Genomic DNA, 144,179 nt, shown 5'->3' with positions numbered 1-144,179 from the left:
TGTGGCGGTCCAGTGACCAGGTCCAGGTGTTTGGGCTCAGGTGAAGTGACTGCAGGCTGTCCCGCGGTCTGATGGGACTGGACTCAGTCATGGCTTTAACACGTACCTTCCATCGATTTCCACACTGATTGCAGAAAACAAACGTGGTCATTGGCTCATCAGCACTGCGAGTTTGAACCTGAGAAGAGAGAAGAGCAGAGACGGGTCACGTCCTTCTCCGGACCCCGGACCCCGGACCCTGGACCCCGGACCCCAGACCCCAGCTGGGAGCAGGTGCAGCAGGCCTACCTGGGTGTAGGTGCAGCACTTGCCCTTGCACTTTCCACAGGTAAACAGATCGGTCTGAGTGCCCCCGGTGGTGGCCATCTGGTGGTCCCGGACGGCCTCTTTGGTCAAGTTCTTTCTCATTTCCTTCAGCTCGTCGCTGGCCATTTCCTGCAGGGAACAGAGAGGCAGCTTTGAGGACTCCGGGCACCACAGCTTTTCTAGAGGTGTGAAGAGAAGAAAAGAGCTGAGCAGACAGAGAGTCCCGGTTATGGAATAAATAAAGGTCTCCTGACAAACTGGAGACACACATTTTCATGTTTTACGTACTTTCATTTGGAACAAACTAAAGAAAAAGAGAAATCTGTTTGGCTCATTACTTTTTACTTGTTGGTAGTAACCCTTCCAACATTTGGATGTCTGATTTGTTTTTCATTTCTTTTAAATGGAGCCAAAACTAGCAGGAAGGTGCACTTGTGAGGGCGAGTTTGAGGTTTCCGTCTGCGCACTGGGAACTGAAGAGAGAAGGCTCAGGTGCAGAGAGGGAACAGAGGAACCACGAAATGCAGAACTGTCCGTTCTCCTCTGAACACTTCCACAGCGTCCGGACAGCCGCTGGACAGGAGCCTGGTAGAGAGAGGAAGGCAACATGAGCTGACCTCTGCTGTCATCTTGGCCATCCTCTCCGGGGTCACACTCCCACAGAGAACAGTCCTCCTCAGGTTTGGGTTCTTCACGTCCTTCAGGTTTGAGATCCGGCTCCGCACTCGGTTCTTGTATTTCATGTCTGTGTTTTTAAACTCTTGGAAGATGCGTGGAAGTACGTTAAGGAATTCAGCTTTTTAGGCAGTCTGTCACCTATTTTCTACATGATTCTTCACAATATTTAAGCTGTAACCTCCATCAGCACGTCTCGTCTCTCGGGGCGGCTGAGGTGTAGTGGGGAGAGCAGTCGGTTTACAGTCAGGAGGTTGTTAGATCGATTCCTGTCTGCATGTTGCACCCCACAGCTATGGGTAAAACAGCACCACTACCGGGAGTGACGAAGGCTAAGGGGGGACATTTTGAACCACGACCTTTTCTGCTTCTACCTTTCAGTGTCCTCGCAATGGAACAACACGCGTTGAGCCACATTCAACATGCTTTATGACGCCAACAGGCCAGTTTTCAGACACACGGTCAGGATATATTCTTCGATCTGGGCTCCGAGCTCGTCGCAATCGGCTCCGATGGCGATGTAGTCGTCTGAAAGGAGAAACAGGTGTGAGTGTGCAGGCGGGGCGGGGCGCGAGCGGCTGAGAAGCGTGCCCACCTCCAGTCTGCAGAGCATTGGCCAGCATCTCTCTGCACTTGAGCCGGATGGAGTCGGAGGTGCTCGGAGCTCGGGGAAAGGTGTTGATTAGCGTGTTGGGAGCCACCTCGGCGGCTTCGCTCCTGCTACTGGAGTTACTGCTGGAGCTGCTGTGGGAGCAACAGGGAGGGCTCAGCGCAAGCAAACCGGTTTGATTCCCAAACCAAAATCATCAGCAAAACCAAGGAAGTGAAAGAGCGTGCGGTCACCTCTCCTCTTTAGCCTCGGGGCTTCCCTGCGACGGAGAAACCACAGGCGTGCTCGACTCTTTCCTCTTCTCGTCAGAAGGCTTGTCTCCACCTCCAGGCTCATCTGCAGCACACACACACGCACACACACACACACACACACACACACACACACACACACACACACACACACACACACACACACACACAACAGAGGAGAAATGAGTATGTGTCAAATAAAGCTACACGAGAGAGAAATCAGCTGATATCCGGTGGGAGTGAATAAAGTCGCACTAGCAGCAGGTTCGAGGCTTCAGCGCTCGTTAGTCGGAGCGCTAACATGTCTTCTTGGGAGCAAAGTGAGCACAGAGCGCCACACTGCCCCCTGCAGGCCAAATAGGACAAACATGCTACGTTTCTAGAAGTTCATCTTTAGTATCAGTTGTTTCTTCAGCTTCTTTTTCTAACCTCTTCTGGAGAATAACGAACACAGAGCCTTTCTTACGCGTGTGACAATGTGTTCGTCGCAGCACGGCAAAAAAAACCGTGCGCTCAGTTCGCCATCATCTATTCTCTCTTTTCAACAGCAGAACAAAAAGTTTCTTCTTCGTGGGTTGAAATGAAAAGTGCGCCCCCTAGCAGAATCCACACACACTGCAGTGTCTTAAATGAACTAAGTGTACAATGTTTAAATCTTTTTTGAACATATGGAATAATTCTTCTTTTTAACTTAAAGGTGCATTAAAGGAAAAGTTCTTTGTTTCCGGGGCAAACAGAAGCTCCACAATAACTTTCTTTTTCCACTTTGGTGCAAAATGGACGAATATCTGTCGGATGAAGATGTTGTGGACGAGAACTTTGAATATGAAGGTTATCCTTACAGTTTCGAGCCAGAGTATACAGATGAAGAGCTCATCGAAAGGCGAGCACAGAGGCAAAGAGAAGAACGGCTGGCCAGAGCCATACTGCACATGCGCGCGGCAGCCGTAAGCAAAGCTTTCAGTTCAGAGCTCAACAGAACCACAACCTTTATCTCGCGACACCGGGCTGTCGTGGAGGAGAGGCGTGAGCGGACCACGATGAAATATTGGTAAAACTAGTGAGTTTCTGGACGATTAAAGCCAATTTTACACATGCCCCATCTGCTAGACGTATACGGATGTCCGACGCTCGATTTTGGATCTAAATTTCTCCCGAAGCACTGTTCAGATCAGAAAAGCCTTCTGGGTGAGGATATTGTTCTACTTCATTCCATAAACAAAGTGAACGCTGTTTAAACCGAACTTTTCCTTTAAGGAGTTTGCATGTTTTATGCGAAACAACGGCCCCCGCAGGCCTTGGACGTAACTGCAGCTCAGTGAAACGCTCGCGCCGGTGGCTTGCGTCCATGTACGTGCACGGAAGAGGGGAAACTGCATTAGCAGCCTTGGCATGCAGAACAGGTGATCAATTCGCAAGAATGGCTTCAACTGAAATAAGTAAAGTTATGAGCCTCCTTCCTCGCTCTTTAGTAGCGCTCGAGTAAAGTCTCTTTTGCCTGGTGGGGTCTGCGCTGGAGTGGTGGCAGTGCTAGAAGCTGGTCTTTTCTTACTTTCTGAAAGTAAGTACTGCAAATTACTACTGCAACAACACATCATCAGCAGGGTAAAACTAACCTGTCTCACGACGGTCTAATCCCAGCTCACGTTCCCTATTAGTGGGTGAACAATCCAACGCTTGGTGAATTCTGCTTCACAATGATAGGAAGAGCCGACATCGAAGGATCAGAAAGCGACATCGCTATGGACGCTTGGCCGCCGCAAGCCAGAAAGTACTTCAATCCTCAATACTGCTCAGTTGTTGCTCGCTAAGCATCTGGCGGAGTAATGGCGGACAAAACGAAAGCTAAGCGAGTCAGGCCAGCGGGAGCGCGCACAACGTCACATCCTCTCAAATTCTCCCCAAGAAATACAAATCGCCGGACCGGCACTGCAACTATTCAAGTGACAATTTAGCGCTGTTAGCGGTACTTGCAATGAATATGTCAGGGCACATTCTACACATCATTGAATATTTGTAACATATTTATGGTGGAAAATAAGTATTTTTAAAGTTTAAAACTCCTTAATGCACCTTTAAAATACACATGTGCATGAAATTCAAGTCTTCTTCTTTATCCTATACATAGGAAATGGCGCTAACAGTTTCTTTGATCAGAAAAGGATTTCTGACTTTACTCTCACAACTCTGAGATCAAAGTAAATCTTTAACTCTTGCTTAGAAAAACAATAAATCTCACTAGGTCTATAAGCTATCGATCTGGAGAAAGAGGAGCATCATCAGGAGGGGCAGTAAATACATATAAAATGACTAAAAATATTAAACATAGGGACTGAAGCCAGTCAAGATAGACACCTGAAATACTCAACTCAAAGTGTGTTCTGTGACTGATGTCAGGCTTCAGCAGTCAAGCAGGAAGAAACAGCAACTTCATAAAAATCTTCATTTGTCTAGTAAATCTTGAAAACTCTGACTGTGTGGATTTTGACAGAAAATTAAAGCATACCCAAAAGCTTCTTCCAGGATTTGATCAAGGACTTGGCGAGGGACGTCACCTCCTCGTCTGTGCTCTGCTTGCGTATGGCGTTAACGGACATGCCGATTCTGGTGGACTGTGGGGAGACACTGCAGTCAGAGCTGTGCGCTGCGGAGGACAGAAAGCAGCAGGCGGGAGCGGCAGCAGGTACCTGAAGCAGCTCCAGCGTCATGGGGACACTCCGCAGCTCTTTCAACAAGTCCAAAGCCCCTGCCTGTGGAGGAGAGCAGCCAGTCAAACCCAGTTGCAAGAACCACCAATCAGAGGAGCTCCTGACAGCATCTCTTCAGGGACACAACGCTCAGGATGAAATTGGCTGGACAACAGTCAGGACTTACATCTTCACACCATCACTGTGCTTCACAACATGCTTTATATTCAGATCTTTCATGACTCACTTGGTTTTACTCAGTGTTGGATCAAAAACAGTTAAAAGCTCATTTAATCTCTAGATACTCCAGTGCAAGGCTGCAACATGGCTCAGTGGAGCTTTCATTTGATGGTGTGTGAATAAATATGACAAGTCAGGAGTGAAGAGAACAAACGTTCTGAATGAATAAACACGTTATAACGATTCAATGCTCTGAAAAGACGAATAAAATCAATCAAAGGGAACTGAATAACAGCTGGCTTGACTCATATTTAGTTAGTGGTAAGATGGAATACATCAGATGAAAGTTTTACAGAGATCCCTGGGATATTTTAAAGGCAGCAGAGGCTGCGTTACTGCTCTGTTTACTTATTTGGCGCTCGTGCACTGTGGCTGCAGCTCGGCGGCCAGCGGGGAGCTCAGCGAGCCAGGCAGCCACGTAGCCGCTCACAAAGCCCTCTGACTCACTCACAAATGGACCCACAGCTAGATGAGGGTGCTCGGGTTTAAAAGCAGAGCAAATTAATTCGCTCCACTCTTTCCCTGCGTGCTGAAAGCTGTCAGCCCCAGCAGGATGCTACCTGCTAGCCTAGCATCCCCTCCAGCCGCTGCTGCTCACGGGGCTCCAGGAAGCTGTCAGCGGCGAACAGGCTCGTCCTGCCGGGACTCGTTGAAAATGACAACAGATGCATTGCCGTGGTTTTCCACACAGACGCAGAAATAAGTTTTCAAAGGCGTCTCCACTGACAGAAGTAGAGTTTAGTTTAGAAAGACGCTCTGCTAGCCGGCAGCTAGCCGCTCACAGCTAGCAGCTAGCTACCAACTTCATCCTTTCAATCCTCACCCCGTTCTTCTTCTGAGCCATCTTATCCATCTTCTTCGCAATTCGAATTATATCATCCTCTTCCTTCTTGCCCATGTTGACGGATATGGTGGATTGTCGCCCCCTCCCAATGAAAATGAGGATTTAAGGAGAGAGAAAAAGAGACGACAAAGAGCTGCAACACAAACACCCACTCAGGCCTGACGAGCAGACACCCGATCAACACAGGGAGGAGCAATCGAGACGGAGCTGCTCGAGCGGAGAGCCACACTGAACAGAACAAAATGAACACAGTGACAGGATAGACTGTAAAACACAAGAGAAGAACATATTCGAACAGATGAAACAGAACAAAATACAACAGAATAACATAAAATGGAATAAATCAGAAGAGTAGAATAGAAAGGAATATTATACAAATACTCAGTTCCAATGTTTCACCACACAGAGGAGCAATTTACTCTGAATAGAAAAAGACATTAAACGGGTAAATAAAACCCTCCACGGTAATGAAAAGAACTCCTCGGGTTTGATGAAGATCTCCTGGGAGTCTGAAGTTCCTTCAGGTGAGACAAGCCTGGATGTGAAGGTGGTCCTGCTGTGGACCAGGATCAGGGCCTCAGTTTGAACCTCCTATCTCAGCCCACCTCCATTCAGTCTGGTGAACCTGCTGTCCCAGCATGCATCAGTCTTCACCACATGTTGGAGGAGCTTCGGTCCTTCCTGCAGAGGGCGTCAGTGTTTCTGTATTGATTCTCCTGCACAGTGTCCACACTGACCCCTGGATGGACTGTTGGTCTCGGGGTCTGGGATGGCAGCCACTCTGCTGTGAGCCAGTTTTAGACTGACATCGGATCGAGAGCCCTCACTGGGATTGGAGTCGATAATAAATATTACAGGAATTACAGCTATCAACTAACCCTTTGTGGAGAATTAATAATTTTGATGAAAACTTTCCACCCTTCAGTGCTGTTAGATTCTATTTTGACACCAAAATCACACATTTTCACAAAACCTGTGACGGGAATAAGTTCCTTACTGGATCTAGAAAGGTTACACAGTATTCTGGCCAATTCTTAAACTATACTTATGTAATAGACTCATGTAATAGACTCATTCAGTGTCTCTCCTTTTTCACACTGAACACTCATTTTCACAATTCTATGGGAATATCTCACTAGAATTCCAGGAAGAGAGTAGATTCTCTCCCTCTTCATTAAAACTCCACTGTGAAGACGTGCTCAGCACCAAGTGACGCTCTTCTCTTCATGAACGTAAACAATGTTACTTTCCATGTGGCAGTATTTAGATGTGCAGTAATTACTTTAAAACATAATTAGTTTTTGTTCCTAATTTCTTATTCACAGAGTAACTGAGATAGTAACTGAGTTATAATATTTTAAAAGTAACAAAGCAACATAACTATTGCGTTATTTTAACAAAATGTGCATTGTGTGAACGAATTTGGATCCCCTCTTAATGGAACTTTAAGATGCATGTTCAATTATTTATTTATTATAAAACTGATCATATGATTAATGAAATAAATGGACACTTTGCAGAATCAATAACAATCAGGAAACACAGCATTAATCTGAATTATTTAAATGTTGTGATAATATGAGACAAGAAACCAACCAAATTTGATTTGTAGCTGCAGATAGCATTTCTACATTTGAAAAAGAATAATAAAACACCATAGATATAAATCAACAGATGTCTGTATTTCCATTTGAAAGCTCTCTATGGCTGTATCTCTATCTGCTCTAATGATCAGGGCTCTGTGGTTGTATCTCTGTCTTGTCACTCTGCACCATTGATGGTATGTTAAAGATTACGTAAATTACGTGACGTCACCCATAGCGTTCTGAAATCCTGTTTTGAGGATTTGAGCAGGACGTCTCCATATTGAATGGAGACCTAAGGATGTAAACGTGATTGGTCCAGCCTGTCACATGACCGTGTCACATTGACAGAGGAGGCGCTGTGATAGGGCGATTTATGCAAAACTTTAAATCAACAGATGATTCATATGAAAATCAGAGTCTGGTCAACGACAAGGTACTAGAAACTAGTGATAGAGACCAGAACATGTTCTGAAACTGGACTTGTAGTATGTTGATATCACTCTGAAAAGCAGCATTTCGGGCTCTTTTTGAAACCAACACCATTGCCCCCTGCTGGAATTTCCCCGGAATTCCAACTTTTCTGCACTTCACCATCGGCTTCCTTTTCACCACCAGAGGTTGGGGCTTGCTTTGCAGTTCCATTCTTTCTGTATGATGATGTCATTTCCTGACGGAGGAGTGGCAACAATGTATCAGTTTTAAAGCAACGTTTTTTTACAAAACACAATAGAAAACATCACATTTAATTTATTATGAAACGCAATGTAAATTTTATCAATTTTTTAAATTATTATACACTTTCATTTAAATTATAATGACATTGTAATATGTATAACACAACTCACTATTCAATTCAATTCAACTTATATACATCTATATTCAAATACATCACAGTCATTTCTAGAGACTTTTACAGATAAAACTCGACAGTTCCACATGAGCAAGCATAAGAGAGTGTGGAAAGAAAAAAAACTCCCTTTTTAAAGGAAGAAACCTTAAAGGTGAATTAAGGAGTTTGCACGTTTTATGCAAAACAGCGTCCCCTGCAGGCCTTGGGCGTGATGCAGGTTAGTGAAACACTCGTGCCTGTGGCTTCCGTGCACAGAAGAGGGGAACTCCTTCCTCGCTCTTTTAGCAGCGCACCAGTAAGATTGAGTTTCTTTTACCTGGTGGAGTCTGTGTGGAGCTGTGGCAGTGCTAGAAGCCAGTCTGTTCTTACTTTCTGGAAGATCCTGCTCAGTTGTTGCTCACTAAGCATCTGGCGGAGTAATGGCGGACAAAACGTAACCTAACTAAATCAGGCCAGCGGGAGCGTGCATTACGTCACATCATCTCAAATTCTCCCAAAAAAAATGCTGGAGCCGGACCGGCACTGCAACTTTCAAGTGACAATTTAGCGCTGTTAGCGGTACTTGCAATGAATATGTCAGGGCACATTGTACACATCATTAAAAATGTGTAACATATTTATGGTGGAAAATAAGTATTTATAAAGTTGAAAAACTCCTTAATGCACCTTTAATTTGCAGGAGACTACAGGAGAGAGAAGAGACACACAGGGGAAGAGACACAGGTTAGTGAACATCCAGAAAGTCAGTGTGACGCAGAGGTCCAGTAGTCTCCTGTCAAGGTGACGTTTTTGGCTCGTTTTTTTTTTTTTTTTTTTTTTTTTCTGATCTTTTCAGTTTAATGAAGCCCGTTGGCATTATAGAAGGAGCCTTGTACAATACTACATCTTTAAAGGCAGCTTGCTGTGTCCTCCACCGTAATTCCAAGTCTGCAGTGTGTTCCAATCCACCTGGCAGCCCAGTCAGTTTGCCTGAGGTGGACTTACTGAGACCTCGACGTTCTGTGCCAAAGTGTTAGCAGAATCCCCGACTGACGCATGCTTCCAACTGATGTGGCGTTTCAATCTGGAAGCGCTTCAGTGGAAAGAAAAGTGCCTCCTGCAGAGTGAGCAGGACACTTTGTTGTGTCGGTGCTTCTGTTTTGGGTTTTATGTTATTCATATGTCTCATGGAGAGCATCCTCCACGTGGAGTTGGTTGTTTCTGTCATGACTGGATCAACCGTTTGGAAGTGTGCGGCGGCGCGCATAATAGCATACTTGAACAAACTGCTCGAAAAGTGTTATATTTTTTAATCAGATGAATTCGTCTGCATCTATGTGTCGAGTCTGACATATCTAATATTCAGTATTTCATGTGATCAATTCCTATAATCCTTTAAGTTTGCTGTTATTGAAGCTTCTCTTTAAATGGACGTACAGAATGACATCCACACATCGTTTTTTTTTTTGTTTTTTTTTTTTATGGCAGAGCGATTCAAAGCTGATTACACCCCAGTGTGGACTTTTAGAGGCTGTTGTGAGAATCGAACCCATGGCCTTTGAGTGTCATGATCGGGCCTTGCTGCATTCATGTGGCAACTGACTTGTTAAATTGGTTAATCCAGACAGATCAGCATGTGAGGATACCACCTGGAGACTGAAGGTTACACTCACTGCCAGTGGCTGCAATCATTTATAATGAACCACATCAATTAACAGGAAGAGGACTGCACAGCATAAAAATAAACAACTCACGTTTTTCCACTTGTTATTAAATCGTCTTTATTTTAACAAGTGTTTTCCCTGAGTCGTACGTGATGACATTTTTATGAGCATGCTTTTAAAAGTGGATGTTCAGAGAGAGAAAGAATCAAATGAAAGAGGAAGACAACTGGACTGTAAAAGCCTCACAGAGTCAGTGATAGCGTGAGACTTGGAGAGCAGACATGTCCGTGCACACTGCCGGGGCAGTTGGGCGTTGGCACAGCGTCTGCTCCCTGCACTGACACAGCTCTGACCTCTTGATGCTATTTAGCCATTAGCCTCTGAGTGACGAGCCAAAACTCACAATCAGCCTCCAAAAGGTCCAAGCCTGAGATCAGTCCTGCACATTTTCCTGCATCAGTGTTTGGACTTCCCCGAGACTCTGCCGGTGTTTTCCAGCCCTGCAGAGGGGTAAAAGTGCTCCTGAAAGCCTCTATTCTGCCTCACGCTGTCAGCCAACAGAACCTTTAACCTAATCCCTATTAGGCCAAGACCTCTCAAATCTGATTACTCAGGCTGCCTGCAAATTACAAATAGCCCTTCACCAGCTGTAGGATCTGCAGCGAGCGCAGTCAGCGCACATCATTTCAGTTTCCTGAACATTCAGCAACACTCCGACATGCTGCAGACTTTCACTCACTCATCCATCCATCCATCCATCCAGCCGTGACCCCCTCCTTCCACCATCAGGAGAATCCACCCACCATTCAGAGACTTCTGGAACATCTACTGTTTTAGTTCTACTCTCCAATAAACAAAATGATCCACACGTGTAGATATGAAGTGAGTGTTGAAGGTTGTCCACAGTGAGCGCTCCCACCCTGCTGGGCGCGCTTGTTTTCCTCTTACCTTATCTTGATATGCTGATTAAGTGTGAGCAAAGATTAAGCAAATTAGCGGTGATGCTGCTGGGCCTAAAATAGCCCTGCAGCGCTGCTGCTGAGAGGCTTTGGCGAGCCGTCCAAGGAGGGACACTTTCTGCTGTTTATCTGCTCTTTTCGCCAGAAAATGTGAACCTTTCGGTAAGTTTGTCTTGTTTTTTTTCCCCCATTGCCTTACTGCATGTTGTCAGTTTCCTTGTTCATCACATCCAGCTTGCTATTTTTTCTGGTATGATTGAAGTATATGTTAAAGGTCTGAGAATGCTGAACACTTGTTGAGAGACTGAAAAGAGATTTTACTTGTAGAAAAGCTGTCATAACCATTCTGATTTATCAATTCAAATCAATTGATTATTGTCACAAACGGAACATTCAGCATTATTGTTTTATTTCTAATCATATTCATGCTCATGTCAGCTGAAAGAAAAATATAAACAAAAATCTATTCTTTTCTGGACAAAATTCAAATCACAGTCAAAAAGACGTGCTTATTTTACAAAGTGAAAAACGAATAAACGGAAAACCAAATGAGTTTACTTTAGTTTTTCAGCTCTACTGGTTCTGACTGCAGGAGGTCGGCTGGACAACCAGACGCCAGATCATGTAGAAAGGAGGAGTTTCACTGTTTCTCTTTCATCTTTAAAATCACGTTTAGAGTGTTTAAAAACCAGACAAGGTAAAGGAAGAGGTCAAACCAGAAGCAGCACATCAGGTTGAGAGTGAAACATGAGAGAGGCCACGATCTGCCTCTGCTTCCCTTCAATAACAGCTGTATTCGGCCTCAGTTAGTCCAGAGCAGTCATGTTGATAATATGCTATAGGCTGAATCAGGTGGAGCTATTTGAGTAAGTTACACTGAGAGAAATAAATCTGAGAAGTAAACTGCCTTCATTAAATCTGTGAAATCTACAATAAAAATTCAAGGTAGTATCTTCACAGAAATACATCTGGTACTGAAGTCCGACACATTTGTTCAAAATACAAAAACTCTGTTTTCTCATGTAAAGACAGTTTAATCAAACCAATCTTGTGTGATCAACATAAATACATTTTGCAAAATGTTTTATTTTTTTAAGTAGACCAGGAGGATATTTTTTGTCAGTGTACTTCTTTGGCACAAAAACAAAACAAACATATGAGGTGTGTGTTCTTCATTCATCCCTGTGGTTGCTGGTGTGTGTCAGATGAGCGATGAAGAGGCTTCATGAGCTCCTCAGTCTGACTGAAACCAACAAACATCCATGAAGCTAAAATAAATGAGGGTCTATAAAGAACTGGTAGAAAATAGTCGACCAGTCACACAAATGAGACTCACCTGTTCTCTTTGTTGTAGTGAACTCCGGCCTCAGGATGAGCAGCACGCCCGTCCAGGAGCCTCCGGGCCAGGGACCCCCGATACAGGGCCCCCACGTCCAGGGACCAATGTCCGACAGCGGCCAGACGTTACCCTCCAAACCGCTGCAGCATGTCTCAGACGCCTCGGCCTCGAAACGCGTTTGCTTCTACAAGTCGGGCGACTATAAATTCAGCGGGCACCGCATGGTGGTCAACGGCCGCATCTTCAAGACGTTCGATGCTCTGCTGGACGCTCTCTCCAAGAAAGTGCCTCTGCCGTTCGGGGTGAGGACCATCACCACACCCAGAGGGACTCACCTCATCAAGGCTCTGGACGAGCTGCACGACGGCGGCGCGTACGTGTGCTCGGACCAGAAGAGGGTGAAGCCTCTGAACCTGGACGAAGTGACCCGCAGACAGGTGCCCTGGAACACCACCAGACCCCTCAGCGTGGGCCAGCGGGCACGTCTGGGAATCAGACCGGGTCCGTTCGGCCAGAGGAGCGAGGCCACGGGCAGACCGGCCAAGATGGCGGAGCGGGTGGCGGTGCGCACCCCCAAGAGACTGACGGTCATCAAGAACAAGGACCCCACTGTGAAGCGCACCATCGTGCTGCAGAGGAGAACGGCGCCCACGTTTGACGCTCTGCTGGACTACCTTTCCCAGATTCTGCAGTTCCCGGTGCTCAGACTCTACGCCACCGACGGGAGAAGGGTAAGTGTGGGACGCACTCAGAGCAGGAGCAGTAGTGAGAACCGTTTCTCCTCCAGCACTGTCACTGAGGACGTTTTCACACAATTCAAGCACATTTTACAAGTTATAAGCAAAAACAATATACTGGAGAAGAGCTGAGTCCTCATCCAAGATGGCGGTCACATTCTGTTTTCACTCTGTTGGTTGGTCAGAGGGCTGCATGGTGGAGCAGTGGTTCGCTCTCACCTCACAGGGGTCAGATACCGGCTGGGAGTTTGTAGGTTCTCCCCAAAGACCTGCAGGTGATTTTAACTGGAGACCCTAAACTGCCCCCAGATGTGAATGTATGTGCTTGTCTGTCCTGAGACGGACTGGAGACCTGTCCTGGTGGATGCTGTCTTCATCTGTAGTCAGCAGGGTTTGACTCCATCGTTCTGCCAACCTGAACAGGATAAAGGGTGTGTGTGTGTGTGTGTGTGTGTGTGTGTGTGGGGGGGGGGGGGTTCAGCTGTAAAGTTAGGTCAGAAAAAAAAAAACATTTTGTTTTTATCAGAGTTTTTAAGGAAGCATCAGAAAACTGTCCATACATCTGGACACAGACAGATTTCCTGGTTTCTGGTTGATGCTGAGATGACTAGCTCCTGGATCCAACTCCACACATTATAAAATAGAGAGTTTCACTCATTTCCTTTCACTGACGACCTGCTGCTTCACCTGGAGCTCTGAGATGAGTACTGAAGAGTGACAAAGAAGAGCTGAAACAGCCAACACAGCTTCATAATGTAAATCCAATAGTATAAGTTAAAAAGGTAAAACAGCCACCATGGCCAAAGCTGCCAGAGAGATGTTTAAAAAAATATCAAATTTATCAAAAGATTCATTCATTCACAGTGAATCAACCAGGAAATTCAAAGAGATCAAACATTCCTTCGCCCAATGCTCAGACTGTGTTTTATCGATGACGTGCAGAGATTGACTGTGTTGAGGTTTGCATGTTCCCCCTGAGCATTAGTTTTTCTCTGGTGTCCCTCTACAGGGTAAACCTGGATCTGCGGTCAGCCCGTAACTGTAAATATCCTGTGTGAGTTCTGTGACGGACTGCTCATGTAGAGCCGTGGTCCGGTCTCTGGTCCTGCAGAGTCCCTGTCCCTGCATGCTTCAGCTCTGTGTCTGCTTCAGCCCACCTGAATCTAAAGTCTCCACCGGAGCCCAGTGATGAGGTGTGGCCCAGCAGCAGAGAGCCCAAGCATCAGGACTCTCCAGGACCGCCGAGCAGCAGCTGGTCCACCTCTGTTCGAGGGGGAATCTTCAGGTGAAACTGTGGAAGCTGAAGCGGCCACGTGTCGTTCTGTCTGTCCTCTGTCCTCAGGTGGACGGGCTCGCCACTCTGATCCTCTGCTCTGGTGTTGTGGTGGCGGCGGGCAACGAGCCATTCAGATTAGGGAGCTTCAGCTTCCACATGCTGGGACAGATGGCTCAGACTTCCTACATGGACGCCGTGGAAGCGTCCGCATTCCAGCCCAGACTTCGTAAGTTCAGCAGTGTGTCTGTGAACCTGGTTTGTTGTATTCTCCTTTTTAAAGTCACTTCAGTGCATTTGGGATGTTTGTCCTCTCATTCAACAGGTTCATCAAGCCCATTTTAGTAGTTTTAACAGTTTTAGAGCAGCATGATGGTGGGATGAGACACAGACTTTACTGGATCAAATATTGAACCTTGCTTTACTTTAAATGTCACTTTGACATAAGAGGCTGCTTGGAATGTGAATATAATTAAAAAATACGATAAAAAGGCCTATTTCCAGAGTGAAAGCTGCAGTCATGGCATTACACGCTGTAGAGCCACATGTGGCTGCACAGCTGCTTACAGACATCTGAAGTAATGTAGACCCGGTTATGTCAAGAAGGACACAACACAGAAATGATCCAACATTATAACTTGAGGTTTTCTGTAATGATATCAAATTGGTATATGACTATAACATTTTCCCCTCTTATTGTCAGCCATGCAGGATTTTCATATAGCGAAGCATTTTCTAACACAAACATCACAGAATATCAATATATTCATCTTTTCTCTTTCTCTCTCTTTCTGTTTCACAAACCTTCCAACAAAAGAGAAGAACAAACCTTTCTCCAGTGGAAGAGGCTCCAGGAACTTCTCCTTGTCTTCAGAGAGATACATCATCAACCAGATAAACAAATGTCAGAGCGGCAGCATGAACGGTGGCCTGAATCATCACAACGAGTCCTTTGAGACAGAAGTCAAGCACACATCCATCAACTCGTATGGAGCCGGGAGGATGGACAGCGGACGTCCCGCCTGCACCGTACCTCAGGAGGACGACATCGAGAAGTCATTCCGTATCAACCAGGACGGCAGCATGACAGTGGAGATGAAGGTTCATCTGACCATCAAGGAGGAGGAGATGCTTCACTGGACGACCACTCTGAGCCGCTCCACCGTCACTAAGAGGACAGTTTGTGCTTCCGTCTCCGAGTCTGGGAACAGCTCGCCTGACTCCAACAATGCACTCGCCAAAAACTCCTCCAGCCTGAGTGACGGCGAAACCAAAGAAGACAACTTCAGTGCTGCAGCAAGAAAGGGTGTTGGCTTCAATGATGAGCAACTGCATGAAGGCTACTCTTCAACAGCTTTGGGAAAAGCAAAACCCAGCTTCAGTCGAACCCCGACACCGGGCCCCCGCAAGGTGAACAAGAAGACCTCGGTTGAGAGTGTGAAGATGCTGACGGAGTCAGGCCTTCAGGAGAGCACTCTGGGACACTACTCCTACACGGAGAGGACCGCTGATGGAGAGATGACGGAGGGATACTGCGTCGTGAGGCACAGCAGCAGCAGCAGCTGTCGACCCATCCCAAAACCTCGGAAGACAGCCTCTGCGGAGAGAAGCAGCAAACACTCCAACTCCTCGGTCAGGTCTGCAGGAAAGGCAGAGGTCCTTCAGATTCAGAATAATGGAATAGAGGTTACAGAGACTGTCATGCACATTTATGAGACACAGGGTTGCTATGACAACTATTTTGCAAATGAGGAATATAGTGTAGATAGTGTTCCCATACATGGCTCAACTCCTGCTCCAGGAAGCAAACAGTCGACCGACTCAAGGCCTCATTCACTGAGCAATGACTGTGATATCGACTGCAGCTGGCAGCCACCTCCTGACGACTCACTGCAACGGCAGAAAGAAGAGATGTTATCACTGTCTTCAGATCCTCTACCTCTGACAGCTGAGATCACAAACAGCCTGTCTGCAAACTCACACATCCAAGATGTTGGAGAAAGAGAGCATATTCCAAAACATACAAAGAAAAAGCAGACTAGGTCTGTAAGGAACCACAAGAGTTCAACTTCAACAAGCAGCTCAGATGTACTGTCGAGGGCAAGCAAAATCAGCCCTTCAAAAAACAGCAAACATTCGTCAACTGAAAAGCTCAGCAGTGATGCCAGCGTGAGAAAAAAGAGCTTGAACTCATCAGAAAGTACAAAAAGTGGTCAACTGGGTAAAAGAGGGGAGAAAAAATTAGAGAAGCCCCAATCACAGAAATCACTTCAACAAGAGAAGATTCTCAGGAAAGACTCAGCCTTATCAGTTGGTGCTGCAAATGTACAACAAACTCCAAAAACACAAAACATGAATAAAACATTTACTCGGGACAATAGCCCTAATGTGAATGCTCCATCTGGAAGGACTCCAATGAAAAAGAACATGTCAGATATTTTACAGGCTAAAAAATCGACCTTGTTGGGTAAAAGGACAACAAGCAAGCCGAAATCCATGAGCGAAAATAGAGTTTCATCACTTGAAAATCCCTTCCAGCTGAGTGAGAGCATCTCGATGCCTTCACTCAACCCCTCGTCTGCTGAAATCCACCAGTACGTGGAGAACTGGCTGGAGAACGTCAGCCCAGAGCCGGTGCCATATGCAGAGGAAGCGTTCACTGATGAAACACAACCTCAGGCTCCGGTTGTCTTCCAGATTGGTGCTGATTCTGAATCGGAGGAGAAAAGTGAAAGTCAGAGTCATTTAGAAGTAAGCCAACCACCACTCAGTGAGACTATGAAGAAATCAATGTCGTGTCTGTCAGTTCCTTCTTACCATGACGGGCCGAGCTCACCTCGTTTGCACGGCGAGGCTCGAGGTTTTCAATGTGTTTCAATGCCGAGTGTGAGAGTTGATTCTGAGCACACTGAGGGTAAGCTGAGGTTGCACAAATCCGCCGAGGCCATTGGTCCAGAAGACGACACAGTGGCGTCGTCCCATCGGTTGTCTTCACATGGGACGAAGGCGAAGCTGAAACCTGTCCTGAAGCAACTCTGTTCCTCCATCCAGTGCATCAGAAGAGCGTCTGACGTCAGCACATCTAACCTGGAGAAGTCCAGCAGCGTGCCCGACTTCCCAACACAAGTAGCTTCTGTATTTGGCTCGTCATGCAAAGCGTTCTTGTCCTTCTTGTCGGTCATGTCTCTGAAAGATAGCTTAAAAGACTCGTCTGTTCCAGATGCCAACCCTCCGAGAACGAGTTCCGAGGCCATGCTAATGATGGAGTCCCTCCAGAAGATATCTGCCATCGAGGACCAGGACGAGCAGAGAGCCAGTCTGAATGATCTGCGAAGCAGAGCGTCCTCTCAGTTCAGAGAGCGCTGGAGGGACTTCCTGATTCTGAGGGAGAGGCTTGAGAGTGAGCCGCTTTCACCAAAGGTCTCAGAAACTGAGTTTGCTCTAGATGTCGTGTCCGATGGGGAAGAAGTTTTCGAGGATCAACATTTGCAGATTGGTGAGCTTATGGAGGAGCTCGACATGCCACAAGATCTGAGAGCAGAGATCACTTCTACAATCCAGCAGACTAAAAGCTTCTACCCAGCAGAGGAAAGCACTTTTCTGGAAACAGACAGAAACCTGTCAGACTCAGAGGAAGGCGTGGAGCACTTTCTCAAAAACTGTGCAGCTGATTCTCAACAATCGCCAGAGACTACTACCTCCATAGGACAAGGGATGACTGAAACAATACATGTTGATGACGATGGAACGACGGATCAGTTCCCAGGAGAGTCGAATCAAGAACCTGGTGAACCCCAGGAGGCGCAGAACATCAAAGAAAGTCAAGAAGTCGAGGAGACAGAGGAAGACTTCAGGAAATATTTGGACACAACGGAGGGAGGGAAAGAAGAGGAAGATGAAGAGATGGAGGAGGCATATGTTCAGAATGAGGAACAGCATACAGACAAAGAAAGTGGGGAGGAATCTGTTGAGAAAGAAGAGGAGGTGACAGGTGATGAAGAACAGGAGGAGGAAGATGGAAAGAAAGACTGGGTTGAGGAGAGGGAGGGAGAAACAGGAGGGAGTTATCATGTTGAAGATACTGATGAGAGAGAGGGAGCTGAGGAGTCTGAGGAGGAGGAGGAGGAGGAGGAGCACAAAGGGAAAAATGAGGCAGAAGAGAGAAAAACAGAAGTGGACAAAGATCAACATCACTCCTCTGTGGATGACACAGAGCAAGCAGGTGAGGCCGAGGAGGAGGAGCAGGAGGAGGAGGAGGAGGCTGCCGGAGAGACAGATGAAGAAAAACAAGAGGTAATGGAAGAGGCAGATGAGGAAGAGGAAGTTATTGAAGAAGTAGCTGAGGAAGAGGAGGAGGAGGAGGAAGAGGAGGAGGCTGCCGGAGAGACAGATGAAGGAAAACAAGAGGTAATGGAAGAGGCAGATGAAGAAGAGGAAGTTATTGAAGAAGTAGCTGAGGAAGAGGAAGAGGAGGAGGAGGAGGAGGAGGCTGCTGGAGAGACAGATGAAGGAAAAGAGGTAATGGAAGAGGCAGATGAAGAAGAGGAAGTTATTGAAGAAGTAGCTGAGGAAGAGGAGGAGGAGGAGGAGGTTACTGAGGAGGCAGATGAAAAACAACAGGTAATTGAAGAGGCTGATGAGGAAGTTATTGAAGAGTTAGCTGAGGAGGAGGAGGAGGAGGAGGAGGAGGAGGGTATTGTGAATGGAGCAGAAGAAGACAAGGAACAAGATGATGAAGGTCAAGAACAAAAGGTAGTTGAGTCTGCTGAAGATGAGGAAGATGTTGAGGATGAAGATGTTGTTGGAGAGACAGTTGAACAAGAGGAGAATGTAGCTGAAGAAGCTATTGAGGAAACACCTGAGGAAGAATGGGGTCCTGAGGAGGTCACAGAAAGGACAAATCCCATAAAGGAGGCAGTCAGTGAGGAGGAGGAGGAGGAGGAGGAGGAGGAGGAGGAGGAGGAGGAGGAGGAGGAAAATGAGAGACAGCAGGGGGAGGAAGACGTTGAGAGTATTGAGGCAAAAAATACTGAAGAGAACTATGGTAAGGATATAGACAGCAATCCAGAATTAGGGAAAACAAGCAATTATGTGGAAGACGAAGACGAGGAAGAGTTGGAGTCTGAGGTGGAAAGAAATACGAGGACAGGAGAGGAAGAGGAGGAGCGGAAGGATCATGCAGAAGAAGGAAACATTGAGAATGTAGACCGTCCTGATCATGAGGTGCAGCTCTGTGAAGTGAAGCAGATGAAGCACCGTGCTGAGTCAGCAGCTGAAGGGTCCTCTGAGTGTCCATGTGAGGAGGAAAAAGGTGACGGGACGGACTCGCTGGACGATGCTGGAACAGATGTTGGAGGAGGGCAGCGTGACGAACGCAGCAACACTTCAGAACACCCGGTGGAAATATCACAGGAGCTGCTGGACTTCATCAACTATGCCCTCAAGTCTTCATCACTTATATTCACCTATGACCCTCAGGGAAGTCTCCGGATTGAGCCTGATCACGCCCGAATTGTAAATACAAAACAAATAGTGATTCCTAACAGCAGGAAGGACAGTTTGTATGGATCGAAATGTCTTCCAAGTCCCAACACATCAGATTTATCTGACTACAGGCCAGAAACATCAGAGAGTGGTGGATATAAAACCCAGGAGTCTGTGGACATTGTGTCAGACAGCGGAGAGGAGGGTTCAGCAAAGTCTCCATCAAACAGGACTGAAGAAACACAGGAGGAGCAGCTCAAATCCAATCTGCTCATTCCATGTCAAGCAGAAGCCTTGGATGGGACATTAAAGCATGGCGGGAGCTTCTCTTCCTCTGACTCAGGAAACAAAACCTCAAAAGATAATCTGTCTTATTGTAGTGCTGCAAGCTCACCAAGAGCCGACGCTGTGACTCCATCAATGTCAGAGAAGGACTCACCTGAGGGGGTTCTGATCGACCAGGGGAGATGGCTGCTGAAGGAGAACCATCTCATCAGGAAGTCCCCGCCAGTCTCTGAGGGGATGTACCAGAACCTGGACAGCACGTCGGTGGACTCCAATCCAGCCGACAGCATGGAGGCTTCCCCTCATCACTGCAAGGTGCAGCAGAACCCTCTGTTGGCCATCTCCTCCTCTGAGCTGGAGGACATGGCCAGGCCTTCAACTCCAAAGTGTACCTACTACAACATGCTTCACGGGAGTGACTCAGACCCCTTCTTGGATGACTCCAGCGTCAAAAGTGGCCAAAAGGACCCGAGCAGTGTCAAAGGAAGAGGCTTCAGGGTTTCCCCTGTGGTCGACACCTCCAGAACCTGGGCCAACAAAAACGGCAGCCTGTCTTCATTCGCTTCAGTGGAGTTTAAACTCCCGGACGGTAGAGTGCATCCGGAGGGTGAAGCATCGGCCTCAGCAGCGCGGCCGGCAAGGACCTCCAGTGGAGGAGCCAGAACACTGCAGTCACAGGACTCCCTGGAGGCACTGCACGTCAAGTGTGGTCAATACTGCCCCATACTGTGACTGCAGGACACTCACACTCACACACACACACACACCGCCTGTAGACGTGAGAGGTGGTTGAAGACTGCCGTGCCTCTTAGTGAAAACACCGTTAATACCAACAGCGCCGTGGCGCCTGGTGTGAAGGACTTCACAGATCCAGTGCTGACTGTCAAAAAGCTACATTTTGTATTTCTACAGTTAACTGGAATCACAGTTTTTCTGCAGATTTTACATTTTTTTCTGTTGCTATCTTGCTTCAGTTGTCCAAAACTCTGTTAATTTCCTGAAACTGTGAAAATGCTCATTTTGAAGTGTATAAAACGAAAGTCTCTGTTAAAAATGTTTCTGATGCTGTTTTTGTTGAAAGAGTGAAACTGTCTGGTCCTAAGCAGACAGATAGGACCAGTTCTAGGAGTGGACCATGGGAATGCAGATGAAGCAGATTGTAAATGTGTCATATAAACACCTGAGTGGATCCGCTTCACTCGGAGCGGATTATATTTCGGATCCAATTGTACAAGGTAGTCTATGCCGATCGATAATCCGCTTGTGCCTCATATAAACAGCGCCTGACAGATTAGTCGTTGTGCTCATGCGTTCCCTTGTATGTGATGATGTGCGCAGAAAACAGAGGCAGGATTTCAGAAAAACAAACACAAGCAGAAGAACTGGACGAAGGGAAGGGGATGCAGGACATCAGAAGACGGATGGAGAAGATACCTGACAGAAGACATGTGAGGGAAGAGGTTTAATATACACCAGGGAGACAGAGGTAGACTGGCGGAGAGGAAGGATGAGCCAATGGAGGTAAAGGCAAGACAGGTGATTCAAATTAAAACAGGTACGTGACAGACCTGACTGAGACACCGAGAATGACGGCTGCTGGAACTGAGTGAACCTCAGGAGCAGAAACAGGAAGCAGGAAGAAGTTTGACGCCTTGATTCATCACATGCAAAGTTAAAATCTTTTAATGACCAATGTATGTGTGTCTGTGTGTGTGTGTTTGTGTATCGATGACAGAAAAATAGCCTATTTCCTGTTTCTGACTGAATCTTGAGTCTTAATCGTCTCTCTTAGGAAAACGAACACCTCTTTTTATCTCCTTCATTCACACTGAGGATGTTTGAACTTGCTGAAATGACCCATGCTGTGATCATTACTTGAAACCATCTTTGGCCTCTGATGATTTTTGGCATCCATGTGAATTCTGGATGAGTCTTCTAACTCCGAACCCATGTTTCTGGTCTGTTCCTCTCAGGTTGAACTGGTGGAGAGTGTTTGTGGGAGTGCCATGTGCAGCTGTCTCCGTGTGTTCCCGTGTGGAGCCATATGTGTGTGACAGAGACGTGGTGGGCTCTGACGGTCTGGCCTGAAGGCTGGGCCAGGATATGATCCTTTCAACAGGCTAGCAGGCAGTGGCAGCGTGGCTGAATTACGAGGGATCTAACTTATTGTAGCATTTCAGTTTGACAGGTGTAGCACCATAACTTTGTGTAAATGCTGGGAAACTCTGTTTTCCTGTGTGGGGTGTGTTTTTTCACTGTCCCTGACCCAGCGACTGGCTGCTCACACAGACAAAGACAGAGGGAGGTCTTTACACTCCGACCACTCTGGATTCTTTCCAGGGCTTTTGTCGGTTACTATGGAGACTTGGAAAGTGTCCCTGGCAGTCTAATTCCTCTGTTGTTCCTGCAGTGGATCTGCCCCCTGCAGCCTGAATCTGCTCTTTCTGCTGATGGTACCTCCCAAAACACAACTCCACGTCCTTTAGACAGAGAACCAATGCTCTGCAGAATGGTTCTGTGGCATCTGAAGGAAAGTAAAGAGTTTAGACATCCTGGCACACCTATCTGTCGACGGAGCGCACCACCATGTAGTGCTGAGCACCGTGACCTTCCCAACAAGGAGGTTGTGGGTTTGAATTTGGGTTGGGTCTGTGTGTGTGTGTGTGTGTGTGTGTGTGTGTGTGTGTGCGTGCGTGCGTGCGTGCGTGTGTGTAAATGAAGATGAAGATGAAAACTTAGACGTGAAATGTGAACACTCCTGAAACAGCACTACTCTCATACAGTAAATGGAAAAAAATCCCAAATGTTTTTCTGGCCAATAGAAAGGGAAAAAAAGAGTTTCTTTAAAGACTTAATGGGCTCTGATAGCACGACTCAGGGTGGGGCTGGGTGGTGCAGGGTGGCGGCGTGTGGTGCAGCTCAACGCAGTGTTGACTTCATCCAGCGCAGCACCGTGTGAAGCCAAACTGACTTGGGATGGACGGAGGTGTGGGCGCTCCGCCACGGACTGTACCATGCATGGAAATTGCAGAATGTCCCAGACACACCCTGTTGGTGCAGCGCAGCACAGGAGAGGCACAGGCCAGGAGCAGGCCAGGCGTAGGACAGGTGCGCTGCGCTTGCACCTGTCTACCAAAACAGAGCCCCTGATCTTGAATTTTCTCAGCTGACTGGAGGTCAGAAAATATTCCTGCTGTCAGAGGAGTCACAGTGACACAAACACCTCATTGGATCGTTTTGCTGTCATCAGATTGGTTTTGATCAGGTGAAGACATGCTGACACTGAGCCTGATGGAAACTCTGTCCTCAGAGTGAGAGGATGAGCGTCAACATCAGGGTTCATTCCAGAATCGGTTCGACTCCAGAGCCAGAAGATCCAGCTAAAACACACATGCTGGAGTCAGAAAACACCACTCTGTTGTTTTGCTTTGACATTTGCTTGGACGCTGCAGTGTGAATATTTGAAGTTTTTCTGATCCACATCACAAGATGAGTCCGGGGGGCCATCAGGTTATTAATAGGAAAGCAAAAACAAATAAAACAACAGCTGGATTCAACAGTTGGGCTCTGGACTGGACTGTTCCTTGGAGAAGTTTTTAACCTGTTGTTCACTTCCCATTTTCTGTCTCAGACTAAACTGATAAATTGACTGTTTGACAGTAAACTAAATATTTTATTGAAATCACTTTTAGTTCGTCAATGAACAAAATGAGAGAAAAATAAGAAGATCCAGGAGAAGTTCGCCTGGAAGTAAAGTGCGTTGTAACCTGAGCAGAGATATAAGAGAAGCTCTCTGGGGCTTCGTCTCTCTCACATGTTGATGCGTGGCCCTCACACTGATCTGCAGCAATAAATCTGCTGTTATACACACCAGAGTCCAGCCGTTCATCACGCCACACAAAGGAAGCTGAGCCATGTTTTCTGCGCCACAAACACATCTTTTAAAAACACCACAGCCTGTTGTGAATCTGTCTCTGTCTCTCTTTCAGCCCGGTGAATAATATTTGGGATGATCGCTATGGCTACTGGATGCTCACATGTGTGATTTCTCATCATGGGGCTGCAACAAAAGGCGCCTTTTTCAGCTCGCCAGTGCCTGTGGTTTGGAGGGAAGGACACACAGAAGCAGGACTGAACTGATCTGATCTCATTACGGCCCGGCCCACTGGATAATGTGTGGATGTGTGTTTTAACGAGCAGTCCCCCACAGAGCAGCAACACCAACAGCACCCACCGGCAACTCAAACAATCATGAGAGAACAACTGTCCTGTCGCTCCGTCAGGTGACGGATCAGCGGGACACAATCTGGCTCTGTGTGAGGATCCCAGCCTCCTCCGCCCACCCGGCGCTGCCAGAGCGCCTCCATAATGAGGCCTGGGAGCAGGAATGTCTGTGGCCCCCACCCTGAATCCCAGTCCGAGCTCAGCCTATGAACCTCCACCCTCCAAGGTATAGGAGAAAGTCAGTGAGCCATTGGTATTGAACCTGAGGATGGCAGCAGCTGTTCAGTGCTGTGGCATCATCACTGCTTCTCCTGAAATGACAGCATCACAAACACTTCTTTACACATTTTTAACCAACTCTATTTCACATAGCAGAAAAGCACTGGCAGTCTTCCCTTGTGTTCTTATTGTGCCACATGCACAATTATCCAAAAACTGGACAAAATTCCACATTCAATTCAAAGTCTGAGTTTCGTGGACATAAACCTTTCCCACAATGCTTTGGAAAGATATGAAGGCAAACAATGGAAAGGACAGTGTCAGGGCCAGAAAAGTGGTTTGTTGAGTGACCAAGCTGGAGCTCTGGTTAATAATTTAAATGAGAACTAATAGCCTTCCATCCATTTTCTGACCTGCTTGCCCTTCTCAGGATCGTGGCAGTCTGGAGCCAATGCCAGCTTCATATGGGCGAGGGCGGGGTCGACCTGGACATTTCTCCAGTCTGCCACAGGGCCAACACACAGAGACACACAACCACTCACACTGATGCCGAAGGGAAATTTAGGCTACGTTCACACTGCAGGGATTAATGCTCAATTCTGATTTTTTTGTGAAATCCGATTTTTTTGCGAATTCGTTCACATTTACATTAAAATGCGACTTGTATGTGATCTCCCGTCTGAACGGAATACCACTCAAAAGTGTCCCGCATGCGCAGAAGAGGACAGAACGACGTCACGCAGCAGCCCCTCAGTGTTTGCGGAACTCACAAACAACATACAGAATCTGCAGCTTTTCAAGCGTCGATGATTTATTTCAGAACTGATCAGAGAGAGAGAGAGAGGGAGGGAGGGAGAGAGAGGGAGCATGTGGATATTATTATTGTTTTTCCTCCCCGTTGTCCTGGCGCTGCAGAATTTACCGAATGAGAAGGGAGAGAGCCAAGTTTTTGGCCATGGCGTTTTGTGGGGCAGCGGCAGCAACAGAGAAACGCAGCCAGGAGCGGTGGGACAGTGATGAGAGGCTTTAATGATACGGAGTTCAATAATAATTTTCGGATGACAAGAACTCCCGTTATATACGTCTGCGAACGCCGTTTTTTAACGCTCATGGTAAGACACACGTCTTCGGCGCCCCATATCGTGACGTGCAGGTCGGATAAATGCGACCTGGCCGTTCAGACTGGAGTCGCATGGCAAAAGATCAGATACGTATCGGATTTAGGACCACATGTCCAAGTGACCTGGGTTGCATTTGAAAAAATCGGATCTGTGTCGTTCAGACTGTCATGAAAAGATCCGACACAGGTCGCACAGGGGCAAAAAAAAATCAGATTTGGGTCACTTCAGCCTGCAGTGTGAACGTAGCCTTAGGGTCACCAATTAACCTCAGATGCATGTTTTGGTGGCATGAGAGGAAGCCAGAGTACCCAGAGGGAACACATGCAGACAGGGAGAACATGCAAACTGAAGGTCAGGATCCTGGAGAAACAGTCCTGGAGGTCAGGATCCTGGAGACCTGGGGCACAAAAGTAAGATTCAGACATCCAGGATGAATGATCCAGGCTCATCCAGTCCAGAACCAGAGGGTTCAGGCTTACTTGGTTGCACAAAAGACCAATCCAGGATGAGAACAAACAGATTCATTAAGCCAGGTGAAACTTATCAAGAATCAGTGTGATTCCTTCAAGAGACCCAGATGTACATGTATTTACCAGTATCAACCAGTATGTATCAACCAGGGTCTTGGTAACTGAAAGCAATTTACAATATTTGCACATATAATAAATAAATAAATAAATAAACAAACAAATAAATAAATAAATAAATAAACAACTTAAAAAAAAGAATATTTCCTGGTGTTCTTTGGCTAACCCAGTACCCCCCCACCCCCACCCTGGACCCAGGACAACAGACCCACTAGACCCCCCCATCAGGGATGTGACTGTGTAACTTCAGTTAAAGGAACTGATGGTTTACTGCTCTGGTTGATTATTTGATTAAGGAACGTCATGTTACTCTTTGACTTTAATTTGAACTCATAGGGAATATGCCTTTATACAGTACCTAGTCTATGGATAACTCTTATCTAATGATTGCAAATAATCCAAACTCATCATGTGTCTAATTAAATTATTGATCACAATAGTCCAAAAAGGTTCATTGGTCTTCCAAGTAATAATCCAAATCAAAAGTTCTTTTCCAAAGTCCAGTGTGGTATTTTGTTGTTTACCTTATTGATCACAATGTTTAAATCCTGACAGTGGGTAGTGAGCAGGAGAATAAATATTAGTTTCCATTTGTGGGACTTCTGACTGAAAAAAGATGAGAAAAGGATGAGACTGATTAATTCCTGGACCTCGTCCTGGTCTGGAGCAGACTAGCTCCACAGAATAAATCTCCGTGTTAATTTATGTCAAAACATCTCTCATGTTGCTCTATCCCACTTTTGTGCATCTGGATGATAGATTAGTTCATCCAGGATAACCAAGATATCCCGGCTTAATCCCTGATCTTGGTTTTGTGCAACAGGCCTCTGGAGTCCTTCAGATATTCTTCACCCTCTCCCCTAACACCCCAAACAACCCCCTCACCATCGACCCATCACCCCAACGTCCTCACCTGGATCACATCCATCACCTTCACCTTCGTGTCCTCCATCACTCCCATCACACTCACCCTCACCTCCATCACCCCAATACCCCATCAGCCTCTTCACCTCTTCACTGTCACCCAGGAGGAGCACAGGGGTGGACGAGGAGGTCTGAAGGCAATGAAAGGAGGAGGTAAACAGGAGGTGGAGAGGAGGGAAACAGAAAGTAAACAGGAGGTAAACAGGAGGTAATCCGAAGGTAAACAGGAGGTAAACAGGAGGTAATCCGAAGGTAAACAGGAGGTAAACAGGAGGTAATCCGAAGGTAAACAGGAGGTAAACAGGAGGTAAGCTGAAGGTAAACAGGAGGTAAACAGGAGGTAATCCGAAGGTAAACAGGAGTTAAACAGGAGGTAATCTGAAGGTAAACAGGAGGTAAACAGGAGGTAATCCGAAGGTAAACAGGAGGTAAACAGGAGGTAATCTGAAGGTAAACAGGAGTTAAACAGGAGGTAATCTGAAGGTAAACAGGAGGTAAACAGGAGGTAATCCGAAGGTAAACAGGAGTTAAACAGGAGGTAATCTGAAGGTAAACAGGAGGTAAACAGGAGGTAAACTGAAGGTAAACAGGAGGTAAACAGGAGGTAATCTGAAGGTAAACAGGAGGTAAACAGGAGGTAATCTGAAGGTAAACAGGAGGTAAACAGGAGGTAATCTGAAGGTAGACAGGAGGTAAACAGGAGGTAATCTGAAGGTAAGCAGGAGGTAAACAGGAGGTAATCCAAAGGTAAACAGGAGGTAAACAGGATGTAATCTGAAGGTAAACAGGAGGTAAACAGGAGGTAAACAGGAGGTAAACAGGAGGTAATCTGAAGGTAGACAGGAGGTAAACAGGAGGTAATCTGAAGGTAGACAGGAGGTAAACAGGAGGTAATCTGAAGGTAGACAGGAGGTAAACAGGAGGTAAACAGGAGGTAATCTGAAGGTAAACAGGAGGTAAACAGGATGTAATCTGAAGGTAAACAGGAGGTAAACAGGAGGTAATCTGAAGGTAGACAGGAGGTAAACAGGAGGTAATCTGAAGGTAAACAGGAGGTAAACAGGATGTAATCTGAAGGTAAACAGGAGGTAAACAGGAGGTAATCTGAAGGTAGACAGGAGGTAAACAGGAGGTAATCTGAAGGTAGACAGGAGGTAAACAGGAGGTAAACAGGAGGTAATCTGAAGGTAAACAGGAGGTAAACAGGAGGTAATCTGAAGGTAAGCAGGAGGTAAACAGGAGGTAATCTGAAGGTAAACAGAAAGTAAACAGGAGGTAAACAGGAGGTGGAGAGGAGGTGTTCAGTATGGCTGCCTCAGCTCTGCTCTGCATCAGAATCAGCAGCACTGCAGCAGTCAGCTTCTCTCATCCGGAGGATATTTTTACCTGTCAGCTCAATGGACCAGAGGACAGACAGTAAACTGAAGTTAGAGGAAAACACACCCTTCCAGCAGTGAGTGACTGTCATTTGAGCCCACGCCGTCCTCTCTGAGGATTAGTGTGTGAGCTCATCAGACCTGCAGCCCTCATTAACAATGTGAAGCTGGTGCTGCATGCTCTGCTACAACACCCACATACACCCGCCAAACCACACACTACTGCTCTCAGGAGTAGAATCCAGAAATAAAGTTCATTCAAAACAATGGAGAACACGCCTGCAGTGTCTCAAAATGAAGAAAACAGAACACATCAAAACTTCACATCTCATTGGTCCAGTTTACCTGACTGTTCTCTGGAAAGCTGAAGGTCCAAAGGACGATGCTCTATAATCTTTATTTTAGAGGAAGATGCTCTGTAATCTGGAGATTAATGAGGTAGTCCTCCAGCAGGAGTTTTATGAAAACAGCATCAGATAAAACATCATTCATAAATAAAGCTAACAGTGTTCTCATGTGACTAAAGGATCGTTGAACTCGAGATTCAGTAATGAGTCAGTTTCTCTTCTCAGTGTTTATTGTAATAACTTGTATTTCCCAGCAGGACCTGCCAGGTTCTACCATGCACTGGTCCACCCAAGAAGTGTGTGAAGAGTCCTGAGTCTGTCTTTATATGATTGTAAACAGTAGAGATGTGAGTGGGAGGTCTTCTCTCTTCACTGAGGACTGACAGTGTGTGTTTATTCTGGTTCACTGCAGGCTCAGAGGTTGTTTTTAGGGTCCGAGCCCGAGGGCGAGGTGGCCTCAACTGAGGCCACCTTGCCCGGAGGGCAAGGACTCTATTGTTCTTCGTTCGTTTTTTCTTCTTATTATTATTATTATACTCCTGGCGTCTTTCAACGCAATTTTGACCCCCTAAACATGCACGAAAACTCACCAAATTTGGCAGGCAGATCCAGACTCGCGAAAAATTTTATAAAATAACAAAATTAACCCCATCTGCTCTCTAGCGCCACCTACAAACTAGCACCTTCAACTAGCACAACCGAGACACAGTAAATTCTGCACCCCTGTCAAGTAGGAATGTCGTAGAGAGATAAAACCAATTGCTGACATGTTCAACTCATTAAGATCTAAAAATCATCCATTGACACCCTTGGCCTAAATCTAACAGGAAGTCCGCCAATTACCTTTCAAAGTAAAAGCTTCACGCAGCTGTTTTACAACACCATTTATTGTAGAGATGTCAGAGTAGTGCGCTCTGATAGAGAAGAAGTGTCTCTACAAGAGGTGTAAACAACTTTTTCAATAGTCACACGGTTTACATTTTATTAGCCCTTCAAAATAAAACTCACATTTTTGCAAAAAGGGTCGCTATGGCCAATAGGAATGTTGTAGAGAGATCAAACCAATTATTCACACATTCGGCTCGTCGACGTCTACAAATCTCTCATTGACAAAAAAGACCTAAATCCAACAGGAAGTCCGCTATTTCCCTTTCAAAGTAAAAAATCACTCCTCATTTAAAAATTATCTGCTCCGAGACCGTTTGTCGTAGAGACATCAGAGTGGCGTGAAATAATAGAGGACAAGTTTCTCTTCCAATATTGTTAAAAACTTTTTCAAAAGTCTCATGGTGTGGATGCTGTTAACCCTTAAAGCTAAAAGTCTTAAAATCCACTTCAAACACTACAATGGTCGCTACGGCCCAAAGAAAAGCCGCAGAGAGATAAAACCAATGGTCATGCGTTAGTCTCACAGAGATCTATAAATGACCAATTGACACCGAAAACCAAAATCCAACAGGAAGTCCGTTATTTCCCTTTAAAAATAAAAGTCACATTTTTAATAAAGCGGTCGCTACTGCCCGTAGGAATGTCGTAGAGAGATCAAACCAATTTCTCATATGTTTGTCTTATCAAGATGTAAAAATCATCCATTGACATGCATTACCTAAATCCTACAGGAAGTCCGCTATTTCCCTTTCAAAGTAAATATCACTCCTCATTTAAAAATTATCTTGTCCGAGACCGTTTGTCGTAGAGACGTCAAAGTAATGCGGCTTGAAAGAGGAGAAGCTTCTCTACAAACGATGTTTCAAACTTTGTCAAAAGTCACACGGTGTGGATTTTATCAGCCCTTCAAAATAAAAGTCACATTTTTGGAAAAAATGGCCGCTACAGCCCGTGGGAATGTCGTAGAGAGATAAAACCAATTGCTCTTGTGTTCATCTCATCGAGATCTAAAAATCACCCATTGACACCAATAACCTAAATCCAACAGGAAGTCCACTACTGACCATATATGGGCATGCAGTGCAGTTGACAGCAGCTGTCATTAAAGGGTACATATGATGCTATTTTTCAGTCATGTCATATAGGTCTCTGAAGGCCTAAAACATAGTATTCAAGCTTGTTTACAACAAATTCATCCTTCTTTCAGAGTTTCAGCGGTGTAAGGAGTCACTGTCGGAGTCCTTCAGAAGTTATTCAGATCCAACCGATTCAGCGGGGGCCACAGCAATGGAGCTTCCCGCACTGCAGCTCCATTGCCGTGGCCCCCGCTGAATCGGTTGGATCTAAATAACTTCTGAAGGACTCCAAGCTGCACGGTGTCTGTGTGAGTGAGTATATGAGCAGGCACACACCTATAAATAAGGTCCAGGTGTCAAAAAAACCGGAGTTGCATGTACTACCTTTCCAAAATAAAAGCAAAGAATTCCTGCAAAAGAAAGGCCCATTCACAACAGAAAATGAAGTACAGTCATGAAAATGGATGTTTATGGAGTACGATGTGTTAGCCGGTGATTATGACAGCGTGTACTACCTTTCCAAAATAAAAGCCCAAAATTCCTTCAAATTAAAAGCAAATTTACAACAGAAAATGAGGTCAAGTCATGAAAATAAATGTTTATGTACTGACAAGGTTCCCGATTACCTAAACTTCAGTGCTAACAGCTAAATGTTAGTGGATGAGAGATGCTAACACCTTCATGTTTGTGTATGACAGATGCTAATATCTACATGTTAATGGATGGGAGATGCTAACAACTCCATGTTCGTGGATAAGAGATGCTAACAGCTACATGTTAGTGGGTGGGACATGCTAAAAACTCCATGTCAGTGGATAGGAGATGCTAACAGCTACATGTTAGTGGGTGGGACATGCTAAAAACTCCATGTCAGTGAATAGGAGATGCTAACAGCTACAGGTTAGCGGATGGGAGATGCTAACAGCTACATGATAGTGGATTGGAGATGCTAACAGCTACAGGTTAGCGGATGGGAGATGCTAACAGCTACATGATAGTGGATTGGAGATGCTAACAGCTACATGTTAGTGGATGGGAGATGCTAACAGCTACATGTTAGCGGATGGAGATGCTAACAGCTACATGTTAGCGGATGGGAAATGCTAACAGCTACATGTTAGCGGATGGAAGATATTAACAGCTACATGTGAGTGGATAGGAGATGCTAACAGCTACATGTTAGTGGATGGGAGATGCTAACAGCTACATGTTAGCGGATGGGAGATGCTAACAGCTACATGTGAGTGGATGGGAGATGCTAACAGTTACATGCCAGCGGATGAGAGATGCTAACAACTCTATGTCAGCGGATAGGAGATGCTAACAACTCCATGTTAGTGGGTGAGAGGGTGCTGGAAGTCTATGGAGGAGCAAGGTTCCCAGTGACATGGACTTCAGTCATCAATGTACAAGGACGGCCTCAGTGGGGCCACCTTGCCAGAGGGCGAGGACCCGTCCAACGCCGCTTGCGGCTTTAATCTTTCTTTATTATTTCTCATTCTGAAGGGAAATTTCTGCTTGTGTGTGTGTGTGTGTGTGTGTGTGTGTGTGTGTGTGTGTGTGTGTGTGTGTGTGTGTGGGACTGCGTCACTGGGGTATTTGCATTAGGAGGAGTCTATAAATGAGGGAACCCTCTGCTGATGCTGTGCAGTCCGGAGCGCACTTTCCTCTGAGCTCAGAGTCCCGGTAGTCCCGGTAAGTCCCGGCAGTCCCGGTAAGTCCCGGCAGTCCCAGCAGACGATGGCCTACAGATCTACTCCTCACTCCTCCTACAAGAAGATGTTCGGCGGGGAGCGCGCGGCGGCCAGGACCAGCTACTCCAGCCGCCAGTACTCCAGCCCGGTGCGCGCCCGCGCGTCCTACCAGCTGTCCTCCGGCCCCGCCGTGTACGCGCTGAGGACGCAGCGGCTCCGCAGCAGCGCGGCCATGCCCCGGCTGGCCTCGGAGAACCTGGACTTCTCCCTGTCCGACGCCATAAACAGCGAGTTCATCACGAACCGCACCAACGAGAAGGCGCAGATGCAGTCGCTCAACGACCGCTTCGCCAGCTACATCGAGAAGGTGCGCTTCCTGGAGCAGCAGAACAAGATCCTGCTGGCCGAGCTGGAGCAGCTGCGGGGCAAAGGCACGACCCGCGTCGGGGATCTGTACGAGGACGAGATGCGCGAGCTGCGGCGCCAGGTGGACCAGCTCACCAACGAGAAGGCCCGGGTGGAGGTGCACCGGGACAACCTGGCGGACGACATCGACAAGCTGCGGGAGAAGTAGGGGGAGGCGTGGCACCGCCGCGCGTCTTTTTTGCGCATGCAGACCTCTGAGTCACATCCAGTTCACTGTAAAGCATGTCAGCCACACACAGCCACTGAGCAGCCCTTCCGTTCATGTCCCGCTCTGAGTGAAGCAGAGCGACAGGAAAAGACAGCTCAGCTGTTTTCAGGTACAGTCTCTGATCCAAGTGTGTGTGTGTGTGTGTGTGTGTGTCTTTCAGGCTGCAGGATGAAATTTCCCAGCGGGAGGATGCTGAAGCAAACATGCAGAGCTTCAGACAGGTACACATCCTCCCCCACACTCCTCAACAGTTTCCACACACTCACCGGAGAGCCACAGCAGTGAAAACACTCAAACCTCCAGTAAAATGTGAGAACACATTGAGTGAGGGAAACACCCAGTCTGCTGCGTTTTAAAATCATTAAATCAACATGCGGTCTATCATGCTATTACTGAACGTTCAGTCCAGCTCAGCAACTTCAGCTGGGGTTCAGAGAGACAGAGAAAAAAAAAACATCCTAAAATAAATTAAATGAAAAGACTAAATGAAATTCACTCTGCCGATGTGAGTTTCTTCAGACTCACAGCCAAGTATTATTAGCATTATTATTATTAGTAGTAATATTGATATTAGTATTATTAGGGGGTTTTCAACATTGTAACTGAGTGCTCACAACATCAATACAATCAGAGTCCAAAGGTCACTTCTGTTAAAACACAACAATACAGAGAGAAAAGAGCAATGAGAAGAATATTTCCAAAAAATGATATTAAAGGTGCATTAAGGAGTTTTACAACCTTAAAAATACTTATTTTCCACCATAAATATGTTACACATTTTTAATGATGTGTACAATGTGCCCTGACATATTCATTACAAGTATCTCTAACAGCGCTAAATTGTCACTTGAAAGTTGCAGTGCCGGTCTGGCACCAGCGTTTTTTTGGGGGAGAATTTGAGAGGAATGACGTAATGCGCGCTCCGGCTGGATAAGTTTCGTTTTGTCCGCCATTACTCCGCCAGATGCTTAGTGAGCAACAACTGAGCAGGAGCTTCCAGAAAGTAAGAAAAGACTGGCTTCTAGCACTGCCACAGCTCCACACAGACTCCACCAGGTAAAAGAAACTTAAATCTTACTTGAGCGCTTCTAAACGAGCGAAGACGGAGTTCCCCTCTTCCGTGCACTCCAGCCACAGCGACGAGTTTTTCACTAAGCTTCATTACGCCCAAGGCCTGCAGGGGCCGCTGTTTCGCATAAAACGTGCAAACTCCTTAAGGCACCTTTAAATAAATTTCAAACTTATTGAAACCCCTTACAGAATATTAGAGCTGTACCAAATTATTTTTTTGTAAATCGATTAATGATTTTTTTGTTAATCTATTGACTAATTTTATGATTGATCTAACGATTATTTTTCAATTTCTCGATTAATAATAGCTTATTTCCTTCTTAATGTTCCACAAATAAATATCAAAAACATTTTCAAATATTTTATAAAATGTTGTATTCTTAGAATATCAATAAAGGCGTACGGCAAAAATCCAATTCTACATAGAATAAAATATATATAAAATAAATTCTCATTTACAAAAAATAAAAAATAAAATAAAAAACTGGCTATGGCAAAATGAAACACAAAAGCACTGTGCAATGAATCAAATATCAAAAACTCAAAAAAAAGTTCTCACAGACTGTGACAAACATCAGATAAATGCACAAAAACATCAAATATTTCTGATGAAAAATTCCAAAATGTGAGCCAACAATTCAGTTAATTTTTAATTAAAATAACTTTCTAAACACTCTAAATACTTGTCCAGGCATTGGTGGTGAGTGTGATTTTTGATGAAACATTCTTTATTTTGCTCTTCACACTCTCAAGAGTAGCCTCATATCTCTACTTCATCAGATCTGTGAAGTGGCGCCTAGAGGAAATTGTGTAGCCTGGTTGGAATTCTTGCATAATTTCACGGAAGCCTTCACCTTCCACAATAGCCACAGGCCTCATGTCTTTGATAATCATCTGTAAGACAATGACAAATATCAATAACAGCACCGGTGATGTAGAACCAAAGGTTGATGACAATTCAAGAAACTTAAATAAGAATTATTGGATAATCCAAATTTGGACACAATAAAACAGACCTGCTACTATTACAACAACTACGAACTAAATTGTAATAATTTAATTTAGAGACCACTGTTTCAACTAAAATGAGCTGTAGTTCCTATGTGCTTACTGTTAGGATGCTTTGGGACAGCTTGGCTGCCTTTTGTGGAGTGCATGGATCCGTGTTCCCTTTCAAGACCTACGTCTCGACACTTGTTTGCTTTATCCTAGAAAACACACAAGTCAGTGCACATTAGAACAGCTATGGTAGTGGGACTTAAAGCTAGCTAGCTAGTCTCAACTCCACCTCAGTTCTGTATGATTAGCTAACAAATTTAAATGGTTTTACCGTGGATAACTAGCCTATATGTGATGAACTCATGGGTTGAACTGCGTGTTGTTAGCTTTCTAGCTCATATTTTGCAATATGGATATTGCGTGGCTCCGTTAGTGTTCACTACATAGCTCCGTTAGTATTCGCTATGCTAACTAGCTTAGCTAACTAGGTTAGCGATTAGCGAATTATAGCAACAAGACTATATTTCGCAGGGAGGGTTTTACAACACAAACGTGGAATGGATTTAGCTAGCGCTACGGTTACTTACTTTTTTTCAAGTTCAAGTTCAAGTTTATTTATATAGCACATTTAAAAACAGAAACATACTGCCCCAAAGTGCTTTCCATGATTATTAAACCACCATTATATAATAAAAGGTCAACTATAATGCACATTAAACACAAGACTAAAACAAAACCTGGTAATACAATAAAATTACAATACCAAAAGCCTTAAAATCAACTTGAATTGAAAGCCAGTGAAAATAAGTGGGTTTTCAGCAATGATTTAAAAGACTCAACAGAGGAAGCATGTCTGATGTTAATAGGAAGAGTATTCCAAAGTTCAGGGCCTGCAATAGCAAATGCCCGGTCCCCTCTAGTTCTTAGATTAGACCATGGGATGTCCAGAAGAAGTTGGTTGGAGGACCTCAAGGTTCTTTGTGGGGTACGCAGCGTAATCAGCTCAGTTAAAGAAGAAGGTGCGAAATTGTGCAAAGATTTAAAAACCAGCAGCAACATTTTAAATTGGATTCTAAAACTAATAGGAAGCCAATGAACGGAAGCTAAAACTGGAGTGATGTTTCGGCCGTCATCATCCAGAGAAACGATGGGATGCCTTCGTTTCAAGTGCTCCATCATAGCTGTTGTGCTGGAATGGTAAGCCATTTCTATTTTGCACAGAGTGCAAATGACAACATTACTACATTTGCTGCTGCGCTTGAAGTATTCCCATGCTTTAGATGAGCGAGGGCGAGCTCATTTAGATCCTTTTTCGGGCTGGTTTTGTGAATTCCTCCATCCTAACTGGTCTCCTGAGTGTGCGGGTGTGTGAGTAGCCGCCATACATGTGATGTCTTGTAACCATAGCAACGCGTCGACGCATGAATTAGACGTCGACGTATTTACATGATCGATTACATCAATTACGTCAATTACATAGATTACGTCGACATGTCGCTCCAGCCCTACAGAATATGATTTGCTCCGGTCTGTCAGGGATGTTGACTTCCAGTCAGTGGTTCTTTCTTTTATTTTCCACCTTTGTTGTGATCCTGAGACCCCCATGGACCTATTGGGCCCATATCTGGCCTGTGGGCCTCATGTTTGACGCCTCTGCTTTCCAGGGTCCTTTAACAGGAGCTTAAAGAAATAATTGATCTGGAATTGAAGTCACGTACCTGGTACACTGGCACATGAGATGAGATGTTCATCAGTAGAGTGTTTCTGGCAATCGGAGACATTCTGGGACTCGTTAGACTCACGAGGAAACTAATGTGACAAATCAGAGCCTGCTGGCTGTTTCTGCTCACCCGGACACAAAGCTACCTTTATCTCAGGACTCAAACAAAGGAAATCTGATTAAACTCCGTCGCTCCGGAGTTGGTGCTTGTGTAACCGGCCTTCCCCTGCTCCAAGTGATCTCATGCTCATCATGAAGTACGCAGACAGGAATGCCCCGTCCTGATGGCACAACATGAGCGGGAGCAGACCGAGGGCTGCAGAGTTCAATGAGGCTTGCAGCGAGCGGAGATCTTTTAAAGTCCGACTGGACACCGTGAATGAGCCGGGACACAACGGGGCGGATCTGATGTGATTATCAGAGCGAGCAGGAAAGCCACCATGTGACCCGGCTGTCTGGTTCCTGGGCCAAGCTCCCAGAAACCAGAGGGCTGAGTGCATGATGAGCCCAAGTGGCAAACACTGGACTAATAAGGCAAAAAGACAGCAGCGCCCACCTCACCTTCACTGCAGACCACACTGTTAGAGTAAACATGGATTTTCCAGTAATTGCATCCTTTGAGAGGATGCTGTGAGGACGCGGCAGCGGCAGCATTCCTGCATGAATGACAGGAAGGAAGTTTGTGGCCCGACTGCTGGTCGATGGACAACAATGCAGAGCCTGAGCTGGCTGCGGATCAGCCAGCCACGCTGTCACTGCTCCGGCCTCGGGCTTGTTTGGGAGCCCGGCTGAATGGTGCACTTTGTTTGGGGCATTAGCACGGGGGCAAAGCTGCCTCGTTCTCTAATACCACAGGTCTGCCAACTGGGAAACAAAGCGCCGCATGGAGGAGGTCAGGATGGGAGAATGCAGCATGAGTCATGTCTGTGAGGACAGTTAAGATCTGGAGAAGTCTCCAACCACGTAGGTACAGCACAGTAAATCAGTGAGATGATGATCACACAGGTACATGTCTCCCTTTGTGTTAGTGCAGAGATGCTTGTGAACCATTAGGTTCTACATGCTTCTACAACATTCAAAAAGTTGAGAAATATTTGCCATAATCCTATTTCCAACCATGCTTCTGATGGAAAATCCTCCAAAATAAGGAAAACCCTAAACCTGAGCCTTTCTATTGACTCAAACAGCGAATAAAGCAGAAGTTACTTCTATTAAAAACATACAGTGAAGCTTTTTTTGGCTCATCTTCGACCGGATCACTGAACACCTGACATTACTGATGAGACTTTCACTCTGGAGCGTCTGTTGTCCAGTCCTCGTCTTGGTCCTGGTCTTCATCAGCTCAGCAGTGACTCGTGTGGAGCCCCTGTAGAAGGCTTTCACTGGCCCGGTCTGCGTCCTTGGCCCTGCACAACGGGGGATCTGTGTGCGTGAGCACTGTTCCGGGGCTCGCTGCAGCAGGGGAATGAGCTGTGTCAGCAGACACATTCAGCAGGATTCAGCTCACTCATTAAGGTTCTCTGTGCAGGATGTGGACAATGCTGCTCTGGCCAGGCTGGACCTGGAGCGGAAGGTCGAGTCGCTACAGGATGAAATCAACTTTCTGAAAAAGCTACACGATGAGGTGAGCTTCCTGTCTCCGTCCCGGTGGCAGCAGAGTCGGCGTGCACCGTGTTCCCTTTAAAGGCAGCGTCAGTGAAACGGGGCCAAATCACTCGAAGCATGTTAATCTGCGCAGGAGGCTTTACTTCACTGGAGATCATCCAGAAAGGCTGTGAAAGCAGCTGTGCTGTTTCTTCCTCCTGACTCAGGAAATGCTGGAGCTGCAGAGCCAGATCCAGCAGCAGCAGCACGTGCACGTAGACATGGACATGGCCAAGCCCGACCTGACGGCGGCCCTGCGGGACGTCCGCCTGCAATATGAGAACCTGGCCTCCAAAAACATCCAGGAGTCCGAGGACTGGTACAAGTCCAAGGTACACACACACACACACACACACACACACACACACACACACGCAGTACAGTACAGTAACATTTAATGAAGCCCTGCCTTGACGTCTGGGACTGAGGTGAACCCAAACACAGACTCACACAGGACGCTGAGCGGAACACAGTTCATGGCTAATCCGAGGCACACGGGTCCAGAGAGTCACAACACCAGCAGAGTCCAACAGTCCAGAAGGGCAGAAACACAGAAGCACTCAGGAGATGAGGATGTCAGCGGCAAGGAGGAGGGGAGAGGTCGTAAATACAGTGGGACATGAGGAGATACGTGAGACAAATCAACTCAATCAGGGCGCAGGGGGAGGGGAGACCGCAAGGACAGGGGTAATGCCAGTTTCATTTAATAAAATGCATCAAACGGTGGGTTCTTGGTGGTCTTTTTTCATTAATCTTGTGTAGCTGCAGAAACCACACAGTCATCAGAGCAACAGGGTGAGTTCAGACTTTCACATGAACGAAAAGTAGTAGGAAGAAGAAAATCCTCAGCGTCAAGAAGCTGCCTGGTAGAAACAAACTGAACCACACACTTCTACAAACCAGCAGCAGATCTCTTCCTTTTCTATAATCTATTGAATGTATCTGAATGTAACTTATTGTATTGATAAGTTGAAGAATAAAGCAGTTTCTATTATGCTGGTTTTTATAAGAGCCTGTGCAGCACTTTGGTCAAAGAGAATCATGATGTGTTTTCTGAGAAGCGCTGAGTGGACTTAAGGGCCTGACTGACTGACTGGTGCTGCCGTGGTTTCCCTCCTCACCTGCTTTCCAGTTTGCTGACCTGACCGAAGCCGCAGCCAGAAACACCGACTCTCTGAGAGTGGCCAAGCAGGAAGCCAACGATTACAGGCGGCAGGTGCAGGCGCTCACCTGCGAGGTGGACGCCCTCAAGGGAACGGTGAGTACATTAAAAAAAAAAACAGTGTGAGACACACTGAAGATCTTTAAACATGTAGAACCCAGAGAAAAGAGCCACTACCATCATTTCCAAACTCTTTGAAATCATTCTTGTCTATAAGACAAAAAAAAAATGCAAACAACTGACAGTGTTTCATTTTCATGTAACTCTTACATTGATTTAATGTTCTGATGATTCCAAACAAAGACAGTAAAAATGTGACGTACACAGCAGAAATGCTTCCTCTTGTTTCTGTCTCCTCAACAACAAAAGTCCGGTCATTTTTATTACACTTTTGGACACACAGCTTGACAGGAAGAGTTCTGTCAACGGATCATCTTAGAACCAAGATTAAACCCAACGATACACCAGTGAAAGACAGGATGATGACCTCTGAACTGGGGTCAAACATGTGGCCTGTGGCCCCCAAACAAACAAACAAACAAACAAACAAACAAACTGATGTTTACTAAACCTGATCATAATCCATCCATCCGTTCATCTATCCATCCATCCATCTATCTTCCATCATCCAGCCATCCATCTTCCATCCATCTATCCATCCATTCATCTTCCATGAATTCATAATCCATCCATCCATCATCCAGCCATCCATCCATTCATCCATCTATCTACCTACTGTCATCCAGCCATCTGCCATCATCCATCTGCCATCATCCATCCATCCATCCATCCATCCATCTTCCATCATCCAGCCATCCATCCTCCACTATTCATCCATTCATCTTCCATGAATTCATCATCCATCCATCCATCCATCCATCCATCCATCCATCCATCCATCCATCCATCCATCCATACCTCTGAGTGATCAGCACTGGATGAGGAGAAGACAGTTTGCATGTTTTCAGGTGTAAATATGAGTTTTTGATTGTGTCCTCACAGAACGAGTCTTTAGAGCGTCAGATGCAGGAGATGGAGGAGAACTTTTCCATGGAGACCAGTGGATACCAGGACACCATCAGCCGGCTGGAGGACGACATTCACAACATGAAGGACGAGATGGCTCGCCACCTCCGAGAGTACCAGGACCTGCTCAACGTCAAGATGGCCCTGGACATCGAGATCGCCACCTACAGGAAGCTGCTGGAAGGAGAGGAGAGCAGGTGAAGAGGCAGAGCTGCTCGTCCAGACTCAAGTTTCTCTTTCGTTTCATTAACATGTGGACTCTCGCTGTCCTGCAGGATCTCCAGCCCTTTGCCAAACTTCTCATCTCTAAACCTGAGAGGTCTGAGTCCACATTTCAAGGCAATTTATCAGTTTTGGTTAATGTCATGTTAAATGATAAGATGATCTTCCCTCTTCAGAAACAATGATTGATACCAAGCCCCATGTGGAAACCACAACCACCAAGAAGGTTCTCATCAAGACTATAGAGACCAGGGACGGCCAGGTGAGCGTCTGCAGTCCTCTGGCACTCTTTTGAGGGTGCACACCTTATTTCAGCATGTTTTCCCCCGTCTTCATCCAGGTGATCAACGAGTCCACCCAGAACCACGAGGACATGGAGTAGGAGCGTCTTTGTCTCCGACAGCCAGTGAAGCAATACGAAGAAACACCTGCGAGGGGCTGCGAGCAGAGCAAACACAACAAGCAACAGCTGAAAAAGTGCCTTCACATGTTAGTGAGCTTGTTAGAGGATGCCGACGGTATTGGGCTTCCTTAGCTTTGTCACATTTGTTTAGATGCATAAATGAAACCAGCACAGTGTAGAAATCCTCCCTGAGCTCCTCCAGAATCTCTCTTTGTAACCAAAGTAGTGTTTTGATGGATGCAGCATGCACTCTGCAGGAAACCTGCAGGCTGAGGATGTCACCAGCTCCTGTATGCAGCAATAAACCATAAGGAATCTAATCAGCACTGTGTGATACTTCACAACACACTCATTTATGGAGAGCAACTCAGCGTCGAACCAAAACGCAGACGACAGTTTATCCTGAAAGGAAGACAGTATTTTCATTCAGATATTCCTCCTCCACACCCACAATGTGATGAGAGTCTTCTGAAGCTCACACTGCTCTGATCAGACATCAGTGGCTTCAGCAGCTATAATCAACATTTCCCTGCAATGACAGGATTTTCTAAACCATGGAGGACAAGTCCTGATTACTTAGAGTAACTCTTCATCATGCTGTGCAGTGTCTCACTCAGAGAGAATAAAGCTGACTGAATAGAGGACAGTTTTAAGACATTAAATGTATTTCAATAGATTCTACTGCAGGGTTGTTCAGCATCCGGACCGTGGACCACAACTGGTCATCCAGAACGAGCCCACAGGGTTATTTTACAAAGCTTAAAAAAAAGAAGAGAAAACATCAGTCGCTGCTGTTGGTTCCTCTGTTTGACTTCGAGGAGCATGAAGCAGCCCTGAGCTGAGACTGGGGTTGGGACTTCAACTTTGTAAATCTGGCTATCAGCAATAATTATTGATTATCAAAGATAATTATTAATAAATCTTGGATCTGATTTTCATCAGATAACCTCGGGGGCACCACATGCCTAAGTAGAAGCCAAGTCAATGATCACTCATCGGTCTCAAATATTGATCTGGAATTTGGATTAATAATTCAATTATTAGCAATTACCAAATTTTAACAGTTAAACCGAACAGAAGAAGCTGACATTTCATTAATAAATGTGAGACATTAATGACACAAATTATTCCAAAAATTATATTTTTTAACAATAAAGAAAATATAAACATACAATTCTATCTAGTTATATATACATGTCGTGTTTGTATATGTGTGTGTGTGTGTGTGTGTGTGTGTGTGTGTGTGTGTGTGTGTGTGTGTGTGCGCGTGGGAGAGAGAGAGAGATGGAGTTTGTGAGGCAAGATGGAGGATGAAGCAATGGAACTACAGATCAAAATGGCGGATCAGAGGAGCATGCTTATGGCCGGAGTGAAGAAGGTCCTGCTTGTTGCTTCCCAGGCTGAAGGAGGCTGGAAGTCTCAGAGAACAGAGTTTGTTGAAGTGGAGGCTTTGTTCCTGTTCTGGTGGTCCTTGATGGGGAGACCGGACTCTGGGTGCCTCTTCTCTTTGGTTAAGCCTGGGTCTGAGGCCTCCTTCCTTTGTTAGCCGACAGCGATGACGGCTCGCCGACTGGAACAGAAGTGTGTCCACTAAACGGATGATGGATCCACTGAACCTGGCTTGAACCTGCTCTCCAGGCTTTGAGCAGCTTTCCGTGTTGCACCATGCTCCAACTTTTGCAAACCTCACACTCAAACAAAATAAGCAAACAAAATAAAAGCTTCCCACGACACAGTGTGGTGTGCAGACGACAAACAGGTGAATGAAAAAAACAGGTGAAAGTCAAAAAGATTTCCAGCACGTTTACAGGAAAGTTACAGAAGCGGCACAGTCACAGTCACTGGACAACCTGTGTTTCAAAACCTCAATTTTGAAAATGTCCTACTTCACATTTTCCAAGTCATGTGAGCCGAAACAGTGTAACTTCAGCAGCAGATGTCAGTAAAGAGCACACACACACACACACACACACACACACACACACACACACACACACACAGTCTTGTATTTCTATCCTTGTGGGGACCGTCCATTGACTCCCATTCATGTCTAGCCCCTAACCCTGACCCTTACCCTAACCCTAACCCACACCACAACAAAGCCTAACCCTAAAGAAATGTTTTTGCACTTTTACTTTTTTCAGTAACAACAACATGGTCAAGAAAACACTGTTTCTCCTACTTAGGACCGGAAAAAGGTCCCCACAAGGCACGTCGTTCCACGTTTTGCTATCCTTGTGGGGACATTTGGCCCCAACAAGGATAGAAATACAAGAACACACACACACACACACACACACACACACACACACACACACACACACACACACACACACACACACACACACACAGCAGTTCAGACCTCCAGGACACTATCCTGAATGAATGAATTCCTAAAATATCAAAACATTTTATCACAGTTTCTTTTCAACAGTTAATTCATTTCAACATTTTACCACTTCCTTCAGTGTATTTTTAGTGGCTCATTGTTTTAAAATCATTGTTTTAGATCAAACTTTCAGAGGTTTTTGTAGCTTCAGCAGCTAAAACAGTTTGATACTTTAAACCATATTTGTTTGTTCACAGCTTGGTGCGTCTCTCCACGTGTCAGATGTGCCACATGTGAACCAGAATCCTTGGCAGTAAGAGGCATCATCATATTGGATGACCTTTTTTCCTCCAAGCTCTTCCTTTTTTCCTAATTTATTTGGGATTAAGTTCGGAAATTCAATATAAACAGAAGAAACAGACTCACACTTTTCTCATAGTCTATTAAAGTCAACATGAAATCAGCTTCAAAATGTGAAGTCATCAGTAATTTCTCACAGGATTTGAAGATCAGATGCGGAGCCACATGTAGATCCTCTGTTTGCTTTTAAGCTTAAAAAAATGGTTCAAACGGCTAAAGAGGCTGGACTTGTGGTTCAGACTGACCTTGAATGAAAACTACATTCTAAACATTGAAAAAGCAAGATCACAGACATCAGGTGCATTCACCTGGCTGCGTTGATGCAAATGATCCATTTCTGCATTCATTTCATTTAATTAAATCTTTTTAATGCCACAAGCATCACAAAAAACCCCAAACTGTTATTTTGACTCTGCCAGAAGGCTGTTTTTATCTGAGGTTTGTGAAAGATTCCTCCTTTGCTCCGGTTTTGGGGATCATCATTTTGACATTCAGTACAATATGAAAAGTACAGTTTCAAAACACTACTTATATGTCGGCTTTACTTTTCAGTTATTCAGTTATTTTTCGGTTTAATCTTTTCATTGATTGCTGTTCTGATCAATAAAATCAAATATTGAATTAGAAGATCTTAATTTATCTAGCATATGTCCAATCGTACCCCAAAATATTATTATTATTATTATTATTATTATTATTATTATTATTATTATTATTATTATTATTATTATTCTCTTCAGCCAATCAGGACAGAGACGTCTTTAATTTCAACTCTAAAAACTGCTTGTTTTCCCCCCCAGCTGTTACAGAATAGATTCATGTCTTGTTTAATGTTTCACTTTCGTTATTCAGGAGGTTTTAACGTTATTTTGTGAAACATCTCTTACTTTTTCCCTTCATGACCTGAGAGTGGTGAATTACACTGATGCTTTGAGGTTTTAAACCACTGATTTACACAGTGGACGGTCCTGATTGGGTTGTTACCCGGGGTCGTTGTGGGGCTGGGGTGATTAACCCTGGACTCGGGTTATTACCCGGGGTCGTTGTGGAGCAGTTGGTCCCTAGACATCACCGTGTTTGTCTCCGTGCGCGTGACGCGCCTGTCTCCATGCTGCTCCGTGCGCCTCCGTGCCGCAGACGCACCGGGATCCTGCTCCACCAGCCAGACCTCCTCAGTCCACCTGCTCCTCCAGGAAACAAACGTCAGGATGAAGTTCCTGGAGAGTTTTCCCGGATCTGTTTCCTGAGTGAGGCTCAGCAGCTGTTCGGAGGACATGAGAACGGGAGCGAGCCGCGCGCACTGACGATCGGGACTTTGTGGGCTTGTTTCCAACTCGGTGATGGGCTCGGTGACTTCTGCTCTCACCAGGACCAGGAACGCCCTGGTGAAGGTGGGCTCGGAGCCGGAGAAGCACGCAGACCCGGAGAGGAGCCAGTCCGCCCCGGGTTCGGGCTCGGGCTCGGACCGGGCCAGGAAGAGGACGGCGCGCTTCACCGTGGCAGCGCAGAGCTCCAGGCAGTCGCTGTCCGAGGTGCTGAACCCGCAGGGGGCCGACAAGAGAGCAGCGGACGTTCCCCAGACCGGTGAGTCCCTCTCAGTCCCAACCAGCACCCTCACTCACAGCACCCTGCCAACAACCAGAACTCCAGAGAAGCGTCTTCAGCTTCTGTTCACACAGTTTTTTAAAGTCACACTTTGGCCTGCAGGCTGTGTTTACTCCAGGTGACTCACTGAAACGTGATTTTGGACTGATGCTGCATTTGCTTTCAGGAATTTTTGATGGTTTTCAAGTGAGCATATTAGCTTGATGTAAAAAGTCTCTGAAATCCCCCAAGAAGCTGCATGTGCTGGAAATTCCAGTTGTTAGATTGCGTCGTCTGTGTGAGTGTGAGGATAAACTGTATTTATATTCACTGCTGTGTTGAGCGCTGCCACTGTTGGCATGTCATCAGTGGTTGAGAGGCAAAGCATGGCCGAGTAGATTATATTGTTAATGAAAAATGCTAATCAACTGACAAATGGTTTTGGTAACACAGCAATAGTTGCTAAAAAATGTATTAAACACATTAACAGCTCTTAAATAAAGGTTATAAATTCAACACAAGCCACAGTTTAGGTAAATAAAGCAGAATAGTATTTAAGGTTACAAACTGTGTTATCTAGAGTCTTAAGATTTGTTCTTTTTTTGGTTTTTTTGCAGCTCTTAAAAGGTTTTAATTTGAATTTCATTTGGTGGAAATGATAAAAAAAGAGAAGTATTCTGTTGCAGCAGTCCAACTTCTGCTGTAATTTCCAGTTCAAATGAAACAGAGTGATTAATTAATCACCAACAGTGAAGACTGTGTGCAGGGTGGGGCAGTGGGGCCGTTCTGGTGAAGCCTCAGGACACACAGGATTGTCCTCTCCTGTTAGTTTACTCACTGATTCAGATGGAAAATACCTGTTTAAGCCTGAGAAGGTGAAGACTGCATTTGTTTTCTGTACTGAGAGGAGCCACATGTGAAACTGAAGTTTCTCCACCCCAATAACTTCCTGATTTCTCCTCTCCAGAGCTCTGGAAAACCTACAACCACCCTGTAACCTCTGTACAACTAATCTACAAACATTCATACATTTTTCTACTGGCAGGGTTGTGGAGGGGCTGGAGCAAAACCCACCTGGTTTGGGCGAGGGTGGGGTCCAGTTCTCCCCTCTGTCACAGGGGCCAACACATACACTCTCATATTCACACCTAGGGGCGATTCAGAGTCTGACATGCTTGTTTTTGCACTCTGAGTACAAGGAGGGAACCCATGCACACACAGGGAGAACATGCAAACTCCACTCAGACAGGCTCCAGGCCCGGGCTGGTATTTGAACATGGGACCTTCTAGAACTCACAAGTGGAAGAGCGAAGTGGCCTCATTCATGGAGGGGGGTGGCTGCTTGGGTAGGGGGGGCTGCTTGTTTGGCCTCACTCGCGGCACAGCGTGGTTATTGCCCCTCAATTTTAATTGCATTGGAGGGGGGTCAGGAAGGTGGACTGGGGGGAGGGGCAGAGAGGAGGGGGAGGAGGTATGGGGGACGATCTCGGGGTACATTGCTGGAGCACTGGGGGGGTGCTGGCCTGGGGTGGGTAGCTGCCCATGGGGGCCGGTTCTCCTGGGTATGGTCATGGCCCTCTTCCTGATTGGGGGGGTCGGACCTTGGGCCCTTTGGCCCTGGGCCCTAGGCTCTGCCCACTCTGATCTTGGCCCCTTGGGGCCCGTGGCCCGTGGCTGGGTCTTCCTCTGTCTTGTTCTGGACGTTGTGTGTGGATGTCTGCCGGGGGGGGGTATAGGATCTAGGCTCTGGGATGGCCGCCAGTTGTCTGCACCCTGAAGGCCTCTCTGGCGGCCTCCGCCACTGCTGTCGCATTCCTTCTCCTTCTTGTCAGTTTCTGGCAGACTACATGTAGCAAAGGTGCTTTACTGCCCCCCACAGGTCACATATAGGAGTTTGGACAGCTGACAGTCTGATAGGCTTCTGCCCTTTGGCCGTGAGACAGCGTTTCACTGACACCAGAAATATCGCCACTATTTAACCTCGCGAGATCTCGTCACACCCCATACTAACAACTACATCTACAACATCTACAATCCATCTATAATCAATCTTCAACTGACCTTACTGTTTGCCTGCATAACCTGCAAATTCAGTGTTGCGCAGAAGAAAGACTAAAGGACTTTCTATAACTAACTTTTTTTATCCAGAAATAGCAGATTTTTGGTGTCTGTCATGAGTGATATTGTTCAGGGTGGATAGTTTTTTTGTGATGTGGTTAATTAACAGACATTTTCAGGATTCGGGAAAAGTTTCTGAAATAGGAGACACATTGAAACCAAAGAGATTTAATGATACATTCATGAATTTTAATTAATCCGGCATGAAGCTAATGTCTGAACTAACTGAGAGGAATGAACAACAATGACCAGCATGATCAGTGACTGATCTGATCTGTAACTGATAACATAGCGCTCAGTGGAGCAAGCATCTGTCAGTCCCTGCTGCAGAGCTCAAGGTGAGGGACAGAGGCCACACCTGAGATGAGCTGTGGGAGGCGGTGTAGGTATTATGGGAAAAGTCAAGTTAATTCATATTTCCTTTCAAGTCATGGGTCATAGTTCAGGTGATGCGTGTTACAGGAGTCGTGATCAATACTCGTATGTAGATCTGCTTTTCGTCTTTCTGACTTTTTATGACATTTCTCTGTGGACTCTTGATTTTGACTTGAGTAGGTGTTCTGGTACTTCAGTGTGAATAATGTCCAGAGGTAACAGGGAGGGTCGGCATGTTCAAGAGTAGCGCTGTGATTGGATCAGTGACCTCCAGCTGAGGGGAAGCTGCTTTGTCTTCACTTCAGGAGGACTGACCTGGAGTCAGAGGAGGGACGGTGGTCTTCAGGAGTCTGCCACATTATCCTGCATCTTCTTCCAGTAGTGAGGTCTCCTGTTTTTGACCTTTGACCTTTTGACCAGAAAGAGAGAATGGACTGAAGAACCGGAGCAGAGTAAAGTCCATCTGCCTTATCACTGCTGCAGAGGAGAACTGATCAAGGACTCATTGTTCAGTCTGTTCACTTCTGAAGGCTTCTTTAACAGTTATTGATACTTCAGCCCTGTTGCCTGATGTGGGCCCGCTCTGCTCCTCCTGAAGTCCTGCCTGACTCAGCTTCTGAGGGATCATGGACTGCTTGCAGCCCCAGGAAACCAGCATGTGGTCCCTGATTCCTGCCGGTTCCTGCCCTGGGTGTGTGTGCTGCAGGTCCACCGTTCCGTTTCCTGTTACAATCTGAAGGACTGAGTCTGATAATACGTGGTATGATCAGCTCCAACATGAGCCTTAGTGTTCATCCATCATGTGAAGTCATCTCAGCTCTCACAGGATGGTCTGAGCATGTGTGGAGCATTTACATTATAGTCCATATGTGAGCATCACTGATCGCAGCAGGAAAACAGGAGATGAAAAACTGTAATAACCTTTAACTTGGATGGAAAAACACACAGAAGATATTAGACTTTACCTGCTTAGAAATGCATTTTTTTTCTTTTGTTGCTTTAATATAGTGGTGCTTTAACCCCATCACCCAGTTCAAAACTGTTTTTCTCAGTGTTTCTCTCATTTCTCGCTCATCCTGTTTATCTTCACTCGCTGCTTCATCTACTTCCAACTCCCTCACTTCCATGTCTCGGAGGATGCCGCCTGTCCCCGGATGCCTTCTAAAATACCTCCTGTACTGTGGCGTTTCCATGACCGTGTGACAGAGCTGACTCCAGTTGAGTTTCCTCCCCGGAGTGATGAGGAGTCTCCTCCCTGACTCTCAGCTGACTGCACACTCAGCGTCTGTCTCCTGAGGAGCAGACGCCGCCTCCTGCCGCCCGTCACACTCCTGCAGCTGGAGATGCTTCACAGGAAGTTACAGAGCTACTCCACTTTATTTATATCCAGCTCAAGGCTCATCTTGAAGCAATAGAACAGCTGATCCTCAGCTTCAGAGCCCAGCTGCAGCGAGGACCCGGCCACCAGCCCACCGTGGACAGGAAGTGGTCCTCTGAACAGGAGCACAGTAGTTTCATCAATTTCTTTGTCCTACAGAGGCAAGGAGAATTTATAATCAGCACCACAGTCATTTCCTTTCTGTTTTTCTTTGATATGTCTTTAAGAATAAAATCAGAAAAAATGGATTCAAGCAGAATAATTGATCTGAGAGAATAGAACCACCGTCAGATATCAAAGTTTAGTACAAGCAGCATTAATTTCTCCAGTGTGTGTCATGTTTAAGAGACCTGAGGCTCGACTGGTCAGGAAGCTAATATTGAATGCTTTCATCAACCTGTGAGGAGGCTTCAACTGTAAAGGTCAGGTTTTCTTTTTCCTTGAACGGCTGTTAAATGAATGGGTGTGGTCTCATGCTGGGCCTGATAATCCGCTCCCAGAGGAGGAGGGTGCTGGATGTGGTCTGTGGACTGAGCAGGTCAAAGGTCAGTCAGCTGGTCGTGTGTTTGGACCAGCATTGTTGCACAGCATCTAAAGGCTCCCCATCACTGAGATACAGCATGGCGTGGTGGAGGGACTCCTCGGTGTGAATCATCAGATGTTTTAACCAGACATTAAGATGTAACTGGTCCGGCTGAACTACAGGGAATGTGGGTGTTTTAGCTTGAATGTGCAGCATGTGACCGTGTGTAACAACTGATGATGATGTATTAATGCATTCCTCTTCTTCTTTGTAAATGGACACCATGAGCAGCTGCAGGCGGGGTTTTTTTTGAGCAGATGCAGAAATCCTCATGTGATCAAACCTCCTCATACAGTTGAACTGATGTGACGTTTTCACAGACAGGCCAGGATTGCTGTATTTGCCCTCTGTCCATGCGCGATGTGTGGACCTAATGAGGAGGTGTGGGTCAGAGAGTGGCCGTCCTGCAGCAGTCATTAGCTCTCTGTGTTCACTCAGTGTCTCTGCAGCGCCGTTGGAGCTCCCTGTTTTGTCAGCTCCTGTCTCTCAGGTTCACCGCTGAGGCTAACATTACCCTTAACGGTGACTCTAATGAGTATTTAGCAGGGGACAAGGTGCACTGGCTTCACCCTGTGTCTTAATTACAGGAGCGTGTCGCTGTGGTGACGGCAGAGCAGGGACTGACAGGGAGTGTGTCATCCCACGGTCTGAGGGAGACCTCTAATGAGCTTGTTTTTCTGTCTGATTGCGTACTTGTTGTCTTCAGTTGTAATGTGACTTCAGGGATTGATTACACAATCAAAAAAGCCTCTCGGTTGGGACAAATCACAGAATAAAAAGGAGCTGAAAATAGAAGTAGGAGTTCTACGCGTTCAAAATGTGTTGGAGACATCGCCTATAATTTTGTGGGCAGGTTTTTATTTCAAAAGCTCTCCGCAAATAAAGCAGGTATGTTTGAGTGGAATGAGCGGGAATGAGGCTCTTTCTAACCCCCACCGCCCCTTTATCTCCACCACTAATGAATGTCTATTGGCAATGGCCTGTGCCGGTGTTTGATGACCAGATCAAAGATTGAGCGATAAATCATCAGTGAACATTGGCTAAAGCGAACAGGTGTCTTTTTGTAGCAACAATGTATTGTAGTGCTGCTTGCTCACAAAAGACAACTAAAACTTTGTTTTTTTTTTTCCCCACAAAGCCTCAAAGTATGCATCAAAAAAATCTGCTTGATCCATGAAAATACTTGAAAAAAACATCCCATTGAAGCAGAATGAGCCACATGACCCAAACAGCCCAGATGTAGATGATGAATACAGACTGGAGGGAAAAAAAAAAAACACTTTAATTTGCAGATGAAAAGTGTAAAACTGGCCTAATGAGAGCCATTGTCTTCTCTAAACCTACGTAATGTATGCAGCTTATATCTGAAAGATCTCTGTGTTGCCTAGTGACAGTGACGTTGCCCCAGTAATGACCCCAGAAGAAAATGATGTGTGACCGGGGTTGAATAAACGTGTCGGTGGAGCAGAGTGGCATCGATCAGGCTCGTCTGCTGGATTCCAGGTGTGGTGGGTGTAGATCTGTGTCAGGGCGCTCAGCCAGTGTTTCAACATGCTCCAGATCATTCAGTGTCAGCGGCAGACTGTTCTGATGTGTGTGATCTCAGGGCTATCTGTGAGCGGCGACGTCACACGTGTAAACACAATGCAGGAGGTACACATGACTGGTTTCCATGGCAACTGTTGACCACATCCAACAGCATCACCGGCTACAGCAGAGTCCTTCACAGCTGATGGGCTTACCAAGTAGTACATGGACAAGCGTGTGTGTGTGTGTGTGTGTGTGTGTGTGTGTGTGTGTGTGTGTGTGTGTGTGTCAGACTCCACACCACCACATGTGCTCGGCAATGATGAGCATGTTTCCACCATTCACTCTCCATTCACCCATCAATCATCCTTCCATCCATCAGAACCATCCATCAATCGTCTCTCCATCCATCCATCCATCCATCCATCCATCCATCCATCCATCCATCCATCCATCCATCCAACCATCCATCCATCCTGAGACGTGTCACTTGATGTTTGGTGAACTTTGACAGTGACCTGATCAACCTGGTTTGCACTCAGTCTGCATGAATATCCAGAGTGTTGTCCAGACGACCAACAGTCCTGGGAGGGCTTCATGCTGTCAACACTCAATAGCTTTTACTGTTTTTCTCCATTGGTTTCACTCATTTCTTGAAACAGAAATTACATTCTCAAAACTCTAAGAGAGTTTGGCAAAACTGTCTAACAATAACAATGATAATAATAATGATAAAGTCTAGTTGTAAAGCACTTTATATTTTACATTCTCAAAGTGTGCAGTAATCTGAGGTAAAACCAGTTGAAAAATGTATTGAAAATATTTTTTTAAAAGGTAGCTTTTTAAGATCTCTTTAGAGTCAGTGGCTTTCTTGTCAATAACAACCTGTTCACCTGCCGAAGCTCAGATCTCTACAGAACAGTTCACTTGGGAGTAAAAAGTGAATTTATTTCTCAAACAAATGAGCAATGTCCTCAAGATTCTTTGTCCCTTTAGCAAGGGACTCTGACAGTCAAATGTTTTGTCTTTAAGGCAGGCAAACATTGAAATATCCCTCATCTACTTTTCAGTCTGAACTCAGTCCTTCATTCATAATGGTTACTGTGATGCCTTCATTTTGCTGTGCTAACAATACATCTGTGTATAAAACTGAAAAAAAACAACAGTATTTTACCATCAGAAAATGTTCAAGCTTCGATGTCCCACATTGCTCTCATCCTGCCAAGGAAACAGTAATTAATTTTATTCAAAGTAACTTCCATCCATTAGAGAAAACTTTATGTAGCCTACAGTGCCGGGAATAAAGCTGGAGTTCTCTGGTTCACTGGTCACCTTCCTCACCCTCCTCACCCTCCACATCCTCCCTCTCTTCCTCACCCTCCTGGTCACCCTCCTCACCCTCCCTCTCTTCCTCACCCTCCTGGTCACCCTCCTCACCCTCCCTCTCTTCCTCACCCAGCCTCTCCTCCTCACCCTCACAACAGATTCATGTCTGGTATTCATGGTATTGCAGTATGTTCTTGACTGATTTTGACAGTTGATCAGACTGTTGATCATGACTGATACAATGAACTGATGCCAACGTGTTTTGGAGACAACAACCATTAGACTGAGAATCAATCAATCAGTTTAAATCAATATGATCTATTCATCTTGATATTGAATTAAATGTGGAGTAAGTGTACTAAATGTAGGCTAACTGTATTTAATCGTTTGCAAAGATGTTTTGAGACATTGAGACATGGACTAAGATATTTGCAATGTGATGAAATGAAGGAAAATATAATTGTTGTGAGGAAATGCCAGGTAGTTTGGAGGCTTGTCCATGTTGTTTTGAGAATGTGTTTCTGTTTAAAGAAATGAGTCAAACCACTGGAGGAAAACTGTAAATCAAATCAGTCAATGGTAAATGAAAGCAACAGTACTCTCTGTTTAGTGTTGTAATGCCACGTTGCTCCACAGGATGGTGTTGAGTAACTCCAGGAGAAAGTTTGTCCCCACTCCAAAGAGATGTGAATGAAGCGCTCTCTCCAGTGATTTCCTCTGTCACTCAGCTTGGAGACGGTGTTTAAAGCACTGAGTCAGACTCACTCCAGCTCAATGGTCCCTTGAAGCTTTATTTGCCCTCAGTAGAGCCACAGGTAATCAGAAAAGGACATCCTAGATGAATGTTGACATTTTTCAACACATAGATGAGAAACGAGTGTGAACAATCTTTCTATCGAGCCCTGAGCTTGAAACATTTACTACTGCATTCTTACCGGTCGCTTATCAGCTTCAACACTTTGAGCAAACTTGATAACGCTTCTTTCTCGAGAGAACATATCCAGAGTCCACCCTGTTCTCTAGTGAACATATCCAGAGTCCAACCCGTTTTCAAAGGCATTTACAGGCTAAGGGGGACCATAGCACGGCCTGGATTTGGCCCCTGGACCACACGTTTAACACGCCTCTTGAGGATAATCAGCTGCAGCTTTCAGAGCTGGGTCCTGATAGAGGACATGGAGATGATTGGTTTATGATCAGATGAGAATCAAGACAGGTGGATCCAGAGGGGATCAGCACAGAGACAAAGAAGATGCCAATATTGGTCCAACACAGAGTCAGATCATGTCAGATGGAGTCTGATCCACTGACTCCTTCATTCTGTAGCAGCAGACAGCAGATTTTACTTGGTGCAGTGAAATCTTGGTTTTAGCCAGCGAATAGACTCTGAACGCCTCTGCTATCACTGAGGCTTTTAGCAGCGCTCTCTTTGAAAAGCCTGCTTTGCAACTTTCAAGGGTAATACATGAAGTCAAAGAACACGCTGTAGCCTTGTGAATCATCAGCAAAATAAAAGCAGAGGCACGCTCATTCAGCTGAGTGTTTTATATAATCTCCTCTCAAACTTCTGCAAACCCAAAGTACATTTAGCAGGAAGCTGTGAGCATGCAGCGGTGAAACGGACACCCGTTCCCATTTTAAACATTGATACGAGGGTGTACCCAAAAAAAACCGGAATTTGATTATAACTTTTTATTTATGACATTTCAAAATAAAACACCACCGTCGCCTTCAAAATAATCCCCATCTGCATTCATGCAGCGCTCCAGCCGTGTCTCCCACTTCACCAATGCGTCGTCAGACCCGCGCGTAAAAGTGCCATTTTTTGCCGGCTGCGATTTTTCTGTCACCTCCTCCACATCTGCAAACCGCTGTCCCTTCAGCTCTTTCTTCAACTTGGGGAACAAGAAAAAGTCACTGGAGGCTTCATCTGGCGAATCAGGCGGATGGGAGAGGAGATTCATCTTATTCTTCACCAGAAACTGCGTGACGCGCAGCGCCGTGTCCGCTGGCGCACTGTCGTGGTGGATCAACCGGGCTCCACTCCGCCACTCTGCGGGCCGCTTCCTCCTCACGGAGCCGTCTGAGGACTTCCATGTAGTAGTCCTGGTTTACAGTCTGACCTGGAGGGACAAACTTGCTGTGGACGAGACCCTGGACAGCGGAAAAGCAGCTCAGCATTGTTTTTACGGCTGAGCGCACCTGACGCGCGGACATCTGGCCCTTTTTAAACCACCCGAACCACTCATGGACCTGATTCTTCGCCAGAGCATCATCCTTGTAGGCTTGCTGCAACAAGGTGAGTGTTTCTGCTGCTGTTTTTTCCCAGCAGAAAGCAGAATTTAATGTTTACGCGCTGCTCTGGCTTCCCCGTCAATGTCGCCATTTTGGAAAAAATCGCAGACTGCCTCTGCACTCTGTTGCTATAAATAGCTCCTGACAGGCGTCAGTGTAACTCTCGGAGCTCAAATTTCTCACAGATGTGCACGAGGCTTACCTGCAGCACATCTGACGGCCAGAAGTCGGAACTCATTATTATTATTGTTTTCTGACCAAATTCCGGTTTTTTTTGGGTACCCCCTCGTACAAGTACACCCCCCCTGGACTACACACCCAACTGGATTAAACCCACTATGGACTAAAATGTTCTCTCCAGAACACATCCAGAGTTGGCCCTTTCCATTGCCCCCTAACTGGAACTCAGGCTATCCCACCTGGGCACTAGGTCTGGACTATGTGCGGCCCACAGGCTGTTATCTGAATTGGCCTGGTCCAGAGGGGTCTGGAGACTGAGACCTTTAGAAAACCGAGAGCCATTTTTGTCACTTTCCTAAGTGGGGACGCAAAACATATTTACTTTTTAAAGGTGCGTAACACAGATTAAAGAGTTCTATGTCATCCCTGCTGATGGCCAGAGGGTGGTGCTGAAAGCATTGAATGTTCCTTTTGCACATGCACAGTTCGGTTATGCATACCAACAACATCACCTATGACCCCTGGGTGACCCTAAGAAGGTATAATGTTCTGGCGTCACCACAGGCTCGGCTCCTCCTTTCTTCTTGTGTGCAGTTCACGTACAGCTGAGTACAGATTGAAGATTACGGGAGTAGCCCATCTGGCCCATACTGCGTCGCTGGTAGCCTTGTGACCATGTCAGTCCAAACAGCGAAGTTCCCTCTCCAAAGGTGATGATGGTAATTATTCCCCTTTTTCACCCTTGTTCTGAGGTTTCTTGGCGCCGTTGTGGAATCTTCTCTCATTGAGGGTTTCATTCTTAACCTCCCGGCAGACGGGAAGGTTGCTGAATCTTTTCTCTTCGATTGAGTGTCAGGTTGACAGCGGCTTCACTCTCCTGAACCAAGTGTGCACTTCTTAGTGTACGACGCGTTAGCTTAGCCGCTGCAGGCCGGGTGCCACCCATGCACCCCATTCCAGGTACGTCAGACAGTCCTGCCTGTTAGCGAAGCATTTAGTGTTGTGTACTAACGATAGGGCCACCGTGTAGCCAATCCCTCTCCTGATTGCAGCCCCAGCTCGACCTTTGGCCTAAAGTATGACACTATTAGTGTCACCCCGAACCGTCGCTCTCATTTGTACTGATAGTTCAGTGGCCGAACGTTAGCCAGGATGCTCCCTTCCCTGGTTTGTTGGCGTCCTGGCCGTTTCTGTTAGCAACATGGTTAGTGTTAACTTAGCCGCTGCCAGTGGAGGTGCTGTTCGTGCATCCTCCCGAATTCTTGGTACCTTATGTGGCTGGTTAGTGACACGGCTTGTGTTCGCTTTAGTCACTATCAGTGGAGGCACCATTTATGCGTTTTTGCCCTCCTCCAGGATGATGAGAGTGGTCGGACCTCCATAGTGTCAGAACCACGGTCCTCATCAGCAACTCGGACCTCGTCGAGTGAATGTAATTTACAATTATCCTGAACTATCAGAAAAGACTCTTACTTTTCTGTGCATTATAATTACAATGACAATGGTGTCTTTCCTCAGATTGTATCAGAATATAATGGTAGGTGGGTGGTTTATACCTGCAGTTCCTCTGCAGAGCCACCGGCAGGCAGCCCCTCTACAACTGGATTCATGTAAACCTCAGCCTACACGAACACCAGTAAACAAGATAAGTTAAATAATTTATCAAGGTAAGTTTCACTTTATGAATCAATGAACCATGTTTTCTGCCTACATTATATGAATACAACCAGAATAACATAAACTAAGTCACAGCGTGAAAACATTAAAATCAGGACGACCAAATCGTTGATCCAAAAAGTACCCCAAAATCTTTTTAGCTGTGCTTTGCTTTGATCGGCTAAAGGGGACAAAGAGGAGGAGCCTGAGCATGGTGGACAAAACCAGTAAAAAATGATTTGTAATGAATTAAAGGTGCTGTAGGCAGGATTTGGCATCTCCACCATCTTGCTTAGGGTTACCTAAGCAAGATGGCGATTTGACCCATCTAAGATGGCGATTTAAAACCCAGCACAGCCAATCCTGTCCTGTTTTCTCTGAGATCACGCCCTAATGCAAGTTAAGCCCCTCCCACAAGAACGTGCGACGAATGCCCCTCGACCAATCACGGCTAGAGCCTCAGGGGCTCTTCTGATTGGTCAAAGATACCTGGAGCTGTGGAGATTCCTTTTCAGCTCAGAACAGAGACAGATGGAAACGCTGCGCCCTCGCGGTGGTGCAATTATACTACACTCCTAAAGGATTATCAATGGATACTCTAACATTTAATCCAAAGAAAACACAGAAAAATTAGCATTGACTAGCAAAATCCTGCCTACAGCACCTTTAAAATCGAATGAAGCCTGTAACCTCACCATACTGGGTGCCAGTGCCTGGAGCTAAGAGGCCCAATGGCGGCTTGATAAGGCTCAGTGTCTGACTGTAGCAGGAATAAGACGCTCACAAATTGCTGGATGCAGAATAAACTGGAGTGTGAGGTGACAGGAGGGGAACATAAAGAGCTCCAAACTCCAAACAGAATGAGATGGAGGGTAATTATCTAACAAGTGCATAATGTGTCAGCTGCAAGTGCACTTAAAGAGTCAGAGCAGCTCTGTTGTCAGATGTTGTAAGCGGAAGACGTCTTGATGCTGATCGATTTCCTTTTCTTTAACACACCTGAGGTGTGACAAACTGACAGTCATTACTGTCCACAGTCTCACACAATCAAGCCTCACTTCACTTTCCTCATTTTACAATTTGTATACGCCACCATTTATCAGTAAATGTGAGCTCTCAGCAACAGAAGATGCAGTCAGACTTCACGTAGCATTCATGAACTCTTTCCCTCATTTGATGTCTCTGTACAGTACAACAAAGCTGAAGTATTAAAAGGAAATTTAATAGTAAACACATTTTTGACAACATTTTCTGCCTTGCTCAGAGCCCCGAGGCCAGTCCAGGGCTTTGTTTCCCCAGAATATTAATTCATTTAAATTATTAATTATGGTAATATTTGTTCAATTATCCATGTTATGCACGTTAGAGCAAAAAACCCAGACACCTCTGTCTCTTTCATGTTCCTCCAGCTCTCCTGGGGGGACCAAGCTGCTCCCAGACCAAACCAGAGTCTTGGACTGCCCTTATAGGGCCTCCTTCCAATCCAACCCACCTGTCAAAAACTCTAAAGGGAAGAGACCAGGAGACATCCTGATCAGATGGACCCCCTCAACTGGCTCCACTTGGTGTGGAGGAGGAGCAGTTCCACTTTGAGTCTCTCTGATGGATGGACACCTCACTCTGGCATGAAGAGTGATGCCCTCCACTCGGGAGGATAAAACTCATTTCAGCTGCTTGTATCAACAGTCTCATTCTTTTGTTTATGAGCCACAGTTCCAGACCATAGGTGAGGGTGGACATATAGACAGATTGGTAAACAGTGAGTTTTGCTCTACAGGAGTCTGGTACAGTGACTGCCTTACTGCAGCTACCTGTCCCAGTCTGTGGCTAATCTCATGATTCCTCCTCCTGTCACTCCTGAAGACCCTGAGATGCTTAAATTCCTCCAGCTGGGGAAGGTGCCCTCCCAACCTGAAGGGGGCATACCATCCTTATCTGTGAGAGAAAAATGGACTCAGATTTGGGGGTTTTGATCCACATCCCAACTGCTTCACGTTCAGCCACAAAATGTTCCACTGAACTCTGGAATCCCGCTCTATAGTCCCTTAGCACTTCCCACAAGACACCTCGGGGGACCCGGTCGTTCGTCTTCTCCAGGTCCACAAACTTTTAGCTGCCCTCTCAATAATCTTTGAGAGAATGATGGGCTGGTCCACTGGTTGGACAGAGTCTGTGGTTTTCTTCCTGATTCTGAGGTTCAACTATTGGTCGGCTTCCCCTTTCCGGTGATTCCAATTAGACTTTCCCAGGGAGGCTGAGATGTATGATATCGTAATGACTGGCACTTGCTCTTCACCTGACCACCCCAGTTTGACACTTTGAAGGTTCTGTACGTAAGGTCTATGGGATACTGTAAATGCGTGTCAATCAAGACAGCCACACAATAACCAGCTCCTTCAGCAACTTCAGGCTCATCTCATCCACTCCTGGGGCTTGGCCACAAATGAGTTTGTTGACTACCATGGTAACCACCACCAGAGAAATGGATGAAGACACCTCAGGAGCCCCAAGCCCTGCCTCCTGTGAAGGAGGCATGTCCCTCGGGTTCAGGAGATCCTCAGAGTGTTCTTTCCACCTCTGGAAGACATTCTCATTTGAGGTCAGAGGATGTCTTCTCTTGCTGAGCACAACATGAGGAAGTTTCTTAGATCGTTCCTAAGCCAGCAGATGAGAAGCCCACAGTCTTTCCTGCCACCTGATTCAACTCTCTATCAGATGGTGCTCTCCTGCTTCATGAAGACCAACTGCTCTGAGCTGCTGTTTGGTGCATAAGAGCACACGACAGTCAAAATTTCCCTCCCCACCTCTTTCAACTGCAGGGAGATGACCATGAAAGATGGGCCTCAGTGATGGGAATGAGGAAGAGCAGGTAACATGGAAAGACAGGCACCTACATATCATGTGTCACCACCAGATAGAAGAAGTGGCTCATTTCAAGAAGACCTATCGATGGTGAGAAAGTGCAGGACTAACTGATAACATGGAGGCAGAAATCATGGCAACACAAGAACAGGCAGTGGCTGCAAGGGCCGTAGAGGCCAGGGTCTACCGTAGTAGATCATCTCCCAGGGCTACAGAGGCCAGGGTCCACCATAGTAGATCAGATCCAAGGACCATAGGTGACCACTGTCTACCATAGTAGACCTGCTCTAAGGACCATAGAGGGCAGGGTCTACCATAATAGATCTGATCCAGGGTGCAGACTGTGTAAAAATGCCCCAGAGACAGTCCAGTACAGGGTAATAGGAGTAATATTCAAGCAGGATCAGCATACATGGCGAGACGACACCAAGTGGCTGGAATAGTGTGCAGAATTATCTGTGCTCAGTATGGACTCGAAGTACCCGAGTCCAGGTGGAACACCCCCCCCAACCCACCACCACCACCACCACCACCACCCCCCCCCCCCCCCCCTCAAGGTGGCTGAGAACAACAGGTCTAAGAATCTTTTGGATATTTCTCTTTTCCTTAAAAAAAAGATGTGGATCAAAATCATTTCTTGCTTTGAGCTCTAATTTGAGAAGACTTGAAACTGGAGGGTCTTTTAGATTGTGTTTTCTGATATTCACTATGGTTTACATCTGAATAGAAAGATCTGCAGCAGATGATATTTATGTATCTGAAACGATGACACTGAGACACCTCGTCTTTTGACATGGGCACACACTCCTATCAACACATCTAATGAATAGTAGAGAAGGTGTGAGATGAAGCCAGAAGCCTTCACAAAGCACATGCACATGCACATGCACATACACACCCTAATCAGGGTGGGTGCGGTGGTTGAGAGGGGAAAAAATGAAAAATTCCTTAGCTAAATGTCAGGTGGTGCTAATTCAGAGAGGTCTTTATTCTCTGTTAGTTTTGTGTGTGTGTGTGTGTGTGTGTGTGTGTGTGTGTGTGTGTGTGTGTGTGTGTGTGTGTGTGTGTGTGTGTGTGTGGAATTGAAGCACACTGTTGCTGCTGTCTCTGCTGCTTTGTGTTTAAATAGAAAGAAAATCAAAAATATGCACGATTTTGTTTTACTGTTTCAGAATTGAGATTTCTTTCTGAACCAAGTACATCTTCTTTTCATGCAAACATATCGTGCCGCTGATTTCACCGTCGCCTCTTCTCTCCTGAGCAAATAACTCCAGCAACATGAAAAGCAGCCCCATTGATTTAATGAATGCTTGCACTAAGCAGACACGCTCAGCGCTGGCTGTCTCTGTTCCCACCTTCTCTTCAGCTCTCTCTCCACACACCAGCGCCCACGTGACATACTGTGGCATTGCAACCCATATTTGTGATATTTGAAGAAAACTCAAGGACAACTCTGAGCCACCAGATGCTTTGCTTCTCAGTTCTTGACGGTAGGAGGAGTCCCTCGGGTTTTGAAACACCTCCGGAGATGTCCGCTTCTCCTCCGAGCCACCACACACCTACCGTCGCTCCTGGGAGCGAGGGATGAGGAGAGAGAGACGGGGAGGGGAGGAGGCGCACAGAGAAGGGAAAACAAATCAAGTGCCATAAGCTCCTTGAAATTAGCTGGCTGGGGTGTGAGGAGCGGCGAAGTGGAGATTAAAGAGATGTGCAACAAAAGACAGGGGGCAGAGAGGGACGGCGGCTGCAAACAAGAAGTAGTCTTTGACAGTTTGCTCTCAGCGTGCGACTCTCTCCACGCAGCCACGGGGCTGCTTTTCTTTCCTCTTTTCTTCCTTTCCTTCATACAAAACTGAGAGAAAGCGGCACAACTGACGGGAGGCATTGAAGAGCGCGTGGCGCCATGGAAGTTAACTCCAGAAAGCATCGATTCAGGAAGGGTCGGAGCGCTACCTTCAGCATCGACGGCTTCAACATCACCATAGGTGAGAATCAAAGCTGAGCGAGGAAAGGTTTTGTGTGTGTGTGTGTGTGTGTGTGTGTGTGTGTGTGTGTGTGTGTGTGTGTGTGTGAACAGAAGCGGAGTGCCGAGGCGTTTGGCAGCTGACACAGCAGCAACATCGTTAAAGACATCACGTTTCAGCTCGTCTGAACAACTCCACACATTAGCCGCCGAGCTGAAGTTGCTCCTGTGACCACACCATGGAAACAAGGAGGCTTCAGACTAAAAGCCGTGTGCAGCTGACGTCACCGGCAATTCATCCGATTGTCTTGACAACCACAGTGTTGATGAACTTATGTGCCACTCCGTGCTTTCTCTTTTCTGCACCTGTAAAAAAAAAAACTCTCACAGCAGTGAGTGTTGGAGAGGAGAGACGCAGATGTGGGAACTTCGGGTTCCTCCAGATCTGGAAACAGAGCACGTGAATTGACTGAGCTGCTTGATTTTGCAGTCGAGTTGACCTGTTGTCACGACAGAGACAGCAGTTACCAGAAAAATAAACCTGCTGTGCAGAAGCGTGGACAGAAGTTAGCCTTGAACTTTTGCTCTGAATCACATTATTTTGTTGAGAAAGAAAGCAGACTGAAATTCTCAGGACTTGTAATGGTTGTTAGACAGAGTCAGAGCTGAAAGAGAGCTGCAGCTCAGCAGGACAAGTGGCTGAATTGAAAGTAAACATCTGCTGAGCACCACAGGTTACGCACCAGCCTGTCTTCAGTGGTGAATAATCCTTCCATCAGCTTGGATCATGTGCAAATGTAAGAACCTCCACGGGGCACAGTGCTGAAGATTAAGGCCACTCAGTCTGACACATGAAACCCGCTGCTTGTGTTTTCTTAGTTTAGATGCACTCCATAATTACGTAAGTTTCCTTTTGAATTCTCCAGACCAGCTGCACGAAGATGCTGGCGGTGATCGGTCATGTAACTGTGACTGTAACACAGCCGTGGTGCTCTCCCTCATGGCTCCACAAAACCCGGAGGCGCTGGATCCTCCAGTCATTCAGCAGTTCTGACTTTGGACCGGTGTCTTGACGTTAACATCAAACACAGCTGGAGGTCAGCGGGGGGGGGGGGGGGGGGGGGTCTCAGGACACTTTGACATCTACTCCAACAGAAACTGCTCCCACACAAGTACTATTAGCCCGTTCAGTATCAGCAGTGACGGTGGATCATGCAAGTTAAAGTCATCCACTCTGACTCAACATCCAGCGGCAGGTCCTTGGACCTGACTTCAAAAACACTTCTCACTTCCGACCTCAGAGTATCTGATGAATAAAGGAAGTCCGTAAAGAAAAACTGCTCTCACAGTGAAAAAACTCATTTCAAATGTTTTTTCTCGAAGGTTTTGAGGGAACCCTCCCGGGTGGAAACCCTGGGGGGTTGATGTTAGTCTGTCCACTTTGAGAGGAAGAGGAGCAGGTGTGTGAAGAAACCAGACCTGTCTGGAAGCCATGGCTTCCCATACATTATGCTGCTACATATAACCTAAAATAGATTTTTTTTCCTGTAATTCTTCGACCATGTCACCTCTGAGGGATGCACGTTTTCAGAATGGTTCAAATGTCAAATGTGTCTAAAAAACGTCCTGTCTGGGAACCAGCAGCAGCCGCCTGTTTGGCCGGCTGGGCTGTTGTGACGTTGACACTCTTGTGTTGTGTGACATTTTGACTTTTACTCTTGTGAATATTTTATTTATAATCTCTGATTTCACTGATACAAAACAAAACACACATATACCCCCCCCCCCCACACACACACACACACACACCACACACACACATACACACACCACACACACACACACATACACACACACACAAGACAATATGAACATAAAACATACAATTCAGATACATAAAATTTCAAAGTGTCCTCTATTGAAAGTGTTTCGCTGCTGCGGAGCTACAAGTCTGTGTTTAGTCGTCAGCTCAGATTATTGATTATTGAATTAAATGTGGATTGTTGTGATCAGGACCTGATTGGTGAAGAGATCCAGGTGACATTTCTACCTGTCTTCAGGTACTAACCTGGTTTATTCTGCACTTATTTCTGATCATTCAACAGATTTAGTAACTCAGACCAACATATTTTCTGATAGATTTCTTGAAATATATTGAATACAAATAATTGCTGATTTCAGCAGACTGTAAGAAACCAGAAAATATCAAATATTGAATGTCATATATGGGAAGATATTGCTTGATATATTTCCTAATACTTTTCCAATATACTGCAGTATTTCTGTTTAATAAGGGCAACATTCCACATTTTTTTAAATAAAGAGGAGGAGAATGTCAGACAGCTCTGTTAATACAACTAGCTGATATGTAAACACAGGAAACACTTTAGATCAGGAAACTTCTCGAACACGACAGCGGCAGGTTGAGTCCTGACACCGTGGTTCTCTGGAGAACAGGGAGACCCTGAAGAGTCCTGACCAACACTGAGCTGAACCAGAGGAACCGTCACGGAGATGAAGGAATCAGAGGTGAACTCCAACAGACCAGTAGAGTCCTGGTGAGTCGTGTGTGACGTCTGGAAATGCAGCTTCATTAGCCCGTGGCTAACTCTGGCGTATTTACACTACTGTGAAAAGAAGTGCTGATTAATATGCGTTGTCCCTGATAAATACAAATAAATAAGTTAAATTCAACCCCTAGAATTTTTTTTTAATAGATTTAAATATTTGAAATGCATGAATTAAATAGGTTACTTTACTAGCAATGCATGCTGGGGATGTCTTCGAAGTCAGTGACCTTCGTTTGATGGATTGTTTGCACATCACTGACGGTGAGACGTCCCAAAGCGCCGGCTCTACTGGACGTCGGTCTGGTGAACAAACAAGCCCTGCATGTAAGTTTGAATGGAACTCACTGGGATGATAAGAGCCATGAAATCTGTACAGATTGCGAGTCTGAGCTCTCTCTCTCCGTGCTTCTGATTTCACAGCCTTCCTTACCTGTTAAAAACCTGCCTCAGCCACATGTGCCCGTATATCACTGCTGCACCAGCATGCCAGTTGTCATGGAAACGCACCGGTGTCACAATCAGTATCTGGCTGAGCCTCAGCTGGAGTGTGTGCTGTGTTTCACTGTTTCCTGGTTTGAGAGTGACTCCAGGGCAGATCGCTCTGCCTGGGACCCACAGCGAGACTCAGCTGTTTTACTCAGGTGTTTATGATCTTCTTTTCATTTACTGTTAGCTGACCTCTGTACTGATTACTTCTCATTAAACGGTACACCTGTTGGTTGTGTTGTGAATGTCAGCCAGCATTCAGACTCATTACTGCAGAAAATTACAGCCGTGATGATGTTCAACGTGGCCTCGACTGTCATACACTCACACCGCCATGACATGTTGTTTCGCTGGAATCACAATTACAGTTTCTACATGTGTTTATTGATTTCTCTGCATTTTCACTATTGTAACGTCATTCAGCCACAACAAAAATTCTGTACATCAGTTTGAAAATACATGGACTGAGATTATGAACATGACCAAAGAGGCTTCTGGGTAATTCATGTCCAAATCAACAACTGAAAAATGACGAGATGTCAAAAAAAAAAGACCCAGCAACAGATGATCAGCTGACTTTAACAACATAAAGTGTGTCTGAGGCTTCAGCGTTCTCATTTTTACATCAAAACTAGAGTTTACAGAGACATCCGGCATTTCTGAATTTTTCTTTATCAGTTTTAATCCGTCATAGTCAAATGAAACTCCAGCAGTTCATCTTATTGATGGAGGTAAAACAGCAGCTAACATGGAAAAGGTTGCCGCTGAGTTTTCCCTCCACACACTTTGGAAAAACAGCAAGGAATGAGCAAACAAGAGTCAGGGAGAGCTACTGCATGTGACACATTCTCAGTTAGAATATGGAAATATTGTGTAATTTACCTAAACCAATAGCTAAGAAAAACATTTTATCCAAAAGACCAGACTCCTCTTGTGCTTCTGACTAACTGACTTCCAAACATCCCTGTTTTATTGACATGTGATTTATTTAAATCAGTCAGTTTGATTTGCACATTGGAGAGTTTCCACCTCTCACTCGACTCTTTCTTCACATGACCTCCAGACGAGCTTCGATCTTCGCTGAGGCGCCAAACAGACAGTTTGATCTCACGTCATCCAGATCAGTGGAGTGGTCTCATAAGAGAGAAAGCAGACTTTCTTCCTGTGGGGAAATTTCCTCTTTGCAATTTAACCATCATCCTGGCCGTAGTTTGTCATGAGATCATAGAATATGCACTGATATTGTGCAGGCCAGAGGAAGGTACACGTTCCTCCAGCACTCAAATCAGGATTTGTGGGAATATCTTGGTGACTGTTTACGGTTTATTTTAAAATCATATTTAAGTGTGAGTTTTTTCCCTTTTGATGAAATATGTTTTCAGAGCTGTGTGTTTTTTCCTTTGTGGTCACTGCATTTCCTGCACAGTCTGCAGGTGAGAGCAGTCACATCTGAGGCCAGTAAGCCTGATTGGAGCCGAGGATGAAGTGGGTGTGATTTCTGCAGTCTGGTGAGAGAGTGGACTGAGGAGCGCGTGGCCTTTTTGTTAGATTAACCCAACTTTTAGTCTCTGCAGAGGACAGTTTGACAGTTTTGGTTTTTTTTTGGGAAGTTTGATGGACTGATCATTTTTGCCTTGCCTTTTATTTGTTTTGATGTGCCCAAATGTTTTTCTTATTTTGAGAATCTGGGACTCATTTATTTATTTTTTTCCACTCACACTGCCGACAAACTGATTGTCCTCTAAAGGACACAACATTATGGAGGACATCAATTAAATATGTATTAAGTTTAATTTCCACTGCCTTGACCGGGCTGTTATTCACTACTTCAGCGGTCTCAGCCTCCTGTTTGTCTCATTTACTTCATATCTTATTTAAAACCTTCTTGTTTATCCTGTTGCCGCTGGAACGGCTTGGTTACATGCATGTTTACTATCCTGACTTCAGATTTTTCTTATTGCATCCCTTCTCCCTTGGTGGATGTTGTCTGTATACGCAAACAGATAAAATATGTTTCCTCGGAAAGTGTGGTTTCCACACCAGCGCAGTCTAACTTCATGTCATTAGACCAAGGAAGAAGAAGCTTAACCCCGCGGTGCTTTGTAAAGACTGTGTTTGTGGGTCTACCTGGTGGAGGCGGCTCCTCAGCTCCTGCGCTGGTAGCCGCTGGAGGCCTGAGCTCCACTTATACTGACACTGATGGTTTCTAATTAACTGTCTGTGCAACATTCATCAATACGGCTTCATAATGACTGAAAGTCTGAGAGCGCAGTAGCTGTGCAGGAGGTTTGATATGAGGCCGTATGAAGCGGGACAGGTTTGCTGATAATGTCAGGACCGCGTGTTCTCCTGCTTTATTCAGTCTGACCTTCTCTCTCTGGACTCTTTTCAGTTTTTCACACAGCTTTTCCCTCCGAGCTTCACAGCAGACAGCCACACACTTCACAAATCAGCATGTGAAAGGAGAGAGTCTGAAACAAGGCCTCGCTCATGGCAGGATTTAAATAAAGCTGCCGTGAATCTCTGCTCCATCACGACCTCGGTCTTCCTGCTCGCACCGCTTTCATTTGGCTGACAGCAGAAAGCCGCTGTAAACGGGACACACACGTGTGTGTGTTTCCATGGTGAGCCTGTGACGGTATTTTTCAGTGTTTTTTACTTGATGACATACATGTTGAGAGATTTTTGTTCTGTTTTCGTCTTTTCACTGCACTACGCTGCTCACTCTGGTTGGACGCTTGTTAAATCAACAGATCACAGATTGGGCCAACAGTTTTTATTGCAGATAAAAACAGTGTTTTCATGAAGCAATTACCCTGGTAAACCGACCTTTCTGCCACAGTGTAAATGGACTGATATTACATAATGCTGGAGTCCATTAAATGAATGCAGCTGCGATCTGTCCTCCACCAGCGGTTGCTACAGTAATGATCCTCGGTTTTGGTTTCCCAGCACACACAGAGAGACAGTAGGCTCAGCCTGATTAAGGCTTTCACTGTGAGCTTTCAGTGCTTTGTCTGCAGAGCGCTCATTAAAACATCTGCTTTGAGGGAAAGAGCTCAGTTTATCTGTTTGTCTGTAGCAGATATTTGACTGCGCACGCAGGCTGCAGGAGTCTGAGTGGGAACCGGCACCTGTAGCCTCCTGCCCACAACAGCGGTTACATAACCTGTGCAGCGGCCGGTCAGCTCTTCACACGTCTCATCACATCCTGTCACCTGCAGCTCGGCGGAGCTTCTCCCTCACTGGCACCTGCAGCAGAGCCCGTTCTCAGTAATCCACAGCACCTGATTCATGATCGCTTGTGTGTGTGTGAACACAGATAGACTTGTTAATGCTGAGGTACGAGTGGAAGCTCATCTAACTGGATCCAACAAACACTCACTATTGATTTGGTGCATTTGCCTTCATACAGTAGATTACTCGGGATGCTGTGAGCCGCTCCCATCTCAGTGTGTGTGAATTGCTCTGACTGAGTCTGTTATTAACGTGATGTGATTCAAACGCTCCTCCTGACCTTTGTTGGTGAACTTTGTCTGCCGTTTGTACCTTTGTAGGTCTTGTGAAATTTTCTTGACCTCTTCTGTTGTTCCTCTTTATTGATTCTGTGACCAGTGGTCTTCCATTATGAGCAGTTTTTTAATCTGCTCCAACTCTCCGGTACGTTCTGGTCACTTCCTCCACCTCCACCTCCACCTCTAGGGCCCCCGGCTGCGCTTGTGGGGCCTCAGAGCTCCATCCAATAACTGCGTGGAGAACTCAAACAAACATTACATTACAAACCTTTTCCACATCATTTGTTGTAAACAGGATGAAGCTGACAGAGCTGCATCCTGCTGTTTGCACACATTGTCACTCACAGTGTTTCTTACTGGATCACCTGCAAATCGCATGCAAATGAGCGGGATTAACATGAAATCTTGATAAAAGAAATGAATAAGACAGTGCTGAACGGGAACCCCTGTAGCCTCTGGACTTGTGCCTGTGACCACAGAAGAGGGATCATAACGTTTCATGGTGCCTTTAGTCACTGTTCATCACTGCAACGTTCATTTGAGTGAAAACAAGGCAGGAAACCTTTCATCCAAGGATGATTTTACTGGGGTTGAGCACGGTGGAGCAGTGATAATTGCTCCTGCCTCACATCAGCGCGACGGTTCAAATACCAGCTGAGCTTTTCTGGGCAGAATTTGTGTTTCCTCCTACAGTCTAAAAAAATACATGGGATGTCTGTTGCATTCAGCATATTTCAGTAAAACCATTTAATGACATTTTGATGAAAATACAGTCCGACTAAAAACTCAGTGAAAGAAACAGGAGACAAGAGGTTAAAGGAAAATGTCCCTTCAATTCTGAGCCGGTGGGTTAGTTTCATCCCTCCCTGACGATGGAGAAAACATCTGATTAAAACCTAGACGTGAGATGAATTCCTTGGAGGAGCTTGAGGTGAAGTCCACTCACCATCATGTGCACAGGTCAACCTGACAGATGCTTTGGTTCATCTGTGGGATTAAAAGCTGGAATGTGTCCACAGCAGGACTCAAAGCTGTAACGCCTCACGGGGTTTCAGGTGGAAGTGGTTCACAGGGAGCGCTGGACGGTGTCTGGAAGTCGGGGTCATCATGGGGACTCCTGTAGCGTCCAGTCAGTCTTCACAGTGCTTGCGCTTTGCTTTCTGTCATCATTTCCTGGTGATTCGAGTTGATCTTCTAGTGTATCAGGATGAACCGTTGGAGCTGGAGTTGTGCTTTTGAAGCTTCGGTGTTCTACCGTTGCTGCTAATGTGTTTTGGAAACTGCCTGTTCTGTTGCCTCCTGTCTTTACTCTCAATTGTTTTATCTGCAGGAACTATGAGGAGTTTCAAAGCATTGCTTTTTGCTGAGTTGTTGGTGCAAGATTGAAAGAAGAGGCAAAAGTGAATGTATTGAAGTGATCTGGAGTCGGTAGATCTGAGCAAAGTGTGTCTTTCATGTCAGATCCTGCAGGTCCAGGTGAGCACAGCTGGATGAGGAGCGGAACTTCAAACATGCAGATGTTCAGGATTCACCAGGTTGAGGGTCAAAGGTCATCACACCCCTGCTTCTTCCACATCATGAGATCTTCCTCATGACAGCTGCTGCCAGTTAGAGGATATAAGAAGCACACGTTTTAATCTGCTGCTGATTTTTATTTATCACTTTGTACTTTATTTACCTTCATTATATAACAGTCTGCTTTATTACGGCTGTTTTAATCACTAAATGTATTTATTACAATTATGATGTATTCATTACCGCGTGGCATTGAAGACTGAATTCTCTAATCTAATGTCACGTAAATGATGGAGGGTAAAGGCGTTCACATCACCAAGATTCTTTCAGTCCTGGTGGGAAAAGCGCTGTGATAATAATGATAATAATGAAAGGTCCTGTGATAATAATGACAGCTCCTGTCACTGAGCTGAAAGAATCCTGCTCAACCAAGAGATTGCTGCTCTGCAGTCACATAGTCATTTAATACAGATAATTCCTAAACTGGTCAGTGCTTTCCCTTTTATTAGGAACAAAAATCCTGTCAGAGGTTAAAAAAAAAAAAAACAGTAACCATCAACATCATCTTACAGTCTCTGTGAGCTGGTTTTATTAATGGGTAAAATCTAATCTGGGCTTTGTTGGCCGGCAGTGAGGACTGAGAGCAGATTTGATGATAAAGTGCAGGACTTTGCTTGGACTCTCTTTGTTCATAATCCATCCGTCCATCCATCCATCTTCTGCCGCTTATCCGGGACTGGGTCGTCGTCCCAGACTTCCCTGTCCCCAGACACTTCCTTCAGCTCTTCTGGGAGGATTCCAAGGCGTTCCCAGGCCAGCCGAGAGACATCGTCACACCACCATGTCCTGGGTCTTCCCCGGGGTCTCCTCCCAGTGGGACACGCCTGGAACATCTCCCCAGGGAGGTGTCCAGGAGGCATCCTTAACAAATGCCCAAGCCACCTCAGCTGCCTCCTCTCGATGTGGAAGAGTAGCGGCTCTACTCTGAGCTCCTCCCTGGTGACTGAGCTCCAGGGAGCGCCCAACTTCCCTACGGAGGAAGCTCATTTCATCTGCTTGTATTCGGGATCTTGTCCTTTTGGTCATGACCCAAACCTCATGACCATAGGTGAGAGTAGGGGTGTAGATTGACCGTTAAATTGAGAGCTTCGCCTTTCAGCTCAGCTCCTTCTTCACCGCAAAGGACTGATAAAACAACTTCATCCATTCCCCCACTCATGAACAAAACCCCAAGATACTTGAACTCCTCCTTGGGGCAAGGCCTCTCCACAGACTGGGAGAGGACAGGCCACCTTCTTCTGGTGGAAGACCATGGCCTTGGATTTGGAAGTGTTGATCCTTATCCCCATCGTTTCACACTCGGCTGCAAACTGCCTCAGTGCCCAGGTCTTGGTTTGATGAAGCCAACAGGACAACATCATCTGCAAAGAGCAAAGAGGAAATCCTGTGACTACCTAACCTGACCCCCTCCGGCCCCTGGCTGTGCCTAGAAATTCTGCTCATGAAAATAAGGAACAGAAGCGTAGAACTGCCACCTTGACGTGGTGGGGGAGTTTGAGTGCCTGCATAATCCCAGGATCTATGTTGTCGGGGGCTTTATGCCCCTGGTAGGGTCTCCCATGGCAAACCGGTTCTGGGTGAGGGGCCGGACTGAGAGCAGTTCTAAAGCACTTATGAGACAAAGAAAAACAAAGGTCGTTACGTTGGGGCCCCACGCTGGAGCTTGCAAGCGAGTGCCTGGGCCTTTGCCCATGGGGCCCGGCTGGAGAGGCCATTGAAGAGGTAAATGGACTAAATGGACACCTGGCAGTCAGAGGCAGTGCCTGTAGAGTGGCAGACCGGGGTGGTAGTTCCCCTTTTTAAAAAGGTGGACTGGAGGATATGCTCCAACTATAGGGGGATCACACTCCTCAGCCTCCCTGGGAAAGTCTACTCCAGGGTACTGGAGAGGAACATTCGACTGATAGTCGAACCTCGGATTCAGGAGGAACAATGCGGTTTTCGTCCTGGTCGTGGAACACTGGACCAGCTCTTTACCCTCCATAGGGTGCTTGAGGGGTCATGGGAGTTCGCCCAACCAGTCCACATGTGTTTTGTGGATTTGGAGAAGGCGTTCGACTGTGTCCCTCATGGTATCTTGTGGGGATGCTTTCGAAGTACGGGGTCCGGGGCTCCTTGTTAAGGGCCGTCCGGTCTCTGTATAACTCAAGCAGGACTTTGGTGCGCATTGCCGGCAGTAAGTCGGACTTGTTCCCGGTGCATGTCGGACTCCTGCAGGGCTGTCCTTTGTCACCGCTTTGCTTAAATGACTTTAAATCCAACCCTGTCATCTTTTATCCAGGCTGAATGTTCATTATGAGACTGCAGGAGAGAGACACCAATAACAAGTAATGTGAAATATCACTGAGGGGACAGTGACACAGGAAAGAAGCTCAGAGCAGTGTAGGTCCTCCAGCAGTCTAGACCTACAGCAGCTTCTCTAGAAAATGTTCCAGTGTCCTGAAGCAGCTCTAACTGGAAGCTTTATTCAATAGAAAACCTTAAAGTAGAGACTGTGTCAGTCTCCAGAACTGAACCTGGGAGCTGGTTCCACGTGACAGGAGCGATAATACCCGTTCATGTCACCTCAGACCAGATCAGGAAGTGATTTGACAACTGAGGGCTTAGAGGAAAAACTGTTTATTCATCAATGTCTAGAAGTGACGACAAGATCAAGTGTGATTGAAATGAGTGGATTTATTCACCTTCTGCCAAAAGATACTCCTGCCTGATAATCACCTAAATACAATGTTAGTCACTCACTCTCAGCATCCACATGGTCAGACTGAGAAGTCAGAGAACAGCTCAGGGAGGCTTTTAGCTGATTATTCATTGGACAAATCTGTGATATGTTTAAATGTCTTTTACCTTGTTCTGTACAGCACTTTGTGATTCAATCTGAGAAAAACTCTTTGTAAATAAACTGCTCTTACTGACTTACAGAGCTGAAAGTAGAAAAAACTGTAACATAAGTTGTATAAAACCATGTATTCCAACCAAGATATTTAATGGTATAAGCTGTATGTTGAAAGTCATCATGCATAGAGAAGAGTGATAATGAGGTGTTTGTGAGTGTTTAGCTGAGCTCCTCAGTCAAACTTTATTCAGAGACAGTGAACTTTGACCTTGAGGCCTGGTGGACACGCTGCCTGTGAAACCTGCTTTTACCATCATGATCATTGTTTAGTCTTATTATTGTGGATATGTTCGATTTTCTTTTGACACTGTAAACAGAATCAGAAGAGCTTCCTCTTTAAAATGTCAGATTTGTTGGATTTCAGGCCGTGAAGGTACACAGACCCCTACCTCAGGTCTGTATGGAGAGGTCAAAGGCTGCAGAACCCCTGCTGAGCGTCTCTCAGTGCATTAGCATGGAAAACCAGGCAGCGCGTCTTTAAACAGACAAGCAGAGAATCACAACTGACCCCAGAACAAGGAAAGTTTCATGTTTACCCTCTAGTGTGCGTTCTAACTTTGAATGAATGTTCAAATAATGTTTTGATTTACCGAAGACGTGCAAAGAGATTTAGTGAGGAGGTCCATCCCTGACCTCCGTTTGAACCCAAAAGGTCTTCAGGTGTGGAACAAGCTTTGTTCAGAGCTGTTGTTCTGCTGCCTCTCGCGTCTTCTTTGTTGGTTTAACATCTGTGTTCCTCTTCTTATTGCTTTTTGAAAAGATTGTTGAGTTCACTTTTAATCTTGATGTCGTCCACCTGGAGTACGACTTCTTCTTCTTGCATCCTCTGCTCAGCACTGATTCTCTGAAGAAGGAAACAAGAGAAATTGGTCTGATCCAATGAAGCTCTTCTCTTTCATGGAGATTTGATGAATCTGCTGAGAAACATATTTATTCATTCTTCCAGAGAGCTGTGAAGGTGTGGAGTGTGCAGGTCTAACCAGGTAGCAGCTGTGACACATGCACATGCACATGCACACACACACACACCTCTTCCTCTGTAATTGTCACTCTTGTGTGCCCAAGCTGGAAGGTTAATTACCATAATTGCCCCTCGGTGTCTGTGTGATGTGATTGTACGGCTGCTGGCAGGTGACCTTTGACCTGCGCTCTCAGTGTGAATTGTTTCAGGTGCCGAGCAGCATCATTTGCTCCTCTGGAGGTCCTCACTGATGTGGCGTTTGAAACCTTGTGGTCTTGTTGAACATGAGCGTTGAGTCATTAAACAGGATTTCATTTCAAAGCAACAGAGATAAAAGCTGGCTGCTTCTCAGGAGCTGTTCTTCCTACAGCTGTTTTCTCTCCCTGTCTTGGTAAAAATACCAGACGTGCTTGTTTCTCTGATGGATTTCTTCAATCTTTTTGCTGCAGTGGCGAATGAAGATGGAGACGGCTCCTCCAGACCTCAGGCCAGTTTCTCACGTGAGTTTAACAGCAGCTAATCCCGACTTCAGTCATTTCACATCATTTCACCTCCACATAGCAAAGCCTGAAAGGCTCATTTCACCCGAGTGCAGCACTCATTTCCTCCCCTTCACTAAACTGGAGATTTTAAAAGTGCAAATTAAAGTGATGCAGAGTGATTAAAATGTGCTGCACTTGAATTTTTCTGAGAAAAGTCTCCTTTTCCTTTTCTTGTCACAAAATGTATATTAGCCAGAATATATCTCAGTAAAGAAAAGTTCCTGCTTTGAAAGTGAAATAAAAAAACTCAAAAGGTAGTATTCTGTCTTCTGACTGAAACATTTACGTTGTTTAGCTGGAATATGAGTCAGCCCTTTATTTTTAGTTTCCTTTGATGATCCAGCAGATCCTCAATGTGACTTCAAAATAAAAGCACTTTGTGACTGCTGAAGACGTGAAACTCTCAGAAGACTGAAAGATGTCTGGATGATTTGTAGAGAACCGTCCCATGATGCAACAGGTTGGTGTGTCTGGGATGGACTTGGACCATATTTTTGGTTCATTCATCACGCACAATTCATTCAGAAGACACTGGTCTGAATGTGAGAACAACATTCACAACAGAAGAAATGCTGGAGTTGGTGTGTTGCGTTGTGTTGTGTTGTGTTGTGTTGTGTTGTGTTGTGTTGTGTTGTGTTGTGTTGTGTGTACAGGGGCCTATTGCACAGAATTAGGATTCATTGACCCAGGATGAATGACTGATCCAGGATCATCTAATCCAGAACCAGAGGGTTCAGAATTATTTGGTTGCACAAAAGACCAATCCAGGGTGTTAGAGCATGGATTCATCAATCAGGTGAAACTGATCCAGGATCAGCACTTGATTCCTTAAAGAAACCACAGCGATTAATCACAGAATCATGGATTCACCATGACAACCAGAGTGGAGTTCTTCTCTCCACCGGAACAGGAGGTTCTCTTGGAGGCCGGAGCCCTGCTGTCTCCTCTGATGATGCCCCCACCCACCCCATCGCTGCCCCACACTGCTCTCCCCACACCCGTCACGCATCCATAACACCTCCCCATCACGTATTGGCCTGACTCAGAACACACTGGTTTTTGGTAACAAAAATAAATTGATACATGCAAGTTTCACTGACGTATTCAGAGAGTGTGTTACTGCAGAAACTGACGGAGAGGTGACGCTATCTCTCTCTGGTAAACAGGTTAGAGTTACTCCTCGTTCTCTGGTTACGTTCCCTCCTTCATGAAACTGAAATCTGGGAGTTTCCCTCCTTCAGGGGATAATAGACATTGAGTTTTCACTAAACTTGCTTTGTGAAATGGACGGCAGCTTTCTGAATATAAAGTGAGGCAGCCGCTCCTCAGAACCCTCCGTCTTCATGGTCGCATGTGAAATAAACCCATTTAGAATCCGAGAAACTCCTCGTCTCACTGAGGAACCTAAGTAAACTTCAGACAGCAACAGCTGGAGCCACCTGTGTGTGTGTGTGTGTGTGTGTGTGTGTGTGTGTGTGTGTGTGTGTTTGAGTGGGTGTGAGAGAGAGAGGGAGAGAGAGAGCTGCATTTAACAGTGTCTTGAGTGTTCTACCTGTACTGACATCAGGCCTCCACAGGAGGGCAGCATCACACAGGCACCAGCTGTACTGTGTGTGTGTGTGTGTGTGTGTGTGTGTGTGTGTGTGTGTGTGTGTGTGTGTGTGTGTGTGTGTGTGTGTTCTCGTATTTCTATCCTTGTTGGGGCCAAATGTCCCCACAAGGATAGCAAAACGTGGAACGACGTGCCTTGTGGGGACCTTTTTCCGGTCCTAAGTAGGAGAAACAGTGTTTTCTTGACCATGTTGTTGTTACTGAAAAAAGTAAAAGTGCAAAAACATTTCTTTAGGGTTAGGCTTTGTTGTGGTGTGGGTTAGGGTTAGGGTAAGGGTCAGGGTTAGGGGCTAGACATGAATGGGAGTCAATGGACGGTCCCCACAAGGATAGAAATACAAGACTGGGCGTGTGTGTGTGTGTGTGTGTGTGTGTGTGTGTGTGTGTGTGTGTGTGTGTGTGTGTGTGTGTTTCATTGATGCTAGAAATGTGAAGATGTGAAACAAATGAAAGTTTCTTTGATGTCTCTGATTAAAGCGTCCATAACAGACGAAGACGTGTGTTTCAGGCTCCAAGTCTCAGAGCGCCCTGTGGAACGCCATCACGGCGGGGATGGGCATGAAAGGGAAGGAGCAGAAGACCCCTCTGAACGACCCCCGCAGTCCTGAGGAGATCCTGGCCGAGGACCTGCCCGGAGCGGACGAGCCGGACGCCACCGAGCGGATCGCCATCAGGTCTGCTGCTGCTGCTGCCTCAGTGGCCAGGACAAACACTGCTCCTGCACACACACACACACACACACACACACACACACACACACACTGGGGACTGGGCCATGACTGACTTGACAGCAGCATTAACATAATTCGTTGTCACTCCTCCTGTAGTGAAGGCTTCTGGAGTCTCAGTCTAATTAACCTTGGACCTTCAGACGCTGCTCTGAATGTCGGAGGTGGCCACAAGCGGCTGTTTAGTCAGAAGATGCTAACGATGCTCCCCGTGCTCCACAACAAGCTGTTGATTGGATGCAGAACAGATGAGTGAATGTCTTTGTTTAGTCATTTGTGTTTGCCGGATCAGTGTATTCCACTGGAGTGAGGATGCTCTCTGTGTTTTCTGACACCGTTTCCTCTGCTCTGTAGCTCTGATTACAGCTGCTGTTCTCTTCATATCCTCACATAGCTTTCCTCTTGATTGCTTCCATTAACACAGCAGAGTTTAGAGCTGGACACAGTCGGAGCAGAGCGTCTGGAAAGCAGTGGAAAAGTCCACTTGTTCACAGAACCAAAAGAGTTTCAGAGCTTTACAGCGACCGAGTCAGCTGTCCTCGTCTGTGGACGAAGAGACACGTGGTAGTGATCGATGGTTCAGGACTCACTGCACCCCCCAGTGGCACAAAGCGGTACCGACACTTCAGTTCAGAAGGTGAACGTCTGTCGCGTGCAGAATGCAGATGTTTCAGTTCAATCTTTCATCACTTCCTGGTAATTTTTATCAAAAGCTTTCAACTGAAATATGAAGTATTGCACCTTTACAGTGATGGGAGTAACTGTGTTGAAATAAACACTGTTACTATTTTTTAGGAACAAGTAATCTAATTACTTACCCAGCTTTACAAACACCATTACCTTCACTGACAATAAAATGCTGCGCGTTTCCATTACTGTAACTACCGGTTTATTGGTTTGTTTATTTGAATGGGACAGTGCACATTAATGAACATGCTTAAACATGTAAACATGCCGGATTGTAGCTTGATGCTAATTTCCATCCGTAGTTCCATTTACATAAAAACATATCAAGACAGTACAACATTTCACAGTAAGAATAAATAAGAACAAAGAGAAGGAGCAATATCAATATAATACAAGCATTGACAGTGAAAGATACCAAAAGGAAAAAGAAAAAAAAAATCACAAACCATAATATACAGACAGATAGATTGCAATGCAGGTTTACTGTGGGTGAAGAGCTAGCCCACATGTAGGGAGACCAGAAGAGTTTCATTTTCAGGAGCAAAGTGCATAGTTGCTGGATAAAGTATCAAGTGCTAAAGTGCATGAGTGCCAGGTAAGATTGCACAACGCCCTAAAGTGCACATCAGTTTAGAGTGCCAGATCCCGGATAGCAAGATTCTTCCGGCCCATATCTGGCCCACGCTCCACGTGCTCACCGGGCCCACAGTCGGTATGGAATGATGGCGCCTGGGCGGTCCACTCTTGTTTGCCAGATGTGAAGCACGACCAAGTCAGAAGAAAACCAAAGCATGGTTTACTTCCGGCATGGAAGACCTGATGATTAGAGCAGATAGAGATACAGACACAGAGCTCTGATCATTCACAGGCAGCTTTCAAACGGAAGTACTGACATCCATTGATATCCATCTGTTGTGTTTTATTTGTCTTTTACAAATGTAGAAATGCTGTCTACAGCTACAAATGAAATTTGATTGGAGACTTGTCTCATATTATCACACAGCAACATTTGAATAATTTAGATTATTGCAGTGTTTCCTGTTTGCAATTGATTCTGTCAAGTTTCCATTTATTTCATTAATCATATGTTCAGTTTTTTAATAAATAATTGAACATGCATCTTAAAGTTCCATTAAGAGGGGATCCAGTTGTTTGATATATTTAACCTTGTTTTGTTAAAGAAAAACAATAGTTACGTTGCCTAGTAATCAGTTACTTTTAAAATATTATAACTCAGTTACTAACTGAGTTAGTTTTTTTCAGGAAGTGACTACAACTAATTACTTTTTAAAAGTGACTTGCTCAAAACTGGTTACTGGTTACTGCACTACTGAGATCCAGCACTCAAAATAATAATGTATAAAGAATTACAGACTGTAGTGAATTGATTGATTAATCTTTAATATTTAATATTTAATTATCTGGGAGGCGTTTTTAAATGAAGGTGGAGTCTGCCTTGTTGCTGTGCAGTCCGAAGAGGCTGAAGAGGAACAGCTCATACTGAGTTGTCTGGAGCGTTCTGGCTGGTGTGATGAACCACCATTCACTCTTCATCATTCAAGTATTCACACACGTCAGCCTGGATGTTTGAGGGGAGGAAGAGTGGAGCTGTGGGAGGTCTTTAATGGAGAGAAGCTCCTCAGGGACCCGCTGCTAAATGACAAATGGTGAGATTACAGTGCAGAGGTGATTAAACCAGCACAAATCCATAAAATGATGTAACCACGGTGTCACCTGGAGGGCCGGCCCATCTGCTGGCCTCCTGGCCTCGTCATTAGATGTTATTGGAGGACGGGGAGTTGGGGGTGGGGGCGACACGTGGGGCTGGGATTCAGCCCAGGAGGGATGGCCTGTCGTGGAGGGAGGCTGAACGGGGGCAGCAGGAGGAGTGTGGAGGCGCCAGGATGAACATTCACAAGGTGTTAATGTGTGTTTATCAGCTGAAACACTCCGAGGGACAAACACAGCAGGCAGACTCCTCACTGCAGCGCCGCCACGTCTGAGTGTCAGTGGCTGATTGATCTGGATAAAATTAGTCATGCTGGCTCAGAACTGCTGTGAAAATAGAGCTGCAGAGCTGCTGTCTCTCTCACCCACATCATAGAGCATCCTCCTCCCACTGACTGCTAACCGCTAACCGCTAACCGCTAACCGCTGCGTAGTTTTAAGGTTGAAGGAAGCTTTTCTCACTGATTTTAAACCAAATGGTGGACCGGTGGACCGCAGGTTAATAGCCCTCTAATTGTGTCCAGCTGCGTTCTTGACAGAGTCTCTGTTGACACAAACACGCTGCATCACCTGCTCATGAGCCTGATCAGGAGCGCCGCAGAGCTGCAGACCGCCGTACAGGAACACGGTGACGAGCTGAGCTCGTGCTGAACGTCAGTGATGCCCGCTCTCCTGGATTCACAGCGTCCTGAAACATGCTCAGAGATGTTTTATTGACAGTCTGCCTCCTCTGCAACGACACAGAATTCATCCACATAACAAAAGGTTACCCAGCATGCTTCATGGTTCTGTTAGTGAGCGGAGCAGAGTATTAAATATTTAACATTCCCTTGAAAAATGGTCAAAAGTGAACATTTTTAAAAATGTGTAGAAAAGTCCCCCCAGGAAGGGGAAAGTGTTTGATGACGTCTGATGTGCTCCCTGTGTAACGAGCTGTTTTTGGTTTGAGGCTGCAGTCTGGTGTGTGTGTGTGTGTGTGTGTGTGTGTGTGTGTGTGTGTGTGTGTGTGTACATTGATGTCTGCTGCGATAAGATCACTCAATCTTCTTTAATGGCCATCACAAACAGGCAGGAAATACATTAAGAGCATTTGTGTTGATCTGCCCTCTCCCTTACCTCCCGACCTTTGACCTCACTCAATAATAGTGTATTCACTTTGCCCACATGGCAGCTTTTGAATGCACTGGGTGGATTATAATGCACTTCAGTGCTCCTTCCTTCCGTGGATTGATGCCGCCAGAGGATCAGGCTGAAGTACGAAAACCAGGATTTGGACAGAAATCATTTGGAATTAAGAGTTTGACTTTCTCTTTCCTTTGACCAGTTCTGAACCAGGAGTCTCCTCTCCGTACTCTCCTCTCACCAAACTCATTGAAGCCCTCACACGTGTTCTTGCTCTGCCTTCTACACTTTAACTTGACAACACAATGTTCACTTCTCTGACGGCTGCCACATCGGTGAAAAGAAAACACTCATTTTGTGGCAAAACCAAAGAACAGCCTTCATGTTCCGCACTAGTTGTTACCTTTAGTTGTTTTCCATCTTCAACCCGACTCCTGCAACTCCAGAAATACTCTGACTACTACCGATCCAAATCAAAGCAACACCCAGCTCTGCAGTTACTTACATGTGTAAGCTGCTTTTAGCTCTTTGTTTGGGTTGCACAGTCTGTATTTAGCCTCTCATGTTTGGCTACTAAACAGCTCTCAGAAGTGGCCTTTTCAACCTCTCCTGGAACCGCGGGTGTCACCGGCTAATAGGCTTACGGTGGCTCCCGCTCTCCGGCCGGCCGGGCGGCGCACAGCGCGGCGGGCAGCGCTCAGGTACGCACCATGACGGAGTGTGGAAGTAAATCTGCAGCTGAAGGGTGAGTACACGCTGCTGTTTGCTCAATGGAGGGACTTCTCCCTGGTTTGTGTGACGGTGGCAGCAGCCACACTTTACAGACATGAAGATCTTTGAGCTGAAAGAAAGAGTTGCTGATGGGACATTGAACACCGGAAGTTAACTGATCATTGCTTTAGTTGTTTCCTCCTTCAAGAGTTTCTTTTTGTAAATCTGTTAGTGTTCACGTTGTGAACTAAAAATGGTGAGCAGAAAATCTTCCAAACCGACGGTTACCTCAGAGCTCAAGGTGAAAAACACCACAAGTAATCAGACGGATCAATAGTTGTTTTTCCTTTCTCTTTTTTTTTCTGAAAGACCTTGGAAGAAAAATTGAGTTTTGTAAGGAGGAAACATGATGCTCAAGAAAAAAAAAATCAAAGGAGGGAGAGAGAGAGAGAGAGAGAGAGAGAGAGACACACACACACACCTGTAATAGTGGAACACGTTGAGTGAGAACATGAAGAAGCTGGGTTCAGTGAACGCCTCGCGGCGGTCTAAACCTACAGCAGCTTCTCTGGTAAAGGGCCCAGTTTTCACTGAGAGCTTGTCAGGATTGCAGACGGCTGGTTTCAATGCTTGAACAAGTCAAACATGGAAGAAACCGGAGCTGCGAACACTCACAGATGAAGTGTGAAGACGCTGTGAGTGCTGAGGTGAGACGGGTTTGTCCACAGAGTCGCGGTTTTGAATTGAAAGCTGTGGGTTTGTGAAGCGTTTTTGGAATCGGAGCTGCAGCCGCATTCGTCCCTCTCCACGTCAGTCCTGTCTCATCTGTCAGTGAGGAGGCAGCAGGGGTGTTTTTCCACCTCTAGTACTCTGCAAATAAACACGTCTTTATGGCCGGGTGCCCTCAATTCCTCGCAGCCATCTTCGTGTCTCAGCAACCTCCTATACAGTCGAATGAAATATAAATGCTGAAACACATTTCTGTGACAGATGGTCTCCACAAGATGTGATAATTTCCACTGAGGTACTTGCTACGTTGATGCATGGATGTGATGGTGGACTTGGAGTGAACGTTTAAAGGAGATTTGAATTTTTCATGGACCTTCAAATGGTTGGCAACACGGAGTGAGGAATCGATAAGAGCCCGTCCAGCTGCTCCCTCTGTCTCCGCCACATTGATTACTGCTTTGTTTAGTTCTTTTAAATGCGGTTATCATGCGATCGGTTTGTGCTGGCTGATCCACTCAGACGGGCCATGGTTGACCTTCACCAGTAGAAACGTATTCATCTCCCAGTCGCTTCCTGCTGCTGTGCCTCCCGTTGGCGGCAGAGGAGCAAATATTTCCTCCACAGAGCTCATTAGGCCATTTTTTACTGTCGCAGGAGCTTCTAACAGAGACAAGCACACTCCAGAGTATTCCTGCTATTTTCTTTAACGCTCTAGCTCTCTGTAATTACAGCGTCATTGCTCGTGTGTGTGAATGTGTGCGTTTTCCTTGTGAGGTGTTTCATTCCTCATGTGGAAACGCTATCTGAGTGTTCGGAGACTGCTTGTGTCTGTGCTTCCTGACGGATGTGATCTGTTCGGGCTTCAGTAGCAGAAATAGGGGGAAAAAGATGGAAGACATCGGTGAAAGGTTAAACCTTACATTATGCAGGAGGAGAGAAATATCAGGACTGTGTGTTTCCTCTAAACCAAAAACACTGTGGATCGTTAGCAGGTGTTTGTTTGGAGCCGTGGTGGTGAAGCGCGGCTGGAGGTTCACTTATTGGCTCAGAATGTTTTCAGTTGTTGGATCTAGTTCCAGTGTTAAAAATAGAGGAGGAACGGCGCTTCAGTAACCTTTAAAAGATTTATTTGTCATCCCCTCCTCCCGCCCTGCAGGCTCACATGTCACCTCATCATTAGCGGACGTCAGGGATTTCAGAACGTTCGACCGTCTCGTTTTCACCCCCAGTTCATAACATCGAGCTCCATTTGAATGTCTCTAATGAAGTGCAAACGTCCAGCTGCTGTTTCTTCACTCATTAATTGCTTTCTTTAGCTATTTAGAAGCCCTGAAAAGCATCACTCAAAACCAGAAATATACAACTTTAGGGATTTTTTTGAAAAAGATATTTTCACCAATTTTCACCCTAAAAAATAAATACCGATGTGTGTTGTTTATACTATAATCAGAAATAAAAGTCTGAAAATGAGCAGAATTACTGATATTTCATGATCAAACCCTGTAATTTCATGTGGATGAGACGTCTCTCCCTGGATTTCTGTATGAGGTTATTAAACAATGTTGCGCGTTCTCGACCGACGATGCATCAGTTCTCACCTCCTTTATGTTCAATGTCAAAATTCATCATTGTTAAGTGAATTTTCAAAATAAAATCAGGTGCAGATCATTGTGCAGAACTGTGAGATGTGTTTTTTTTTTTTTTTTTAAGGCAGCAAGACAAATAAGAATTGTTCACGAGCAGCACAAAATGTCCACGTGTTTGCAGACAGTCTCTTCATGTCGTCCCGTCAGGGTTAATTTGAAAGAAAGAGGAAGTAGCGAGGAGGCTGATGAGGCGTTGAAGTGACCTGGCCTTCGCAGCTCGCTGCTTTTGATTGACACCACCTCTGAGACCAGGCGGGTCTGTGCTCAGTGTCACATGTCCACACCCCGATGACAGGCTCCATCTGCCCCCCGGGGGGCAAACCGGCCACATGTGAAGCTGCTGCCGAGGCTTTCTGCTCCACTTGACCCGGCACCTCTGCCTGCTGGCTTGAAAAAGGCTTCAAATCTCCGGGGGTCAACATACCTCCACAGAAAGAGAGGAAAAAAAACAGCGTAATACCGAGAAGGCTTGAGCAAGATGAAAAGCAGAGCGAGGCAGAGGAAGAGGGCCGCGGATAAGTGCACCTTTGAAGACCACATGAGCGGGCTGAGCCACTCAGGACGCGCTCGGCCTCCCTCCTCACAGATGAACATCTCGGCAGATGAAAGCAGGAGGCTCTTTGAGGTGGCGCCCTGGCATTATCCCTGCATCAAGTAATTGAACCAGCTCAGAGTGTGTCGGGGGGCTCGGGGGATAAAGGGACGGGAGGGATTTCAGGTTGAGTCATTCTGGCAACTTTTGCATTTACAAAAAAAAAAAAAAAAAAAAAAAAACAAGCAGGGTGTTTCCAGGCTGCTAAAAGCCCCCGGCATTCATCCTGAGAAGCTCGGACTGACCGCATTACCCACAGTCCCCTGCAGTGCGCCTGTCTATGATCATTCAACAGCCTCAACCGGAACCAGCTTTGGAACACACAGTTTGAAATTTTTAATTTTAAAATGGACTGAACAGAGAGACGGAAAGAGCAGTGGAACGCTTCAAAGCTATCAGCAACTGTCAACAACAACTCAGAGCATTGTAGAGAGGCGGAGCCAGAGGAGGAGAGGAGGAGGGCTTCAGCATCCATCCATCCATTCATCCATCCATCCATCCATCCATCCATCCATCCATCCATCCATCCATTCATCACGGTTTGCTGTGGGTGTGATCACTGAAGGGGGCACTGTGGGGTCCATAGGGACGCAGCCAGCCAGGTTCACTGTGGGCTCCTCTGGTTTCGTTGTGGCCACAAGGACCTACAGAAAGTTGAATTGCATCACTACCGTCAGTCCATTGAATTAGCCTTGTGTTGCAGTTTTTCTCCACTGGTTTGGCTCATTTCTTGAAACAGAAATTACATTTTCAAAATACATTTTGACAAAACGGTCTTACAGTTCAGCACAACTTGCTGAAGCTCATCTCGCTCCCAAAACTCTTGACTCATGTTTCAAAGCTACATTTCTTTCCCATATAAACAGTCGGAGCCTCCAAAATGCAAAGGCCCCTTTCAACAGCTTTGGCTCATTTCTCGAAACAGAGCAGACGTTCTCAATTCTCTTGGTTCTCTCATCAAAATCAACCTGTACGGTTCAGCAGAACCACACGGTTCACCTGTCAAGGCTCATATCTCTTCCAAAACAGTTCACTCAGGTGGCAAAACTACATTTCTTTCTCAAGCAAATGGTGAATACCATCAAAAAGCTTTGTCCTTTTAGCATCGTGTGGCTGACTGTCAAACTGATTAGATGTTTTGTCTTTAAGGGGCTGTATCATGCTTTTTGAGCTAGTCCAAACCCTAGAAATGGCTCTAACATGGTAATAGTTTATTTTTGGCGCTAAGGAAAAGTCATTTTGTGTGAAATAAAAGATTTTCTGGGGCTAATTCTGAAACCCAGAAGAGAAAACGCTCAGTTTCACTGAAAACCTCGCCTCTCCCCCTGTGGACTTTGACTGACAGCGTACTTCAACCAATCAGCGCTTCAAAACAAATACGCTAGCTAGCTTTAGCTCTTTAGCTCTAGTTTCTCCACACGCAAAGACTCGAAAACATCTTTTTCCTGTTAGAAACTCACCAAGCGCAGACCCTTCAGACTCTTGCTCTTGCTTGACTGTTGCTTTCAGACGATGGTCAAAGTTTGTCTCCGTAATCAGAGTTAGAAAAAGCGGCAACGCTGATTGCCGAGGGCCTGCAGGAGGGGGGCTCAGGGGAGCCGTCTTCACAGTGTGACGTGAACATGGGAAACAGAGCGTTTTCATGGGTGCGGGAGGGGCTGCCTCTCCGAGCAGCACAAACACGAGGAAAGCTCAAATACGCAGGCACGAAGGAAAAAAACGCTTTGGGGGTGTTTTTGGAGAGTACATAACTATATAACAAGGTTAAAACATACGAAAAGTGAATTTTGCATGATACAGCCCCTTTAAGGCTGACATTAAAATTGAAATATTCCTTATCTACCTTTCTGTCTGAGCCCAGAAACAGAATACATACTGTATGAGAAAAATGAAGAGAAAAAAAAGCATTTTACAGTAAGAAGAACCTTCAAGTTTAGTTTCACACATTACTCTCATACTTCCAAGGAAACTCTTATCATTTTTAGTCACACACAAAGTAGCTTCCATCCATCAGAGTTCAATTTCCTGGAAAATAAACACAAAGAAACAAAATTAAAAGGATAATTGTGTGTAGCCCGCAGTGCTGTAAATGAAGCTGGAGTTTCACAGCTCACTTCTTCACCGGCCCCCCTCCTCACCCCCCCTGGTCGGGCTCCTCACCCTCAAGCAAACGGATTAGTCAGTGATAAAAGATGACTTCTCACACCTATTCCACAATAAAATCACCTTGATCTCTTAATGCTCTCCTTAAACTTGAGAGAATGGCAGTGAATGAAGCTGCTGCAGAATGAACCCAGTCAGCGAAGCAGCAGAGGGGTGTGTGTCCAGCAGGAGCTGCTGGTTCGGGGTGTTATCCTCTGGGGTGCACAGGAGGGAGACTCCGAGCTGAGCTGAATGATATTTCATGAGTTGTGATGCTTGTATTCGGAGGGATTGAAAATGGATCAAACTAATCTCTGTCCAATCAGTGTCAGTGCATGGGCCGCAGGCCTTTTAATCCCAGCCTGGCGCGGTGTTTAATATGCTGTAGGACAACTGTATTATCTGCATGACAGATGAATACATGTCAGATTAGAGGCGCCACACTCGTCTCTTTGTGATGCTTTACGTTGTGACGAGGAGCTGAGGCTGGAGGAGAAGGAAACCTCCACCTCTGCCTCCTCCACCCCCCCAGTGTCTCCCTCCATCCTCCTGCTGGGTCTGTCATTATCAGCCTGACTCCTCCTCCCTTCGCTTGGCGTCGTGGCTCCTCCCGCCTCTCCTGAGCGGAGAGCTCGGCAGTGAGCATTAATCCGGGATTGTGCTGCCTGCCGTCTGCATCTGGTGGAGGCAGAGAGGGAGAGCATGGCCCGGCTCCAGCTCCAGACCTCTGAACACAGCTGCCCTCAGCTTCAGGTGCACATGTGGTAGACCCTGCTCCCTCCACACCGTGCTGCAGCCCCCGCCACGGATTCAACTTTCATCCTGCTCTTATTTTGAATTTGTTCCTACCTCTGCTCAACATGGAGTCTCCCACCAAAGAGATCGAGGAGTTTGAGAGCACAGCTCTGAAGTACCTGCAGCCAGAGCAGATCGAGAAGATCTGGCTGCGACTCCGAGGACTGTGAGTATCCACTCTGTGTGTGTGTGTGTGTGTGTGTGTGTGTGTGTGTGTGTGTGTGTGTGTGTGTGTGTGTGTGTGTTGTTTGAGTCAGGGGTGTCAGGATAAAGCTGATTTAATGACTCCTAAAATGAGCAATAATCCAAATGATTTGTTTTACTGCAGACAGGAATGATTGGATGGCAAAGATGAATTTTGAAAAACCTGAACAAAGTGAATATTTGAAGATCCCCCCCCCCCCCCCCCCCCACAGCCTGCTGTCCTGTTGGTGTTGAGAGTGTTTGGAGGTTTTCTCCCTGACAGTCACTGTGTTTCGACTCCTCTCTCTGGTTTCTCTCGTTACGTCTGCTGGAACACCCAATCCCTCAAAATATCACTTAAATAGAGCTTCAGACAAAAAAATGACAGTTGAAACAGAAATGAAAGGAGAGGTGGTGTTTTCAAAACTGTGGTGATTTGAGTCCAGCTGTTAGTGCTGTTAAATGACCTCAGAGTATCGTCTTTAATGTCTCTGCCCTTCATAGATGCTGGCATCTGATACAGCTCTCATCCGGCCTAAAAGCACACCTGAAACATGGCATCACGTCGTGATTTCAAGGGTACATTATGCTTACTGACGGTTCCAAGTGTTCAGTGAGCTCCAGCAGAAGATCATGAAGTGAATCTTTCACTAACATCCGGCAGTGCTCCAAAAAAATCAGCTGTCTCTCCGTCGCTGTTGATACTGTCTTCACAGTACACGCCCCTGCAGTTAGAAGCTCAACAACTTAAAATTACTTATAATGGAGGAAAAACTCCAAACTTTAGCAGTTTCAGCATTTTTCTGGTTTAATCCTCTATTAAGATTGATCAGTTTAGACTCTGAGCTCCCGGACCTGATCCCACACACACACACAGTGAAAACATTACATGGGATAACAGTGTGATGATCAGAAGCAAGAGGATCTGATTATAATTGACACTTTATTTCACGTTATAAACTGGGAGTGAAACATTGTGACGCAGAGGCTGAAGGCCACTCAGCTGATCGCTAAAAACAAAGGAGCAGAAATCAGGAGAGTCCAGGTCGGTCCTGCTGCATGTCAAAGATTTCCTGTAGAGCCTCCGTCTGAAGAGACGGGACCAGCTGACAGGCAGACCCTGTCTGCAGAGGTTCACACCGTGCAGGGTGTGTGTGGGTGTGCATGAGCTCATATACAGTCGATATGCACCGACTTGGTGATATTCAGCACATGTGCCACCAGCTTCTGGTGGCGTGCAATGCACGCTCCTGCAGTCATCCCACAGTGCCGTGCACGCTCCTGCAGTCGTCCCACAGTGCCGTGCACGCTCCTGCAGTCGTCCCACAGTGCCGTGCACAAGCCCCGATCCAGACCTTAGCAGCTTCATTACTCCGTCCTGACAAATGGACCGTCTCTCCTCACATCAGCTGATGGATTCCAGTGGATTTCCATTAACAAATTAGATCAGTGTGACAGATCCCTCCTCCGCTTCACACAGTCATTCATGGAAATCAATCAATTCTTTATTTGATTGATCAACAGCTCATCACAGGAGTCTCTGGCAGAAAAGAGCAGAGTGAACGGGGCCCAAGGAGGTCCAAGGAGGTCCAAGGAGGTCCAAGGAGGGTCTGAGAGTGTCTAGGAGAGTCCAGGAGGGTGAAGCAGGGCCCTCTGTAAGAAACATAAAATGACTTTTTATGTCGGCTCCACACTGAAGCCACATCACATCACTTTTCTTCAAAAGGAACAGTAGATTGAAAGTAAATCAGTTTTATTCCCATTTTCTGAAGTCATTATTGACAGATTTAAACTTATTTCTCCCTGTACTGCATTGATAATTCTTTCCAGACAGCAAATGGTCCTTAAGTGATGCCAGAACAGTTTTTGTCAGTCAGACTCTCCAGAGCAGCAGACACTTTCTGACAGAAACTCACACAAAGGTTTCATATTTTGGGGTTTGGTATGTTTAGGTGTCAGACTCCATCGTATCCAGGTCCATGTTTGCCAGTCAGTCTTTGATTGGTGCAGATTCTTTTGTTTTTAACAGAATGTAGCTTCAGCTCACATCATGACACCATCTAGTGTTAGGAAGTGGTATTACAACATCGGAACTCATCGATTCGCTTGCTCAATTAATGTCTAAGAAAACACTTTAACCTTTTTTGTTAAAATATTTGTGAATTTCTAAAGATCATGTACTACTTTACTGTAATTACAGCAGGAAACAAAATCTATAAAATCTACTAATAGATATTCTGAGCAGATTTAAATATGTGAATCTTTTAAAATAGAAAACGTTACCAGTGTGTACATTTCTTTTCTGTGTTCTTAAGTTTCATCGTCTGTTTTTTGTCCAAACACTATTTGGCAGGAAATCAGCTGACAATAGTTTTTTTAATTGATCACATTGTTCATGGAGCTCGGATACTTCTTATCAAACTGTGGCGATATTTTAATGTGGCTTCAGCCTCTTCAGCTCAGAAATGTAAACGTGTCTGAACTGTCCTGAGGATGTTTGAAGACAGACAGATTTTAATGCGGCGAGCTCCTGAAAAGCTTTGAGTGTGGTTTAAGATCACAGGTTGTGTTTACCTTTTGTCTTGACAGCAGCTGAGAGCTGTAACCATCTTAAAGAAGGACAGAGAGGCGGCTTAAGGCGGGGGGTGGGGGGATCTGGGGATCTGTCAGGGTCTGGGGGGAGACGGCTGATATATGGGTCAGAGGTTATGGGGTGAGTTTCTCTCTCTCATCGTCCTCATCCAGTCAGGATGGGTAGTTTACTCTCTTGTCATCTACTTGAATCTGAATGAACCCACGTGAAAGCCGAAATAAAAGCAGAAGCACCGTAAACGTCTGAATCATTCCGCCGGTCGATTCTCCTCAGGCCCTCTGTTGGAGGTTTACTTTAGTCTGGCTTCAAAATAAGATAACGCTCCACACCGTGGTCTAGGACAGCTCGCAGGGCTCTGATTCCCGTTAAAGAAAATGATGTTCCTAAATCAAAGGTCCAATAAGTAACATTGTGGAATATAAAAAAACGTTCTTACCCTCTCCCCTCCTCCCCTTGTCGTCTGGTTCCTTCCTCTAAACACTGTTTCACTGTTTGAACTTTAACTTTATAAATTGTAGAATATCCACTGACTCCAGCTCTTTTATCAATAAGTTTGATCATTGAGAACGTCGTCTGGACATGTTGTGATATTTCTGATTCAGGCTATTTCAACTGATTTCAGTTGAAAGTCATTGAAGTTACAAAACGTGTTTTAATTAGGGATTTATGATTAAAAACTTTAAAGGTAAACTGAACTTTGATGAGGGAACTTGATACAAGTTTTAAAGTTACAATAAAACTAAGTTTTTTTTTATTACATTTGTATTTTGTATTTGAAATTATGGAAAATAAAGAAATTAATTACTTTTTCAGCCAGCATGTAGCCAGCGGAACAGCACTAGCATCAGTAACAGTGTGTTGAGGGTAGACGGTCATTCCATGTTCCTGGTTTTCACAGAGGGTTACAGTTATTTAGTTCATCCTCAAACAGCCCAGTGCCTCTCAGTAAAAACACCAGTATCATTTTACTTTAGTGGCTTCAGTCAGGTGGATCAGACTCCCAGGACTGAGACTGGGTCTAACAGTTTACCAGGCGTCATTATCTGCATGGAAATCTGTAAGCTTCACACAGATCGATGCAGACTATTGGTGGCTTCTGTCCTCAGACGATCAGGCTGACAGTCCTCTCCGGTTCGCTTCAAATGAAGCGGTCTTCTTCAGAAAACTGGACTCAGTCATTGAGTCAGCAGCAGGAGGAAATCGAACGCAGGCTGGAAAACCACGTGAGCCTCCAAACGTCCTGAGCAGGCACTTTCTGCTGAGCAGCTAAAGATTGATACAGAAAACCGGCCAGAGGCAAATCAGGCTGAGTGCTGCCAACCCCTGACTGGAATCCTAATGTGTGTGTGCGTGTGTGTGTGTGTGTGGTGAATGAATCGGGCCTTTATGAAGAACACTCATTGATGAAGTAATGGTTTTATATTGAGACTCGGGTTAATTCGGATCACTGTGTCATCATTTGAAGTCAGTCAGATTAAAAATGTTCTGTGTTTAGGGAGTTTAGGGTGTTTGGGGAGTTCAGGGTGTTCGGGGAGTTCAGGGTGTTCGGGGTGTTCAGGGTGTTTGGGGAGTTCAGGGTGTTTGGGGAGTTCAGGGTGTTCGGGGAGTTTAGGGTGTTCAGGGAGTTCAGGGTGTTCGGGGAGTTCAGGGTGTTCGGGGTGTTCACTGACTGATTGGGTTTTCTCCTACTTCTGCTGATTGTGAATGAAATGAAAGCGGTCACTGTGCCGTCCATGTCCGCCCGCCGCAGCAGACTTCACCTCCGTCCTTCACTCCGCTCACGCTGCTCATGTTTCTGTTTCTACAGGCGCAAATATAAGAAGACTTCACAGAGGTGAGAGCGCCGCTGGGACCCCGGACCTCTCTCCTCCTCCTCCTCTTCCTCCTCCCCCTCCTCTTCCTCACTACCCTGCCCTTCCCAGATCTCTGGAAGACTGACAGATAGCAAACACTGGTCCAGACTGGGGGATGCTCCATGTCGTGTTGATGATGATGAAGGTGTGTTTTGCCGTGTTGAAGGTGCTCAGGGGAAATCAGCCTCTCATTAAGAGCAGTTTGAAGACATTTCTTGCAGTAATGAATGAGTGTCACCTGATAAAAGGCTGCTGTCGGTCAAAGCCGCTGCTGTCGGTGTTTGATTCTCAGAGGAGCGGTCTGAAGCTCCCCTCGTCTCCGGGGTTCTGTCCTCTCACTGAGCTCTGGATGAAGGGGGGAGCTTTGGTTTGGGGTGGTTCCTCCTGATCAGATGGGCTCGTTGCAGCAGCTCCTTCACTTTCTTCACATCAGCTTGAAGAAAAGTCTCTTGTGCTCCAGAAACAGGTTTTTCACCTTGATAATGAGGAAATGCTCTGATCAGTCGTTTCTTTTACTTCCAGTTGTGGAATAATTCACTTCTTGTTGTATTTTCCTGTTTCCTTTGCTTCTCTTGAACCTCTTGAACGTATACGTTGAAGTACCTGATGACAGCAATGTGTGGCACAAAGGCACAAAGGCAGAGAGTCCTCACGACATGACTGCTGTTGGTTTGAAAACACAGATTCTTTTTGCTGACTGGTGGGGCTGAGTCGCTCCACAGGTCTGCTTCCACGTCATACACATGATGAAAACACATTTTTTTTAATCTTCATTTCATCACTTTCACTGTTTTCACTCAGCGTTTGTGGTGAAAGGACGAGGACCTTGAAAGACGTGTCTTCCAGGACAGCTGGATGCTGCCTGTTCAGCTGTTCTCAGGAGCAGATGAGCACGATTTGAAATACATTCAGACTCACGGAGGGAAACCTTTTCTGCTCCAGACGAGTGAATCTGCCTGGCAGGCTGTGGTCACCGGAGCAGAAACCACCAATAACCACTCCTCGGTGTGTCCGCATGACCCTTCCATTCAATATGAATACTCACCAGGAAATCAGTTTGACAGGGTTTTTGTAAATAAATTTGGGTTTTTGTAAATAAATTTGAGAACGCCATGATCGGCAGCTTCAGCACTGACAGGGAGTTCCACCTCAAATCCGTTTCCTGGTGGATGTGCTGGACACACTCCTGTTAACCCGGGCAGCAGGGAGACGAGCAGCGGCACAGAGAGCGCGCCACGGCGAACCGCTGCTTCAGAGTTCTGAGACGCTTCCTGGCATTTCCCTGTGAACTGTGGGACGGCGGTGCGGGCGGAGTAATTGAAGGAGATGCTGGTGGAGCTGCTCAGCGGCTCGGCGGGGGGTGGAGGCTGTGCTGCAGAGCGAGCCGAGCCGCTCACTTCCTGTGTGGAGGAGCCGCTGATTGACAGCTCCATATGTGTCTGTGTAATTATGACCGGGCTAATTGGCAGAGAGGAGCGCTGAGGCTTTGTCATTACTGACACACCGGGACAGCCCCACACACACACACGCACACACGCACACACACACACACACACACACACAGATAGCCGTCCGCAGAGGGAGGCCTGCTGCAGAGGCAAACTGGAAGCTGAGCTGGAGGATCAGGACGCCGCCGCTCACAGACGAGAGAAACACTTCGTTTCTTTCCAGGTTTTCTTTCTGTGACCGTCAAAGCCTCACACGCAGTAATACCCAGAGCTGTGGTTGTAAACATCGTCACATGTGGCGTCCAGTCTGACCTCCACGGGGATGCTCTTCAGTTCATGGATTGTCCATGAGGACATATTAATGAAGACAAATCCAAATCTCCGAAACAGCTTCTTCTCAGGGCACGACTTTACCGAAGGAGGTCATTTAATGGTTTTCATTGACCCAGTCATTGATCACTTGATCAGAGGCATTATTCAGTGGAGTGTGTCTTTGTGTTGGCTGGCAGATGCTTGAATGACTCTGTGAATGAATGAGGCTGAATTAAGCCTGTGAACATGCTGCAGTGGTCATTCCTCGTAGCGTTGAAAGCATTAAGTGTTTCAGCATCTGATCCAGGTCTGATCCAGCCAATCTCCCTCCCTGACCAGCGTGTGTGTGTGTGTGTGTGTGTGTGTGTGTGTGTGTGTGTGTGTGTGTGTGTGTGTGTGTGTGTGTGCTGATTATGGGCTGATGGAGGAGTACTGGATGGAGCTGGGTGGAGTAAATCAGCCATAGTATAAGTTTTTGATGCTGTTTTCTCATGTCAGCCAAGTTTAAAAGCTGAGTCTGACGGTGAGTTATTTCATTTTCAAGGTGAGAGCCTTCCAATTTTCAGTTCTACTAAATCTGACACAGATTATTACTGTTTAAGAAACAGAAAACGGCCTGAGGTGAAGACGTCTCTGTGGCTCTGCCTTCTCATCCGTCTCTTTCCTCCTCTTCCTCTTCACCTCTGTGACTCTTTTCACCTGATGATTACAAGTGTTAACAGTGTAATTGACTGAGTCAAGAGCATCTCCAAGGTAATTACATGCTCTCGCTCTCCCTCCTCCCTCCCTCCCTCTCCTGGTAGCCCCTTCACTTAGCACCGCTCTTTTCTTCGCTTTAATTGTGCAGGTGTGGACAGCCTGTTTGTCCACAGACTGAAGCCAACTGCTTTCACAAACACAACATGTTCATACAGCAAGTGCAAAACAGGGGTGCCAAACGCATGGCCCGGGACCAAAACTGGCCCGTCAGGGTCCACTCTGGCTCTTAAAGGGATACTTTAACATTTTGGCAAATTGGCCCATTTACCGCAAGTCCTTAGTCATTTCGAACAGCATACTTACTTTTTTGTGAGGGCGAGCTGTTGTTTATTCAGAGGTGAGTCGGGGAAGGTTTTTGCGACGGACACAATGGAAGTGGATGGTATTTTTGTTCCCCCTTGTCAAACTCATCAAATACAACATCCAACAACCCCAAAACACTTTGGTGGACACGTTATAATCCGCACATTCACTAAGCTGTGAAATATTAATGCAAAATTACGAGAGTGAGTTGTTTATGCCAAGATGGCTAAGACGGAACTACTTACTAAACATAGCGTCTGGGCGTAGTGATTTCAAAAGAAAAAGTAGTTCCCAGTATTTGCTTCAGTGTCGTAACGCTACAATATTATTAGTTGGTGTTCCACAGCGTAGTGAATGTGCGGATTATAACGTGTCCACTAAAGTGTTTTGGGATTGTTGGATTGTGTTTTTGATGAGTTTGACGAGGGGGAACAAAAATACCATCCACTTTTATGTCCACTGCGAAGCCATTCCTCGACTCACCTCTGAATAAACAACAGCTCGCCCTCACAAAAAAAGTAAGTATGCTGTTCCAAATGACTAAGGAATCGCGCTAAATGGGCCAATTTGCCAAAATGTTGAAGTATCCCTTTAACCTAATTCAGCTTTATTTCTATAGCACCAGGTGCCACGGTCATTTCAAGACACTTTCAAAACATACAATTCCACGTGAGCAAGCTGAGAAGGAGGAAGGGAAAAACTATGTTTTAAAAGGCATAAACCTGAAGAACCAGGCTCAGAGCAGGAGGCTTTCTGCTCCTGGCAGTCTAGGTTCGAAGATAAAACCCTGTGGAACTCCATGTTTAACTTCATTCTGGAGGCTGTGCTGCATTCACACACAAACTCAGAGAATCAGGTTTCCCTGACGTCACTCTGGTGAATCCCTCTGCGGTCCTTTTCTCTCCTGTGAGGGACTTCTCCTCATTCTGTGTGAACATGGTGTCACACATGTTTCTAAAACGACGCTCAGTTCTACACACACGTTGATTTTCCAGCAGCTCTCAGATGAATCCCTCCATGGTGTCTTGGCTCTGCCGCTGAAAGCCTCCGCTCTGATTTCCCTTCACATTAGGTTCATTGCTCTTCCGAAAATTGATTTCAAAGTCTCAGTGATGGACTTTTACCCGAAGCTGACTCTCCTGTAGTGAAGACTTCAGCAGTGCACCAGACATCTTATTCCTGCAGCCTGTAATATCCCAGATTTACTGCACAGTTTGTCTCCTTAATCTGCTTCTTTCTGTCCTGCCTCCACCTCAGACACCCCCACACCGGCCTCCACTGGCCGGCCCACTGGGCTTCACCTCCATACAGACAGCCAGTGGTGTGGCTTTTCACCACACACCGCTGTCTGTGGACACGGAGCACCAGTGCATTACACCGACTGTTTTGAAGTCAACCTGGTGAAGGAGCAAAAGGACAGAGAGGAGAAGCAGAACTCTGTTTTCAGAACTGATTTAACATCTTCTCAGATTTAATGTAGAGGAAAATGGAGTGTGGAGAAATGTTGCATCGCGTAAACATTCATCTGAAGCCGAGAAGGCTTGTCCTCTCTGCTCCGTTCAGTCTTCCAGTCTGTAATCATGATAATATTTATGGTGAAAAGTAACAGATGCTGACATCCAAACTAGTGAGCCAACAAGCAAACAAAAAAAGAGTGGAGAGAGGGAAGAGAGAGCAAAGATACGGCTGTCTTTCAATGAACCAATGAACATCGACACTCCAGGCGACTGGCTGCTCCACCTGCATGAAGATATGACTGAGGGCATCCCATGGACTTTTGTTGGAGAATATAGCTGGTAATTGTCTGGGACATGGAAAGCTGACAATCCAGGTATCAAAGGTATATTTTGCTCTTGTAGTTCGTAAAATGTGGCAAAAAAGAAAAAACTTAATGAGAGTTTGAGGAATTTCTCTCCAAACCTCCTGCGGTTCATGTGAAGTGTTACCGAATGTCTGATGAGGACATTTTTTAATTGTACATCCAGCAGAATAGTTTAGTTGAATCTTTATCCCTCACAACTAACTGTGAGATAAATGTGTGATTCCTCTACTTCACACATCCTGAAGGACTGCTGGAGGTCTTGAACTCCGCTGTGATCCCAGCCGGGGCTGAGCAGCACTTCACTCACTGTCTCAGTAAAATCCACGAGAGCATCAAACAAACCACACCAGTACCCACTGCCTCTGCTGGAACGTCATACTAGAATAAATATCGGGTTGTTTTACCACCGTCCACTGCCTCTGCTGCCCTGAAACCAGCTGGATGTGGCTCAACGGGCGGCTCTGTGGCCTGTTGGCAGGTCCGGCAGGTAAATTCAGAAGCAAATTAAAAACCGTGTGAGTTGCTTTGGAACGAGCTGAGGTTGAATGATAGCCAAGCAGATAAATGTTTGATCAGAGCTGTGACGCTTTGCAGCCGTGCACTGCTGCACTGCACAGCGCACTGTGAAGGATTTGACACTGTGAAGAGAAACTTGCCATTAATCACTTGTTGCAGCGCTCTTTATCCGAACACTGACAAATGAATAACACACGCGGCTGTTTGTGTGCATCTGCATTATGCATCATGTTTGTGTTTGCGCATTAAAGGATGAATTACTCCTGCCGCAGGATGTGTGAGCTGTGTGAGTAAAGCTGAGGATGGCTCCAAACCTCACCGCTGACGCACGCTGGATCCTGTTTTCTGTCACGGCTGTTTTTTAAACACTGTTTCAGACGTGCTGGAATAAACATCCTCTCACAAAATAAACCTTCATCACTGCAGTTACACTGCCGCATTTACAGGGACTGAGAGCAAAACTGTTGTCTCCTGGAAGGACCACGTGCTACATCAGTTATATTATATATATATATATATATATATATATATATATATATATATATATTTGTATATGTATATGTATATGTATATGTATGTATGTATATGTATGTGTATATATATATATATATATATATATATATATACACATACATACATACATACAATTAATCAATGTGAGATATGTGCAGTACGACACCCTGTGTGGATTAAATAATCTCTGTTAGCATGCCACAGATTAAAAAACGTCAGTAGTAAATGTAGATTCTGGGCTTTAAATTTGGATTATATCGGGTCATGTAAAACGCAAATCATTTGATTTAACTGTTTACAAATTTGAGTACACTATATATTCCTCTTTGTGAGATTTGAGATTCTAAAATAAGAGCTTTGGGAAATAGATTAATTCTTAAAAATAGCTATAATATAATTTCTCTTTCAAATATTCCGAATTTTCATCTAAAAAAATCCAATAATAAGATAATAATTAAACCTGAGATCAAAATTTTCAAAACTGCTTCAGTACTTTCTCATAAAAAAAGAATGTCGAAGTGGCCTTGTTTTCTCCTCTCTTATCTGGTGAGTCGTGAACAAACCCTGCTACCACATTGGACAGAAAATGTTCAAAATACAAAGACTCTGATGCTCACAACACCCAAAGTTTGAGACAGTAAACACGAGAAGGGTATGTATGTATATACATACATACATATATATATATATATATATATATATATATATATATATATATATATATATATATATATATATATATATATATATATATATATATATACATACACACACACACACACACACACACACACACATACAGTATATATGTATATATATGTGTGTGTGTGTGTGTGTGTGTGTGTGTGTGTGCATATATATATATAGCATTGGTGTATCAGGAAATCATGCAATGAAAAATGTCCTGTCTTGTTGGGAATACAAACTATGATTTTACGTATATGATGTTAATTTTTTTGTGACTAATTCATCATAATGAAGTGGTTAAAGTCACTCCCTCAATCTACATAAAGACAACGGGATTCAAGGTGACGGGTGTGGCTGTAAGTCAGTCGTATGAACTGTCCCCACTAATCATTCGCTTTCAGTCTGTGATCTGTTGTGTCTTACTACTTGCTGGCTGAGTTGCAGTTGTTCTCAATCACTTCTTCGTTGTTAGACTACCAATAACAGCGAGGAGATTTCACAGTTGGATTTATTTCTCAGGTGTTGTCTTATCACTGTTGTAGACAGTCTGCGTGCCGACGTGCTTGATTTAATAACCTGTGGTCTGGGAAGAGACTGGATTACTTGAATTCAATGATCATGGATACAATATCTGGTGTTTCTGCACAGCCTCATCCTTCTCTGCGTATGGTGGTTTTTGAATTTCCTGGACCTGATAAATGGTTTTTCACTGATGAAATACGAGACATACAGATGAGAAATCATGTCAGCGGGGACAGGATTAATAAAGGGTCAGCATGATGCAAACACCACTATATCAATGTAAAAGCATAATGACAATCAAACATCTGGAAGCTTTTCTGTCCGTGCTGTGGCCTTCTGAGCGTACCTGTGAGCACTGCTGTTGTGTTCTTCTTCTGCCTCCTTGACGCTCTCATGCTCATATCTTGTTATATTTGAGTAAATGTTTTATATTAGCAAAACATCTTGCTGTCATAGGTGAAAAACTGTCACTCAGAAGTTCCTTTTCTCTTCTGATTATGCTTTTGGACGGACCGTGTTCAAAAAGAGGCTGTGAACTGTCAGAGCGTTGGGGAAACTGCTGCGATCGGAATCAACGATGAACTGATTTACACACATTTTAATGGAGAAAAGCAGTGAAGGGACAGATGAGAGGAAGAGGTTCTCATTAACTGTGTTTCTCAATTTGAGTCATCATTTTGAAGTTCTCTTCCATTTCTAATTTTCTGCACTGTTAGCTGATAAATGAAAACTGTAAGGTTTTAGTTTCCGCTAAATTTTTATTACGAGGGCAGAACCACACACTGATGTTCAGGAGCATTCAGAACACAAACAGGCTGCACACGTGAATATTTTCATTTGCAAAGTGTCTTTTGAAGCTTTTTTGTGCATTCATTCTGGGGGAAAGCCTCTTCTCCTGAACTCAGCCTCCTTCCGTCACCCGGGACACTCCTGGGTGTTGAAACCTCCATCTGTGAAGCGCCATTCATGGCGCCGGCTCGGTGGGAATAAAGGCCACGCTGCCGGGTCTTTTGAGTGCACGTACGTGTTTTGTGCAAAGTGCATCTGGGCGCGCATTGTGTGAAGTGGTGCATCGCCACATAAAGTGCACTCCAGCGTCCTCGGTGGTCCAGAGGTTGAAGGACGCGACCTCTCCCCCACCGCAGTGCGTTTAGCTGCTATCGATCAGTGTGTGTGTGTGTGTGTGTGTGTGTGTGTGTGTGGAGGTCTGGACTGAGGTGGCAGCAGCATCACACTGACTCCTTTCTGGTGTTTTAGTAGAGACGGGAGCAGGTTGCTGTGTGTGTCTGCTTCACCTGCCTTCACAGCTGCAGCGGGCGCTCACTGCATCTGGGTAACATCTGGATTACGGCTGGAATCATCTCCAACAGACCAGCAGTGTGACGCTCCGCCTCATCCTACCTGCTTTTCTCTGCCTCTGCGGCTTCAGCCGGTCCGCTCCGCGACTGTGTGTGTGTGTGTGTGTGTGTGTGTGTGTGTGTGTGTGTGTGTGTGTGTGTGTGTGTGTGTGTGTGTGTGTGTGTGTGTGTGTGAACACAGGTGTGTTTTAGCCTTGTCCTCAGGAGGTCATGCTACATATTCCTTGTGAAAAACAAAAGCTGGACTGCTGCTTCCATGATGAAAGAACTGGAGGTCAAAGGTCAATCCTTTTAAGTTCATCGGACGTTAAATCTTCCGTGTGTTTACATGGGACTTTATATTCCTGTTTAAATCTGAATAGAGTCTAATTCTGCTCTAAAATGACCACGTAAACACCTGAAACCTTTGTTCAGAATTCAGTTTACAAACAAACCGGACGGTTTGTTCTCATTCAGGAGCAGCATTATGTGTAGATTCGACGTGACGTTATTCCAGTCGCTCTGCTCGTCCGTCACGATGAAATGCAGCCTGCAGTTCGACTCATATGGAGACCATTTATTTAACAGGAGCTTTAGGAGAAATGGATATAATGAAAGGAGCAGAACAATAACGTCATTTTCGCAGCTGTAGCATCAAAGTCAATCGAGAAACAAAGAGTGAAACTTCGCTGCCAAAATGCTTTGTTTACTTCCGGGAGACGTCATTATGTCACAGTCGCCTCCCGTCCAATCACAACGCTTTGCAGCCCCCAGCGTTAAAGAGGATTTAATCTTTAATTTTTCCCAAGTAAACGCCAAGCTCAGGAACATAATTCTGAATTATCTAATTCAGAGTAAAACAACTGATTCAAAAACACTGTAACCACACTGATGGAGCATGTTGTTACTGACAATGTCGTGCAGATGAATGAGAGAATGGTTTAACTCATGTCCTCATGTGACTCAGGTCCCGGTCCTCCCTCATGTCTTCTCGTGGCTCAGGTTTAGGACTGGAACCAGTTTTCCAGCCCAGAGTGGAGATTTAAAGCAGACATACACTGTTTGACTGCTGCATCGTCTCTTATCGCTCCAGTAAACAGTCTGTAAAGTTAAAGAGGCATCTGGAGGACCGGCACTGTCCTCTGTGTTCTTCTGGTAACGAGCCGCCGACACACACCGTGGTGGATGGGATTCTATTAGCTGACCTTCAAATCATCGCTGTACCAGAGTCTGTCCTGAAACTGTCAGTGAAGACGAAGCTCTAATGGACTCGTCGTGTCAGAACACAAAAATGATTTTCCAAGTAGCTCCAGGAGAAAGAAGTAAAAGTTCAAGGGGATGAAAACCAAGGACCAAACACCAAATGGAAAACTAAAAAGAAAAGACGAGAGTGGATCAGTTTTTCACTTAAACCCAGTAAAACACCCTTTAGACAAATGAAAAATCCTGACCAGCTCATAGTGTGTGTGGTGCATGCCGTGTGTGTGCTGTTCTACAGATCCAGAGTCGTGTCCAGCAGTCAAGTAAATATCAGAAACATTCACACACTGCATCAAACTCACTGACAGTGTTTAAAACATGGAAATAACTGAGAAAAACAGAGGAGTTAAATGAGTGTCAAGCTCCATTTGTACCTCGTTAAAATCTAATAACTGACTGATGAAGCCAACGTTTGACAGCAGGAAGCTGCAGCTAATTACCTGCCTGCTAATAGCTCATGTGACCTGCAGCAGAGGCAGGACGGAAAAAAAACAACAAACAAACAAACGTGCTTCATACAAACCCACAAGATCTGGGAGGTGGACTCATGGATCGCATTCACTCATTCATCTGTGAATTCAGCCTTAAATTATTCAATAATTCAATTAGGTCATGGCATTGACACTTTGCTTTTTTTTTTTTATTAATTAAGTCCTGTGTCAGTCGAGTTCTGGTCCTGGTGACCAGTAGTGTTCTGGTCCTGGTGAACAGTCGTGTTTTCTTTTCCTGGTGAACAGTCGTGTTCTGGGTCCTGGTGAACAGTCGTGTTCTGACTGCAGTTCTGCGTTGGGGTCATATGAAGTTAACTCTGTCAACAGGCTGACCTGAAGAGCAGCTGACTGAGGTGGACGCCGTCCTCTTCCTCTGTGGTTCTGGGATGTTTTCTCAATCTGTCAGATTACATAACAGGTGTACTGCAGCCTGTCGGGGATTACTGTCCAGTACTTACATGTGCCATGGGAGAAAGTCTGTTTGAGAGCGCTGCTACTCATGTATGTAATATTTATGTATGTATGATCCCAGCTGGAGATCTGGATGTCACATTACAGTTACTCATGTTTTTTTTTGTTTTTTTTGGTGGAATACATAAATTCCAAATAGAGAGTTATGGGATTTATTTCAGTTACTGTGCTCTTCTGGCACATATGGTGCAGAATATGTTGACAACAGGAGGACATGGGACTGTACATGCCTTGAAAGATGCTCTATGAAGAGAATCAGACTGCTTCCTTGTATGAGTTACTGAGGATTTGAACAGATTCTATAATCCTGTAAACAGATTTCTTAATTATGGCCTGCATTAGGACGTCTTCAGTCCCTCAGCTGCTAGTTTTGTTGGATGGACAGAGGTTTTACAGTATCCTCATCACGACACTGATCACAGCATGTTGGTATTTGAAACTAAAATCTTGGTGGATGTTTTTCAATTCTATTTGATAAATAAGGGTGAGATGTGGAACTTGCCAAAAGACATGAGACATCAGAGCATCGGTTTCCTTTCTATACAACTGAAAAACAAAACCTCTTCCAGCATCCTTTGTTGGCCTGAGGCAGAGACAGTTCAGTGACATTAGTGGGTGTGAAAAGGCCGAGAGAGGATGAGAACATGAGAGTGAGGAAAGAGTGCAAAGCAAGCTGCAGAGTAAAGATGCTAATAGCATCAGTGTTGCTGTAAACCAGCAGACACTTCTGGAGACCTGAGAGGAGTCTGAGCTGCAGCTCTGTTAAGAGTGATGCTGCAATTCAGAGAAAGAGCCAAAGTCCCGCAGGACGGTCCAGCTCCTCAAAAACTCACAGTTCTCGGTGCACACGGTGTGTTTGACCGACCCGCTGAAGCTAAATGTTACATAAACAGCACTGTTTTTCAGCGGCTCTCTAGTAACAGGTTATTTTCATAAGAGGAGACGTTTTCAAGTTTTTGAGTTCGTTTCTCTTTAGTTCGATTGGTCAGAGCTGCTTGCTCTCTCCTGCTCCCTGGCGTCTGCTCAGCGTCACTGTTCTATCTCAATCAGTGTGAGCGCAGCTCATTCACACATGTCAGCATGTTATCTCAGCTGTTTTATTACCCCGGCTTCTTCTTGTGGCTGTCAGGAATTCATTGGTCCATTTCTTACAACATCACACGACATGTTGTGTTGTGCAGAAGTGTTTTGCTCCTCGTGGGAGCTCCTTCTGTGCAGTGGAGTGTTAAAACACCTCTCATCATGTTCGAATCAAACAGGGAAAATAACATGTGAGCACCACAGTTTGACTGGAACAGCTCAGCACTGTGTGCACACTGACACATTTTAAAGGAAGTACCGTTCTGTCTGTGACGTGAAATTAATCCACTGTATTCTTAAAATGTAACAATTAGCTGCAAATACATTCAAGCGCATTGAAATTTTCAGTAACGTGCTGCACTGATGAAGAGCAAGATCTGCAGCTTTTACAGTGACATACTGTAGCTCTAGGCCCACATTTTGATTTGAGAAAGACCAGTGGTTATCACACTCACTTCACAGAGAACAGGCCATCAGTTCGACTTTGGATCGGGCCCGTCTAAGAGGATGGATGGATGAATGATGGACTTCTCTGAATGTTGATAAAGGAACAAAGTATTTGTACAAATCAGTTACCATAAAGCTGCTATGAGAGACAGAAGGTAGTGAATGACGCTTGTAGCACAATGTCAGTACAGTCAGACTGTCTGTACTGTCAGGAAGTCAGTTACTGGATCTGCGACCGTCTCTCTCCATGTCAAATGAAGTTATTACTGTCGTGGTCACACCCACCATACAGACGCTCCTTCAGTCATTACCGAGTCCATTAACTGGTTAATCATGTGGTTGTGCTCCGGTGTCCATGTTTCACTGAGCTCGTCTTTCTCCCACAAGTTCATTTGATTGGATTTGACCTCTTCTGCCTCGTCACGGTTCTTCCTTTCACCTCCTCCCTCCACTCGTCTGCTGATTAATGGTCCAAATCATGGAAGGAAGCTTTAATTGTTTCAGATTTGAGGCTGATATTACAAGGTTGTATCATATACTGTAGATGGATTCAAAGCAATAGAAACAGTTTGACGGAGCTTCAAATTCTTCAGATTTTTTTTTCTTACAATCAAACTGTAGTTTTCATAAATGTTCTCGCTAATCGCCTGTGCTTGTGACCTTATTGAAGACATACTAAAAGTGAGGACAAGAGTTTATTGAGGAATAAACTGTGTCGGAAGTGTCCGAATTACGAGCTGCGGGCCAACTGCAGCCTGTGATCATGTTTAACAGACCAGCACTTATAAAGGACACTGCTAACCTTAGCACAGAGCTCTAAAGTGACGCATGTTTGTATATGTTCCTGTATGTGAGCATGACTGAAACAGTTTGGAATGACTGTACTTGACTCCTGTACACTGGATGGCTCGTTGCTGTAGCGATGATGGTTCATGTGCGATATTTTCCATCAAGATATGATATTTTGGCGTGTCTGCTTTGGTAATCCTGCATATCCCTGCTGCTAAGTCTTCTTGACCTGAAGCTGCAGTTTCTCCTTTTCTTTGCACCCGGTGTTATTTACTCACTACACAACATCCATGACCCACCCATGAGGAAGTGGCTGACGAGTGTGTTTTTCAGGATTTCAACCTTTTCAGGAATGTATTCATGTGTGTAACAGTGTTGCATAAAAACCCATAAAGCAGTGGACGTTAATGATCTTTTTTAAAGAAGAGAATTGTGTGTATTTCTCATGTGACAGGTGCATTAGCATTAGCATTAGCATTAGCATGGGCAGTGTGTGTGTCACAGTGACGTGACGTTGCCTCGTGAGGCTGAAACAGGAACCCCGTCAGGTAAACGTCAGGCGTGAGGCTTCGCTGTCCGTCTTCACTCCTCCGCAGTCCGCCCGCTGCTTATGTTAAGCTGCTGGCTTTGTTTTATTTCCCAGCACAACAAATGAGTTCCCAGAACTGACAAATTGCTTACTGGGATTAAAGGAAATGCAGTTTGGATTTGGGACGACTTTCCATTCCTGCAGACACAGCACAATGCAGAACACCAGCGACCCCATGCATACCGTCTCACCCCCCATGAGCTGTGGGCAGGAGCCCGAAGGTGCATCTGTGTGGACGGTATTCAAAACTCAGATTCCAGAAATTATAATCCCAATCTTGAATTGGTAGAAAACAGCAGTTTAAGATAGAAAGAAGCACTCGGGTGTTTCTGAAGCGATTAAACTCGTGAGAATTTGTTGCCTGGACCTCTTGAATGCAGAAGTCCTGCAGGCCGATTAAAGCCGTACGGCAGATGAATGGCCAACCTTTTAAAATGATGACTTGGCTGTGGGTAAATCAAACTCCCACTCTGAGCCGCCTGTCACCGGCTCACTGTGCAGGCTGCTGAAGCTGCTTTTCTGCCCTCTTTCCTTCTGATATCACCATGAAACACATGTGAGATGCTCCAGTGTGGCTGCAGCGCTTCGCTGTGTCAGCACGTCTTTATGGTTCCTCTCTCATCTGTGGACAAACCAGCCCACGGAGGGCTTCACCTGATCTGCCCGCTTCACATAACGTGTGTCCTCTAACGTGTCGCCTGCAGTCACTTTGACCCAGAGTTCAACGGCATCATATCTGACGGTCGTAAAATAAAAAGTTTGTGGTTATCAACGGGTCTGAGAGGGAGAGACTGAAGGTCGAGGTCACATCACTGTGTTTCATCTTCATGGAATGTTTCAGATCGTTGGATATTGATGCAAAACACTGACCACTGATAATGTGACAAAATTACATTTCTTCCATTTGGACTGCTCAAGGGCACTGCGGCGGGTTGAAACGGGTGGTCTGTGGATGTGGTCAACATGATGACTGTGATCAGTTTATATCATGAGAAACATCAGGTTTTAATCTGTGCTAAAACCCAAAGTAATGCTATTCAAGAGAAACAGGACTGTCATCCTTCAACAGCGGATTTATAGAAACACAAGGAGGAAAAGGTCAAAGTGGAAATCTTGATTCAAACTGGGGATATTTCATACATTTGAGCAGTGTTGGACACATTACTTTCAAAGAGTAACCATTAGTAATGCCGCTTATTTTAACACTCTTATTCCCCTCACTGTATTCCGATGGGCACTGCAAAGCTGGTACAGTATTTGACTCAAAAATGTTGCAGTACTTTATTGACTCAACTTTCAGTTTGACATTTCACGGTTTTTAATATGTTTTGTAAAGAAAAAATAAAAGCTTAATTGTGACACGATTGTGAGTATGTCATTCCACTGTCCAATATTAAAATATTTAGAGCAACTTAAAAGAAAAGCAGCTGCGTTGATAGAAAAACTAGGTCTTTTATTCTTTGACAGGAAGTCGTTCACAGTCGGCATCGAGTCATCTCCGAACAAAGCTTCACTGCAGCCACTTCACAGCAGAGATCTGATTATCTGTCGCCATCTGCTTGCTTCTTGATTGGCTAAATGCTTTGAAATCACATTTATTGGGAGTTCCTCATCTATCAGCATAAACTCCTCCGTGGCTGATCGTCAGTGAAAGAAAACATGCTTCATTAATAGTGTGTGTTATTACAAAGCATAGTGCTGGGGGTTTCATGTCAAAAACTGTATAACAAACCAAAAACTAAAAAATGAATACCCTGAAGCTCTGAACAACAGCACTTCATTCTTCACAACAGCTTTCTGTTGTTTTTCTTTTGACAGCGGTTCCATTCTTTCCAGAAGCAGGAGTCACTGGACAGCGCCACAGGTCTGCTCATGTCAGGAAACACTGGGCGTGTCATTCATTTCTTTGAATTATTTTCCAGTAGAAGCAGAAGATGTCGGCGACATGTCGTCACTTTCCCTGCAGATTGTACTAGTGATCGGCTCCGATAGGTGGACAGCGTGGAAAGAAAAGAGGGAAGAAACCTGCAAAGCTGTTTCACATGAATCAATACCACGAGACACACAGTCGATCTGCTTTGAGAGATAGGAGAGGAACCAATCTCACACAGCTCCACTAATACCCGGCCCTGGTTTCTATCGGGCCCCATCATCCAGCGGGGCAAAGACAGGCTGCGATCGAACACAATCTCATCAGAGGACATCAGGATGTGTCACTGCTCAACCCAACAAGGGTCACTTTGGATGAATCCTTCTGATGGAAAGAGGTTTTAGATGATAAGAGAATGAAAGGCAGAAGATAAAGAGGCTGCTGACATTGCTAACAGCTATGATGTTCAAAATGACGTTTGGGAATGTTTGACAGGCATTAAACGGGCTCCTCTGACTCTCAGCACATTTTAAAACCTCCGTTCGACTGTTGTTCTGGAATCAGACAGCATGTTGACGCGATTCCTGCTCCTGTCTGAGATACACAGTTCAGGGTGCAGGTGATCACACTGACCCAACATCTTCCAATACACATTATCTGGAATATCACAGGCAACATTTACATGGGTGTTTTTTTTTTTTTTATCAGTCCATTTGAAAACAATCTGTATCCATGAACACTAAATAAATCGCTCCATGTTCAGTTGTCGTATACTTGGACCCAGCTGAAGAGGACCATGCAGTATCAAGAAGGTCTCTCTCCTACTTTCCAGGTTGTGATCTTTAGCTTTGTGGTCAGCAGTCTTCAGGTCCGAGCAGTGTTCTTATCTGCTGGATATCTAACAGCCGTTCAGACAGCTCTGTGACGGGCTGGTGACGGCCTGCTGGTCGTCTGTCACAGAGCAGTTTGATCCACTCGCTGTTCACTCGTTAACTGTCTATTTACATCTGACCTCTCAACAAGTTTTTGCTCTCTCAGGTTTTTCTTGAACTGTTTTTTTTTTTTTTTGACCACTGTCCAGTTCTTCTGCTTGTTTTGGTTTTGACTTTCCTAATTCCTGCTTCCTGTTTTCTGTGAAGGTCATTTCATGACTGTGCATAGGAGGAAGCTCAATGACCAGAACGAATAGTCTGCTGGTATGACCCGGTCCACTGTCCTCAGCTGTTTTTATGAGGCATCAAGAGGATTGAAAGTCAGGGTAGACTACCTCTGAAAACCTGATCCGAGTGAATGAGATCCACTCAGGTGTTTATAAGACACATTTACGGTCTGATTTTTTTGGACTCTGGACCACAAATTTTTGTGACACTTTTCTCACCCTTCCCTTCATTCTTCAGCGTGTCTGCTGCTGCTGCTGTTTCATGATGGGTTAGGTTCACACTGGGATCCATCTCCTTTTTGAACCTTCTATCTGTCCATGTCTTTCCTCTTTGCGTCTCCCAGTCTTCAGCCTGACTGACCTGCTCAGACAGAATCTCAACCTGGAATCCAGCCGGAGTCTCATCACACAGATGAGAGAAAACTCCTCTTCTTCAGGGTGTGATGTTCAGATAGAGGGTGAGAGCTGCAGGCTCCTGAACCCTCTCAGGTTATCAGAGGCTTCAGGCAGGATCAGGGCTTTGAGAGGGGATTTATCAGGCAAACATTGTGAAACACTGACAACATCTTTAGCAGTTTGCGGTTTAAAAGGAAATGAGGCATCTGTCCTTTGAAATGGTGCAAGGAAATTCCTTTTCTCATGTTGAACTCACAGAAGGTTTGATTTGAGTTTGGAGCCTTTCTATGTGGAGTTTGCATGTTCCCTTTTCACTGATGTGACTTTCCAGCAGGTAGTCCGGTTTCCAGTCACAGTCCACAGACGCGCTCTTCAGGACCTTTGGTAGAGATTGACAGGGAGTACTTTATGTCTCTGCATGTTGTCCCTGCTGCCCACTGTTTATCAGCCTGAGTCACAGAGGACAGACAAGATCAACAGATCTTCAAGTCTCAGCTAGTTTTAGACTAACATTAGGAACATTCTTTTTTTTTTTTTACATCATTCAAATCACAAGCAAACAATCCAAAGGATCATCACATGAAACAAGGAGAGTGTATTTAAATTTAAAAAAAGACAGAATTGTTGATGTCAGCATAATTATAATCAGGCCTCTGAAAGCCATAAGTTATTACCATGCCTCACGTTTGGAGCAGTTAGTTTGTGGTGAGTTTAAACCTAACCCTAAACCTAAACCTTAATCTGAGATACATGTGTACATATATATATATATAAATATATATATATATATATATATATATATATATATATATATATATATATATATATATACTGCATATATATATATATATATATATATATATATATATATATATATATATATATATATATATATATATATATATATATATATATACATGTATATTTCTTAATTCTTTCTCACTGGGCTTCTGACTGGCACTGAATGCCTGTGCCTCAACAGACTGATACAGTCATGTTGCCCGGATTAACATTAGGGTTCGCACCAGGGAACCCTAATGAGGTGTTGGCTACTGGAACAAAAAGACGAGCATGGACTAGATCAGAAAACAAGGCATTGATGGAATGCTACTATCGAAACAAACCCAGTGAAAGGCGGTCCATGCAGAGAGTGTGGGACGAATGGCCGGTCAGAATCCCCACTCTGAAACTGAGTAAGAAACAACTCATGCAGTGTTCAAATATCCAAAGGAGAAACCCACTGTCAAAGCTGGAGATTGATGAGGCACAGTGTGATATTGGGTACCAAGCCCCAACAGAAGAACCGCTCAAGGGGAGAGCAGCTGACCTGAAAGGGAAGGTCATAAAGTCCTGGGGGAACAGAACTCCTCCTGCTTGCCAAGGTTAAAGAACAAAGTACCAGAAAGATCTCTACTGGATGATGTAAACAAAGCACTGCTACGTATCCCTACTGAGAACATCACCGAGACCAACCAGCTCATCTACAGTACGGCATCAGTCATCCTAGAGATGGTTGGCTACAAGATGACCAGCATGAGGAGCCAGACGTCAGAGCATCCATGGAAAACAAGGCTAGAGGCAAAAATCAAGGCAACACGGAAAGAAGTTACCCTCCTGACAGAACTGAACACAAGTGTGAAGCTTAAGAAGAGACTGCCCAAGAAATACGGCAAACTGTCCACAGCTGCGATACTGGAGACTGTTAAGCAAAGACTCACACCTCTAGCTACCTGCCTAAAGAGATACACAAGAGAAGTGAAAGATAGGAGAATAAACACACCACTCTCTGTCAACCCAGCAAAGGTATACTCTCAATGGCAGGGCAGTAAGACCACAGCAAACCCACCCAGGGCGGAGACTGAGCAATGCTGGAAAAATATCTGGGCGAAAGAGGTGCCACACAACACTTACACACAGTGGCTAACAGACCTGCAAGCAGAACACTGCAACCTCCCAGAACAAGAACCAGTAGTCATCATAACAGCAGACATCCAGAAAAGATGGCAAAACTGAAGAACTGGACTGCTCCAGGTCCTGACAGGATTCAAACCTACAGGCTGAAGAAAGTAACTGCACTCCATGAACACCTGGCAGCTCAAATGACCCAGCTGCTAAGAGAAGGGAACCACCCACAGTGGCTGACCCAAGATCGAACGGTCCTCATTATGAAGGAACCCCAGGAGAGAACAATGCCATCCAGCTACCGGCCTATAACCTGCCTCAGCACTACGTGGAAGCTTCTGTCTGGCATCGTAGCGGCTAAGACGAACAGGCACATGGAACAGTACATGAGCAGAGCTCTGTTCTTCAAGTCTGCTTCAATCTACATGTGAGCAGACAAAACTTTATTGTTCAGATTCAAAAATTTCGACTTCAGGTAGCGACAAGCTTATTTTTACTGTCACAATCTGCCCAAAGCATATAAGGCTCTATCTTTAGACTCCCTGCTTTTCCACATCAATCTCTTGAAAATGGCAGAGAAGATTACAGTGTTGGGAGGAAACATACAGGCTTCCTGCTTAGCTTCTGAATTGAAATTCAAATCCATCTTATAAAAGCAAAACTTTCTTTTTTTGTGCTTTTGGATTTTAATCTTTTACAAAGTACAGCTTAAAAATGGACGGGCCTGTAAGAACAGCAACAGGAAAATTCAAAAACCTTCTAGACTTGTTCAAGTGCTCCAGAAAGAAACCTTCAGTGGCTTTAAGGTTCTGATTGGACCTGTAGACCTCTCATTTATCAGTCCCATCTCTAAACATGGGAAAGATTGAAAATTCAGCACAGGAAAAACACACAATAATCCACACACATTTGAGTTTATGGGAGAATTCAAAGCACAGATACAGGAAAGGCAAACAGACGGTGAAGACAAAGACCTCCAACCTGTCAGGTTTTGAACCTGCAACCCTCTCAGAGCTCATCTGCAGGTTGAACCACCTACTGACTGTTTTTATCTTGTAACAATTCACCTGTCTCTTCCATACCAACGTTATCACATTGTAAAATAAGGTCACGGGTACCAGCAGGGATGAATTATCAAAAACAAATAACTGAGGTTTCAGGCTCAAAAGACGGCTTTTTAGTTCATCTTAAATATCACCAATAACAAAAAGTCTGTTTGTGTGTTGTTTGCTTCAAGGCAGTAGCATTGAGAGGCTTCTTCCTGTTAGGAGGAGCTTGTTTTTTTTAAGTTTCCACCATCACGTTTGCTTGGAAACCATTGGATCTGATATGAGATGCTTGGCCATGTGGTCTGACATGAAAACGGTCTCTGGTGCATTTAAGTGTTGTTTTTATGCAGCTGGAACTTTTCTGGAAAATGAACAGGAAAAAGTGAAACGTTCTGGTGAAAAACAGTTCCACAGAGGAAGCCATGAAGGTAAACAGAGGTCAAGAGAGACTGAATCCAGCAGTGGTCCAGGTTTGTTTTTCGGGTTTTGTGGCTTTAAAGGTATGATAATGGTCGGGGTTTAATCCTGGAGATGAGATGACACGATGACAAACTGCTTTCATCTGTGAACATTTGTTGAATTGTTAAAATAAATCAGATGTTTCCATGGTCATTACGTCCTGCTGCAGCTTCACTGCACTTTTCACTGCTGTCAACAGAATCTCATGTGAGCAATACTGTCCGGCTCTCAGTCTCAGAAGCTTTAAGGCAGTAGTCTCTATTGGCTCATGGTAATGTCTTCTCCCAGTGCACTCTGCTCTGCATTACTCTTGAGCAGTGGCCAGCGGCTGGCGGCCTGAGCCAAAACTGGCCCGTGAACAATAACATCTGGCACGCCACATGAATTTGAAAATCTGAAACTCCTGTTTCATGGAGGCAGTATCATGGTCCATTAACTGGTTCCTATCCAGCTTCTCCAAAACTGCCTCCATCACCTGTTTAAAAAACCTCTGCGTCTATGAAGAACCTGTTGTGCCGTGAGAGCTCCCTGCTGCTTTCAGCGACTCTTTGTAGAAGCAGCATGCTGGTAGCGTAGCTATTGGTGTTACTGCAGTCTCAGACAGACAGCTGTTAGCTTAGCTGTTAGCCTGGACCCTGTCTCTCTAACACCCCCTCCACCCCAACACCCTCACAATAACCAGGGGGATGTGCTTTGGAACCATGGAGCCATGGAACTTTTGTGCTTCGGTTAATTATATTATTATTATAATAGTTTGCCGCCATTGTGATAGGAAAATTAAGGGATCAGTCATGAAATCACATGACACAAGTTGACACTTTTTTCCTCGTTGTACATTTGTGTTCATAATGAGCAACGTGGCACAAAGATTGGCAGTGATGCTGTGGGTTTCAAATTCAGTGTCAAGAAAGGAGATTGTAGCGACATGATACAAGCAGGAGACTCTGAATTAAACTTCAGTGGAGTGAAGTTGGTGTTGCTGTGGGGAACTGGGAAGAGCTTCATCCCGGGGTTTTGGGCTCCATTCAGGGTCTGGCTGAAGGGGACTCTGGCTCTTCCCTGGTGCCTTGTAGCCACTCAGGGTTGGTCTTTATCCTGGGCTCTCCCAGATTGGGTGCCTGCCCCCTCGTTTGGGTCTAGACCTCCTCCGGTCTGATGGGTGATCTGGGTCGAACCTGATGGACCTGAGTTGTTGCTCCAAGCCTTTCTTATTTACTTATTAGTTGTATTTTCCTTGTTGACATTTTCTATCATTGCTGGATTGTCAGTATTATATAACTAATGTTGTGGTTTGAAGGTGGTGAACAGCACGCACGCACGCACGTACGCACACACACACACACACACACAGGGTGACCAGCAGAATCGGGTGCAGCCTGTTCTTGGTGCTGGTGTATTTGCAGGAGCTCACAGCTGTTCTTAATAACCGTCATTAGCACCATCCACATCACACAGAGTGATTATAGAGCTGCTGCCCAGCCCTCATCCATTCACTTCCTCAAATAGCTGCCAGCAATAGAGAAATCCAGCTGTTGCTGCTGCTGAAGAAACACATTGATCTTGTGTGTGTTTTGCATCACTGGGTCACTTGTCTTATTTGCTTTTATTTTGGTTACCCAGAGGAAATGGCCAAGAAAAACAGGAAGCGTTCCTTTTGCACACTTATCACACTGATCTTTATTTGTCTGAAATATTCAGCTGTTTAGTGTGAGTGGACCCTAATAGCTACTGAAGAGGAATGCTGGTTTTATCCTGTAAACCTGCAGGTGGAGTCATGACGATTCCAGGAGTGCAGGTCTCATCTGAGCCAATAGGCGTTTCCTCCGAGCAGGCAGCCCAGCAGCTGAATGCCGTCACTCCGCCTCTGTGTACGAAGACGCAGCAGCAGTGGTTGGTGTGCTGCAGGCTTGATTCATTCATTCATTTGGAATGAGCGTCTTCCTCCTGGCTGCTCTCAGGCTGTGGATCAATAGAGATTCGGAGTTCCACTAACAGCCACAGCAGATGACAGTCCTCAGGCGACACCGGTGGATCTGCCTGTGTGTTGCACATGATGTAAAAGAAGTACGGGGTGTTTTCTGGTTTTTCTACAACTCCAAAGTTTACGCAAATAAATGATTGAAAGGAAGAAAACATGACTTTTATTGAGGTGTGTACAGTGAGACATGCACTCTTCTGGAGCTTTGCTGAGTAAACAGGCATTTCCACCGCAGTCAGTGTGATCAATGAGCGCTCAGGAGACGTCCCGCTCTCCCCCCGCTCCCTCCCCGCTCCCCCCCCCCGCTCTCCCCCCGCTCCCCCCCCGCTCTCCCCCCGCTCCCTCCCCGCTCTCCCCCCGCTCTCCCCCCGCTCTGCTTAATAATTCAGGTGAGCGGGTCTCTCCGGGCGCTCGCTGTGACCTGCAGCACAGCAGCAGGTGGTGGACAGCCAGAGGTCGCAGTGTGTGAACGCTCAGGTTGTGTTTGATGCTTTTTAGGGCCTCAGATGACTGAAATAACACAACACACACACACACACACACACACACACACACACAGTGATCCGCCACATTGTGCTACCACACCACAAAGCTGACTTCACCAAGCCTTTGTGAGGTTTTCATGTCCCTGCTGGAGAGCAGAAATAAGATGTCAGACAGTGGAAGGAGGAGCAAGTGACATTTACAAGCGACACAATAAAACTAGCAGATGTCAATAAAACGGCTCTTGTCAACACATTCAAATGATTCCAAACGGAGTCTGCAGAAAATAAAGATCAAGTCTCTCTTTAAGAGATGTAACTGCATCATAAGAGCAGAAGGATGCAGGTAGATGGAATATCTCAGGTTCACACTCTAATTCTGGATTTAACAAGTTCAACAAGGACCCCTGATTAAAGATCACACCTGTTTTTAAAGGTGAAGAAAGGAGAATATGAGGCTTGCTCTATCATTTACCTGTGTGTGTGAAAGAGAGAGAATTAGTGTGTGTGTGTCTCCCTGCAGGGCTGATCTGGTTTCAGCTGCCGTTAATTTGTCATGTCAGTGTCTGCTGGCTGTAATCCCATTTGTTTCCTGTCTGTTTTAGATTACGCTGCCTGGTGAAGCAGCTGGAGAGAGGAGAGGCGTCGCTGGCTGACCTGAAGAAGAACCTGGAGTATGCCGCGTCTGTGCTGGAATCTGTTTACATCGAGGAGACCAGGTACCAAACCCGCAGCGTCCTGCTGCACCTCCACTGTTAACACCTATTAACACACATCTGAGGGCTTCACGGAAACCATGAAACACTGGGGCTTTCAGCTTGAGCTGGAAAATAACCAATTAATGAAGCTACTTCTCTGGATATCCAGGCACTAACAGGCTGGCTCCTCAGTTTAGGAAAATAACAGGAAGTGAATTCTGCTTCATCATGATCATTTCCACTTTTTGACACTTTTAAAGTGACTGAAATGTGAGATATGGCCATTAAATGAACATAACAGAACAGAACAACCACAAGCCTAACCCTACCTTAGCATTCAGTCACACAGTTAGTCCGTCAACACAAATGGATAAGCTGAAGCATTGGAGAACAGAAGAAGTAATGAGGTAAAGGTCAAAGTGGATTGGACTTCCTGTTTCTTTGTTTGCTTGTGTGATTGTGATCTTATGTGACAAATCTCAGTGATTTATACCTGATAGCTGAGGTAAACTATGAGGTGCCGTAGCGATAGGGCAGAATTCATTTTTAACTGTCACACACACACCTCTGAAATCATGCCACTATGATCATGTGAACATACACATAAAATCACTTCTCACACGCCCGAGCAGCATCTCGCATATAAGCTAGTAAAAACACACACATATACTCGCATATATACACATATATGGGCTAAAAGCCAGAGTGCAGAGAATGACAGAGGCCAGCTGATGTTAGAATGATATTTAACGTTTGTAGCACACATTACTTCTGTCACTCATTCAGATGTGTATCGGTGTCTTGTATGTCTGCATGCGGGGTGTCAGTAGTATGAATGTGTGAATTTATGCTTTTTTATATGCAGGATGTTGCTTGGGTGTGTATGTGAGACTTGGTGATTGACTATAGAAGTGTGTGCAAGATTTCAGAGGTGTGTGTGACAGTTAAAAGTGAATTCAGTTCTGGACGGCATCAGCTCATTGTCAATATGTCTGTCCTTCTGCCAGCTGTTGCCAGCTGTTGCTTCAGATATGTATCTGTGAATGAAATAATGAATTCCTAACGGTGTGTGTTCAGCGGTCTGCTCTCACGTCAGCTTCATCTCCATTCCCAGCAGACCTGTTTCCTTCTGGGTGATGTTCAGTGAGACAGCCGTGTTCCCGGTGAATGAGCGTCAGCTGGCGGTGGGAGGTGTGGCGCGTGTTGTTTCAGGGGCGTCCGTGGTGGACTGAAGGTCCAGAGCTGGAGATATGCGCGGGCTTATGGAATTATGTAAACCTCTCATCATCTAGATCCAGTCAGATTAGGGTCAGCGGTGGCAGCAGCACTCCAGGATGGAGGATGATGAAGTATCCAGCACACGGTCCATGTAGCGGCACGATTATCAGAGCAGCTTTCATCTGGCCGTGACGTTGTGTTCGGTTCAGAGGGTTTGGAGCTTTGCTCCTGATCCCTCGTCCATGTCAACATGACGGAGAATTATATCACACAATTGGATTTGAATTCTGCGCGGCGGTGTTTGAGGATGTCTGACCTTACGTAAGCAGCGATGGACAGTTTGACGGACGCGTGCGTCTCCGTCTCCGTCTCCTTCCAGGCGCCTGGTGGACACGGAGGACGAGCTCAGCGACATCCAGTCCGAGTCGGTGCCTTCGGAGGTCCGGGACTGGCTGGCCTCCACCTTCACCCGACAGATGGGCCTGATGCTGCGGCGCAACGAGGAGAAGCCGCGCTTCCGCAGCATCGTGCACGCCGTGCAGGCCGGCATATTCGTGGAGAGGTAAAGAGGAGGAAACACCCAACGATCACAAGCAAACACTCAATAATTCATATGCACTGTGACCTTTCTCTCCCCCTGCCGAAGCTCTTCATCTATCACAGCCCCGAGCAGCCCACAGCGACTCAGTCCATCAGCAGCTCTCCATCGGCTCTGCAAAACAAATGCACAAAGTTCAGCATGTGTGATTACTTTCTCTGCAGGTTCATTGGAAATCACTGACGGAAGGGAAACATTGTGTTCTGTCTGAGTCTCTCTGCTGCATTGCAAATGTTTGGTTATAGCCATTTTTTGAAATCTTTAGTAATTCCACTGGTGCCTGGATTCACAGCAAGTCGGCCACAATTACAAGTTCCGATAACTTCTAAGGGCACTCTGCATTAAAAATTCATATTTTATAATAACACGTCAGCTTCCAAATGGTCAAAGATAATCTGTTTGCAGTATTTATGAACACATTTCCATTCAACATATTTAAAAAGCCACGTAACATCAAATCGTTTCATCAGTGATTCCTGCCCTGATAAAATCACTTCATTATGTCATTTTGAAAACTATCATCAACACATCTCATCATGTCTAAAGTGACTGTTTCAATATTACATCAACATAATAATCTATCAGTGTTTTGAAATTAGGGCTGTCAAAAACTTTTTTTTTAAATCAGGATAAATCATTATTTCCATAGTTAATCACAATTAATCACACTTTGAAGTGCATCGTTTAAATTGCATTGTTTTGAATTTCAAGGCAGTTTTCAGCCCATAACGTAAAGCATTCTTCAGTCCAAACAATCAGTTAAGTTGAATTTAAAGGAGGGGTATGATGCAAAATCCACTTTTTTGAGCTTTGCGTAATGCTATAGTGTCATTTACCTATTAAAAAGACACATGGAGTTGTTTCCTGAACCATTCAGGCATGTTTGAGCAATCTCTGAATCTCCCCCTGGCAGCCATGTTGAGCGCAGAAATGCTTGGTGCTGCACAGCTCCGCCCACAATGCACAGCTCCGCCCCAGCTCTGATGTAGTCTGCACAGCTCCTCCTGCACAGCTCACACTCCTCCGCCCCTCTCCACTCTCAGAGGATGCGCATGAAGATGGATGCTCTGAGGGGGGCGTGTCGCTAAGCTGAGGAGATTCTATAAGAGACAGGGACTCATTTCCAGTCGTTTGAGGCAGCCTGATGCAGAGGCACATTTGATCTAAGTTGTTTTTGACACATGTAGCTTTCACCATCCAACTTTGGGCAAAGCTGTTGCTTAAGTGTGCTGCAGATTGATACTAAAGAGCTAAAAACCACGCAATACACCCCCCATTTAAAGTCATTATTGAAGTTTCAGCATGGCGAATTCCTGCAGCCACTGATTTCTGACCAGAGCATCTTGATCGGGAATCAAACAGAGGAAGGATTTCCTTTCTGACCTTGCTGGATTTTCCTTCAGTGCCATGTAGGCCAACCTAATACAATGTCTATATTAAAGATACAGTTCAAACTGAAAAAAAGCCCTAAGCCTAAATATAAGATTAATCAGGATTAAAAGAAAATGAATCTTTAGTCATCCCTACACTAATTAATCACGATTAATGCGATTAACTCTGACAGCTCTATTTAAAATTAAAGCAGATTGTATGATATGATTATGATTCACCTCAATTTATAAATAACTGCATTTTATCAAGATGCAAATATCAAAATAATTTTATTTTGTGATAATATCACATTACAGTCACAGCTTATTGTTTACCATTGTACTGTTATCTCTCTCTCTCTCTCTCTCTCCCTCTCCCTCTCTCTCTCTCTCTCTCTCTCTCTCACCCCCACCCCTCTCTCAGTGTTTTTTCACACAGTAGCATGCAGCGTGCATTTGTTTAAATCAGTTAAGCCTCCAACATGTAAGCTGTAATCTTTCTTAATCTGTTGTTAGAGGCGCTTCTTTTATCCACCAGAGGAAAAAGGAGGATGAAAATAAAAAGGTGGAGGAGTTTGATGTCCTGTCTGTCATGTCGGTGAGATGAGCGGAGTGTGTGTCGAACCTCTCTGCTCGCTACCTGCAGCTCGGCGTGGATTTAAAGTCTGGTTAACGTGATGCTCTGTGTTATAAATAGAGACTTTGGGCTCAGATGAACCTTGCTGACATCTCCACTCTGAGTGTTGCTGGTTCCCTTCCAGGCCGTGCTGACGGCCGCTGCTGGAGCTCAGCGGTGCGCTTCATTGATGTTTTTATCTGGTCCACACAGGATGTACCGCCGTACCTCCAACATGGTGGGCCTCAGCTACCCGGCGTCTGTCATATCTGTGCTGAAGGTATTAGCATTCACTTCCCAGCTGAAACACTCAGATATGAGCAGAAATACTTCAAGTGTGTGACAGCTGCTCAGTATTGTTCTGTTTTCTCCTTCAAAGAGTCTGAATGCCGTCAGTCTGAAGCAGTCAGGGTCTTTTTCTGTCCTCTTCTCAGAATGTTGACAAGTGGTCATTCGACGTGTTCGCCCTGAACGAGGCCAGTGGAGAGCACGCCCTGAAATTCATTTTCTACGAGTTGCTGACCAGATACGACCTGATTAGCCGCTTCAAGGTAACTTCAGCAGGCCCACCTCAAAGCTGCTGTCTTCACCTCACCTTCCTCCCTTACTTTGAACGTGTCGCTGCAGAAACGAGCAGAGCTTTGAGTTTTTTAGGTGCTGTCAGGTGTTGCATCTGCTCAGAATACACTATGACCTTCAAACAAAGACGTGAGCAGAGGAAATTGTATTGAAATCCTGTTTTATGAGGAGGGTAAATGACAGGAGCATTTCTGTCTCTCCAGATCCCCATCTCTGCTCTGGTGTCGTTCGTGGAGGCCCTGGAAGTGGGATACAGCAAACATAAGAACCCTTACCACAACCTGATGCACGCTGCAGACGTCACGCAGACCGTGCACTACCTGCTGCTGAAGACGGGCATGGTGGTGAGCAGCACGCGTTGAAAAAGAAACTGAGCAGCTTCTGAATGGAGTTTTCTTTTTATCCAGAGAATTTATCAACCAAACTCCATTACTTTCCAGCTCAGCTCAGAACGTGTCTGGACTCAGATCTCTCTCTCAGTCTGTGGTGAAACACTTTGAATTTCCTGTCCAGATGTGGTGCTGCTCCTGTAATCCGGTCAGGCATGTTTCCCCCCGTCTCACTGGACCCCCTCAAGGCCTTACTGACTTCACATTAGTGTTGAAGGAACATAAAGAAACACAAAGCGTGGTTCCCGGTCCCCAGACGGCCCGTCGCTCGGCGGTCCCCTGCTCCCGCCGTTTTTATTCAATCACCTGGTCACAACAGCTGTCGACATGCAGAGGAAACTGCATTACTGCAGAACCCGGGGCCCCGGGGGAGCAGCACACACATCCAGACTCCATGAAATCACAGATCATGAGGCAGGCCTGCAGGGAAGCAGCTGCTTTCATCCTGCCGACAGTCCCACCAGCCCAAGGACACCTTCAGCTACAGCGTTGCTAAGTTCACCATCCAAAAATAATCATGACAGATCACAAGAAAAAAATAGAAAATAAAAACAATGACAGAGAAATCTTTACTGCATCTTCAAGAGCTGCTGAAAGGAGTTATTGGATGAGATAAGTAATCTGGTCATAAGTGAGCCATACACACGTACAGGATTAGCACTCTGTGTGATTAGATCCGTCAGACTGAATTTATAATCAGATCAGAGGAGGGAGAACCCTGTTTATACTCCATGTTATCAGAACTTCTGATTGCTCTCCAATAGGTCAAAAGATGAGAAGTACAGGTTTAATTAGTCACACGAACAAATACCTTCTCCATGCTTCCATGTAAAGTTGGATGTGTGATCGCTCACGGCAGTGCAGTGACAGTGGGATGTATTGTCTGAATGAGGTGATATCCTGCGTCAGTCTGATGACTTTATTCAATCTTCATGTCAACGGGACGACCGGATCTCTCAGCCGTTTCAGTCAGACTAACCGTCTAAGAGCAGACAGCGATCTGAAGCTGGAAAACCTGTCTGGACTGGAACAGCCTCATGGTAACTTCAGTGAGGCGATATGGCGTGTAGCGTTTAGCTAGGAAGTTAGCCATATGGTTCAACATATGGAAACATGGACGCCATATGTCGCTGTAAAGCCTCTGTGGATGTGTGAGCTGCCGGCAGAAGATGATGCAGCCTGCTGATGACTGCAGAAGGATCTTCTATAGAGATCCACCGAGTCCCAACAGATGCACATTTCCAGTTCTGTGCAGCTCTGGACTGCCTGGACGCTACAGCGACACGCTCACTGTGCCAGCAGCAGGTGCAGCGACTTCACTGTAGCGTTCAGTAAGTCCTGATTCCGGACTGTTGAGTTCAGGTAAAATCAGACATGTGAGACCAAATTCACGTCACACGTTCTGGATGACGCAGGTGTCAGCCTGGAGGATCAGTCCTGCTCGCCCATCAGGCTTTACCTGAACCTGACCTGTGGCGGCTGATCAGGACTCTGGTCCTTTCCTCCTCTGTCCATTACCTCTGGATGCCTCACACCTCCCTCTTCCTCCTCCTCTTCCTCACCTCCTGTGCCGCCCCCCCCCCCCCCCCCCCCCCCTCCATCCCTCTCTCTCTTTTTTGCCTCCAGCACTGGTTGACTGAGTTAGAGATCTTTGCCATGATCTTCGCGGCCGCAGTGCACGACTACGAGCACACGGGGACCACAAACAACTTCCACATTCAGACAAGGTAATGGATGGCTGAATCAAAAATGCATAGCACTGAGTCACCGATCGATGCTCTCCTCCGCAGAGAGCTTTCCTCCCTGACAGGTCCTCGTATGAAGCCGCTCTGATGAAGTGAGTCTGGCCGTTACAAGGCCGCTCGTCCCGCCACTGACGTTACTGACAGCTGGCACCGGCCTCGTGGTCTTCTCGCTCACTGCTGGAGGATTTAAACCGATCTACAACTTATTCCAACAGAAAAACAAGCTGGCTCCCTCTTCGGCTGAGAAATGCTGAGTTTGCAAAGTCTCCTGTCAGTAAGGGAACCAGGCTCATTTACTGCAACTGACAACCTTTACCTGCAGCAGATTTTAAAGGTTTAATGTGTTTTGTGGCTGTAGATGAATGTTATTTGGTGTGAAATGATAAAAAAAATACCTCTCATGGTTGTAAAGTTTCAGATGTGTGGTGTCAGCTCCTCTGGTTTTATCTGGTGGATGATCTGAGACGATATCTAAACTCCTAACACTCCATTAATCCTACATGATGTTCAGGAATGAATGTTGTTCTTCTACTTTCAATCTGCAAGCTCAGAGGAGTCTTTTTTCACTCTGCTAATCATTTTTCCTCCATTCTAGAATTACCATTTACAATATTCTCCAAGTAAAACCTCTTTCTTCAAATAGAAACCAAAATAATAACTGGATGTGGCAACGCACAAAAACATGAGTCTGTCTGAAATGGGAACATTTAAAGGTTTTTCCTCACAGTCTGATCACTGCACACACACACACATACACACACACACACACACACACACATACACACACACACACACTGCAGAGACGTTTGTGTGGAGATCAGGATCTACATGTGTGCCGGCATCATTCATCCTGAGGAAGGTTCCAGGAAAAGGCCGTTTGAGTCCACGTCTGTTCTGCGTCAGCTGCAGATGGACGGAGGGTGAAACGCCTCGACGCGCCGTCTTCTCTGGGCTGGATGATGATCAGCACATCGTTACATTCTGCTTCGTCTGTCCACAGCTTGTACATTTCACACAAAACATTTTGGAATTATTCTACTAAAAAGACTGTGGTGTTACAAGACGCTGGAAGATTCCATTTAAAAATCAAACAAACACAGTCGGTTGAGAAATTGTGAGAAACTGATTTAGAAAATGTTCTATTTTCAGTTCTAAGTTCTCGAACACATTGTGACAAAACATAAAATTGTTGTAAGTGTGATTTTGAAAGGACGCTCCTGTCCTGTCCTGCCTGACAGGTCGGACACTGCCATCCTGTACAACGACCGCTCGGTGCTGGAGAGTCACCACGTCAGCGCCGCCTATCGCCTCCTGCAGGACGACGACGAGATGAACATCCTCTACAACCTGTCCAAGGACGACTGGAGGTCAGTGACCGTGACACGGGCTGAGGAACAGCAAGACGTCGTGGGAGGACGCATCCAGACAAACAGACACAATGGGACAGCTCCTCCTGCTACGTGTCCTTTGTCTCCTCAGTTTGACGTCTGTCCCTCTGTGTCCTGCAGAGAGCTCCGGGCTCTGGTGGTGGAGATGGTGCTGGCCACAGACATGTCCTGTCACTTCCAGCAAGTCAAGACCATGAAGAACTTTCTGCAGCAGCCTGAAGGGTCAGATTCTGTTTCCTTCAACTCAGCCTCACAGCCTCCACCCTCATGTCTTCTACTGTTTTCATGCTCAGAAAGGGACTTTCTTTATGTTCATACAACATAAGAATCAATAAACACGTCCGTGTTGATCAAGGACAGGGCAAGACCGGGACCAGGTCCCACACCCAGAGTGTGGGAGGAACCCCAGAAAGGCCCGGTTGGGATTTGAACCCAGTTTTGTCGGTAAAGTACCGATCTGGTGTGAGTTTGGCTTCCGAGCAGAACCTCGTTCTCACAGAGACTGAGGCAAACTGTGGTGTGATGGGTTGAGTCATCAGCGCTGCAGTGCTGACATGAGAAGAGTGAGACTGACCTTCAGACATCCTCTGCTCCACATCCACATCTCACTCTCACACCACAGGAAGGCTGGAAGACAGAGTGATGTCTGCTGGGCCTCATGTTCTCTGCTTGTGTGTTTACTGAACCCGAGAAACAAAAAGAGCTGATTGCAAGGTGGCTCTCTCTCTCTCACACACACACACACACACACACACACACACACAGATGGATATGAGGCGGCAGTCTGCGGGCAGCGGTGCTGCTGAATGGACTCTAATGTGAAGTAATTCAAAGCCGGCAGCAGCGACTGTGCTTAGAGCCACTTTAACAGCCAATCTATCACACACAGCCACTGTTTCACCTCTGTTTAACCTTGTGTGTGTGTGTGTGTGTGTGTGTGTGTGCATGGATCCCTGCATCACCATAATGTTTCCTCATGGTTATTGGGTGAGGCTGCTGGGTGATGAGGTGAAGCCTTCCACGCTGTGTTTCCATGTGCACGACCGATTAGCTGGAACGGAGACGGCGTGACTAAACACACCTTCATTATGTGACGGACGTTTGGAGCAGCCGTCTGAGTGCAAACAACAACATTCAATAGGTGTCCTAACTGTGAGCCCCTGATAATCAAATACATTTTCAAAATAAATGCAAACGAACCTTTTCTTTAAAAAAAGGTTTCAGGCCAGCTTTTAATTTTGTATGAAGCAAAGGTTTTGCATTGCAAATTAATAACAGAAAAAGATTTACCTATTTTAAAATTGACTTAAAAAGGACAACACTTCCTTTGGGTAATTTTTAATATACAGAATCTGAGGAAAGTTGGATGCTTCAAACAAGGAGGGTAAAGAGCAGAGAACTCATCTGAAAAACACACTTCAGAAGACTGAAGGACAACCCGCTAATGTCCTGGAGTCTTTTTTTAAACCCAAAGAGGAAACTTCCTGCCGGACCAGGGAGGAGCTGCAGGCTGGGCTCAACAGTTTGGAGTATTAAGAAGTAACCGAGCAGAGCGACTCAGATACTCTCCAAGACGACAGCACTGCAGGAAGAGAGAAAGGCCACATGAGTTCCAGCTGGAGTCATGTTCGACACACTGGGCCGAAGCAGAGCTTTGTGGGAGGCTCTGGTTGTTTATTGGGCACGAGCATGGAGGAGGTATCATCATGCTGCCCCGCTGCCTGCAGTGAGGGGCCGATCTGGGTCATTTCTCACGTCATTGACTCAAAGTGTTTTTCAGTGCGATGCAGAATGATGGGATGTGTCTGTTTCCAACACTCTGCAGCGTGGACAAACCCAAGGCTCTGTCCCTGCTGCTGCACACCGCCGACATCAGCCACCCGGCCAAAAGCTGGGACCTGCACCACCGCTGGACCACCTCCCTGCTGGAGGAGTTCTTCAGACAGGTCAGCCTGCTGACTTGAAGGTTTTTTTTTTTTGGTACATTTTGGTCAAAAATAAAACAACTACTGTGGTGAGTGTATCAGAAAACAGTGGTGAACACCGAACACTGAAGTGTCTGATATCAGGTGTTTGTCTGGGCCGAGGTTTTGCCGCACTGCTTTGAGCTCTTCTATTATCAAACCATATTGTTCTCATTATCTTTCGTGATTGCAGCTGCTTCATGAGGATTTTGTCTGTGGGGGTAGAAATAGGCAGTAAATAGCCCGACCGGAGAACATGACCTCCGACTCTGTGTCGCATCCATCTGTGACAAATCAGGACAGAAAATGAAGCTCGTCTGTGGGACCAAAAGCAATTTGTGTGGCAGTGGGACAGTGCTGATGGAAATGTGAGCGTGTACAGTGTGTTTACCTGCAGGAAGGGTGAGAAACTGACTGGAGGCTGTTGTGTTTGCAGGGGGATAAAGAAGCAGAGCTGGGACTGCCCTTCTCTCCGCTCTGCGACCGGAAGTCCACCATGGTGGCACAGTCTCAGATCGGTAAACGGAACTTTGCTGAATAACCCAATGACTGAAACACTGCGCTGATCCTTGTAGGCAGAGTGATTTGAGTTGAAGGTCTTTGTCTGCAGGGTTCATAGACTTCATCGTGGTGCCCACCTTCACTGTGCTGACAGACATGATGGAGCGCATCGTCACGCCGCTCATCGACGAGGCCTCGCACTCGGGTCTGGCTGGCTTCAGACGCTCAAGGTGAGCCCGGTGTGTGGCCTGACTGGAAATACAGCTGAGTACACTGTGCTGGGTGACGGCGGAGCCTCCTCCGTCACTCCCCTCTGAGAGGAACCAGCTGAGCTGAGCTGATAGAGGTGGTGAGAACAGCAGGCCAGGCCACCATGAATAATCCCTCCACTTTTCATCAGGTACAGCCACAAACCTTGAAATTGACATTTTACTGTTGCTAGCTGAGTTCACCTCATTGTGCCTGAGCAGTGGCGCCCCCGCCGCTGGAATGCCACACACCAGCGCTGCTGGAGACACTAAACCATGTGCTGCGTTGATTAATTGTCTCAATACCTTTTGTCCTTCCTGGTGCTGAACAAAGCAATTTGAAAGCACTGAACTCAGTCACAACAGTCTGCTTGAGTCATATTTAAACTATGCAGACACATTTCGTTAAAAAAAATCTTTTTTTTTTTTCTTTTTTGTTGAAAGTGTGTGTCCTGGAGTGGGCTGTTCCTAATAGCACACTTTAGCATCACTCAGCTAACCCAGTGGAAGTCAGAAACAGTCCTGATCTCCATAGCTGCCGTCACTCATCTGTGGCTGTCTGCTGGCTCGCTCCCAGTGCATGCTGGGATTCAGAGTGTGTGAGCGTAGGTGGCTGTGGAGCGTTTCCAGTTTTTCATACTGCTGCTTTGCCCTTCGTGAGAAGGAAATAGTAGTCCCCCTTGAAACAGGTTGCTCTCGTTGGCAGTCAGTCTTCACCGCAGTGCAGGAGCAGGCGGAGGCCACAGAGCAGCGTCAGCCTGGCGGTGAGCAGGCAGAACAGTAAATCTCCCTCTGCGTGTCCACGTTGTGTGTCGTGGTCCAGTTTGAACAGTATTAGCTCGGACGAGGCCAAGAGGCAGAGCGTGAAGAGCAGCGGGTCGGACAGCAGCTCGTCGGGACACAGCTCCCTGCTGACCGGAGACATGAAGAACTTCAAGGCGCTGTGGAACGAAGAGGTCTATCAGAACCGCGAGAGGTGGAAGTCCCAGGCCACTAAAGGTACGCTGCGTCCGCACGGCGGCTGACCGCAGGTCAATAAACGCCAACAGACAACCTTTATAGTCAGAGTGATATTCTGAAGCTGTGGAATCACAACAAAGAAATTCAAACTTTTTTATATTTTATTGTGATTTATTTAGTTGTGAAAGATTTTTTATATTAACTAAAATAATAAATAAATAAATAAATAAATGGAGATAAGAAATAGTGCAATTAAAAACTGAGCACTGAACGGCAGGGCACATCTTTAACTGTACAATATTCACTTCATTTACTTTGAAATGTTCAAAAACAAAAATAATCATGTCTGCAACAGAACATCAGTCCCGTTACATTTGTTCAGTCGAGTGATCTAATTAATGAGCCTCAGCTGGTTCTGTCCTGTAGTACTGCTTTCTGCCACCAGGTGGTGCCTCAGTCCCTCCAACATGTAATCTGAGAGCAGAAGAAGCAGCAGGAAAGAGCAGCAAAGGAAGCTCCTCAGATTAACAGCCTTCTTTAGCTCACTGCTGCCACCAGGTGTCCAGGAGTGTCACTGCTGCATAACAAAGCGTGAACACCAAAACACAGTTCAACAGATGAATCACATTTGAAAAATATCGACTGTCGTATTCTGCATAATATCTACTGATGCCTCTCGAGAAGTGCTCCGTTTGTGTCTGTGTTCAGATGAGAACTCAGACTGTCTGATTCCTCCGGTGGATGCTGTCGGTGTAGGCTGAGGTTGTGAGTGAGATCTGTGAAGCATAGAGACAGCCTGTCGGGCTGAACTCCCCCGTCTGACCCCAGAGTCCGAGGAGCGGGCGAAGAGGGAGGCGGAGGAGCGAGCCCAGCAGGAGGCGCTGGCCCATTCCCAGGAGGACCCGGCTGAAAGCAGCCAGGCCGAAAACAAGAAGGAGGCGGTGGAGGAGGAGGAAGAGGAGGAGGAGGAGGAGGAAGGGCAGCAGGAGCAGCAGCCAGCAGCAGATGGTGACCCGGAGGAGCAGGAGGAGCAGGAGCAGCCTGGGAGCTCCTCACACAGGAGTCCTGTGCTCCACAACGGTACGTGTGACCCTGCTGCTCAGGACTCGGGCCAGGCCGGCCACCCACCGCTCCAGGAGCGCTGGGAGGTTGTCACTGTGCATTCAACAAAGTAAAAACTGAACTTACCCAAACTGAATAGATTTCGTCCCTCATCAGTCTGAAGCTCAGACTCTTCATTCAGAGTCATGAACGCTCCTGTGTCTGACCGCATCCGGCTGGAAGCAACCACTTCAACATGTTTTTAAACCAAAGGTTAATGGGAAGTTAAAGAAAATACTAATAGAAGATCTCAGATCATATATCAATCTGTTGAATAAATGTTGCAACAGTAAATGATGATTCAATGAAAAGAAGACATTTAAAGATTATTAAATCATACTGTTTATCCGAATATGTCTGCATGAGCTGAAGGAAATACACCAACATCCTCACTGAAGCTTAAAATAATGTGCTGATGGTAAGTCAAGGGGACGACTGAGCTGGTTGAAGCAGGTAGCAGCATTTAGCAAGTGTGTGTTTGTTAATTTCAGGAGAGTGTTCAGAAGAAGGCGACTGTCCAGAGGGTGAAGAGAGCCTGAAGAAAGCAGCCGACGGTGAGTTTGATGGAGAAAATACAGACACAGAGAAAATGTTTGATGAGGTGAAGAAGAAACTGTCATGACTGAGAGAGAAACCAGCTGTAGTCATTCACATAATCCTGAAAGCCACATGTGAGGTGGAGAAGGACAGACAGAAGGCTGAGGGGAAGCTGAAGGCTGAGGAAGGTCCTGGACCAGCTGATGGACCTGGGTCACCTGGACACAGAATAAATCTTCTCATACGTCACAGAGACATTTTTCTTTTCCTCTTCATGACTCAGTGTTTGACAAGTGCAATATATAATCCAGTAACCTCTGATCACACCACCTTCACACAAACACATGAACACTGGCCCAGGCTTTCAGTTTACAGACAAGTAGGACCGATGATAGAGACATATGTTTTGTCTCAGTCTCACTCTGTGTCTCCTCTCCAGATGCTGTCCCTGAATAACCTGATGGAGCTTCCTGTTGCTGTGCTGCTGTCCACCTCAACCTGCTTTACAACGCTGTGAGGACTGAGGGGGGTCGGGGAGGACTGAGGAGGACCGGGGAGGACTGAGGAGGACCGGGAAGGACTGAAGAGGGCTGAGGAAGGCTGGACTGTGTCTCCCTCTGCAGGACATGCAGAGACTCACACCTCCTCTGGGTTCCTCTCGTCCTCTGCTCCTCCTGCTCCTCTCACTGTTTCCCCTCCCGAGTGGAGGCCGTCTTTCTCCACCCACCCGGGGGTTGTGGAGGAGAAGGAGGAGCCTGATGAAGGACCGATGTGTGTGTGTGTATGTGTGTGTGTGTGTGTGTGTGTGTGTGTGTGAGAGAGAGAGAGAGAGATCCATCTGAGACAGGGGGTGTCCAAACCCGTCCTCTCTGAGGGACACACTCAGAAAACATCTCAGCAACTCATCAAGCTTCAGCCAGCCACTTTCCTTCGATTAGCTTTGTTTCCTTCGTTCAGTGCCGGGGCCGCAGTGGAGCCACAGGCCATAGTTTGGACACCTCTGCCCTGAGACACGCAGCCATAGCGCAAATCCTCTTCTCTCTGTACAGGACTCCGCCTCATCTCTCCAGAAGTGAGAAGACTTCTTCCCGATGAACTTTAAACCTTCTTCCTCCTGCTGGGAATCGAACCAGCACTCCTCCTCACGTGCCCCTCGCGCTCCTCTGTGTTTCTGTCCTCGCTGCTGTACAGACACACACATATATGTGAATATATTCAGACTTTGTACATGTATGGCCTTGAGGAGTGAAAACTGATCACAATCCACAGATTGATGGATGTAACACGAGATGAACAATCTCCAATGCACACACACACACACACACACACACACACACACACACACACACACACACACACACACACACGCTTCCTGTAGTTGGTGTGTGTCTGTTTACTGTTCAGTCAGCTGGTTGGTGTCCAGGCCGTCTTCTTCTCGATGCCTTCATGCTGCAGTGAAAAGCCACGGCGCTTCACTTCGATCTTTCTTCTTCTGCTTCTTCCTGTTTTGGCGGTGCAGGTTTCTCTAGTTACTCACAGCAGCTTCCAACCAGCAGAAAAAAAAAAAAAAACTGTTTTTTTAAGGCTTTGTACAGTGTGTGAATGATGCAACATGCAACACTCCTTCCAAATGTCATCTGTCCATGGGCCTGGCCGCAGAGCAGCTTCAGCTGTCTCCAGAGACCACACATATTTTTTTGGCAGTATTTAAAGTAATAGCCATGATTTCTCCCCTTAAAGCTGCACTTTGATTCGGTTGTTGGAATGACAAACAGGGTTCGTGACGGTAGAAATGTGAAAATGTCAACCTTTTTTTGGAAAGTGTTTCTTTTTTTAATGCTGTTTGTTTGGTTGATTGGAAAAGATATTTACACGGTCTCCTTTCCCCAACATCCACCTGAATGTCCACAAGTGTCAGGAATAGAAAAGCGTCCTGTGGAACTGCTGCAAACAAACTGATTCGGACTGTTTCTCAGTGTGAAACGAGCTTGTTGTGTTGCGTTGTGTCCATCCTGTTGTGGTTTTCTGCATAACTTCTAAACTCACTATGAAAAATGCTGCACTGCTACACAGATTCACGAGTTTCCATTTCTCTGTTTACGGTCTTATTATCTGGGGGGGAAAAAAAAAAAAAAAACTGGCATCACAGACCAGACCAGTTAACCCCATGGTTCCTCCGTCACTGTGTCAGTTATTCCTGACGATATATTTCTGAATTCTTACCAAATGCAGTTGAAAGCTATGAAACTATGAAGCTGTTTACTTTTGAATTTGTGATTCTGACTCTAATGTTCATTTATGTAATTATCTTGTACAGGTCAGGGCTGTCTCTCCCCAGAACAACACAGGAAGTGTTGAAGTGCACATTGTGTTTTTCAGTTCGACAGCGTCTCCACGTTGCTTCTGGTTCGTTTGTATTTTTGGCTTTTTAAAGGGAACATGAGCGCTGTGGTCACATCCAGTAGCTCAGCTGCTGGCTGAACGTGTGCCTCTGCCTGTACCCGTACCCGTGCCCGTACCCGTACCCGTGCCCGTACCCGTACCCGTACCCGTGCCCGTGCCCGTGCCCGTGCCCGTACCCGTACCCGTACCCGTGCCCGTGCCCGTACCCGTGCCCGTACCCGTACCCGTACCCGTACCCGTGCCCGTACCCGTACCCGTGCCCGTGCCCGTACCCGTGCTCCTCCCACGTCTCGCCTGTGGGACTCAGCCATGTGATCAGTGTGCGTCACTGCTGGAGGTCCATCTGTACACATGTTGCTGCTTCTAACAGCTCTTTCGTGATTGGTCGACTTCGTTTCGTGATGTAAACTGTATTTTTTTTTCTTTTAATTTCTCTTTGTCTCTTCGTTCGTCTGTTGATTTTTTTTTTTTTAAACGTACATTGTCGACACGTGAAGATGTTTTTCTGTCACGTGTCCCTGTCCTCTGAGGTGGACTCGGCATGGCGAGGTCAGAGGATCGGCGTGGCGCCTGCTGGAGTCGTGGGTCTGCTCGATCTTCCTCTCGCTTCTGTGGTGGTCTGAATATTTAGCAGGAGTCTCAGCTGTGTTCCTGAGGCGGAGGCTTCTGAACAAGGTGTTTCCTCACAGTCTGACTCACGCTTGGTTCCTGGTGTCGCTTTCTGATGGTCTCAAACTGTTTCAGTGCATGAGGTGTGTGTGTGTGTGTGTGTGTGTGTGTGTGTGTGTGTGTGTGTGTGTGTGTGTGTGTGTGTGTGTGTGTGTGTGTGTGTGTGTGTGTGTGTCTGAAGCTACTGGACTACTCTGATCTCCTCACTGTGACCTGCTCTGTCCATGAGCGAATGAGGTGTGTGTGGGTGTGTGTGTGTGTGTGTGTGTGTGTGTGTGTGTGAGAGGAAATGTGCAGTCGACTGTTTGGAGCTGAGCCAGCCAGCGATGTGCTCAGTACCAGAGACGCTCTCTGACCACAGCTGAAGACTTTCAACAAACACTGAGGTGGACCAGGAGGCTGACTTTACCCTCCACTGCATCCCTTTAAGGACGGCTGACTGGGACTGACCGGAGTGTGTGTGTGTGTGTGTGTATGTGTGTGTGTGTGTGTGTGTGTGTGTGTGTGTGTGTGTGTGTGTGTGTGTGTGTGTGTGTGTGTGTGTTCCTCCATGCTGTGTGACTGAACAGCCATTTCAATAAATGTGGACTCAAAGGGCTCAGAAAATGTCTGCATGTCTTCATTTCTGCTCAGAACACGGTCCCCCTGTTTCTACCACAAGTTAAACAAAATAATGGTTAAAAAAACAGTCTTTAGAACGAGGAACCTTCAGACAGGGGCTTCTAAAACGTTACAAAACAATGTGTGTGTGTGTATCCTCACCTGCATCCATGATAAGTCAGATGAAGTCAGTGTTCAGAGTGTGCAGGATGTGTATAGTATAGTATGTAGGCCCTTTGCACTGAATGCCTAAACCCCAACAATGAGCGCTACACACCAACAGAGTCACACCGGCTCGAACGTCGCCCGAGCTAACGACCCTGTAGGAACACAACGGCCAACATTTTCAAAAGAGCTTTTCCTGATTAATAAAACAGGGTTCTTACATTTTTTTTCATTTAAATTAAAGTTTGTGACAAAGTCAAATCGTCTCGATGCAATACATGAACGTATGTAGTACGTTTATGCATTTGAAGGTTAAAACATGTCGATTTAAGTGGAGAGGAAGATTAAAGAACGTTTATTTTACAAGTGTTAAATAATAGTTTTTTTTCTTTGCATATAACTAACTAATATCACCAATAATTCTAATAATAATATATTATTATTGTTATTATTATCATGATAATCCTGATGATTGTGACCTTGCAGCTGGTTGCTGAAGGTAAAGTCTCCTCCTGGATGGAGAGGCTCCTGTTTCAGCTGAGAAGAGCGAAGACTTCCCTGACTGAGGTGGCGTCGGTGTTTCCGGCGCCGTCCTGCCGGAGCTGCAGCATGTCACCAGAAGCTCCACTAGATGTCTCCATCAGACCTCCGTCACTCCTCCGCCTTGCCTCGGAGGGACCGGGGCACTAAAAATGATCCACAGGCCTGATGTACACTGTGTCACTCAGCTTATAGGCAGCTCCGCCGACATTAGACACCCAGCGCATATTTATCACCAGCAGCATGCATATTCATGTGCAGGTTGATGGAGCTGGTGGAGGATGTGTACGAGTCCTCAGCACAGAGCTGAGTGCCGCAGCAGAAGGCGAATGTTAATTCAATTATACGGCAGCTGTTCCTTGGTGCCCATGGCCACTGTGTTTGCACTAGAACAGAAATCTTGTATTAAGTCCCTCGTCATAAAAGACCATTGGCAGGCATGAGAATGGGGACTGCCTGTAACCAAAAGCAATCACCAGTGTTTTAAAGAGCTTTTAATGCTTATTTTTTGCTTGATTGAGGAATTTGGTGCGGCTGCAGACTAAGATTTGTGGGATAGCTCCTCTGTTTTGTTTGTTTTTTTTCTCTTTTTGTTACGGCTCTGCCTTGATTTACTGAGCTGCATTGCTCTATTAAATCTGCTCGAGATGTGCAAACGAGTTTGTTTGTAATATTAACTCCTGTGGAGGGTTGCTGGGTAAAGTGTGTGTCCTGTGATGACCGCTCGCTTGCTGAGCCTGAGAAACACTGATTCACCCTGGAGATGATCACTGAAAGCTAAACATAATAATGATGAACGGCCCGACAGGACGCATCCTGATGAGTAAGACGAGGTTTTCTGTTGAGATGTTTCAACATATGATGTGGTTTGATTGTTGCGTGGAGGAAAATATGTTCGGCTCATCTCAGTCTGGATTGACTCACATTTAAAGAAGCGTTTTATCTTTTCATGAAGCCGTCACAGTGTGTTTTCAGTGAGCGTGTCGCGATACTTGCAGGGTGTGTGCTGTTGGACGCGCTGTGGGTTTTCGTCCCGGCAGACCTCCAGACTGCAGGATGGGGCCGGGCTCTGCCCCCCGTGCCCACCTGAGGGGCTTACAGTTGGCAGAGCGCTCCTCACCTGACAGCCTTCCAGGAAGGGGAACCATTTGGCTGCCAGCGCCAAACGCTCCTTCCCGTTCGGGGCGGCCCCCAGTCAAGACGAGGGAAGCTGGGCTCTTTAGGAGTTGGGCCCGTTCCCAGACGCTGGCAGCTCCAGCCCTTTGATTCTCAGTCTAAATACAGCTCTGTGCTCCCTCCCTGCATCCACGGGGATTAATTTTTAATAAACTGCTTGATGTGTCTACTTTACTGGCTGCACGACGCGGCCGTGCGCTTCGGCGCGGGGAACATGTTGTTGCTTCTGATTAGGTTACAGGATGATCTCCTCTAATGTGTTTGAACACATCAGGGTTCCGTTCCTCTAAAACAATTGATCAGGACCTGATTACGTAAGAGCTAATTACAGGAAGGGATTTTATCTCCTGCTGCCGAAAACATTTAGGATTTATTCCAGGATCTGTGGGGTTCGGATCTGGATTTGGACTCAGCTGGTCAATGGGTCTGAGAGAATAAGGGCCGACTGAGTGTGTTCAGACTGTGGGAACGTGGAGGTTAAGCTGCTGGAACGAAGAGGACGGCTGGAGGTATGAACAGTCGGTGATGAACGAGGACGAGGAGCTTCGGCAGAGAGGGTGTCGTCGATGTCTGCAGCAGAGAGGAGAGGCACTTCAAACTGCAGGCTGGAAGATCAGCTCTCATTCATGGAGGACACTGTCTTCAGTTTGATTTTAAATTCTGAATATTTAAACAATTCAATATAAAAAGGAAACAACAACAAAAGGACCAAATATTTAACTCAAAAAGGAGCTTATCTTAACCCACCACTCCTCCTGAAACACAGGTTACAACATTTTAATGCAGTTTCTTCAACTTAATACAAAGAAAAATAATAATAATAATAATGATAATAATAATAATAATAATAATAATAATAATAATAATAATAAATGTTATATTCAAGTTCACTGTCGTGTGTAATTATAGTGATTTATCATAGTTGTGCGCCATATGTCTTCTACATTAATACAAAAGGACCAAAGAACAGCAAAACACATAATGCTCACGGATAAAAAGAAAAAAACTAATCAGAGAAATGAATATTGACTGAGTAACCTCGGCACATCCCTCTGCATCGCTGTGTTCTGTAAAAATATGACCTTTCTGTTCAGTTTCAAATACAGTATATGTCTGATGTTTGAACGTTCCTGGATCTCTTCACCCAGACGGCTCCAGACTTCCACTGAATGATTTTACCTTCCCTACACCCTATTGGGTGTGTGTGTGTGTGTGTGTGTGAAGGAGCGGACCCGTCACCGACTACGATCAGTGCACGCGCGCGCACGCACGCACGCACGCACGCACGCACACACACACACACACACACACACACACACACACACACACACACACACACACACACGCACACACACACACACACACAATGCATGCCACATGCCAAACATTTCTTTCAGTCCTTCCTCGTTTACGACTCCAGTCCTAACAGCCTAACTATGATTCCGGTCACACGTTGTTTTTTCTCGGTGCTGTCTGGAGGGAGGAGCTGTGGAAGAGCTCGGGAAAAAATAAAACCTCTACTAACTTATCTTATCGACTTTGTAAGTATACTTTGTTATCACTGGTATTTTTAGAGTGGTGAAATAAACATCATTTTATTCAACCGTCATCTTTGACTGCACCATATTATTTTTTGAGACATCTCCCAGAAGGAACTCCGTCACAGTGTAAATTTGAATGATCTTGACTCTATGAAGACTGAGTGAGAACAATATCGACTGTTATTTATTTATAATAATTCCCAGATTTCTTCACCATGACTAAAATACGACCAGACAATAGAGCAATATAGGAAACATGGTGATTTATGGTCAGGAATTAATTCTACAATTTCAAATTAGAAGCATTATTATAATTTTTGTTAAATTTAATGTTACCTTATATCTGTCAAACCACATTTTATTCTTTTAATTTATTCGTTTCTTGAGTGATTCTGTCCTTTTATATTCTCGCCTGAACAGAAAACGTTTCGGGTCAAACAAAACCATTTTCCTCACATGTGACGCCTTGAAAACAGAATTTATATACAAAATAATAATTTAGGGACAATCCTCAGTTAACATTTTGAAGCGGATCTAGATAATCGATGACCGTAATCAAAAAATGAAGGACTGTCATCTTAACCAGACGCACAGTTTGTGACTCAACCACCAAGGAAGAGGGAGCAGAGGCAGCGTGGCAGCAGCCTCACAAAGGAAGAAGACAAGGCTCAGAAGAACCAAGGACCGCATGTCTCTGCTCCCCCTGTCCTCTGTCCTGCCTGTCTCCCATGCCTTCTGTTTCCTTGCCTCTCCCAGGTTTGTCCCTTTGTTACCACTTCTTTTATCTTCCTGACTTCCTGGTTTTTTGGAATCCGGCCCAGGTCCTGCTTTGTGCTTTGGACACTAATGAACTCTGTTACACTCAGCCATCTCTGTGAGTCTGCTTCTGGGTTCTCCTCAGACCATGACGCTGAAGGAGCCGCTGGGACAGATGTGGAGGGCCAAAGCTGATGTGGTTCCTGTGGAGTCAGGAGCGCTCGGGGTGTGGATCCCCACAGCAGGAGAGTGTCTGCAGCAGATCCAGGATCAGCATCTGTAGACTCAGTCCAGGAGAGCTCAGTGCCCATGCCTCCACATTTCATGATTACACACACACACACACACACACACACACACACACACACACACACACAGTGTGTAGAATGTTGCTGTTGCCTGTGTTAGTTGCTGTGCTCTGGCGTCTGGTCAGTCCTCAGTCTGATGTGTGGTTTCCAGGTTTGGCTGGATGTTTGCAGCGTGGTTCAGTCTCTGTGTCACTGCTGTAGAACTTTATCATGGAAATCCTTCTCTTCTTGAAATGAAGAATTTCTGAGAAATCAACGAGTTGAATGATGTTGTTGAGTTGTTGGTTCTGTTTTCAGTTCCATCATTCATCCAGGAGGTGGTGCCTTTAGGTGTCCCTCTGCTTTCTATCTCCAGTTTCTGCTTCACTCATCCAGAGTGACCTCTCAGCCTCCCCTCTTTCCCCACTGAACATTTCTGCAAAGCCAGTAACTGTCTCATGCTCAGAAACCCAGCAGTTCACGCAGTCCAAACATGTTTTTCCATATCTTCTGCACATTTCTTTCATCAGTGGTGAGATTTTGGCTGGCCAAGTCATCTTACTTGCGGGGGACACCCAGTCCTCTCTTAAGGATTTAGACGTCTCTGAAACCTGTGATTTACATGTGGAAACGCCGTCCAACATAGGATACCAACCCGAGCAATTTTACACAAAGAAACACTGCCCAAGTGAAGGACTTTTAACCTCAGGGATTTATGAGCATTAACTGTGAACTCTCAAAGGCCTCAAGCCCACAATCTTACAAGAAAAGGATTTCAATCGCCTCTTCACACCGAATAAAGCACATTCTGCGTTGATTTACTATTGTTTCTCAGAGCTAATCTTTAAGAACTGAGATTATTTTAACATTCAGGGGATTCAATCTGAGGTCGTCGATTCCGAAATGGCGACCAGGGGTTGTGGCCTCAGTCGGGTCCTTGATTCCTCATTTTCTGGGTCAGCGACAGGGTCACAGGACGCGCATGATCCTGAATGATCAGTGACCGACGGAGACCAATCTGGAATCTCGCTGGGGCCTCAAATATTGTCGTGGAAAGTGTTTTATTCTTGAAATGAAGAATTTCTGAGAAATCAACGAGTTTTTAAAAGTGGTTTATTTAAGACTCTCGACAAAGACTGAATAAGAAAAGTGCCTCGCAGGGCGATTCTCTAAGTCTTCTTCCATCAGTCAGATGAGAATTCAACACCATCTGGTGCCCGATTCCCCCTTCCATTTTTTTTTTTTTTTTTTGAGTTTTCTCATCTGACTGATGGAGGCGAGACTTCATGATCAAATTGGCGATTGTGCTCAAATCAAGTCCAGACAGCATCAAGGTGACTGAAGTGTTAATCTCTGACACACCCATTATTTCTCCACTGTATGTGAATCACCGGTGGACTGACGCTGGTTCAGCTCAGAGACTGCTGCATTTCATCGAACCTCTCCTCCCAACGACAGGTGACGCTATGCCTCACAGGTAGAATATTGTATGCTGAAGTTATAGATGAGAAGTTTCCATGGTTGGAGACGCGTTAACACTGTTCATGTTCCACACAGATGGTTTGATACCGTGTGGAGCTATTTCTGGCAGCATACACTCACATTTGTTATCAAGCAGCGAATTCACTCATTATAAATTCAGTGTTTTTTACTCTTGGTGTGCTTGGAAAAAAAAAAAAAAACACATCACCCTGAGAGACGGTTCGAGTCCCTGAAGGAAAAAAGTCAAACGACACATGAACAATATGACACAAAAACAGCTGAAGAGAGAGAAGTGAGAGGAAAGCAGAGACACGTACAGGCGGAACCTGTAAAGAAAGGCAAAGATGAGTTTGATCAATCTTGTAATTTTATCTGTAATGAAATCCTACATTGTCATTTTTGTATGGTTTATTTATTTATTTATTTGACAGCTTCTATTATTTTGAAAGTGCAGTGATCAGTAATCCAGGAGTGCAATCTGATGATGTGCAGCAGCAGGAATCTGGAGGATCTCTCTCAGTTTTCATCTGATTTCTAGAATCTATTCTGATTTTATTTCACTGCAGCAGATGACTTTTTTTTCATTTCAGTGAATTTTAATAAAAGTTGGACTGGAAGACACTGTGAACTTTATAAATTCCTGTACTTCCCATGTTTTGAACGTTCAGTGATGAACTAACTGTATTTATTTCCCGATCTATTGATTGTCATTCTGGTCTTCATGTCTCCATAGCCCCGTCTGTATGAGAGGATGAACCACAGGTGACATCTTTTTAATGAACTCTGAATACACTTTGCTCAGAACGAATAAAACCAAATGAAAGAGCTCTTTTCCTCTGTTACCAGAAACCAAAGGAGACCCAGCAGGAGAATCAGTTCTGTTAATCCAGATGAACCGGAGACGGTTTGAGACAGGTGAATAATGGATGAAATCTGGTCCGTGGATGATTTCTCTTCTTTTCTTAATCCTCAGTTTCTCCCCATGTTTTGACATTGAGACCTGAGTCTGTCGCAGGCCCGAGCAGAGACTCGAGGGCTTCTCCTGTTAGGGAGACTTAAGAGCTAATGAGCAAATGTGAAGAGAGAGAAATCACATTAACACCGAGGGTGTGGATAAGGTGAGAAAACAGCAGCACGGCCATCAATCATCAGCTTCGAGACAGAAAAACACCTGCAAACCTGGAAAAGTTGGTGAACCCCGCAAATCAAAAACTGTCTTAAAGCTTATTGCGTTTCAAGTTGAGTCAAGGCGTATGAATGTTGATGTGTCTTTGTGTTCTGGGGCAGTTTGTGAAATGCGTATAAATCATGTGTTTATGTGTTTGCACATATGCCCCAGATGACTGGTGTGTGTAGCAGTGTGGGTCAGACCCGTCCTCCAGTCTGCAGGGCTGGGGAACGACGCGACTCCTGCTAAAATATCATATCTGACACGTTTTTATTTATCTTATCACTTTCTGGGGATGGAAGTGTCGCTTTCTACCACGACAGATTGTCGCAGGCACTTTGAACGTCGTGCAAACAGATTGCTCTTTGAAAAGAATCGAGCGCCCGTGAGCAACGTCTCACGTCTGCTTCGCTCTCAGTCTGAGAGCGCTACCAACATCTTTACATTATACATTTTCAAAAACATATCCATTATTCATACCCACATATTTTAATACTATTAGCACTTCTGTGCCACCCACCTAAATACCTGCGCGCTGCTATCAAAGGAGCGGCGGCGGTCGGGAGCCGCTGTGTTTGTGTGTGAGGGGGTGAGGAGACGGGGTGGGGGGGGTGTTACAGAGAGGACCATCACACACAGAATTAAACCAGATCTGTGAGGCCATTTCAGAGATGCATGCTGGGAAATCGTGGGTCCAAACACAAACCACCCCACCTCCTCTCACTCTGGAGTGTCGCTGTTGATAGAAAACAAAGCCGTGTGTGTGTGTGTGTGTGTGTGTGTGTGTGTGTGTGTGTGTGTGTGTGTGTGTGTGTGTGTGTGTGTGTGTGTGTGTGTGTGTGTGTGTGTGTGTGTGTGTGTGTGTGCAGCTGAGTGGGGCAGCATATGGAGTTACTAATTGGGTAGAACAGCACAGCTGGAGGACACCAGTCTAGGACCTGGCCTCTGGTAATCAGTCCCTCAGTCCTCAGGCTCCTCGGCTCTTCCACACACACTCGTCACACCATTCTCACACACTCGTCACACACTCCCCGCTTTCTACTTGGCGTTGTGCAATTGTTGGATCGTCGTCTGCAGCCAAAGAGAAACTTGTCCAGTCAAAACAGGCTTTCACAGCACATTTTCACTTTTGATTCACTTGCTGAACATCGTGGAAATTCTGCTTCTAAAAACAGCTTCAATAAACTGTGCTGCTCACGTTCAACAAAAAGAAAATCATACAGCATCCTGAAAAATTATTCAATCAATATTATTATTATTATTATTGCTATTATTATTATTATTATTATTATTATTATTATTATTATTATTATTTTCCCTTTACACCAAGCCCAAAAGACAAGGTCTTCAAAGGAAAGTGACAGTGAGAGAGGACAGAGGTTTGACTCAACTAAAAAAAAAAAGTTTTGTGCTTCAAAGGTCACAGGTCAACAGGAAAGAACAGGAAGTGCAGTGAATGTCTATCAATATCACTTAAAACTTTAAACAACTTGACACAGAGGTGATTGACCATAGTCATGTGACAACATACACTCAGTAACAGCGCCACCTGCTGGAAACAAGAAGTGCAGTGTGAAGACCCTGAACATGGTCTGATTTCATGAGAGTGCCATTTGTCAATTCTTTAGTACGAGAATGCGTACCCCTGTACTTAGCGAGAACACATCAAAGTTAATGCATACTTGGAACCAGTGTACTTGAAAACTCCCTAAGGAGAATTGTGCGCATTGCTTCCTAGGTAGCTGGGGTGAAGTTCAGCAGTCTGGAGGAAATGTATAACGCTTAGCTGCTTAAAGGAATACTCTGAAGATTTTGGACCCACGCCCTTTCCCTGTCATTGACAAAGTGAGATAAGCTCATAAATACCTTTTTTGTGTCTGTGCGTCCAGTGACTGGATCCCAGCTGTTAGCATCGTAGTTAGCTTAGCTCAATTGCTGGAGGTGAAGAGGAAACAGAGCCGGACTGACGAAAGTGGACAAAATCCTCCTTCCAGTGGTCCAGGGGACAGCGTATTAGCACGTGAAGTAAATCCCAATGGTTATAAAACATTTTAAAAGACGTGTTTTCTTTTCAGTCCGTTAAAATAATGTTTTGATCCACACAGACATGCGCATGGCAGTGCTCCCCGGCAGTATGTACCGGAGCACAGCAGTAGAAGCATAGACTCAGCCGCTGTGCGTTGGTATATTCTTCCGCGGCGCACTGTGCTTATGTTATTGACATGTGGTGTGATCAGAAGCATTTTTTGACAAGTGGGGCTCAGACTGCAGTGACTGAGAGCTGATTGGCTGCTGCCGATGTAGGCGGGTCCTGATTAGTGATTGACAGATTGAGGGAGCCAGTTCAAAGCTAAAGCTAAAGCTCACATCTGAGTGCTCAAATACCTCCTAAATGAACAATCTTATGGTGTCATGTTTTATGTACACAGACAGAATCTATGGCTTCTTACACACTTGACTAACATATGTTGTCTCTTTGTTCTCTTCACACTGATAGGACGAGATCTGAAAGTGCGAGATGTTCTCGTCAGCGACACTTCCACGTACTGTTGAAGTTTAGTGAAGGCTGCTTTGTGAAAGTGGCCATGTGCCTGGATGTGGCCAACCAAAAGAGCGTGGCTGTGAAGATCCTGGAGAACAGCCAAGACGATGACAGAGAGGTGGATGTTTGGACTACTGATAACATGTTCATGCTTAGATTATTCAACTTTGAGCACTTTTTTGTAATCATCCAACTGACCCATTTCTTGGATCCTGACCTCGTCAATATGGTCAGGTTTCACGAATGCTTTGAGCACAATGGACTTTCCTGCCTGGCATTCCAGACGCCAGACTTTGATCTGTACAAGTTAATTGGCACCTGGCATCATCCACTGAATCTGTGTGCCATCCCTCCAACTGCGGAGCAGGTTTGTGTCATTGTAACCACTAATGTATTGTTCTGCATGTCTTCAAACTGTCAACAGTCAAAACTGTAAGCCCTCAGAAGCACAAACCTGACCTCACATGTTTTGTCCTACAGCTGCTGGTGGCCTTGGACGGGTTACACTTCCTTGATATCGTCCACACTGACATCAAGCCCGACAACATTGCGTTTGTCGATTTTAAGAATCAGCCCTTAAAGGTTAAAGTAATCGACTTTGGCCTAGCTGTTCACATCTCCGAAATCCAGACCGGGACGATTCTTCAGCCTATAGGGTACAGGTGGGTTCACCCTGCATGCATCCTTCATTTGAGACTTTCTTAGCCTCCATGTTGATCTGCCACTGTTCAAAGAAAGGCACCAGGGTTCACTCCGCAAGACTGGCAAGTACAGCAAGAAGTTTTTCAAAGAGGAGGAGGCTGCAGATGGCCCAAAGTGGAGATTAATGGTAATGGAACACAATTCTTTTCAGGCTGAAGTTGCTTGGTTATTTTTATTGTGCAACCTCTAAAAAACTAATTGTTTATCATGTTTCTGCAGACACCAGAGGAATTCTCAGTGGCCAATGCATTACCCAGAGTGCTGCAGTTTGCCAACTGGAGGATGCCCAGCTCTCTGGATGACCTGGTCCATGTAGGTGCTCTCTTCTGTGTACTTAAAGCTTATCGCGCGCTCTTATTAGAATTTAAAATGACATTTATTGCTGTTTTGTTGTGTGATCCACTGACCGACTTTGCTTCCAAACCAGATCTATCCAGTCAGAGATCCCACTGAGCTGACGGAGAGGAAGAGTTTTATTGACCTCCTGAAGCAGCTGTTGCATCTTGATGGGACTCAAAGAATTAAGCCCAGTCAAGCTCTGCAGCACCCGTTTTTTGACCTGCCGATCCCGAGCCCGGATCCTGACACCACACAGAGGTAAGTGCCTGTTGTTTGTTTGTTTTGTTCCCCACTTTGTTGTTTCTGATCAATTCACTTACTCTCAGTCCTTGTCCAGTCTGAACTGGAAGGGGATCCACAGATTCTTTCGAGAGGTTCAGAAAGTCTTTTTCTGCCGCTTCCACCTACCAGCTGAAGACTGATTATTTATTGTATGGAGATGTTTAGGCACCGCCGACATTATTTCATTAATCGGTCACTGGAAGGTAGAGTTCAGGGAAACGTGGAGCCCGTCATTAGCTACTTTACAACAGCTACTGGGATAAAAACTGGGATGATGTACAGGTACATGAAACACAGTAATAAGTAGGAACAATAGCTTTTTATTTTGTTTTTCTGTTTTGTGTTTGTTTTTGTTTTGTTTTGTTTTGTTTTGTTTTGTTTATTTTTTTGCAATTCTTTTCAAAATGTTTTTTTTAATATTTATGTTACAGTTGTAGATGTTGTTTGGGTGGGGAGTGATTTAGCATTGGAATGATTTTGTAATTGTATGTGTATGAATGATACATGATGCATGATTTGTAGGACTTTGTAAATTGTGTCAGCAAATTCATTTTAGTTCCCAAACCTTTCCACTTGGTTTATATCGTTGATGCTTTTCACTGTGTTGTAAATTAATGTTTCATTGCTGAACTGCAACAGAACGTTTTAGATTTCCCTTTTTAAAAAGTAGTGTTAGAAAAACCTTAAATTTTTACAGCATGCATATACTACATGATTAAATGTGATAAAACCACCTTTGAATGAAGAAGATAAAACAATAGAGAGAGTCAAAATGACATGAATGAACAGAAGAAGCTCCGGGTTCCTCGGCCTGCTCCTGTCTGGAAGTGGCTCACTCTGGGATGATGTTCATCAGTTCATCCACCACACTGAGGGCGGTCCAGCAGAACCCTGCCGGAACCAGACTGAAGCTCCTGACTCCATCCAGGGGCTTTTTCCCGGAGCAGCATCTGTATCAAAATAACAATATTCTCCCTGGAGAACCCTGAAGCCTGCAGTCGCATCAACTCCTGGATCGACGTGTTATTGATCTGTACATATTGTTGTTGTTGTTTCTGGTAAAATAAAAGAACTGTAGAATGTTTAAAAACATGTCATTTTTTAACTTTCCTGATGTTTCTAACTTATTTTTGCTTTAACCCTTGAAGGTTCTATAGAAGTTTGTTAAATAAAATGTCCTTAAACTCCTTTCTTTGTTAGACACCTGTTTATGATTGATATCTGTCTTTGCTCCACAGTGTAACACATTGATGTATTTACTGAAATAAATAGTGCTGATGATGTGTTTAACTATATAATGAAGGTTAGACTAATGTAAAACAGTGCATCATGAAGACCTGACCAGACAGATGACAAAAGGCACACAGGTATGACAAGCAGTAAAACAAACAGTGAAACAATGGTATTTGTAGAAATGTCTGATCACCTGCTTTTCTTCTGAGATCAACTCCAAGTAGTTAAACAGTAATAATTGAAAGACTGTGCAGGAGGGCAGGAGGCTAAGAGCAACACTGTATTATACACAGCATTTATTTAACAGAATAGGTACAAGCAATATTGTCACATCTTTCTGCAGTCTATATATGTATTGTCATTTTAACCTTTTTCCAGGGTTTAATGCTGCGACTTGCTATATAAACTTGTTCCACACCAAGTACTCTCTTCAC

General features: G+C 45.5%; 4 protein-coding genes across 5 annotated transcripts in view; 3 read left to right on the top strand and 1 right to left on the bottom strand.

Annotated features, from left to right (window-relative positions):
* The window catches only part of tcea1 (transcription elongation factor A (SII), 1), a 6,571-nt gene extending 787 nt beyond the window's left edge, over positions 1–5,784 (bottom strand). Inside the window, exons 1-9 of one of the 2 annotated variants that reach the window (XM_030114609.1) lie at positions 5,593–5,784; positions 4,530–4,592; positions 4,349–4,454; positions 1,825–1,927; positions 1,577–1,725; positions 1,453–1,509; positions 924–1,078; positions 289–435; positions 107–178 (exon numbers count right to left, since the gene is read on the bottom strand). In XM_030114609.1, coding sequence (XP_029970469.1) covers positions 107–178; positions 289–435; positions 924–1,078; positions 1,453–1,509; positions 1,577–1,725; positions 1,825–1,927; positions 4,349–4,454; positions 4,530–4,592; positions 5,593–5,667 — 927 coding nt within the window. In that variant the 5' untranslated portion in view covers positions 5,668–5,784. The remainder of the gene's footprint in view (positions 1–106; positions 179–288; positions 436–923; positions 1,079–1,452; positions 1,510–1,576; positions 1,726–1,824; positions 1,928–4,348; positions 4,455–4,529; positions 4,593–5,592) is intronic. The other variant, XM_030114610.1, reaches the window with a different exon arrangement.
* Positions 5,785–12,022: 6,238 nt separating this feature from the next.
* On the top strand, positions 12,023–20,512 carry LOC115405412 (oxygen-regulated protein 1). The gene is made up of 5 exons (XM_030114982.1): positions 12,023–12,721; positions 14,070–14,229; positions 14,818–18,152; positions 18,216–18,752; positions 19,305–20,512. The coding sequence occupies exons 1-5, from the start codon at positions 12,023–12,025 to the stop codon at positions 20,499–20,501; spliced, it is 5,928 nt and encodes a 1,975-aa protein (XP_029970842.1). The 3' UTR covers positions 20,502–20,512.
* Positions 20,513–32,266: 11,754 nt separating this feature from the next.
* On the top strand, positions 32,267–41,432 carry LOC115405669 (vimentin A2-like). Its single transcript, XM_030115312.1, has 9 exons — positions 32,267–32,795; positions 33,020–33,080; positions 38,178–38,273; positions 38,461–38,625; positions 39,426–39,551; positions 40,458–40,678; positions 40,757–40,800; positions 40,880–40,965; positions 41,044–41,432. The coding sequence occupies exons 1-9, from the start codon at positions 32,272–32,274 to the stop codon at positions 41,083–41,085; spliced, it is 1,365 nt and encodes a 454-aa protein (XP_029971172.1). The 5' UTR covers positions 32,267–32,271; the 3' UTR covers positions 41,086–41,432.
* Positions 41,433–61,241: 19,809 nt separating this feature from the next.
* On the top strand, positions 61,242–135,993 carry pde1cb (phosphodiesterase 1C, calmodulin-dependent b). The gene is made up of 19 exons (XM_030114979.1): positions 61,242–61,664; positions 74,095–74,145; positions 76,307–76,472; positions 91,262–91,288; positions 114,554–114,667; positions 116,244–116,426; positions 118,662–118,728; positions 118,883–118,999; positions 119,231–119,371; positions 121,043–121,143; positions 122,400–122,528; positions 122,670–122,771; positions 124,375–124,495; positions 124,950–125,031; positions 125,124–125,244; positions 126,086–126,261; positions 127,051–127,163; positions 130,326–130,559; positions 135,856–135,993. Exons 1-19 carry the CDS (start codon positions 61,583–61,585, stop codon positions 135,991–135,993), a joined length of 2,265 nt encoding a protein of 754 aa, XP_029970839.1. The 5' UTR covers positions 61,242–61,582.
* The last annotated feature ends 8,186 nt before the right edge of the window (positions 135,994–144,179 follow it).

Source organism: Salarias fasciatus, chromosome 18 (genome assembly GCF_902148845.1).
Source record: "Salarias fasciatus chromosome 18, fSalaFa1.1, whole genome shotgun sequence".
NCBI lineage: Eukaryota > Metazoa > Chordata > Actinopteri > Blenniiformes > Blenniidae > Salarias > Salarias fasciatus.
Note: the sequence above shows the minus strand (reverse complement) of the source record. Positions and strands in the feature narration are given on the sequence as shown.

Coding starts and splice junctions, on each gene's coding strand:
- LOC115405412 (XM_030114982.1), top strand. CDS start 12,023: ATGAGCAGCACGCCCGTCCAGGAGCCTCCGGGCCAGGGACCCCCGATA. Junction 14,230..14,817: donor CGCATTCCAGCCCAGACTTC/GTAAGTTCAGCA, acceptor TTCCAACAAAAG/AGAAGAACAAACCTTTCTCC. Junction 18,753..19,304: donor ATGAAGGTCAAGAACAAAAG/GTAGTTGAGTCT, acceptor CCATGTGAGGAG/GAAAAAGGTGACGGGACGGA.
- LOC115405669 (XM_030115312.1), top strand. CDS start 32,272: ATGGCCTACAGATCTACTCCTCACTCCTCCTACAAGAAGATGTTCGGC. Junction 38,274..38,460: donor TGAAAAAGCTACACGATGAG/GTGAGCTTCCTG, acceptor CTCCTGACTCAG/GAAATGCTGGAGCTGCAGAG. Junction 38,626..39,425: donor AGGACTGGTACAAGTCCAAG/GTACACACACAC, acceptor CCTGCTTTCCAG/TTTGCTGACCTGACCGAAGC.
- pde1cb (XM_030114979.1), top strand. CDS start 61,583: ATGGAAGTTAACTCCAGAAAGCATCGATTCAGGAAGGGTCGGAGCGCT. Junction 76,473..91,261: donor ACCGAGCGGATCGCCATCAG/GTCTGCTGCTGC, acceptor CTGTTTCTACAG/GCGCAAATATAAGAAGACTT. Junction 122,529..122,669: donor CTGTCCAAGGACGACTGGAG/GTCAGTGACCGT, acceptor TGTGTCCTGCAG/AGAGCTCCGGGCTCTGGTGG.